Here is a 135321-nt window from a genome sequence, read left to right on the forward strand (position 1 = left end):
AAAAAACGGCTTAACAATATATATATAGTTGGAAAAACTTTGATTTCTTTTATCAAAATTTAACTTCGACTTTTACTTACCTAAAATTTCTTTTTCCCATAATACTTCTAAGAAATCTGACAGATAGGAAAACATTCAGTATTTTGAAAACCTTTGAATCATAAAAGAATTTTTTTTCTACCTTTTGTTATTTTTTAAACATTCTTGATAACGATTTTGCTAGATTTAATTTAATAGAATTAAAAATCTTCAACTTACTCTATTTTACTTATTTTTCTTTTTGGCTTAAAAAAAATTGCTAACTCGCGCATCGCGCGTTTATAAAACTAGTAGTATTATATGTGTTAATATTTGAGTTTTGGTTGATTTTTGGTAAATGCTCGAAATGTTTTTGGGAAAAATTATTTGCTAATCTATGCTTTACTGCTTCTCGAACCACGTGTTTCAACAACATCCAAAATTAATGTCACGTGTCGTTTTCACATTAATTTGCAGGAAAGATGTGAGAGACGAGTGTAATTAAGATATTTTGGTCCAAATCGTAGGGGATAGTTGGTAGGCTCTTTTCCTTTTACTTCTGGTTTCGTGTTTGACTCAGTGATCGAAGCAATCCGTCTAAATCGGTACCCAGTGAAGAAAAAAGACTCTCAACTCAACTTAACCCACTAATTTCCTTTCCCTTCTCTTTCACAAACCCAAAAAAATCCCAACATTTGAATCACAACTCGATTGCTCTCTCTGTTTCTCCGCAGGTGAAACGGTGTCCTCTATGGGTGTCTTTCGCTCTGCTTCTCTTTTACAGGTGACTTTTTTTTTTTTTTTTTTTTTTTTTTTTTTTTTTTTTCTAAATTTCGGTTCTCCATTAAAACGCTTGATTTGCTTCCGTTTCTGATGTTCAGAAAGAATTACTTTTGTGTAATCAAGACACTGTATTTACGATATGGCGATATAACGTACTAATTTTGTATCGTGGGTCGTCTTTTCATTTGTAATTATGATTTTTTTATTTATTTATTTTGGTCACCTGTATTATGATACGATTACGAAGTTGATAATAACTTTTTTATTCGTGTAGGTTATTCTCATCGCGTCTCTGTTGAGTACAGATAAAACATATTCAACGACTCTAAATTCTGATACCACTGATGGGTAAGGTCATTAGGCATTGAGAGTCTAAGTAACTATTTATTTATTTATTCAATGAAGACTAGTCTTTTAGTAGAATAACATCCGATCATGTCTAATATTCTCATGTGTACTCAATTAGCCTTTGTTATTTCTATGAGAAGTGTGAGAACTGAAGAATGCTGATTAATTTTTGCTTTTGTAATGGAATGCATTTATTATTTAATTTCTGATCTACTTTTCTCCGATTGTTGTCAGCAAAAGACATTCAAAAGAATACTGTGCAATGTACGATTTATGCGGAGAACGCAGCGATGGGAAAGTTCTTAACTGCCCTTATAGCACCCCTTCTGTTAAGGTGTATATATATACATATAATTTCATTGAAGGTCATCTTTTCAGTCTTCTAAGTTTTAATCCTTTGTGTGCATCTTCGATGTTGCTTGTTATGTTTTTGTAGCCTGATGAGCTATTTTCTGCTAAAATTCAAAGTCTGTGTCCATCGATAAGTGGAAATGTTTGTTGCACAGAGGTTCAGTTTGACACACTGCGAAGTCAGGTTCAGCAAGTAAGGCATTCTATCGGAGATTTTGAAATACTTGCATGTCTTTTGTCCTTTTAAATATTTTAGGTGAGAGCTTGATTCCCAAATGGTTTTCTTCGGTGTCTTTCGTATAATTTTATCAATGGAATTCGAAGGTTCCTAATAGAACTTCTTTTCAGGAAAATTCCTTTAGAATTATATAAAAGATCAGTTTAGTGTATTACCTTTGTTATATACATATATATTACAGTTTTTCACTATATTACTAATCTTAGTTTCTTTTACAATTTTCTAACTTATTGCAGGCAATTCCTTTTCTTGTTGGCTGTCCAGCGTGCTTGAGGAATTTCCTGAACTTGTTCTGTGAGCTTTCTTGCTCGCCAAGTCAAAGTCTATTTATAAATGTGACCTCTACTGCCGAGGTCAGCCTAGCTAATTTTACTCAAAATATTATTTATTATTTTATTGTTATGGATTCTCTGAGGTATTTCCATTTTTTATGGCATTTTCTACTTGTATTACGTTTAGTTATGTTGACACACTCCCTTTAGATCTTGAAGTTTAACAATTTCATTAAAAATTCACACCTATCTGTGTCCCTTTTATGATGCGTGCACAGAATAACCATCCCTAGAGCTTGAAATTAAGTGATACATGAAAATATATTAAAATTTCAGCATATTTACAGCAAAGAAAATACAGAGGAGCAAAGCTTGATGAACTTTTATTTACCAATGTGTGTTCAGGTCGATGGAAAGTCGACTGTGGATGGTATTGACTACTTTATAAGTGATAGTTACGGTGAAGGGCTTTTCGATTCCTGCAAGGAAGTAAAGTTTGGCACTATGAACACAAGGGCTATTCAATTCATTGGAGGAGGTGCTACTACTTTTAAAGGTAAATATACGAGTATTTACTATTATCAGCCCACAAGTTCTATATTTTGAAACTGAAAGTCGTCCTTGTATTAGCGCTGTTTCTAACGAAATGAAATCAAAATTCTTATATCTACCAAGTCCGCTTTACACAATTTATTTCTACTTGATGATTTGTTTTCTTTCTTTCTGAATTCTAATGTTTTCTGCGCCAATTGTGTTTTGACAGAATGGTTTGCATTTCTCGGTCAGAAAGCGCCTCCGGGTTTCCCGGGATCGCCTTATTCTATAAATTTCAGACCAAGTGCCAGTGATTCATCAGTAATGGAGCCAATGAATGTGTCTGTTTATTCATGTGCCGACACTTCACTGGGATGTTCTTGTGGCGATTGCCCTTCAGCTCCTGCATGTTCAAATTTTGAACCTCCTTCTCCACCGAAAGAAGAGGCCTGTACACTCAGAATTGGATCCCTCAAGGTTCAATTTAATACTGATAAAATAGATATCATTGGCTGTAAATCATTAATGTTTTTCTCTGAAATAGCTTTTTTTTTTATTATTTTTTTTCCTTGGCATTTGATGTGTAATTTTTAAATATTTATTACTATCAGGTGAGATGCATTGAACTTGCAGTGACTATCCTGTATATAATTTTCATATCTGTATTCCTTGGCTGGGGTTTGTTTCATCGAAGAAGAGGGACGAGAACATCTTCGTCTAGTACGGAACCATTATTGAATGTTCTTAACGATGAAGACAACTCTGCTAAGCCACAAAAGAATGGGGTATGATACCACTGCCATTTATTTACTGAGCTTCACGTCTCTAGCATGCATGAAGCTTACAATCGAATATTATTTCATAGCAAGCTGATTGTCATACATAGTTACAGATCTTTTTTTTATTTTTATTTTTATTTATATATATATATATATATATATATATATATATATATATATTGGAGAATCAGTAGTCAAACGTTTGTTATAATATTAAATTCACAAAACAAAATTGGCATACTGTTTTGCCTCTGAATCTATTCAGATATGATTGACCTCCCAAAGTTTAGTACTCATATATACACATATTCTGCCTCCTAGTGTGGATTTTAACAGTCTCTTAACCATCTAGTTTGGAGAAACTAACACATGATGAGTTTTGTTCTACACGTATAATATTGTGTATGACTTCGTGTGTTTGTTACTTTCTGTTTGTGTGAACCTGTTATCATTACTGGCAGGTGGGTCTTCCAATTGAAAACAGGATACATCAATCTGCTATTCAAAGACATATGTCTAACTTCTTTAGGTATGGAACGAAACCACAGTTATTAACACTTTTTGAATAGCCATCTAACTCTTTATATGTATCAGGGGCTATGGATTGTGGATTGCACGAAATCCCACTCTTGTCCTATGTTCGTCATTAGCAATTGTTCTTTTGCTTTGTCTTGGTCTAATACGTTTTCAAGTGGAGACAAGGCCGGAAAAGGTGCACATTTCTTCTTCATTTTTTTTATCTCCTAACATTTAATATGGAATTTGGCTCATGTTACATCAGAGTTATTTGTATGATTAATATTATGATATGTTATGTCAAAAGAAGCGGAAACATCTACTCTGAACATCACAGTAAAAGCTCATCTTCATTATGCCATGTAATGAACAAAATGAAACCAAGAGCACGTTTTTTTCTCTTCGTTATCTGATTTTTTTTTTTTTTTTTTTTTTTTTTTTTTTTTTTTTTTTTGTTGTTGTTGTTGTGAAATTCTACTTTTAATAAAGCTCTGACCGGAATTCTGGACCCATATTGACTACCGTGTTTGGTTTTTTCTTATCATGGAAAAACATTACTTTAGGTTGGTTATTTGTTTTTGTGATTCGTTGTTTTGTAAACAGTGGTTGAAATTGCCTTTTAACGTACTTTAATCTTTATTTTCCCAGTGTCCATGATAAATAATTTTCTGTTTTGGAGGGTTTAACATACAATTCATACACAGCTTTGGGTAGGTCCCGGAAGCAGGGCAGCTGAAGAAAAGCAATTTTTTGATAGCCATCTCGCCCCATTCTACAGAATTGAACAGGTGTCAATATTATATTTTAGTACATCCTCTATCTTTATTTTAATTTCTATGTGATGGAAGTTTCATTAATCAGAAATAAAAAATCAAGTGGAAAATTGCAATCATTTAGATATAGGCTAGAGTATAGGATCAAACGACCAGTCCCATATAATATCTGAAAAATGACACTTCATCTGTATGAACAGCTGCTTTTGGTATATTACATAGTTTCTTTAATATGCCAATGCTACAAGTTGAGCATGTATCGTAATAAATAATTCATGTATATACTTCTCTATACAGTGATTATTCTGTTTGTACTCATCATGCGCAACTAGTTAATGTCACGTGGTTTTAACTTTTGTTTCAGCTCATAATAGCTACCACTTACGACCCCCAAATTGGGAAGAAACCGAGTATTGTTACAGATGACAACATCGAGTTACTCTTTGAAATACAGAAAAAGGTATAGTATACGTTACCGGTGCTTCTTCTCAGCTAGTGTTGCATTTAGTTCACTTCATGTGTAGTATAATCTTATTTTGTGTACAATTTTATGAAGGTTGATGAGATCCGTGCAAATCAATCTGGCTCATTGGTTTCTCTAACAGACATTTGCTTGAAGCCTTTAGGCCAGGACTGTGCCACTCAAAGTATTCTACAGGTTCTTATGAACGTCTTTTTCCCCTTAATTTTGTGTTCATTTTGTGACGTTCCCTTTATCTTTTGAAGGCTTAGTTTGATGCCTCTATTATTTCTTGATTTTTTTTTTTTGTTATTTTTAGCTATATGCAAGTATTGACATACAGATTTTTTTTGTTTTGAGGTAGTATTACAAAATGGACACTGAGAACTATGACACGTATGGAGGAGTCCAACATGTGGAGTATTGTTTTCAGGTATGGCTTGTACCCACCTTGTTTATCGTCTATTTTAGCTGCTTTTGGTCTTTATTATTAATTTTTTTTGTTATAAGAAATCAGTGTCTTGTATTAATATATAAAAGAGGGGCTTAGTCCTTGATAATTATTATAATTAAATATAATAATAATAGCTTGTGATACGCTGATGTTATATTATTTAACATTTTCTCTGCTTATCGTGCATGTAGTAGGAGAAGCAACCTTCAATAATATATAAGCATTTGCTAGTTTATTCAAGAGTATGAAGCCAAGACTTAAGTTTACTTCTTTTATACCATTCTAAATTTGAGCCCTACCTCAGCATTCACCGCGCGGCTTTTTCATTAGGGTAGAGACACAGTGTTTGGCTTTCTTTTCAACAAACTTTGCAATTCTTTTTCTCTTGGCGTTCACTTTGCGCTCTTTCTTAAAATGGCATTGTTCAGCAGGAGATGTTTGATTGAAATTTCTGGTTTATACAAATGAGTTCTCATGTGACGTCGTGTACCTTTTTTTTTTCCATTATAAGCGTACTTGAATAGTTATATTTATGCTCCGAATCTTTCAACTTTAGCATTACAGCTCTTCCGATACATGTCTGAGTGCCTTCGAGGCCCCACTTGATCCAAGCACTGCGTTAGGAGGATTTCTTGGCAACAACTACACAGAAGTAAGATGTTCATCTATTCTTATTGTGGACTTGAAAGCTTTAATAAACATTATTTGTATCCGGTAATGAGCAGAACAGCCTATTTATAGTGAATAAATAGGCTACCTAGTATATAAAAAAAATAAGAGTTAGCTTTATTTTAAAGAAAAGAAAATTACTTCCAAAACTACGTGGTTTTTTGCTCACAATCATCGAGACTTTGAAAATCCCCCAATTTTTTTTTTCAGGCTTCTGCATTTGTTATCACGTACCCAGTCAATAATGCAGTTGGTAGTGGGAATGGAAGAGCACTGGCTTGGGAAGAAGCTTTTATAAAACTAGCAAAGGTTTAGGACTCTTACTAGATAAAGTCTTTACTTTGCTTGGTACCCTGTGTCATTTTAACGATGCTGACATTTTTTTATATTAAAACACTAGGAGGAGATATTGCCTATTGTTCAATCCCACAATTTAACTCTTTCGTTTTCATCGGAGAGTTCAATTGAGGAGGAGCTGAAAAGAGAAAGTACTGCAGATATTATTACAATATTGGTAAGTCATTTTCCTTGTTCTCACTTTAGGGTGGTTCTTTTTCTTTACTTTTTTTTCCCTCAGTGGAAAGTGTATTCTCTCATGGTCTATTTTTGCTCTGCTATTGCATGTTATGTAAATTATTCCGGCTTGGTAAATTGATCCTACTTTTTACACTGTAATCCATTTATGTGAATCTTCTGAGGTAAAAACAGATGAACCTTCTCTTACTTGTCATACATTTGTATCAGGTGAGCTATTTGGTTATGTTTGCCTACATATCAGTGACCTTGGGAGACGCACCTAGATTATCTTCTTTCTTCCTCACGTCCAAGGTACGATTTATAGCCTTTTGTATGAAGTTATTTATTATGCAATCTTCAGACATGTCATGCATGTCTATGTACTGATTATATATGTATTATATTACCATATGCGATTACTGTCATTCAAACATTAATGCCTAAATATCTCTCCTGAGATTATATAAATTGCTAGCCCCAGGGCATCAGGAACAAGCTTAAACTCCCATATTTCCATATTATCGTATAAGATTTTTTTTCCCCTTATAAGTGGAAAGCATGACCTTTATGATTTATGTTTGGTGGACCAACGAGCTTTGGATTTCATTATCTGAATATAGAAGCTCCCATTCTCGGCTCTTTTTGTGATTTGTTTTCCCATCTTTTTGCTCTTTTTGTTTTCAACCAGAGCACGAATAAACAGTTCAGCTCCCTCCTATTAAACTGTGGAATGTGCTATTGCCATGTAATATAGTAAACTTGATAATGACTATGTTTATGAATGTGCATTTGCAAAGGGTACATTAAAATATTTCCATAGACTCCATATTATATTGTTATGCATGGAACAGGCCCAGTATCAATATTGCAAATGAATTATTCTGTCTGATGTTGGCTAATGATTTTCAGGTGATGCTTGGTCTCTCAGGAGTCGTTCTAGTCATGCTTTCCGTTCTTGGTTCCGTGGGACTTTTTAGTGCTTTTGGAATCAAGTCCACTTTAATCATTATGGAAGTCATTCCATTCCTTGTTCTGGCTGTAAGTGAATAAAGTACACCATAATTGTATTCATTCCTTAAGAATTTCTGGTCAATGGCATTACGGACATCGAATATTTAAGAAACCGCAGATATAGCGTGAAAAAGAAGTGTAAAAATCCTAATAGTGCCCATTCTATGTTGCGAAATTCAGGTTGGTGTAGACAACATGTGTATATTGGTGCACGCTGTTAAACGACAATCAATGGAGTTATCTTTAGAACAAAGGATAAGTTATGCACTTGTTGAAGTTGGTCCATCCATAACACTTGCTAGTTTATCCGAGATTTTGGCATTCGCAGTTGGAAGCTTCATTTCTATGCCGGCTTGCCGAGTCTTCTCTATGTTTGCGGGTGGGCTTTCTTTTTAATTTGCTCAAGCAGAGTGTGATATTTTTTTTGGTCATATAAGTTTCAAGGTTAATTGCTGATTTTCTTTTGTCTTTCCTATTGTTAGCTTTGGCTGTTTTATTGGACTTCTTTTTGCAAGTCACTGCCTTTGTGGCGTTGATTGTTTTTGACTTCTCAAGAGCGGAGGATAACAGGGTTGATTGTTTTCCATGCATTAAACTTCCTTCTTCAAACAACGACCATGATGAAGGTAATCGTTCGAATCATCAGTTTTGTTTCCACTCGCACTTGCCATTTTTAGTATGAATAACTTTTCTCTTATCATTCTCTTTATGCCTCATACATTTTTGGTGGGTTTACGCAATTCATTTTCTTTCCTTTTCTTTAACCTGAAGAATTCCAACTGTTAATGTATGTGCTTGTTTCAGGGAGCAACCACAGAGGAGATGGTTTCTTAACCCGGTACATGAAGGTAATTGGTTGTGGCGGGACAGGAAAATCAATAAATGTGAATTTCATATATTATTTCGTTTCTCCAGATTAACCTTTTTTGTGTGTAGGAAGTTCACGCCCCCGTTCTTGGGATTTGGGCAGTCAAGATGGTAGTCATTGCAGTCTTTATAGCTTTTTCTTTGGCAAGCATTGTAAGTTTTTTTTAATACCTAGTTTGTTTCTGTAATTCTTATCCACTTGATTAGATACGTCTGCTAACTTGACATGTTCTTAAACCCTTCAGGCATTGTCAACTAGAATTCAACCTGGTTTAGAGCAGCAGATTGTTCTTCCAAGGGACTCGTACCTCCAGGTTTCCATGTTTTGTTTTAATGAAATTATTTTTTACTTAGTTTATTTGCTGGTTTATGACAAAAACTATCCATCTGGCAGGGGTATTTCAATGATATTGCCGAGTATCTCAGAATCGGACCACCATTATACTTTGTTGTTCAAAATTTCAATTACAGGTATTTTTTTTCCGAATCCTGAAGTATAATTATTAGGGCAGCTTCCATCTACTGGTACATGATTGTTAATTAGTGATTCATTACACTAATTTATTTGCTTGTCTCAGCTCACAATCAAGAGAAACTAACAAGTTATGCTCAATTAGTGGCTGCGATTCGAACTCCCTTTTAAATGAGGTAACAGTAAATTTTTTATACGTATCAGTGACCAGAGCTGAAATAATTTTCCGAGCCATTTACGTCTCTGATAGTCACTTTTCATCTCAAGTCTGGCACATCATTGTCCTGTTCTGTTTCTCTCGTGTTATCATTCAGACCCTAGGAATTCTGAACTGAAAATTGGGAGTACATTGAACTATCACAAGATTTGTGGGCTTATCCTAGAAAGCATTATATAACAAACATGTTATGCCTGATAACGCCCCAGTTTTCTTTCTGTTCATTTGCAGATATCTAGATCATCTTTAACCCCCGAGTCAAGCTATATTGCTAAGCCAGCTGCTTCTTGGCTTGATGACTTTCTCGTATGGATGTCACCAGAGGCTTTTGGTTGCTGTCGTAAATTTGTAAACGGTTCTTACTGTCCCCCAGATGATCAGGTTTCTCCTATGTTTATTCTGCAATTGATTCTTTGGCATCTTCAAGTACAAAAAAAGTATTCATGATATCATTCCCTAGTAAATGAGTCTTATCCATTTTCTATGCATAAACATTAGTAGATAACTTCTGTTTAGGTTACATCACTACCATTCTTGCTTATGTTTATGATTCTGAATATTACTGTGATTTTCTAATCAAAGATAACTAAAATTAATAGTTTACTCTTGCAGCCACCTTGCTGTATAGCTGATGAAGGTCCTTGTGGCTATGGGGGAGAATGCCAAGATTGTACAACAGTAAGGCTCTTCTCTGCAAAGCTAACATACATGTTTGACAAAAAAAAAATTTCTTCTACTTAATCTGAGCCCATTAGATTAGCCGAAGATACCCAGTGTTCTGTACTAATATTTAAAAATGTTCAACAGTGTTTTCTGCACTCAGATTTGGTCAATGACCGCCCATCTACACTCCAATTTATGGAGAAGCTTCCCTGGTTTCTAAATGCGCTGCCATCTGCTGACTGTGCAAAGGGTGGTCACGGCGCTTACACAAACAGTGTTGATCTCAGTGGTAGGATTATAAATATTCCCTTTCTCTTTTAAGTGATTAAGTACTCTCAAATTCTTATTTTGATTATTTTACAATTAATTGAGTAACTAAGCCACCAAAATTTGGAGATTTGCTAAATAGCCAACTTTTTCTAAATTTTAAGTAAATAGCCATTATGATGATGTGACATTGTTTGGACGTTTTTAGCGTTACATTTATGCCCCTTGGAGTCTGATGGTTATTTACAATTATTAACGAATATGTACAACTATCATGTCTTTTTGGTTTTGTTAATAAAATCTCGTGGCTATTTACTTAAAATTTACCAAAGGTTGGCTATATGGCAAAACTTGAGTTTTCGTATGGCTATATATCTAGAGAGCCACTTATTTTATGGCTAGAGGGTTAATGTAATTGCTCAATGACAATCTGTTTGCAGGTTATGAAACTGGTGTTATACAAGCTTCTGAGTTCCGTACTTATCACACACCACTTAATAAACAAGTACTGCATTTTATTAGTAGTTAACTTCTGGTATCTCAATGGTTTCTATCTTCGATGATTTTGTTCAGTGCCTAGATTGAATTTTTATTATTTACCAGGCTGATTATGTCAATTCACTGCGAGCGGCGAGGGAATTCAGTGCAAGATTATCTTCCTCTTTGAAGGTGACACCACTGCTTCAGGTTTAAGACCCATCAATGTATTGCACTTCTGATGGTTTTTTTTTTTTATGCAGATGCCCGTGTTTCCGTACTCTGTGTTCTATATTTTCTTTGAGCAATATCTGGACATATGGCGCGTAGCTTTGATGGACATTGCTCTTGCACTTGGTTAGTATTCCAACAAATGCGTTATATTTTGTAATACTTTTTCAGGATGAGATTTTCTGATGCATGTGTCTTTCTCATCTTCTCTAAACAAACTATATCCCATTTTGTTGTCTCTTCATGTATAATCCCTAAAATGACAAGTTCATAAAGGCGCATATCAGATTTTTTAGTAGTTACCAGGGTTCTCATATTTTTTTGCCTTCTATCCGTTTTTGAATTTTCTAAAGACAACTAATGGAACCAAGTAGATGTATAAAGTATATATTAGAAGAGGACTTCAGGTGGGAGATTAGTGCCTACAACAAAAATGACATAATCTTGTTTTCTCTGCTCAGAGATATTTGGATCCTCGAGGTTGCATAGCTTATTCAATGTGTCTCATCACTTGCCCTGCCTGTAGTCTAACTAGGTTCACAGGTTCCAAACCTAGTCTTGGAACACATGGGGCTCTATAAATAATGTCTCAATATATACAGACTAACTGATCATAGCTCGTCCTCTTCTTTTTTCGCTCTCTAGGGTCTTGGGTTCTTGTTACCACTCTTAACTTAGTGGTAATAGCTTTATTTTCCAATTCTTTTAAACAACTTTACCTCTATGAGAGTTAATCAACAATAATATTCTATGATGCGAAGGGTAATAAATTTAATTATTTTCCTATGTTTACTGCACCGCAATTGTAAAATTAATTAGTTAATGGTTCTTACTTTTTTTTTTTTTTTTTTTTTTTCTCTCTCTGTCCTCTCCTATTCTGCGTTTCAGTAATCAATGCACAGTATTGTAACTATAAAATTAACAATACTAATTTCTTTTTTCAAAAATACCTTCTATGACAGGTGCCATATTTGTTGTCTGCCTGCTCATAACCTCAAGGTGTGCATTTTTTTTTCCGACTTTAGCCGTTTATAATTTTCCACTATTTTATTTTCTTCTCTGGAATTGACTTGGTATCTCTTGCTGAGGCATTCTTTCTTCTGCTTTTATTTTCCTTATTTTTTTTTTCTTTTTGGCAGTTTATGGAGTTCAGCAATCATTATACTCATATTAGCGATGATTGTTGTGGATCTCATGGTATGATTTTTATAAACTATGTAGCTTCACTGCTTGAATGCAAATCAAGACACTGTTTTTCATATGTAATTATCTTTTAATCTTTCTATTTTTTATTTGATTATCTAATATCTGACTTGCCTCTGAAATCTTCAGGGTGTAATGGCAATTTTGGGCATCCAATTGAATGCCGTTTCCGTTGTGAATCTGATAATGTCACTGGGGATCGCTGTTGAGTTCTGCGTCCACATTACGCATGCCTATCTGGTCCGTAACATCAAGCATAATTATTTTTTTATTGAATCAACATTTTGACATCATTAAAAAGTTCACATCTCAGAAACAAAATTGTTCGATCACCCGATAACCTATGTTCTCTACTCTATGAGTATTTTTCTTTACTCACTGACTTCGCTGAGATTTTTCAGGGAAGCCGTGGAGACAGGAACAATCGCATGAAAGAAGCTTTGGGTACCATGGGAGCTTCTGTCTTCAGGTAACTCATTTCTCCTTTATATCGAGGCGCGTTGGTATTTGTGCCGCTTGGTTGTGTCCTCTGATTTACGCTAAAATTAAATAATCTCGGACCGAGTCCTTCCAGCATAAAAATGCATTTCCGATATATCCCATCTCCAATACCTTTATATCTAATTGTTAATCTAGTTTTGTTTTGCTTTTGAAGAGTTATAGTAGAAAGGAAATAAATAGAGTGACCATATGCATTCCATTTAATTTTTTTATCTTTTTTTTTTCTCGGTCATTGTTGCAGTGGAATTACTCTTACAAAGCTAGTTGGAGTTATTGTCCTCGGCTTTGCAAAATCAGAAATCTTTGTGGTATGGTTTCTTCTCTCTCATCTATTACTTCAAAAAAAAATTGAGGGTCAAATCAGAGATTAATTGTTCTGTGTTGTGCAGATCTACTATTTTCAGATGTACCTGGCTTTGGTGCTAATCGGGTTCTTACACGGCCTTGTATTTTTACCGGTATGTTCATTTCTTATTCGTTACATTAGTCTTTAGATATAGGGTTTTGGGTACTTGGTGTCTAGATTAGGGTTTTGCCCAGTATATTTCAACACAAGGTGAATTTTAAACTATAATCTTCATATGTCAAATTTTGAGAGAAGGGTCATTAATCAACTCTTTGGAAGATATATCAGAAATTTATTGCTCCTAAAGTTTGATCACTTATTTATTTATTGATTATTTTTGGTGTTCTGGTTTTTCTTCACAAATTGCAGGTTGTCCTGAGTTTGTTTGGCCCAACAGAAAGTAGAGAACTCATTGAGCGCCGAGAAGAAGAATCTGCATCATGATTTAGCTAATAGTTGGTAAAAGCATGATCATAATATTTTGGATGGTCGGTGCTTTTTATTTCTTATTTCAATCAGAAGGGTTGTTCAAAGTTTACCTCAGTAAAGTTGGGCAACATAATAGCAATACATATCAATATCTGACCATGAAGAAGAGACAAATTTTAGGTCCCCAAATACCAGTAATCACGTTGGTTTGAATGATAAATCAATGTGTTACCTTAAGAACATTTTAAACACAGAATTTACATTTGACAGAGTTGAATTCTATAGTTCACTAGATCAGTGATATTGATATTTGTGTTTTCTTTATTAGAAATTAGGATAAATGATGATTTTAACTAATTTTCATCAAGAATTTGAAATAATAATTTTGGTATAGTTCTACATGCTCTCTGTTTAAGCACTGTATAAATGACGTAATTATTTTATTATTGATTTATAACTTGATCCTATTATTTGCATCAAAACGTTTGTTTTTTTTTTCCTCCCTAAAAAAAACAAACGTTTTGATGCACCAAAGTGGTGATTCGGTTTGGTGTTTGGGGTGTCTAACTCAGGTGGAAGAGAGATTTGCACCAAAGTCACGTCTTATGAACAAAATTGCATCTATGACATCACCAAAAAATGTGTTGCAAGTAAGTCACTCTTATTTATTATTAGACCAAAATACCCTTAAAGTAGAACCAGAGTTAAATATTTACAAAACAAAAGTAGACTAGAAAAAGAAAGTAGAACCACAGTTAAATATTTACAAAACAAAAGTAGACTAGAAGAAGAAATCGATAATCTGAAGCGCCTCAACTTCGACGAGGGTTACGGCGGCGGTGGCCACGTCGGAGCGGTTATCGGCGCGGTAGTCGGAGCTTGAGCTAGAAAGATTAGGGTTTGAGAGGGAATTTGATGAGAGATTAGGGTTTAAGTGTAGATATGGATTCTTGTTGGATATAAAATAGAAGGGTAATTAAGACATTGTATAAGTGACAAATATGCAAAAAAAAAAAAGATACGAATGCAATTTAGACTCATTTGTGATACAAATGAAATAATGTGGTGTTGTTGTGACTTCTATCGTGTTTAATCGAAATACGAGATTTATCCCCTCTATTTCTAGAAATATCAGACATATCTCTTCAGTTTAATATAAATGATATATACATCCCTAGAAAATATTATTGTTTATACGTTATATGTTGGCTTTATTTTTTAGCGCAAGTTGGGTGGAAAGATGTCGGTCGTTATGCTTCTACTTCTAGTGCGACATCTTTCCTCCTGTGTGCAGACTTTATTTCAGGCAAGTTTCCAGTATTGACAGACTGCTTCGCTGGTGACTTGATTATGAGATATTGCCTCGCTGCTGACTTCATTATAAGATATTTACCCCGTTGCTGTCTTTATTGCAAGATATTTGTCTCGCTGGTGACTTGATTATGTGATATTCGTTTGAGGCTTGGTAATGAAACCCTAGATTTACTTCCAGGCTTGTGAAGTTGCTATAAAAGCCATGCGCTCCCCCTTAGCAGCCTTGACGCTTTTGATAAAACACTTAGAGCTCTTAGACGTGCAAGACCGGCGGACTGGGAGGCTTTGTGTTTTGTTGATCGCGGTGTATTCTCTCAAACACTATTCCACAAAGATTGAGTGTCTGTGAGAGTTGGGTTTTGCGTTCGCGTGATTGAAGATTCACGAACAGCTGAAGATTGAAAGTCATCCGAGCCAGGCGGTTGTTCGAAGGGTGGAATTGAGACGGAGCTCAAATTCAAGGGGAGTCCCTGACTAGGTGTTCACTGGTGGTAATAGTCTCTAGGTTTTATTGATTTGAAGATTGTAATCATATATAAACCTTGTGTGTACTATTGACTACAAGATAGTGAAATCATTTCCACTGGCAGAGTGCCCCCAGACGTAAGTGTGTTTCACCGAACTGGGTAACCATATCGTGTGTACTTTGTTTATTGCATTGTTCGTTGTTTATCCATAATCTGTGTTCAAGCAAGTTGTCGGACACATTGTCAACACATTGTGTGCGACATCTTGTCTTTGCGACTAATCCGAATTTCATTTGGTATCAGAGCAGGCACCTAGATCTTTTGGTGGTTTCCTGGATTTTTTTTTTTTTTTTTCTGATTACCAGATATGGATAGTTCCAGAGAGGGAGGTTCGGTCAATCGCCCTCTTGTACTCGATGGAGGTTCGGTCAATCGCCCTCTTATACTCGATGGAACCAACTATGGTTACTGGAAAGTCCGCATGAGCGCCTTCATGAAATCCCTTGACAGCAGAACTTGGAAGGCTGTGATACACGGGTGGCAAGCCCCAGTTACTGTTGATGACAAGGGAACCCCTACAGGTCCAAAACCCGAGAAGGACTGGACCCCTACTGAAGATGAGGCAGCTCTGGGTAACTCTCGTGCACTCTATGCCATTTTTAACGGGGTTGATAAAAATGTTTTCAAGCTTATAAATACATGCACAAGTGCCAAAGAAGCCTGGGAAATTCTTGCTGTTGCCTATGAGGGAACCACGAAAGTGCGTGAGCAGAAGCTGCAGTATCTCACAACAAACTGGGAAGCTCTCACTATGCACGAAGATGAATCAGTTGCTGAGTTCAATGTTCGCATCTGAGACCTTGCTAACGAATCCTATTCTCTCGGGAAACCCATGACCGATGAAGATCTTGTTCGGAAAACTCTGAGGGCTTTAAGTCCAAGATTCAAAATGAAGATCACGGCAATTGAAGAAGTCCATGACCTTAAAACTCTGAAGTTTGATGAACTCATGGGATCTCTTATGACATTTGAGCTTTCTCTGCCCAAGTTGGAGAAGAAACACAAATGGATGACCCTCAAAAGCTCTATTCTTGAACAAAAGGATCAGGTATACTCGGATTCTGACAATGACATTGACGATACTATAGCTATGCTTGCAAAAAAAATAATAGCAGGGTTATGAGGAGACTCAATCAGATGAATGGAAAGAATGTATCGCAAGATGTTAAGGACAATTTTCAACGAAGATTCCAGAAGAATGCTAACCCTCACAGGAACAGTAAAGGTGGTGAACGCTCCGGAAAGGGAAAAGGTATTCAATGTCATGAATGTGAAGGCTTCAGACATATCCAGAAGGAGTGTCCCAACTTCCTCAAGAAACAGAAAAAATGGTACAACGTCACTCTATCGGATGAAGAAGATGAAGATAGCGACACAGACCAGATAAGTAACTTTGTGGCTTTTACTGCTTCTATCCATACTCATGAATCTACTAATGAGATTGGTGAATGGTCTCAGAAATATGGTCTATATGAGGAACTATCTGACGATGCCATGAATGATGCATACAATACTTTGCACACCAAATGGATTGAGGAGTCCCAGATTCTTGACAAACAGAGTGCTCTTATTCTCACCATGACTGAAGATAATGCAAGGCTCCTAAAAACCATTGTGGATCTAAAAAGGGAAGTCAGTCGGCTAAATGGAGAGCTGGATCAAATGACTAAATCCGTCAGGATGCTGAACTCTGGCACCGACAGCGTTGACAAAATCCTTACCATTGGTAAACCTGCAAAGAACATGAAGGGGCTTGGATATACTCATGGTGCTTCATCATCCCACACTACTTTTGTTCCCCAAAAGCATGCTAGCCAGATGTCGCGGAACATGTCTCAACCATCTGGAAAAGACAAGTTTCAAGATTTTCACCAGCGAGATCCTGCTGGACCAACCAGTCTCTTGTCAACAGACCTCGTTGGGTCTGCCATTATTGTGGTAGGGGCCATATTCGACCTTTTTGCTATCGGTTATACGGGAGAAATGTCCATCAGCAAAAGGTCGTTCATATAAATACTCTTCCTTGCCAACAACCTTCTACTCGGTTGGAATGGAGAGTAAAAGACACATCCTATCATGCCAACATTCCATACACATCTCTAAGTGCGTCCACGGGTAGTGACTGGTACTTCGATATGGTTGCTCTCGGCACATGATGGGTGATCATACCTTCCTGAACAACGTGAAATCTTACTCTTACTGTCATGTTACCTTCGGAGATGGAGTGAAAGCCAAAATTGTGGGTAAAGGTCAACTAAACTATCCTGGTACATCTTGCTTAACTGAGACTTTGTTGGTAGAAGGTCTTACTGCTAATCTTATCAGTATTAGCCAACTTTGTGATCTAAATTTATGTGTCAATTTTACTCGTGATAAGTGTGTGGTGGTAAATGAGAAACAGGATGAACTTATGCGAGGAACCAGATCTCGTGACAACTGCTACATGTGGTCTCCCGTTCCAAATACTCAGTCCAACAACTGTCTCATGACCAAAGTTGACGAAACCAAGCTGTAGAATCAAAAGCTTGGTCACTTGAATCTCAGGAGCATGTAGAAAACTGTCTTTGAGAAAGCCATTATCGGTGTCCCCAATCTAAAGATTGTTGAAGGAAGAATCTGTGGTGAATGCCAGATAGGGAAACATGTCAAGAAGTCTCACAAGATAGTGCAACATCTTACCACATCTCGTGTTCTGGAACTTCTACACATGGATCTGATGGGACCGATGCAGGTCGAGAGTTTTGGAGGGAAGAGATACGTGTTTGTGTGTGTGGATGATTACTTCAGGTATACTTGGGTTGATTTTATTCGTGAGAAATCTGACACTTTTCCTGTTTTTGAAGCTTTATGCAAGAAAGGTTCAGAGAGAAAAATGAGAAAACATTGACAAAGTGATCAGAATACGGAGTGATCATGGGAGGGAATTTGAGAATATGAGCTTTGCTAAGTTTTGTACTGCAGAAGGAATAGCCCATGAATTCTCTGCTCCCGTCACATCACAACAAAATGGAATTGTTGAAAGAAAAAATCGAACCCTTCAACAAATGGCCAGAGTGATGATGTTGGCTAAAGACATTCCAGCACACTTTTGGGTTGAAGCTCTCAATACTGCTTGCCATATTCATAATAGAGTTACTATTCTCCCAGGTACTTCTATTACTCACTATGAAATATGGAGGGGGAGAAAGCCAAATGTGAAATACTTCCATGTCTTTGGTTCTGTTTGTTATATCCTTGCTGACAGGGATCCTCGACGTAAATTTGATCCTAAAAGTGATGAAGGTATATTTCTTGGATACTCTAGAAATAGCCGAGCCTATCGTGTCTTTAACAAACGCACTAAGGCTATGATGGAATCCATAAATGTGGTGGTAAACGATGATCATGATGTTACTAACAGTACTAATGATGAAGATGAAGTTTTTCCTAGTAACACAGATGTCAGGACAGATGCTGAGAACTCTTTGGACGACATCTCTTTTGGAAGCCCTAATGGCAGGACGGATGCTGATGACAAAGTGAGCGACATTGTTCCGGATGAAGGGTCTCCTCCTGTGACTGAACAAAGAATTCCTTCCAGAAGAATTCAGAAAAATCATCCTGCTATCATGAGGTGATTGGCGAAATTAATGAAGGAGTGAGGACTCGCCCAAAACCTCCTGTAAACTATCGGCAGATGATTGGTAATCTCTGCTTTGTCTCTAAGATTGAACCTAAGAATGTAAATGAGGCTATTGATGATGAATACTGGGTTAATGCTATGCAAGAAGAACTTGTTCAGTTTGAAAGAAATGAAGTCTGTGAGCTAGTTCTTAAACCTGACGATGTGAATGTCATTGGAACTAAGTGGATATTTAAAAATAAATCTGATGAGCATGGCAATATAACTCGAAACAAAGCTAGACTTGTGGCGCATGGTTATACACAGGTGGAAGGCGTAGACTTTGATGAAACCTTTGCCCCTGTTGCGAGACTTGAAGCCATCAGACTCTTGCTCGGCATCTATTTTCACCTACACTTCAAACTTTTCCAGATGGATGTTAAAAGTGCATTTCTCAATGGGTACTTGAATGAGGAAGTCTATGTGGCCCAACCTAAAGGCTTTGTAGATTCCAGCTCACCACAACATGTCTACAAACTCAGAAAAGCTCTCTACGGCCTTAAGCAGGCTGCTCGGGCATGGTATGAAAGACTAACTCAGTTCCTTGTGCAGAATGGTTATACCAGGGGTGGCATTGATAAAACCTTGTTCATAAAGAAGGAGGATGGCAACCTCATGATAGCTCAAATCTATGTTGATGATATAGTCTTTGGAGGAATGTCGAACAAGATAGTGATTTTTTTGTTCGACAAATGCAGTCTAAATTTGAAATGAGTATGGTTGGTGAGCTTAATTATTTTTTGGGCTTTCAGATCAGGCAATGAATGATGGTATTTTTATCTCCCAAAGTAAGTATGCTAAAAACTTAGTGAAGAAATTTGGCTTGGATAAATCCTCTCACAAGCGGACCCTCGCCGCCACTCATATTAAACTCACTAAGGATGAGCATGGAGAATCTGTTTATCAAAGCCTCTATAGGAGTATCATTGGTAGTCTCCTCTACCTCACTACCAGTCGACCAGACATAGTTTACTCTGTAGGTGTGTGTGCTCGATATCAAGCTAATCCCAAAGCTAGCCATCTGGCTCAAGCCAAGCGAATCATAAGGTACATCTCAGGAATTGCTGATTTTGGCCTTCTATATACTTATGATACCTCATCTACGCTTGGGATACTGTGATGCTGACTGGGCAGGTAGCACGGTCGATAGAAGAAGTACCTCTGGTGGATGTTTCTACCTTGGAAACAATCTCATCTCCTGGTTCAGCAAGAAGCAGAACTGCGTTTCCTTGTCCACAGCTGAGGCTGAATACATTGCTACTGGGAGTAGTTGCACTCAGCTCCTCTGGATGAAACAGATGCTTGCTGAATATGATGTTGGACAAGATGTCATGACATTATTCTGCGACAATATCACTGCCATGAACATCTCAAAGAATTCAGTTCAACACAGTAAGACCAAGCATATTGAGATCAGACATCATTTCGTTCGAGATCTTGTGGAAGATAAAAAGATCAAACTCGAATATATTCACATTGAAAACATCTTGCAGATATTTTCACTAAGGCTTTGGATGCTAACCGGTTTGAAAATCTCAGATCCTCTCTAGGATTGTGTGTGATTGAACAATAGCAATTACTGTTTTTCGGATGGAATTTTTGGTTTTACCCTCTATATTGTCAAAGCTGGTATCTCTCTGATCTTTGTTCGCATCTATTTCGTGAAAGTTTTCTCATGGGCCCATTTTTCTGGTTGGCCCATTCGACTATTTTTCCGGGCTAAAATGCCACTTGTTCCTTTCTTGTGCCCGAGACGGATCTTGGCCCATCCTGTGCTACGACATCGTTTTACTCCTTGCCATGCTCTCCTACATGCAGACGGTTACGTTTTCGAGAAAAACTGTTTTATTCAAATTCTTGACAAAATGGTTGGGACCAGAAGCGGGATCATCACCACCATTCCTCCCAAGAAAGAGAAATCCGCGATGAAGGCGAAAGATGTCAAAGGAAAGGGGCTCGGGCTGGAGAGTAAGAGACACGGGGTCCGGGTTCGAGGTTTGCGATCCAATAAACGCGCCGATGGTCAGGTCGGATGTGCGATTACTGGGTCAATTCCTCATGAGAATCCTTCTCTCTCAGCCGCACGAAATGCCATGTTCAAGAAAGCCGCTCTCTCGATCACAGACATTACCGGAGAAGTAAGCACCGGAAGTTCTTCTGAAGAAGGAAGAAAAGAAGACGCTACTCCTGAAGAAGAAACCCACACTGGTGGATCCCCCATTGAGAGCCCTCACAAGGTTGTGCAAGGTAACCCTGATACCTCTCTTCTCCCTAATGAAAATCCTAGGGACAGTGATATGTTGGACTCGCTCCTCGGTGAACAAGAGCCTTCTCCAGTTGATGTCATTGGCGGCATTCTGGGTTTAAGTGGAGATGTCGCGAAAGATGTTCCAACATCTTCTTCTCTGAGTCAAGAGGGGAAAAATGATCAAGTTCAGGATGGTGGGGAGGATATTCTTGCATCTCTGAAAGAGAAAGTCCAGAAAGATGACGACGTATGTATTGCCACTCTTATGTCGGAGAAGAGAAAGAAGAAGAGAAAGTTGTTGGAAGAAAGTGCTCAGGTTGCTCCCATCCCTGCAAAGAAGAAGAAGAAGAAGAAGAAGAAAATGTGGGCATGATAAAGAAGCGTGTAAAGAAGCCTGCTGAGACTCATATGTCTCATACTGACGAGGGCCATGAGTTTGAGGAAGAGGAACCTGTGATCTCTCTTGGGTTGGGAACCAAGAGATCGGTGGGAGGGCAAAAGCTCCCAAAGAATGTCCCTACTGCCCTTATGGACAATGTCTCATTCCACAAGGAAGATGGTGTCCTCAAATGGAGGTATATGTATCATCGAGCCATTTTTCCTGAAAAGGAATTGTCTGTTGAGGCTCTCAAGATAGATGCTGTTATTGAGATTTTGCACGACGCTGAGATGCTTAGGACTGTCTCAAGCATTGGAGTATACTATCCTGCTTTGGTAAAGGAATTCATCGTCAATGTCTCCTCGTCCTTCGATGCTCCTGATGATGCTGAATTCCGAAAGGTCTTCGTCAGAGGACATTGTTTTGAGATATCTCCTGATGTCATCAACGAGTACCTTGGTCGTGGGAAGATCATTACTGCCGATAGAGTTCCCTCTTTGGACATCATCGCTCAAGAAATCACGGGTGACGAAACCAAGGTCTGGCCTTCCAAGGGGACTTTGCCATCTGCTGATCTCTCTGCCAAATATTCCATCCTCTATCGCATCGGCATCGCCAATTGGGCTCCCTCCTCACATGGGTCGAGTATCAAGGCGGATCTGGCTCGCCTAATCTACCAGATAGGTACCTGTTCCTCCTTTGATTTTGGTGATTTTGTCTTTGATCACTTGGCAAAGCATGCCAAGTCGTTTGCAGTGAAGCTCCCCATAGGTTTCCCTTTCCTCATCACTGGTATCCTGCTCAAGCAAAACAAGAACATTCTGCGAAGCACGGATGTGGTGGGCAAAAGACCTGGTGTTCTCAACTTCAGTCACAAATTGTTTGAGGGGAAACATGCTCAAGATCTTGTCAGACCTTCTGTCAAGACATCTGACATCTCAGGGAGCAAACTTCGTTTGGGGACAATGACAGAAGAAGTTCAGAGGATTGTGTTGAAAGAACTTCTTGAGGAGATCGAGACTCTTAAAAGGATTATCGAGACTCTCTCCAACAGGAAGTCCAAGTGCGAAGCTCTTGTTCGCGATCTCACTGCTCCTTGTTCAGCTACCGCTTCTCAGCCTGGCCAAGCCACTGTGTCTGATGTTCCTGATGCTGCTGAAGACTCTGAGGATGCTGACAAGTCTGAAGACGATGAAGAAGGCATTGGCAGTGACCGGGTTGATGTTGGTAACGATGGTGAGTTTATTTAAATATCTCTCTCTCTCTCTTTGTTCAAGATCTGGTCTGTATTATACAACTTCTTTTCAGACTTCTTTATGTTTGGTTTGTGCTACAATTCATCATATGTTTCAGACTTTGATAAGTTGGTGTGTAAAACCTGAACATCTTTCTTTTGATGGTTTATATAATGCTGTTTGTTCAAGTTATCATCCTTTTCAGCCCGCTGTTTGTTCCTCCCTCTGTGTTGGTCGATCCTTGCCTTTGGTATTATTTGGAGGCAATCAGGGGGAGAGGCGTCATGAGGTCATTTATTTTGACCTCTTCTCTGGTCATGACGTATGAGAACTGTTCCTGGAAGTGCTTGCCTAAAATATAGCCAAATGGAGAGATTGTTGATACGTTATATGTTGGCTTTATTTTTTAGTGTAAGTTGTGTGGAAAGATGTCGGTCGTTATGCTTCTACTTCTGGTGTGACATCTTTCCTCCTGTGTGTAGACTTTATTTCAGGCAAGTTTCCAGTATTGATAGACTGCTTCGCTGGTGACTTGATTATGAGATATTGCCTCGCTGCTGACTTCATTATAAGATATTTACCTCGCTGTTGTCTTCATTGCAAGATATTTGCCTCGCTGGTGACTTGATTATGTGATATTCGTTTGAGGCTGGGTAAGGAAACCCTAGATTTACTTACAGGCTTGTGAAGCTGCTATAAAATCCATGCGCTCCCCCGTAGCAGCCTTGACGCTTTTGATAAAACACTTAGAGCTCTTAGACGTGCAAGACTGGCGGACTGGGAGGCTTTGTGTTTTGTTGATCGCGGTGTATTCTCTCAAACACTATTCCACAAAGATTGAGTGTCTGTGAGAGTTGGGTTTTGTGTTCGCGTGATTGAAGATTCACGAACAGCTGAAGACTGAAAGTCATCCGAGTCAGGCGGTTTCTCGAAGGGTGGAATTAAGACGGAGTTCAAATTTAGGGGGAGTCCCTGACTAGGTGTTCACTGGTGGTAATAATCTATAGGTTTTATTGTTTTGAAGATTGTAATCATATATAAACCTTGCACGAACGAACACGCCACCAGGTAGGTTATCTTTTTTATAATTTAAGAATAAGTATCAAGTTATTAATTACTCGGTATATGTCTTGTTTTCATTTGCAGTGGAACGTTTTGGGCATGAATGTCCCACATTGCGAAAGTTGGCAATGCACATCTTGTCCCAAACAGCATAATCGTCCGCATGCGAGAGGAATCAGAGTACGTTTGCATTGATCCACACCAAACAAAGGAACCGATTGGTTTACATACGCTTGGAGCAGCTAGTACTTTGTAGCAATAACCAAAAGCTGCAACTCATAGATATGAAAACTGCGAATGACGGCGTGGATCGGCAAGATCCATATGATATCCTCGAACGATCGATGACGACAAGTGGATAATGAAAACTTAGATGAGGAAATCCTTGATTGGATTCGATCAATCCATCTCGATGATGATATTGGTGACTCTAATCCTGAAGTAGCTACTGAAGCTCGAAGTTAAGGTGTTGACGTCAATCGAGTTATTCGGGGCGATGTTGACCACGATGGTGGTATTATTGGTGGTTGTAGTACTGTTGGTGGTAGTACTCACGAGGGTAGTACTTATGGTGGTAGTTCTCATGGCGGAGGTGTCAAATATACTAGTGGTGGATATGGATATGTTAGTGATTACGGGGGTGGATATGGTCGGAGTGGTGGTGACCCAATGGGCCAAGGAGATGGATATGAATTTGGTACTCCATTTAGCGGTTTTGGCCGAAGTGGTGGTGATACTGGTATAAATGACAGGTTAGATCAACTATCCACATTTGATTTTTTTTGCGCTCCATCGACTTATTCGGCTCCCATGTCTCGTACTTCGACTACTGATATTGATCAAATTTCTTCCAAATTTGATTCAATGTCTGTCTCGGGATTTGAGGCTAATATCTCAACGACCGACATTCAAACTAACTACGTACAGTTTCCTATCCTAAACTTATTCATCGGCCTGGATCAGTACAACTATGAAATGCACATCAAAACCTACATAGAATACTATTCGTCATACATGTTTTGGGCCGTATACTGTCAAGGCCAGCTGGTGCAACCCCATACGTTTCAACCTAATCGACACTCAACCTACAACTGATTCGGAGTTTCAAAGGTTGTAGTCTTCTTTAATTTGAAGCATTTGAGAATTATTTTATGTTACAACTTCTTAACTGCCGCAGTTTCTACTCCTGCTAATAGTTTAGCACATTCTTTGTTGTTACTATGGGGTCCTGAAGCCCAAGGTGATTTTACTCGTTGGTGTCAATTAGGTGTACTAGCAAGTGCATCAAAGATGCAGTCATTTTGTTTCTGTGGATCGAGGAGAAAAGGGGGTTCCGCGGGGAGAGGATTGTAACATGCGAGAAGCAAGGGGGTCGTTTGTACTGTCTACTTTTAGTTTATTTCTTGTCATGAATTTTGTAGTATTTGATTTTGTATTTTCATAATCTGTTTGTTATAGGATTTATGTCGATATATTCATCGGTAATCGATATATCATTGATATAATCTGTAGTTGGTATTAAAATTGTTATTGAATATTCATCGATATATCCGTAAAATTAGAACTTCGGTATATGTATCGGTTTCGATATTTGAAATCTTGATTTCACTAAAGTTTATACCGCCAAAGTTCAGAATGCCGTTAACCCATCGTTTCCTGTCATCCAAGCTTTGATGGTGAAATGAAAGACCAAACAACACAGTTGGTCAAAGCCCTCGTCAAAAACACCGACAATCCCAAGCTCGCATGGCTTCTCTTCAAGCGCGCTCTCTCCTCTCCCTCTCCCGCGCCGCCGGACCTCTGTCTCCGCTCCGTCCCCATCGTCGCTCGCCTCCTCGCCAAATCCAAAATGGTCCCGGAGCTCGACGATCTCCGGCGACTAATCTCCGCCGCCTCGGACACCCCCGAAACCGCCCATCAATCTCTACTCTCGCTGGTTCGAGCCTTGTCCGACTCCGGTCTCTCCGAAAAGGCGGTCTCTCACTTTAAGTCTGTCCGGTCTCAGTTCCCGGAGAGGGTTCACTCGGTCCGCCTCTACAATTCGCTCCTCGAATCGTCTCTTCGCCGGAGGGACTTCGATTCGTTGTCGTGGCTGTATGGGGACATGGTCGGCTCCGGGGTTGAGCCCGAGACTTACACGTGTAATCTCTTGATTGGTGCGCTGTGTGAGTCCGGGAATTTGGAAGATGCGCGCGAGGTGTTCGATAAAATGCCCCTGAAGGGATGTTCCCCGAACGAGTTCACCGTCGGGATTTTGGTTCGTGGGTATTGCAAATCTGGGCTTGTCAATCGTGCACTGGAGTTTCTGGACGAGAAGAGGACCGGGGTTTTACCGAACCGGGTCGTGTACAACACTCTGATCTCGTGTTTATGCAGAGAGGGAAAGACCGATGAGGCAGAGAAGCTGGTCGAGAAGATGAGCGAAGTCGATATTTTGCCCAACATTGTTACCTTCAATTCGAGGATCTCCGCTCTCTGTAAATCGGGGAAGATCCTTGAAGCTTCTAGGATTTTTAGAGACATGAACGCCGACAAAGAGCTTGGTCTCCCGAGACCGAACACCATAACATACAACACGATGCTAGACGGGTTTTGCAGGGAAGGGATGTTGGAAGAGGCGAGGATGCTGTTCGATTCGATGAAAACAAAAAACGGGTTGATAAAATTACAAACTTACAACATATATTTGATGGCTTTGTTCAGGAAAAGCAAGTTTTTGGAAGCCCAATCGCTCCTCAAAGACATGGTTGAGAATGGATTGAACCCCAGTACTTATACGTACAATATTATCATAGATGGTCTGTGCAAGAATGGATTGCTATCCGATGCGAAAATGGTGATGGGCTTGATGAAAAGCAGCGGCGTTTCGGCGGATACGATTACTTACACGAGTTTACTACACGGGTACTGCAACAAAGGCAGAGTCTTTGAAGCCAACAAGGTCCTTCAAGAGATGACGGCCAATAATTGTCGCCCAAACACTCTCACTTGCAACATTTTGCTGCGCAGTCTGTGGAAGAAGGGAAATATCTCAGAGGCCGAGGAGCTTCTGATAAAGATGAGCGAGCGAGGGTTTGGTATAGATACAGTAACCTGCAATATTGTGATCGATGCTCTTTGTGACAACGGGAAGTTGGACAAAGCAATCGAAATCGCGGACGAAATGTGGGATCGGGGAAATGAAGCTCTAGATCGCCTCGGGGGCGTTTTCGTCGGTCTTTTCGATGGCGGTAAAACCGGAAATAACTGCAGGCCTGATTTGATAACGTATTCAACCGTGATCGTCGCGTTATGCAAAACTGGGAAGATCAACGAGGCCAAAAAGAAGCTTGTTGAGATGATCGGGAAAAAATTGAGCCCCGATACTTTCATATACAATACTTTCATTCACAGTTACTGCAAAGAGGGGAAGATATCATTGGCGTTTCGGGTCTTGAAGGACATGGAAAAGAAAGGCTGCAACAAGAACCTCCAAACTTACAATTCGCTCATTCTTGGCTTGGGAATTAAGAACCAAATATTCGAAATCGAAGGGCTTGTAAATGAGATGAGAGAAAGTGGAATTTCTCCGGATGTTTTTACTTACAACAACATGATGAGATGTCTCTGCGAAGGAGATAGAATAAAGGACGCTCTGTCTCTTTTAGACGAAATGCTCGAAAAGGGTACACCCCCGAACGTCGCTTCCTTCAAAATATTGATCGCGGCTCTCTGTAAGGCACATGAATTCGGAGATTCAGAACAAGTTTTCCAGATAGGCTTGAGTGTGTGTGGGCATAGAGAACCCTTGTATAGCTTGATGTTCAACGAGTTGTTCTCCGGAGGTGAATTCGTGAAAGCCAAAATGCTTTTCAAAGAAGCGTTGGACAAAAATATTTATGTCGGGAATTTCCAGTACAAAGACCTCATCGAGAAACTGTGCGAAGTCGACGAGTTAGAGGAAGCGCATGGAATTATCAATCATATGGTAGAAAAGGGACACGGTTTCGATACATCCTCATTCTTTCCGGTCATTGATGGCTTGGGCAAGAAGGGAAACAAGCGCGAGGCTGATTTGTTGACCGACAAAATGATGGAAATGCAAAACAAAGCCCGTCCACACGAGGATGTTAGGACTCGTAGAAGTTCGGTCAAGACCGAAGAAAGTGATGATTGGAAGGCTATGATTGACAGGTACTGTATATACCCGAGTATTTTTTTTATTTGAGATTAGTCATTCCTACATCTAAAATATTCATTATTTGTTCTTGCGTTTTTATGTATTATAAATATAAGTTGAGTTTAGTAATTGATATTTACATATTCTCTGAATTCCCTATTTCAAACTCTTAACATGAAAAAACTTAATAAAAGCCGCACGATCTCATCGAGCTGTGGACAAATCTATCAGTTTTTTTATCCCACTGTATTTCATGACTTATTGTTTTCTCTTCTTTTCACATGTTTCAAATATAAAAAAGGGAATCAAAGATATATTTGTATATTAATTTTGATAAACTTATGGTTATATATAATCAAAAAATGATATTTTTGCTGGCATAACGTAGGAGATATATTTGTTATTTTCCATGGTTATGTATTTTTTAAATTCATTACTGAATTGGTCATCTCAATTTCATAGAACCGCTTCTTATGAGCAATGTCATGTAATACCATTGTTTGTCAGCGTGAAATAAAAACTGCCATACCCAAAGGGGAAAGAGTGGTTTATATCACAAAGTGTTGCTTTGTAGCTGAAGCTCAATGACGATTTTGTATAGGTGGCGTACTTACTTTTCATTCCATGATCATATATAACAGAAGCTCGTGTGTATCAGAAAACTCGCTTTCCTGTTTAAACACCGTTATAGCCTTTAACTGACCGGATTATACACATTGTTGTGATCTTCTTATTATTTTATTTCTTCGTCTTTTGGCAGAGATGACGGTAGTGGAACTGCATTGAAGACTCTAAGAAAGGTTACAGAGAAAGGCTGGGGTCGTCAAAGCATATCCGATTTGCTGCCACAGAATGATGATTACCATGATCACTAGGAACTCTCTACTCCTCAGTATAAGCTTGCAGGTAAAAGCAAAATGATCAATGTCAAACCCACGAACGAACAAGGAAGCCTCTTTCTAGTAAAATTGAAAAGGTTGTTTTGAGTTACTGTGAAAGAAAAAGGAAGATGAAATGGTTTTTCTTGGTCTTGTGAGTAGCTGTCCTAAGTGAATGACTTCATTGTGCTGTAAATTGTAATGACCTATAAGAAGGAATAAGTATTATTGAAATTTTTGAAAAAAATAAGAAGAAAAAAACTAAAGTTTATTGGCTTTCTAAAAAGAAGCTATGTATTACCATTGAGAAATAGAATGAGTGATTTATCTAGCTTGCTATATATTTTTTTTTTTAATAGAAACGGTAAATTTTACTTATAACTGGAAAAACTCCAAATCGAGGGAGAGCAGTACAGAGAAGAGCAAAGCTCAGACAGGCCTAAAACAACAGCCACAAAAACTACCGAGCAAAAAAAGAAAAACATCAAATCAAAGTGGAAACTCAATCCCTCGACAAAATAGAGAAAGGAAAATCATTAAAATCTTTACAGTTAACATGTAACCAAAGAGCAATACATCGATTAATGCTTTCCATCACCGTCCCGAAGTTCCAATCCTCGTCCTAAAAAATGATCTTGTTTCGTTTGCCCCAAATACACCAAACAACGGCCAATCTAGCTATCTTGAAAGCAACCATGCATTTAGAATTCATGTTGTACGTAACTAGCGACGAAAATAACTCGGGCACAGAAGAAGGCCGATGGTTGTCGAGCGAGAAATTCTTAAAGATCCAGTCCCAGACGAGGGACGAACAGGGACACTCCAAGAAAAGATGCTGGATATCTTCCGCTGCGCTTCTACAAAAGGGACAACAGCTAGGGAGGAGGGTCCACTGGGGATTACTCCTTTGGACGAGATCTGACGTGTTTACTTTGAGAAGAACCAATCTCCACCCAAAGAATTGAACCTTTTTAGGAACTTTCGCCTTCCAAATTTCATCGACCATGGCCACTGCTGGAGAGGGAGAGAAGGAAGCCAAATCTGAATACATAGACTTTGAAGAGAAGGAGCCAGAATCATCGAGCCATTTTCTTCGGTCTTCGAAGCCAGTCCATAAGGAGATCGGATCCAAAAGATGACTTAACTCCGCATATTCAATCGCTTCCCTATCCGAAAGATTCCGAGGAAATTTTAAATCCCAATCAACTTTTCCAGAGAACTCATCGGAAAAAATGGCAAACCGATTCACTTTAGCCAATTTGAGCGGGCAAAGACGGGCAAGCCCAAGAAACCTATCTAAGAAGGTACCGCCTTCCACCCATTCGTCTTCCCAGAATCTAACCACTGAACCATCTTGCACTTTCCAGCCACATCTCGAGAAGAACTTTTCTTGGACCGAACAGACCGACCGCCAAGGACATTTGAAAGTCCTGCAACTAGCGTCCCCCGCGTCCCACCCGTTCGTGTGAACCCTGTAAACGGCTTTGATAACTTTGTGCCAAAGCGCCTCTTTCTCCAACGGGAAACGCCAAAGCCATTTGGCCAAAAGAGAGGTGTTTTTGTCCACCACTCTTCCAATTCCGAGCCCACCTTTGTCCTTGGATCTGCAGCAAGCGTCCCAAGCCACTCCCACTCGATTCTTAGACCCATAAAAATTTTCCCATAAAAACAGTCTCATTTTCTTCTCTATATCATTCGCCACGCCGATGGGCATTTTGAATATGGACATGTAGTAAGTAGGGAGAGCCGATAACACTGCTTGAATAAGAGTTAATTTACCGCCTTTCGAGAGATAGGCTTTCTTCCACCCGTCAAGTCTCTTCGAGATTTTATCTAACACTGGGTCCCAAAACGCCTTCCTTCTTGGATTGTCCCCAAGTGGCATGCCCAAATAAGTAAATAGACCAATTTCCTTCGGGACACCCCAAAGAAGTAGCAATGGCCGCTGAAACCGCGGGAGCAAGATTGATACCCAGGAAGTTACTCTTATTCTTGTTGATCTTAAGGAGGCGGCACAGAAGCTATTAACCACTTCCATAAGATTCTGCCAACTTTGCCTCGACGCGTCACCGAAGATAAAGGTATCGTTAGCGAACTGAAGATGAGAGACTTTAAGCTCGGTAGCCCTTACAACCATAAGGTTGAATCTATCTCGATTGATAGTGCGCTGAATACGACGAGAGAGGGCATCGGCTACCAACACAAATAAAAAAGGAGACAGCGGATCTCCTTGTCTAATACCTCTCGTATTGATGAATCTCTCACAAGGACGCCCGTTGATGAGAATCGAAAACGAAACTGAAGAGAGACGGCCACGAATCCATTTCCTCCACCTAGCGTCAAACCCTTTTTTTTTCCAAGACAAAATCTAGAAAGTTCCATTCGATACGATCGTATGCCTTCTCGAAGTCGAGTTTGAGAAGAGCTCCTGTTTTTCCAGAACGACTATAGTCTTCTACCACCTCATTAGCAATCAGAATTAGATTCGTGATTTGACGGTCTTGCACGAACGCACCTTGAGCTTGGGAGATGGTCTCTTCCATGACGGATTTCAAACGTTCCGTGAGAACTTTGGCAATAATCTTGTACAAACTAGAGACCAAACTGATAGGTCTAAAATCTGAAACCTTTGTGGAGTTGACTTTTTTGGGGATGAGACATGTAGATCTCGTTAGAAATATTGTTAATAATCTCATTATTCCAAAAATCCCGAAAAATCAGCATCAAATCTTCTCTAATCATCTCCCAAAAATCCTGGAAGAAGCCCATGGAAAATCCGTCCGGTCCCGGAGACTTGTCACGCTCACAAGAAAAAATCGCTGTTTTGATTTCTAGTTCTTCAAACTCTTTGGAAAACCCTGCAGCACTTTCTAAAGAAATAGGATCCCATCCAATATCCTCCCAGCTGGTTTCCTCAAGAGGCGTGGACGAATACAAATTCTTGAAAAAGCCATTGATCTCACTCACAATCTCGTTTTCTCTAACGGTCACCGAACCATCGTCCCTTTTGATTTTCCAAATGCCATTTTTAGCTTTACGTGCCGACATAAGGGAGTGAAAGAGCTTGGAATTACCATCACCATCCTCTGCCCAACTCATCTTGGACTTGAGCCTAGTCGAACGCTCGCCCTCTTCAAGATTCATGTTTAAACGACTCTTAAGAGTAGTCCTCTGCATACGAGCCTCATCGTTCCAATTCAAACTCCCTTCCATCCTATCGAGCCTGCCAATTTCGAGGAAAATACGGCTTTTTTCCCCTTCTCTTTTTTCTTTTTCCTCCAAAGCCCACTCTCGAATTTTTTCCTTGATCAAATTGAGTTTATGCATAAACAAATAACCCTCTTTGCCTTGAACAAAAGTCTCTGCCCGAATCTTTTTCACAAAAAGCTTGAACTCTGAGTTGGCCAGCCAAGCATTGTTGAAACGGAACGGACCCAGGCCCCATTTGACCTGCGGTACGAGGCACCAATCGATCATCTTGAATGACGCATCGAGCTCGTAGAGGAAGTGAGATAATGACGTATCTGAAAGAGTGAAATGAAGGGAATAGTATGAACCATACATAGTTCGATCATAACAAAGAAACGGTCTATTAAAAGGAAAACAAACTCTCCACCCTTCTTTGAACATGAAACAGTCTAACCGAGCACACACCTGAGAGTTCGACCAATTGTAAATACCGTTCATAAGGGGTGGATTGAAAAGTTCAAGCTCTGCGATCAACTCGTTGAAAAGACGCGTGCTTTTTCTAGCTCTCGTCACGGGATTTCTCTCCAACTGAGACCTAGCAACGTTAAAGTCTCCCCCGATACACCAATTCTTGCCACAAAGAACGCCTAGCCCTGCAAGCTCATCCCAGAAGTCATGTCTACCTTCAACTCGGCAAGGCCCGTACACACCTGAGAACCACCAAGCTGAGGAATTATCCTGAACAATCTCAATCGAGACTGAAAAATCTCCCACAACGTTGTCCACCACCTTGAAACGTCTCGTATCCCAAACCACCAAAATACCTCCTCCAGTCCCCAGAGAAGGAAGGAGGATCCATTCTTTGAACCTCGAACTCCAAACACTACCAATAAAGCTTCTATGAACAGTTCTCCTACGAACCTCTTGAAAAACCACTAAGTCGGGATTCTCTTTACAGATGAGGAATCTCATGCCCCTTCTTTTAGTCTGAGATCCCAATCCGCGAATGTTCCACGAGATAATCTTCATTTATAACCGGAATTACCCCCTACTTCCTTGGCTCTGAAGCTCACCTGGAAATCCAGATAATGTAACTCGCATTATTGACCTTTTATTCTGGAGGTACGTTTTTTCTTTCTGCTAGTTTGAGATTGCCATCCCTCGATAGCAAAGTGGTCTTGATCGGCTGACAAAGGAACTTGGTCGACGGAGTCAGAGGTCTCCGGGTACACCATCACTAGAGGTAAGTCTTGTTCTTGCACGGAGAGAGCCGGACCTGTAGAATCCTCGGGGCAGACTTGTTCAGCGAGCAAAACAGCCAAACCATGTAGAATGTTTTCGGATTTTGAGGCATCGTCTTCCTCAGACGATTGAAAACTTTCCTCCGAAGAGCCATCTTCCACCGAGACTTCTCCATCACTTTGAATGAGAAAATTCTCTGGGAAGTGTTCAGCATCTTCATCAACCATGAGAGAGGGATTTCGTCGGGAGTCCACTTCCTGATCCCGGTTTCTATTCCTGATGTAAGTCTTCTTCCAAAAACGGGAAAAAGGCCGACCAACTCGGGTTCACTCTCGTAGTCCAGGATGTTTTTCCTAATAGGCGGGATAAATTTTAACCTCTTGGAAAAGTCCGACCATTTAGAGATCAGAGCTTTTTAAAAAAAAAACCTTTGTTTTTGGTTTCCATCGTTTCTCAAAACAAGACCGGCGTAAAGGCTCTAAAGCTTCTTCAAAAATGATAAGGTCTGATGGATCGTTGAGTACTGGGCCCAAATCAGAGCAAACTGCGACCTGGGGAGGAACCACTGAGATGTTGTTTTGGGCTTTTAAAAGAATGAGCTTCCCACCTTTTTTGTTTGAAGAAGAAGCGGGCTCTAAATTCTCATTAAAGGGAAGTACACGTGGTGTGGGGACCACACCCAATAACTTCGGAGCACACTTTTCTTGACAATCCGAGATTATTCCTTTACCCTTCGACTTAAAATCCATGTTACGGGGAACTGGCAAAATTCCTTTTGTCGACGTGCCTTCTCCCGAGGGCAATAATTGCCTTCTCTCTGGCGCTTTTTCCAAAACACCACCTTCAGAATTCGCCAAACCGCCCATGGAAGCTTCTTTGGATTCTCTGAGGTTTCTGGAGAATTTCCGGCCGTGAGGTCCATCGGAGATAAGGAAGCACGAAAACTCGAACCTTCCTGATTCGAATTCTAAGACTTGAGATTGAGTCAAAAAGCCTTTGACAGAGCCTAAACGTGGCTTACCGGTAGCGGGACGGGACGGAATCCCCGCTACCGGTAATGAAGGTAACGGGACGGGAGGTCCCGTTAAGCCTAACGGACGGGAGTCCCGTCCCGTTACTGTAGCTAACGGGATCCGCGGATCCCGTTAGCGACCGTTGCTTTTTTTTTTTTTTTTTAATCTCGGCCGTTGGATCAAAGATCCAACGGCCGAAAAAAAAGAGCCGTTTGAATATGAACGTTGGATTTTAGCCGTTGGAGCCGAAAATGAGGTTTTTTTATTTATTTTTTTTTTCCCACTTATTTCTAAAATCTATAAATACCCCCCCCCCCATTTCATTCATTTTCTTCACACCTTTCACTCAAACTCTCTCAAACTCTCTCAAATTCTCTCAATCTCTCTCTCTAATTCTCTCAAACTCTCTCAATTTTACTCTCTAAAGCTTTCATTTTCTCATGGCATCATCATCCCACAACCGAGGAGGTCGAAGGGGAAGAGCTTCCCGAGGTGAACGAATGCACCGTTTTGAAGAAAATTGGTTGCATTTGTCTCAAAACGCCCCCGACCCAAACACCCAATACTCTTTCGATCCAAATTATGTTGCTCCTACTTTCCACAATACGGAATTCACCGAAATTCCAAACACACAAATGCCATATTATCCTCAAATGGATCCCGAGCAAGCATATCAAGCAAACATACCGCCATCCAGGTCTGTCAGAGCCTTTGACCTTTATCTTAGCAAACTTCAGAAAAGATAGATCTTTTGTGCATTTAGCAATCTATAGCAAACCTCCGTACAACTCTCATACTTTCAAGAATAAATCCTCCGACCAGAGATTAGGAGGAAAGCCCGCAATCCCAACCCAGCAGTCTTTGACAAGCGGCTCTGAGACCTGGATATGATCTTCTGGTTTCCAGGAAGATAGAACCGCCACTTTCTCGCTTCTATCGAAAAAATGTCTTAGACTTAGAGCTTTTTCTTTTTCCTCAAGACTATAGTACCAAAGCAACGCTTTGTCACTCCCAAAGGGAATGTAAGGACAGTTCCGAGAAAGAGAAAAACTTAAATCATCGAAAATAATTTTCCAAAAGATTGAAGACGAGAGTCTATGGACTGTGACTGTGAGGTTCCAATCCTTCTGAAAATTGCGCGAAGAAGATGAAGAGGGAGAGGTACCTTTCACAGGCGCCTTTTCGACTGCTTTCGGGCAGAGGGGTCTAGCCAACGTGCAGGAAAGGGGATGAGAAGTTGCAACACTCGAAAACACAACTGCTGCATAAGACCTCGGGGGAGAGACCTCTCGGAACGGTTGAGAAGGCCTAGAGCTTTCCCTCCAACCATTCAAAAGACCGCTGAAGGAACCGAACATACTTTTCCATCCTTTTCTTTTGAAACCTTCAGGGACGAAAATGGCACGACTATTCCCACCTGAAACTTTAAGGATCCGAAAGCAACGTCATCTTCTGTTGACAAAAACATCTGCGATAATCACATATCCATTGCCACTGAACTTCCTTCAGAAGGATTATGGTTTATGACTAGCCAGCAGAGAGGGAAGTATGTCACAAATCCAAAAGAGGGCATTCCTATGAAGAAGGATACTATAATATCTAGTTCCCATCCTCTCAACCATTCTGACGATATTTCCATCATTACCTATTGCTAAAGAGAAACTTCTAGCATCGGATTGGAAGTTCGTACAGAACTGGTTGTTCCGAACAGTTGCCATAGAAGAAGACAAGAGTTTAGAACGGGAAAGAGATGAGAGAGGCGAGAGAAGAGAGAGAGGAGAGAGAAGAGAACATTTTTCTATCTCAAAATTTTACTATCTAGCTTGCTATATCTTATTGAACATTGCTATATCTTATTGAACATTCAATAAGATTAATGGGTTTCTATCTTATTGAAGAGTAGAGTTGATCACCGGGCCATTCAATATTTAGATGTGATTCTCTATCAATGGATAGAGATATCTCCCGAAACTCACAGAGAGTGAATTTTGAGGTTTTATGTTCATAACCATCAACATTATATTTCTAGGGGATACAAACATATATACATATGGCTCAAAATAGAAAGTAAAAAATGAAAAATAAAAAGCACAATCATTGGGTTTCTGCAGAGAGAGATTGTTGAAGGCATATTCTCATTGTGTGGTTATGAGATTGCCTGTGCAAATCGAAACTCTCCTGTAGATCGGCATCACATGTCAAGAGAACCCACTCTCCATCGTCGTCCAAATACTTGACGCTGATTGCGCCGAGATCGTCCAGACCAAACCGCCGCGCGATCTCCGCCCGAAAATCGAGGAACGAGCACTCGGAAGCCACTCTGAACCGTACTTTCTTGTCCCCGAAGTTTGCTTTGATTCTCAAGGCAAACCCCTCTATCCGGCCATTCTGACAGCTCGATGACGAGGACTGGGATTTCACGGGCGACCCGTTCTCGATAAAGCCGATTTGCGGGAGAGAGAGTGACTGGTTAGGGACAATGATCGGTGGCGATGAGTAGTTTTGAGGAAATGCCAAGTGGTGGGGTCGGATCTGAACAGCGCAGCTCTGGACTGAGTCGATCACGGCTTGAAGTTTGATGAGAGAGTGTCCGACTTTCTTGATCTTCCGCGATGGCCATCTCTGGATTCCGTGTTGCCTGCATATTCTTTTCAGGGTTGTGGGACAAACTGCACTTCAACAACAAAAACTAATCGTTACACAGAAACTGAAATATAGTTTTGACAAAAATATCCTCCAACTGTCTCCTTTAATAACAGTTCTGACCCCTACTCATACCTCTTTGTAAGACTTTAAAATGGAATCTAAAAGCGGAACATAATTCAAACCTTAAGATGAAACTAGGAGGTAATCTAATCTGAAGAACACTAGATAAAAGTTAAAGACACAGTAAGTTTTACTATTATTAGATTATTATTTATGAATAAGTCTTAAGTTTAGCATCAGAAATCAATAGTTAAAGGGTATTTTTTTGCTATTAAATTATTTAAAAAGACAGTTGAAACTCGGATAATGGTTAATTAGTAATTGTTTTTCTTCTTCCGAAATCAAACACAAAAAAAAAAAAGAAGGAAAGATGTTTCTAATGTTGTGTATTACCTCCTATGCTCTTAGCAGCATCCTTTAGGCTCCCGGCAAAGTGCTGCTGAAGAACGGCCAAGGTGACGGTCTTCTCGCTCTTCTTCTTTCTCTTCTCTCCTCCGCCCAAATCCCGGCGCTGAGCTGTCACTCCGATCTCTTCTTGTTTACGCAAAGGCAGAGCAAGCAGAGACTTGCAGCCCCGTTGCACCGAGGCACAGACAGAGCTCAGAACCTCAACGGAACGGCAATCTCTCGGGAGAAAGAGCTCCAGCACGAAATCAGGCGGGCCCGCCGTGGACCCGCCGGAGAAGAGCGGCACGGCCACGGACGACACGTCAGCGGAAAAGTAGCAGGGCTGCTTCTTGTCGTTCGCGAAGGCCTCCCCGACGATGCCTTGGCCGGGAAGCAACAAGTGGCGCTCCGAGACGACGAGGGCTCGGGGGTCGTCCGGTGCCAGCTGGCGGCAGGCGGGGTCCACCGCGGAAACGCAGTCCTCGCTGGATCTCCGGCCACACTGGCGGGCTTTGCCTTGCTGGCGACACGGCGCCCAAGTCAGAGCCAAAGCCAATCCGTGAGCCTTGTTCACTGTGTCAAGAATCTCCGTTATCTCACTCAAACTAGCTTTGTATAGCTCATCATCATCACAAGCCTGAAAAAAAAAAACAATATATATAGCAAATCAACTTTAGCAATAAAATAAATAAATAAAATATGTATATGTTCTTATTATACCTTCTTGCTTTTAGGGCTGTTGTAGCTCTGAGAGCTCAAAAGATCAGCCGAATGTACTTCTGTTGGCATGATTAGGTAATAACCCCAGAGAAGAGAACCACCACATATATTATATTATATGTAAATGTGTTATAGACATGCTCTTTATGTCTCGTGTATGGGATAATGGGAATCAATTAGGTGCTTTTCCATTTAAACACACCAAAAATAGATGGTTGATCAGCGAGTACTGTGTATTGATAAAGGACATGATCAGATACTCCAATAATATTAAAGCTAGCTGACCGAATATTTTCATTTAAAAATAAAGACAATTAAATCTAATAACTCATCATTTTTTATAAATAATTAAAATTTTATTTTATTAAAAAAAATAGCTCCACCTAAATAAATTGAATTAACTTTTTTAGCTAAATCAATTTACTTTAACCAGACTGAAATAAATTAAATTAATTATTTTAGTTTATTTAACTTATCTAATATAGATTATTTTCTTAATAAAATGAATATTTTTTGGGAAAATATCAATAGTATCCCTCGTGTTTAATCGAAATGCGAGATTTATCCCCTCTATTTCTAGAAATATCAGACATATCCCTTCAGTTTAATATAAATGACATATACATCCTCTAAAAAAATGTTATATTACAAATACCACCCTTTTTCGTTTATTTTTTACAAAAAAACAATTTGAACTCCCCAAAATACCCTTAATGAAATAATTTTTTATTTTCTATTCTATATACAAAAAGTTTAAATTAAAAAATTTCTTTATAAAAAGTTAAGGATTTTTTATATAAAGAGAGATTTTGATTTTTTTAATAAAACAGTAAATAAATATTTATTCTATTAAGGGTATTTTGGGGAATTCAAATTATTTTTTTGTAAAAAATAAACGAAAAGGGTGATATTTGTAATATAACATTTTTTTAGGGGAGGTATGTGTCATTTATATTAAACTAAAGGGATATGTCTGATATTTCTAGAAATTGAGGGGATAAATCTCGCATTTCGATTAAACACGAGGGATAGTATTGATATTTTCCCATATTTTTTTTTTGCTAGAATTTAAAAAAAAAGTTAGAATTGACTAGTTGTAGTCTTGTAGATCCGACGTCAGCATTAAAGTAATTATTTTATGTAGAGTCATGAAGGAGTACACGTTTTACATTTAACGGTAATTATATTATACGACGAAACCTTTGGACTATGCTAAGGGACACTTATAAATCCCCGCGCCACGTACATTAATTTAGATCCCTATGACTCTATATGTGTTTTGAACTATATTTTTATGAATATATGGAATATTGGAACTATATTTTTCCAATTTTATCATAATAAAGAATAAGAAAATAATGCGTGGTCGGAAAGTTGATATTGTAGACAATAAACGAATAGTTCAATAGCCATGTAAACTTGACACGACGTGGTAGTTGAAAAATGAATTTAACTTTACAGTTGAAGAAAAGACATAAGGACCATAATATTGAATGTATACGAAGATCATTGTCTATAAATATCGTTGATACTTGAATTACATGTCATTAATGCCTTTTGAGTACAAGATGAAGAAACATTAACTGCTTATTTGTTTCTAATTATTTGCAATGCTATGACTAAACAAAATATTGGGGGAGGGTTTATTTTTATCTTAATAAAATATAATATCATAGATTAGATAATTATATAAAAAAAAGTCTATAAATGTAAAAAAAATTATTTTCTTAGATTAGCTCTCAGACATAGAAAAGACTCATTAAAAGAATCGGAAGGAATCCAAAACACAAACGTTGGGGAACAACGCAGTGCTAAAGACTCTCTTCGAGTATGGCTTACCGATGGACGATACGACATAATCTACCATTGTGCTTCCGGTCATTGGAGGGATCCAAAATTTTGAGATCAAGACGGGAGTGATCCACATTGTTCAACAAGACCATCTTGCCAACTTCGTCAAAATCAAGGTTTTAAATGCCGGCGAAAATCGGCGACTTTCACTGGCGAAGTCGTTGCCGGAGCACTAACGGACAACAAAGACGTCTTTTTTTTCGTTTTTCATAGAAAATCGTTCGAAAATCGACGAAACGACAAGTTGTTTTGCCGAACGACATTCGCCAAAGATTGTTCACTCCGTGCATTAAAAACTGTCTAAAATCGCATCACTTTCGGGAAAGTCGAGGAAAGGGGAAACCCTTGTACCGAAAATCAGAGAGGGAAGCGTATGCAAGACTTGAAATATCGCGATTTTGTGTCAAATTGACGTCATGGCGATTTTGCGTCGAAATGTCGTGATTTTTTACATAGTTTCATGCTTCATTTTTGTAGCTCTGATGAGGAAAAAAACGCATGAAGGATTTGATTGGAAAATAAAAATTAAAAATTAAAAAAGTGCGTCAATTTTTTTGTCCTTTAAAAATAATTTTTTTTTAATTGAATATTAATATTTAATGACCATTATATTAATTACAGTAATGATATCACCTAAAAAAGTGAGTATAAGAATGTAGGTTTGTTCAACTTCCGATAGTACTGATTTTTATTTATTTATAAATAATAATTAAATATATTTATCTTTTTAAATGATAAGAGCAATTTCATAAAGTGGACCTAATTGTGTACAAAATATCATTATTAGACCACGTTTTTTAAAAATATCTAAAATTAAACCTTTGGTCCCAAAATGGACAAAAATACCCTTAAAACAATAAAAACACAAAAATCGGAAAAAAAAAAAACAAAAAACAAAAAACAAAAACAAAAACAAAAACAAAAACAAAAACAAAAACAAAAACAAAAACAAAAACAAAAACAAAAAACCAAAAAAACCAAAAAAAAAAAACCAAAAAAAAAACCAAAAAAAAAAACAAAACAAAAGACAAAACAAAAAAATTAAAAACAGTTGCTCACTCCTCACATTCTCTCCCTCTCTCAAACCCGATATTCCCTCCTCCACTATTCCGACCGATTGCGACGCCGTACGACCGGTTGCGACCAAGTACGATGTATTGCGACCTCTTGCGATGGAAACCGATGGACAATGCTTGAACTCCGGCGGTGGTGGTGGTCTAAGAGCTCGAGGGTCTCAATCCAAGAAAAAGGTAAGTTTTTTCTTCGATTCTCTTGTTAAATCTAGAATTTAATAGTTAGAAATGTGTTTAGGATAGATATATTAAAGATTTAGGGCCATTTGGATAGATTTGGATCGATTTTGAAAAGTTAGGGTTTTAAAATTTTCCCGGAATTTGCGATGAACTTCAAGCAATTGCGACCGGTTGCGACCAATTGCGACCGGTTGCGATGAAATGCATACCAAATTACGACCGGTTGCGATGAAATGCATACCAAATTGCGTCCGGTTGCGACCAATTGCCACTGGCTGCGATATTTTTTAATTTTTTTTTTAAAAAAAAATTATATTTTGCGACCAATTGCGACGATTTGCGACCAACTGCGACAGTTTGCGACCAAATGCGATGCGTTGCGACCATTTGCGACAGAAAATTTCGTCCGCAAAAGAGATAGTGTTCGTGACCAACTTCAAAAACATCCATTGGATCACATTCCTCATCAACTTAGACGACTGGCATATCACCGTATTCGACTGCCAGAGAGAACTGGTCAGGGATCCAGAACGCGCGCCAGTATTCCAAGAGCTGATGGAGCTGCGTATGAATATAACTTATGTTTTGTTTCATTTAATATAGTAGTTTCATTTCTTAATATTAATACTTTTGCAGAATTGGTGTCGACCTATACCTCGGGTGATGGTCTTGAGTGGAGCATATGCTAGACATGAGAAGGTGTATGCTAATTTAGAGACTGGGGAGCTAACTTTGCCTCCATTGGAGTGGCGCATTGACAAAGAAGCCCCGCAGTGTACCTACATGTACTTTTCTTATATTTTTATGGTAAGTTTAATAAACATGTCACAAATTTTTGATAAGTTTTTTTAATTATGTTTAAATTGTTATGTTTTTTAGCGGTGATTGCGGGATGTTCGCAATCAAATACGTGGAGCATATACTACTCGACATAGATTTTAGTGAGATCACGTCAGCGAACATGAAGACTTTTAGGAACAAATGGTGTGGTGACCTATTCTATGGTCATCTTGTTCCGTGATTATTTATCTTCGTTGTTGTACTTTATATGTAGTTCGAATGGTACTTTATATGTAGACTTTTTTTGTTATCTATCATTAAGTAGTTTTACATTAAACTTCAATTAACAAAAAGACAACATTAAACTAAAATTTAAATGATAGTTCGCATACAAATCATCATTCTGTTATAAGAATTACAAAAAGACAACATGTGAATTTAAAAAAAAACATCAAATAACGATGCAATCACTCATCCCTCCATTTGCATGTCTTTCTGTTATGTCTCGTACCACCACATTTGCTACATTTATGAGGGATAGTAATTTTTTCACCTTGTGATGGAAATTGTTCGATTCTTTGTCTTCCTTGTTTATTACTTTGCTTCTTCGGTCATCCGGCTTGTTTCTTTTCAACTGGTTCTTTAACTTCCATTGTGGTAATATCATGTGGAACGTCCCACGTTTCTTCATCTCCAACTGGATATATTGGTTCCTTGTACATTTCAATCCAAGTCTCCTTCAAATAGAAGTCCTTGACTAACGACATCACGTCGACACCTCTTCTCTGCGCAGAGGCGATGACATGCTGGCACGGGATGCCTAATTGTTGAAGAAGTCCACAAGTGCATGTCTCCGCCAGCAAGTCAACGTTATATTCACCTGTTAGGTGACATGACACTCATGTAGACCAAGTGGATACACGTCGACGAATTTTGACTTATCGCTGAGATTAGTGAAATCTTCTTGCCACGTTGGTGTCAATTTTGTTGTCAAGTTGCTAGCCTCTTCTACTCGATCGAAAAACCAATTCTGGAGTGTGAATCGAATGAACTCAAGCAGTGTCGTAATCAGAAACGTTTTAGCATTCCTCGTTTTACTGTTGAAGCTTTCAGCGTAGGTGCTAGTCATGACTTCGTACCTAAAAACAACAAAAACTACTTTAATAACACGAAAAATTGTAGATTTATAAACGACCGAAGGTGCATAGTCTTACCGTTTTCCTGGAAAGAACGCTCTAGCCCATCGATTGATACCAACTTCTTCAAGATACTTCTGGAAAGAACGCTCTAGCCCATCGACCGTTTTCCTGAATAAATTAAATTATAAAAAACTATATGTAGATAATTTCTTTAATCCACCAGAAATAATGTTAATTATTATAATCAATATATATAAATATAAATTGATATTTTTATTTTAGTACATATTTAACATAGAATTTGAATGAAAGAAAGATATGTATAGACAATAATGTATATATATATACACACGTGTATATTCATGCATGTTTATATAAATATGTGTATTGGGTAGAAATATTTTGAGATATATAATATAAGTTTACAAACTGTAAAATATATTTATGTATATATATTTAATATGTTTCCGTTCGATTTTCTATCGGCATGATGTTTTTCCATGGAAAACGGCATTTGAAAACGGCATATCAATTGCATTTTCCACATTTTTTCCGTTTGATTTTCCATCGGCGTGTCGGTTTTTCAAAAATCAGGAGGCTCGAAACGGCGTCGAAAATGACATTTTGAACATTGGTCTAAATAAGCAACATGTTCAAACTTCACAACGTCACCGACGAAACAATCCGCCTCCGTCTCTTCCCGTCTTCTATACGGGATCGCGCCGAAGCTTGGCTCCACTTGCTCCCGTCAAGCTCCATCACCTCTTGTGCAGACTGGCGCACAAAATTCATCTTCAGGTTCTTCCCGTTCGAGAAGATGCACCGAAACGCAACGAGATCTACTTCCCGCGCGAACATATATACTTTTAGTGTGGCGCACGGACCACCAAATCTTCATTCCAATGCTTCTGAGACTCTATTTTAACTTGTTTTGATGTCGTAACATCATGTCATGTTCCAAAATCATCTTTAAACCCAAATCTCTCTCTAAATCATGCAAGTCACTCAAAAATAAACTAAAATCAATCAAAAGCACTTAAGAGCTTGTGAAATGCAAACCCGAGACTAGGTGTTTAACACGTATAAAACGCGCTTATCAAAATTTATGAAGTCGCTCAAAAGAGAATTCAAGATGATTCTTGTCTATAAGTCACTTTCAATCCAAGCCGTGTGCAATTCAACTTCTGTAAAGTAGTTCGCTATTTTCATGACTTGATCTCTTACATGAGTTTTTACAACCACTTTGGTGCTAGTGCACTTTTAAGTGAGCTCGATTCGGGCTCGCTTTCTTTGCATCCCAAATAATTTTTGCAACGCGTCAATGATTTTCAAGGTTGTTTATTTTCCTCTATCTTCAATCGTAACGTATCATAAACTGGCCATAACCCATTGTTTATAATACTCTTTTAAATTCTATGGGAAGAGTACGTAGTATTAGGAATTTTTTAAGACAAAGCAAATGCTCTCTCTCTCTCTCTCTCTCTCTCTCTCTCTCTCTCTCTCTCTCTCTCTCTCTCTCTCTCTCTCTCTCTCTCTCTCTCTCTCTCTCTCTCTCTCTCCATTTGACAAAGATTTTGCATGTCAAACACCCTTTGATTATAGAGTTATTATAAGATTTGACATCATTGGGGAATTTAAAAAAATAAAATAAATATTATCATTTGAAAATAAAACATTCATTCATAAGAATAGTCTAATAGCTAACAAGCATATATATATATATATATATATATATATATATATATATATATATATATTTCAATATTTTCACTATGTATACATGAAGTTGCTCATAGAACAATCATTTGTTCACTTAATTTAAAAGTTGAAACTATTATAGATAAACAACCAATTATTGTACATAATCATTTATTGGTATGATTGCTAGCTACCAAAGCTTTTGGCCAATGAATAAATTTTATTTTTTTTGTGAGTTAACCCAATATTTTGAAATACGAAAGTCGGGACGTAATATATTTCTTACCCTATCATTAAAGTTAGGAGGAAAAATTTGGGAATTAGAGCATGCCTTTCGAAGATGTTCATGAATAGTTATCGAAGCTTAGTTTCTATTACTCCTGAAATTTGCACAGGTACCTAGTTATGCCCAAGGTACATAGTTATGTTTGGGTATCGAGCTACTGAGGTACCGAGCTATTGAAGTACCGAGAACAACATGAATACAGTACGGGGCCGGAGTAAAATAGACTCTATGGAGGTTGAAACAAGGAACCACTCGTTCATAAGACGAAGAAACTATACCAAGCTTAACTTGTTGGTACCAGACTTCATCACTAATGTAAGCCCGAGAGTTTAAGGCCCAATCGAGTTATTGGTTGTGTATGTGAATAGACATGTGTTTATATATCAGTTAGATCTCTCCACCTGACATAAAATGGTTTTGAGTTGGAATTTAACATGGTATAAGAGCCTTGTCTATTCACACAATTTGAATTTGGCTCGGTCCACGCGTAGCGTGAGGAAGATTGTTACTCGACCTTGTCACGCTATGCGTGATGAAGTGTTGAAGTGGGATAATCTCACATTGCTCGTGTATGTGAATATACATGTATTTATATATCAGTTGGACCTCTCCACTCTAATCCAATTGGTTTTAAGATGGAATTTAACAAACAATGCGTCCAAGAGCTTCAGAGGATCCTTGAATCATGTAGTGGGTTCCTTGCTCGACTTCACGCCGGAAGTGAGTTCATCACCGTGATTTCCTGAGAAAAGAGAAAACGTGAAGTATGCGGTAGGATATTCCTCTTATTAAGTGAATAACATAAGATTTTCAAGCTCTTGGACACTTTTGGAGAGGGTATATAATTTGGTTTGGTTAGCCTTTATTTTTTAGAGAAATTGTTTTTGAGAAATATTTCTTCTTCCGTTCTAGAGAGAATGGAAGTAGACTATTTCTCTTTTTTTTTGTGAGAGAGATGAGATGAGATGAGAGAAAATTATTTTTCTTTTCTTGTGGCGTTATTATCCCTTTGTTTTTTGGTCTCAAGTGTTCTTGTGGGAGAAGAATCAAGAGAGAGAAGTGAACGAGAAATTTGGCATGAGTTTACCTAGAATTTTTATTTTCTTGAGAGAAAATAGTGGAGTGAAATGGATATTTATAGTGTTTTGAGATTGTGTTGAGAGTTTTTGAGGTGTTTTGTGAGACTCAACCAAGATGGTTTAAAAAATGGTGACGAAATTTTGGGCGGATTGTTTTTGTCTTAGGCGAGCAAAAATACTTCCGAGTAGGGAAGGAAATCAATTTTGGCCGAGAGAGTGAGATACGCATGCGCGGGAAGGGTGTTACAGTTGTGGGAAGGTTGGAGGGCTGGCTGAAGGCTGGCATATATTTTTTGAGCCAGGTTTTTTTGTTGGCCTTTGTTTTTTGGGGCTTCCGAAAATGTGAGCCAACATTAGGCATAATCCAATTGACATGAAATTAATAACCCATCTAATGACTTAATTTTATCAAGGACAAGCAATTAATTACTTTATTAAGATAACCTCAATTTAATTGTCCGGAATATGAATATTTAAACAATCCACAAGTGTTTATTTTGATTTTGACCTATATATCCTTAGGGTTTGCATGGTCGAGCTATTGGAATCGACAACTAAGTTTAGATTTTAAGGTTAGAGACTTTCATTATTTAATGGGAATGGGATATTTCGGGAACAATGATATGTTATGGTCGGCTAATTTTAAAATAAAATGATTGTTGGAGTAAAACATTAAAAGAGATTGGCTAAATAGGTTATATGTTTAGCTCGCCTTTTTACTAAGCTATTTTTTTCTTTAGTTCACACAGTTTCATTTATAACAATGGAAATCGTCTAGAAATTGAAGTATTTATTAAAGGTATATGAGATATTCTTGGAATTGTCGTATTTTTAACGTCGTATTTGTATTCTATTTCTTTTAAGGTATTGTTGATCTGGGATAGAATAGATTTAAAGTGGATATTATAACACAAGGAGGATGTAATTAAGATATGAGTAAGCCATGAATCAAACAAGTAATCGTTTGGTATTGTTGTGACAAATAGAATGTGAATTCTACGCGGTCATAAATCATTCATGGTAATATCATCTTAATTGGTAACCATGTATTCATGGATCCTAGAACCTATATTTATATACGAGCTTAATGAAGCAGTTAAATGTTTACACGATCAATAATCACACACGAGTGAACAAGCTAAGAGTATTGGGATTGAGTTTCTTTTTTGTGAAAGAAGAGGACTTGGAGTTCGATTAATTAAATAAACAGAAGAAAGAATACACTCAGACCAATAAATAATGGGAACCTGAGATTGGAAGTAGAGTGATCTAGCCACATTCAAAAGATGTTGATGTTTGTGTTCAACCACTGAATTTTGCTGTGGAGTCTCTACACAGGAAAATTGATGAACAACACCTGTCTTAGAAAAAAAACCAGAAAATATTAACTCTTTGGCATTGTCGGATCTAAAATGTTTAATAGTAGTGGAAAATTGATTAGAAATCATGACACAAAAGCGAGGTATAATGTCATGAACATCTGATTTATTTCTCATTAGATAAACCCAAGTAAACCGGCTACAATCATCCACTAAGGTCAAGAAAAACTTGAAACCTGCATGAGAAGAAACAGAGTATGGACCCCATATATCGCAGTGTATGAGATCAAACGTTTTACTTGCTAAATGGTTATGAGAAATAAAGGGAAGACGTCTCTGCTTAGCTAAAGGACAAATGTAACATGGTACATTTTTATTTGCTGAAGTAAAATGTAACTTGTCTCTTAGGATGTCGAGTCTTTTGAAGGAGAGATGTCCCAATCTGTTATGCCAGGTGTGAGCAGTGACATGGTTGATGAAGTTTTGTTTCTCACTTTCCAGCACATATATATCATCAACAATCTCACCCTTGCCAATCATCTTCATCAACTTGATATCCTGAATGATGAAATCACAATCAGAAAAAGTTATGGTGACTAAGGAGTCTCGTGTCAAAGCACTAGATTCCTAATAGACACATCACCATAGCTATGTACAGGAATCACAGTGTGGTTAGGAAGAGTCACCGTGGAATTATACAGAGGTTTAAGGTTATGAAAGAAAGATTTATACGCACAAATATGTCTAAAGGCTCCTGAATCTAAAATCCATGATTTATAAGAGTGCTTAGAATAACTTGTACTGTTGGTATAACAGTATGAACCTGTGGACATAGTTGTCATGTTGATGTTGTTAGAACACTCTGGTGCACTCGGAGAGGTGAGCTGGCTGGAGAGAGCGCTGATCAACTGGTGGATTTGGTCAGTCGTGAGATTTGCCATAGCATTAGGTGTGGTTCCTGGATTGACTTCAGTGATGCTTCTTGGTCCTTCTGCTATCTTGGCTTTGAATCTCGGCTTGTAACCTGGTGGAAACCCATGTAGTTTGTAGCATTTGTCCACTGTGTGACCAACAAGCCTGCAGTGAGTGCATATAGGGCGTTCTTTCTTGTTGTTGAAGCGTTTCTGATCATCTTTAATTGCCATTGTTGTCGAGTTTGACAGATCTTGGCTTCCAAGAACATCATTGCCGAGAGATCTTTGCTTCTCTTGTTGTGTGGCCATGGCAAAGACCTTGTTGATTGAAGGCGATCCATCAGAAGTACCTGACCACGAACATTACTGAAAGACTCGTTCAGCCCCATTAAGAACTTCATTACATACTCATCTTGCACGAAATTGGCCAAATCCTTTGCTCCTCCACAAGAACAAGGACAATCAGGTCTGAAATCGGCAAGTTCTTCCCACAGGCTTTTCAATTTGGTGAAATACATGCCAACGGTCATCTGATCTTGTGTGAGATTCATGATCGCTCTCCTTAGCTCGAAGATTCTTGGTGCGTTACTCTGTTGGAATCGCTCCTCAAGATCTTTCCAAATAGCCGCGGCTGAGTCATTGTAGATCACGCTAGAAGAGATCTCCTTGGACACGGAATTAAGCATCCACGCAATGATTATATCATTGTTTCTCTTCCAAGAACTGAGGCGATTTGGCTCGGAGCTGCTTGGCTTGGTGATAGATCCATCGACGAATCCGAATTTGTTCTTCACAGACAGCGCGATCTTCATTGATCTCTTCCAAGTCGGATAGTTGTCTCCTGTGAGAGCAGTAGTGACAAGAATTTGACCTGTGGTATAAGTGTGATGCAAGAAGAAAGGATCTAGGTATTCTTCGTTGATCGATCGCCGCGATGTGATTCCCGTCGCCGGAGATTCCATTTCAGAATCTTGAGTCGCCATTGATCATGCGAAGATGATGATGAGAAAAAAGAGGAAAAGAGACCGAAAAACTGCTTTCAGACGAAGATGGAGATGAGCGAAGCAAATTGCTCTGATACCATTTCACGATTGAGCTTCGACAAGGATTTGCAGAGAGAAATCGGGAAGAAGAAGTTTGAAAAAGGAATTTTCTCATTAATTAAAAAAGGAATGTTTTCAAACTATATATAGTCATCGAACTAATAAAACGACAATAACAAAACGACCACAAACTAACAAAACGACCTAAACAAAACTCAATCCCAATAAAGAGCTAACAAGAAACAATTATGCATGTGTTAACCTTCAACCAAGACTACATAATCTATAGGAATACATGTATGTACACACACATGAAAACGAACAAATATTACAAAATAGGAAAGAAGAAGAAAAAATTCAAGAGCTTCACGTACAAACCGCCCGTTATCAGTCAAATTGCGAAACAAACAACTATTATACAACATATGTATACATAACTAGTCAACCATATAGCCCTAGGACGAAGATAACCTATTATAGTGTCTAAAGAGCCAACCTGAGATCCAAGAAATCAGAAGAAGACGAGAGAGAGGAATGACAACAGTCGTCGGGTTCAATCGCCGGAGGCAGGTTGAGGTCGAGGCGGAGGGCGGAGGAAGAGGCGATGGCGAAGCAGCCCTTGACGTTCTTGTGGCTGGCGCGGTGGCCGCCGAGAGCCTGGTGGGACCGGAACACCTTCTTGCAACTCGAGCACCGGAAAACCTCCCGACCGCCCGCCGCCAGCAGAAGGAGACACGCGGCGATCTCGTACTCCTCGGAGTCTCCGGCGGAAGGGATCGCCGGAGACACGCGGCGTCGCGGGGGGTTGATGCCGCGCCAGTCGCGCTCCGGGTGGCACCGCATGTGCCCGAACAGCGCCTTCCGAGAGAAGAACTCTTTTCCACACTCCGTGCACGCCGACGACGTCGTTTCGGGGTCTTTCGGGACGGAGATCGTGCGTCGTCTCTTCCTCGGCTTTGGCTCCACGGCACTCCGGTGAAGCACCATCGCCATGGGTCCGAACCGATCCGCGTCCTCGTCGTTGTTCTCGTTACCCGTGTTCATTCTTTTCTTTACACACACACACAGAGATTGGTCAGTGTGAGTTAGTACGTGGGATGAGACTGGAAAGAAAGAAAGAAAAAAAAAAGTCTGAAATCAGTATCGACGGTTATTTTGAATGCAAGAGGAGGTGAAACAGGCGGTTTTTTTTTTTTTTTTTTTTTTTAAGTTCAGTTGGATTAGTGCTATTATGGGTCGTTACGTGCTGTTTATTAAATTACTGTTGTGTCCTTTAGGAGTTACGAGTGTCTTGAGGGTAGAATTGTAAAGTGTTGGCAGTAGAAAATACGTGGTTTCGGGCCGAGCTTGTAGCTGATTGGGTTTATTTGTGACTTGTAAGTTGTGAATTGTTAACTGATAATATTGTCTAATAACTAATTCGCTTGGTAATAAACTGATACTTTGTCTTATAAAATATTGGGTAAATATAGAAGTGCCTGTTTTGTTTGCCTGAACCAAACTTAATTATAATTATGAATAGAAGATCCGATTTGAAAATTATAAAACGGCATTTCAACTCTTTTAGTGTCATATTCTTAAAATTAAATTGCAATTTATTTTTTTAATGATATAAACTAAATGTGTTATTGACAAAAAAAAAATGTGAAAATAATTATCTCCTGTGCATATAGACTAGAATGAATCGAATACAACAAAGATTTAGGTCATATTGTTCTTATAACAGACGAATCTAATTACGATAATAATAAAGTACAATGGTAATGAGGACGCTAATGACACGTGATACTGATGGTCCGATTTGAAGATGAGAGTTTTCTTGTGAAATGCAAGAACTTGAGACTTTTTTGTTGTTTCATCTTGCTTTTTTACATTATTGGATTTGGTCATGGGTTGATCACACCGACGTTTGACATTTATTGGCGTGATAATGATTGCCCGCACTTATGTGTGTGAGTTATTTAAGTACTTAGCAGTTATCCAGGGTTTATTTAAATGTTCAATTGACTAGCCTTTAATTTAACTTCTAGCTTCTCCGAAATTTTTGGTTATGCTAAGCGACTTACCTTATGGGTCAAGGTGTTTCTCAAATCTTTTAACCAAGATGTACTTATGATCAATCAGGCAAGAGAATAACAAGTCCTTGAGATAGTATCTCACCCGATTCACCGCAGAATCGAACAAGATCGACCGCTTTGACGACAGTGACACAATTACAGCCATCATTGAGGGGTTGCGCACTGGGGATTTCCTAAAGTCCGTTGTTGGCAGAGTCTCTTCCACGATGGCCGAGTTAATGAACCGAGCCAAAACCTTCATGGGGGTAGAAGATTACCTCGACGGCCGCAGGAGCAACAACCAAAGCTCCCACCGTCGGGATGAGTCCGGCAACGAGCCAGGCAACCCCCGCAAAAGAGTGAATAAGGGAGGTCAAGCTTCCGAAAGCCGACCCCTACGTCTCAAAAGCCGCGTCTTGCGAGCAACTTCAGAGACTACTCACATTACACACCTTTGAACGCCCCAGTAGAACAAATCTACGATGTGGCGCGTGACAAGTTCACCGCTCCAACTCCAATGAAAGGCGACCCCGCATCTCGCGACTGGTCCCGTTATGGCGAGTTCTACCGGGATTACGGTCACATGCTCGAGTCTTCTACTCGAACTTGTCTTGTGGTAGTTTAGTACCTGATATATTATGTTCGACCTTATTCGAATTTTTTACTTGCCAATATAACATTTTTGAATTTCTTGATGTTTCGTTAAAAAAATAATGAAAAAACTTATTTTATTTGCTTGCTTAGTTCTCCTTGAATTGGCTAGCGATAATTTAAGTTTTAGGACATTTTGTGGTAGTTTATTAAGAAAGTTATAAGATCAAACTCGAGAAGAAGATTTGAGAGAAAGAGGTATTTCAGAGAAGAAGAACTTGGTTTCTTATTGATTCAAAATCCACCTATGAATACAGGTTAAATCATATTAATACAAGTGTTGATACTAAAGCCACATCACCACCACACTAACGGTGTGTACAGTCTGTAGAAAAACGATCCCTAAAACCAAACCAGAACAACGATTTGAACACACGAGATACCTTAAGATGCAAGCAATCACGAAAACAGACAAATAAACGAGAACGAACACAACCAGATTTTATCCTGGTTCAGATCCAATTCGGATCCTAATCCAATCAGGGATGAGATTTCCCTATTTGCTTCCAATATATTCAATCGGAGTTTACAAGAAGATCACTCGATCACCGTCGATACAAACACTCTAGATCGTCAAACCCTTGTTTGCGATTCTCTGTTTTTTTCTCTCTCTCTTCTCTCAGAAACTCATGAATACAATACAGAATGAATGACTTGACTAACGCAAGCGATTACAGAAGATTATATAGAACGATCCAGTGCTGACGTGTAGCCTAAGCTGCCTCAGGTTAGTTATAACCGTTTCTCGCAGCTTGCTATCAGCTCGCCTAACTCGCAGCTCGCCCAGCTCCTTAGCTCAGCTCGCCTAACTCGCAGCTCGTCCAGCTCGCTCAACACAGCTCAGCTCGCAGCGCGCAAGGTAACTCTACTGATGTGGCATTGCACTTATCTTCACAAATCTCCACCTTGCGATGCACATCTTCAACTCCTTGGAAGCAAACAAAGTCCTCTCATCCCCATTTTCCCCGGCTACTTAACCTTTCCTAAGCTTGAGCAAGTCCAGGGCATTTCTGAACTTGTCAATAGGAACCACTTTTGTCAAGATGTCAGCCGGGTTAACATCTGTACAAATCTTCTTCACTTTGATCACACCCTCTGCTATAATATCTCTGATGAAGTGCAGCCTCACGTCAATGTGCTTAGTTCGCTCGTGATACATAGTGTTCTTCGATAAGTGAATTGCACTATGTGAGTCACAGTAGATCTCAGCACAGTCTTGATCATATCCAAGCTCAGACATGAAACCTTTTAACCAGAGACCTTCTTTTACAGCTTCAGTTAAAGAGATATACTCTGCTTCAGTGGTGGACAAGGCAACCACATGTTGAAGACTTGCTTTCCAGCTCACAGTATTTTCTCCAACTGTAAACACATAGCCAGATAGGGACCTTCTCTTGTCCAAATCTCCAGCATAATCAGAGTCACAATAACCTTGAACCTTGCAGTGACTTGATTGGTTTGAGGTGTATACCAGGCTCAGATCTGACGCTCCTTTGATGTATCTGACCAGCCATTTAGCAGCTTCCCAATGAGTTTTACCAGGTTTACTCATGAACCTGCTTACTAGGCTGACTCCATAAGCGATGTCAGGTCTGGTGCTGATCATCCCATACATCAGACTACCAACACAGTTTGAGTATGGGATCTTCTCCATGTACTTTGCCTGATTGTCGAGCTCTTGTTCTGTGAGAGACATGAGTTTGAACTGAGCTCCAATGGGTGTAGAGACAGCTTTTGCCTTGTCTAGACCAAAAGATCTTGCAACCTTCTCCAGGTAAGACTTTTGATATAGTATGAGAATGCCCTTGTCTCTATCTCTTTCTATATTCATTCTCAAAATCTTGCTGGCAGGTCCAAGGTCCTTTATGTCAAATTTGAGCTCAGTTGATCCTTCAACTTTTGAATCTGAAACTTATCTTTGCAAGCAATTAGCATGTCATCCACATAAATCAGCAAGTACATATAATTACCATTTTTTAATTTTTTGATATAGACACAGCTGTCAAATTTGCTTCTTTTGAAGCCTTGGTTAAACATGAAAAGATCAAACCTGAGATACCATTGCCTTGGGGATTGATTGAGTCCATACAAGGACTTCTTCAATAAGTAAACCTTCTCTTCATCTCCCGGGGCTATGAACTCTTCAGGTTGTTGCATATAAATCTGTTCATCAAGCTTTCCATGCAGAAAAGCTGTTTTGACATCAAGCTGTTCTAATTCAAGATCAAACATAGCTGTTAAAGATAAAAGAATCCTTATTGAGGTATGTTTGACAACAGGGGAAAAAACTTCATGGTAATCAACCCCTTCAACTTGGGAAAAACCCTTGGCTACAAGCCTGGCCTTGAATCTGGCACTCTCCACTCCTGGAATGCCAGGCTTGAGTTTGAAGATCCATTTGGATCCAACTATTCTCTTCTTTTCAGGTCTTTTGACAATGTCCCAAGTTTGGTTCTTGTGTAGGGAGTCCATCTCCTCCTGCATTGTTTTCTTCCACAGAGGCCATTCCTTGCAACTCTTGGCCTCATTGAGATTGCTTGGTTCTTCTCCTGAAATGAGACTAGCTGACACAAGTGCAAAAGCAATGAGGTCAGCTTGAGCATACCTCGCATTTGGTTTGCTGACCCTTCTTTCTCTATCTCTTGCAAGGACATAGTCTCTGAGTTGTTCTGCATGAGGATCAATGCCATCTGAGAAAGTGTCAAAGGCTTGGTCTTCTTCTTCATTTCCTGGAACAGCTCCAAGATCTTCTTCAGCAGCTCCACCTTGATCAGTGTTTGGAGTTTCTGAACTGACTTGATCTTCAGTGTTGGCTTCATTATCAACACCTGTGGTTGTTGCTGTGTCTGTGTTAGGTTGATCTTGGTTTTGTGCCTCGTAGAAGACTCCTTCATTGAACCTCACGTCTCTTGAGGTGACACATTTCTTCTCCTCTAGCAGCCACACTTTGTAGCCTTTGACTCCTTCAGGGTAGCCTAAGAACACTCATTTTCTTGCTCTGGGATTGAGCTTTCCTTGACTGGTGTGAACATATGCAACACAGCCAAAAGGCCTCAAGTGTTCATATGTTGTGTTGTGCCCAGACCATTTCTTCTCAGGTACCTCAAAATCCAGGGCAGCAGATGGTGACCTGTTGATCAAGTAACAAGCAGTAAAAGCTACCTCGGCCCAGAAGGATTTAGGTAAACCAGAATCAGAAAGCATACATCTCACCTTGTTCATTATGGTTCTGTTCATCCTCTCAGCTAGGCCATTCTGCTGAGGGGTCCCTGAACAGGTGTGCTTTCTTGCAATTCCTTGCTGTGTGCAATAAGAATCAAATTCTTCATTGCAGAACTCTAGGCCATTGTCAGTTCTTAGCCTCTTTATCTTTCTCTCAGTCTGTGTCTCTACTAGTGCCTTCCACTCCAAGAATTTGTTGAATGCCTGATCTTTGGTCTTCAGAAAGTAGATCCATACTTTTCTTGAGAAATCATCAATAAAGGTGATGAAATACTGGCATTTTGAGAGAGAGAGTGTGGAACATTTGGTGAGCCCCACAGGTCTGAATAAATGTAGTCTAGGGTGCCTTTTGTATGTGAATTGCCTTTGGGAACTTCAACCTGTGAGACTTGCCAAGAACACAGTTTTCACACAGTTGAAAATCAGACAAACCAGTTACCTTTAGCACTCCCTGCTTATTGAGTTCGGTCATTCCTTAGACACTCATATGTCCAAGTCTCATGTGCCACACCTCAGCTCGCTCTGGCTTCATGTTGATGGTGCTAGCTTCTCCAGTGAAGGTTTCACCCTCTAGCACATAGAGCCCATGTTCCAGTTTTCCCTTCATCACTTGGAGCACATCTTTGTAGATTCTCCACCTTGGCTCTTGAAGTTGTAACCCAGAGCATCAAGAGTTCCTAAAGAGATTAGGTTTCTCTTGAGGTCTGGTATGTGTCTCACATCAGTTAGAGTATGTTGGGTTCCATCAGACATCTTGAGAATAATAGATCCAAGGCCAATGACATCACAGCTGTCATTGTTTCCCATAAGAACTTTTCCACCTGTGTAATCCTGATAATCACAAAAGAAATCTTTTCTTGGGGTCATGTGATAAGTACATCTTGTATCAAGAATCCATTGTTCCTGTGGGTCAGTGTTAGAAACTGAGAGGACATCACATGTATCAAGACCATCAAGGATATTTGCAACATCTCCATTCTTGGAGTTGTTGTTATTCTTCTTTGTCTTCCCATCCCATTTTTCCTGTTTCTTCTCTGGGCAATTTCTCCTGTAATGGCCTTCCTTGTTGCAGTTCCAGCAAGTAACTGTTGTTGATGAAGAGTCTTTGGACTTTGACCTTCCCTTGTTCTTGCCACTTGATTTCTTTTCTGGTCGTCCTCTTACATTAAGGCCTTCTGATGTAGCCTTGGCTATCTTGCCATTTGACTTTAAATCAAGTTCTTTTGAATAGGCTGCACTGATCACCTCATCAAGAGACAGGGTCTCCTTCCCATACTTGAGAGTGTCTTGCAGTTGCTCATAGGGCTTAGGCAGCGAGTTCATGAGGAAGATGGCCTGGTCTTCTTCATCTATCTCTACCTCTAGGCTCTCCAGATCTAAAATCAATTTGGTGAAATCATTGATGTTATCATCAACAGTTTTACCTTCGTCCATCTTGAAGTTGTAGAACTTTTGCTTCAGATAGATTCTTGAGGGAAGAGTCTTTGTCATGTAGAGCTGCTCGAGTTTCAACCACATTGCAGCGGCTGATTTCTCCTTAATCACCTTCCTCAAGACCTGATCGCCAAGACTCAAGATGATGGTGTTTCTTGCCCTCTTCATGACTTCCTCTTTCTTTTCGTCTGACATTGTCTGTGGCATTTTGGCGAGTCCTTTGAGCGCGTCATCGAGCCCTAGGATTCCCAAATGTGCTGTCATCTTTTCCTTCCATAGCAAGAAATCGTTCTTGCCATCAAATTTCTCGATGTCTGACTTGAATGTAGACATTGTTCGCCGATCTTGAGATTTCCGATGTTAGGTCTGCGAAAGATTTGATCGCGTCTCGTGATCGATGACGATTGTGCTTGATTTGATTTCGATCGTCTACGTCTTCCTCAGCGTGGCTTCGCGGTGAGGCTCTGATACCAATTTGTTGAAAAACGATCCCTAAAACCAAACCAGAACAATGATTTGAACACACGAGATACCTTAAGATGCAAGCAATCACGAAAACAGACAAATAAACGAGAACGAACACAACCAGATTTTATCCTGGTTCAGATCCAATTCGGATCCTAATCCAATCAGGGATGAGATTTCCCTATTTGCTTCCACTATATTCAATCGGAGTTTACAAGAAGATCACTCGATCACCGTCGAGACAAACACTCTAGATCGTCAAACCCTTGTTTGCGATTCTCTGTTTTTTTCTCTCTCTCTTCTCTCAGAAACTCATGAATACAATACAGAATGAATGACTTGACTAACGCAAGCGATTACAGAAGATTATATAGAACGATTTAGTGCTGACGTGTAGCCCAAGCTGCCTCAGGTTAGTTTTAACCGTTTCCCGCAGTTCGCTATCAGCTCGCCTAACTCGCAGCTCGCCCAGCTCCTTAGCTCAGCTCGCCTAACTCGTAGCTCGCCCAGCTCGCTCAACACAGCTCAGCTCGCAGCGCGCAAGGTAACTCTGTTGATGTGGCATTGCACTTATCTTCACACAGTCAACTTAGGCAACGTAGAATAGTAAAAGATGAAAAACAACTAACTTATTCAAACTAAAGCTAATGGTTTAACAAATAACCAAAAATTTAGCAACCAAAGCTAGTGAGATAAAACTTTCTCAACTTCATTTCCAATAGAAAGTTTTGTTTTTCCCTAAAAAAATAGAAAGTTTTGTTTGTTTTAAACAAAGCTATTTGGTTCGATACTTTTTTCACCACTTGTATATCACGTGGGCAATTCCAAACTGCTAAGTTATCTTGATTCTGACAATTTCGTAATCATGTCTCATATTTAATCCGTCAAATTGATTTGATGTGATTTGCATCCAAGCAAGGATTAAACTTCAATGTTAGACCAAGGATCGAAATACCGTTACCGTTACCGTTCCGAGCTTTCGAATTTACTGGTAACCCCATGTACCGTAAAGGAATACCGGGGGAAGCAGAAAAAAAAAGGAAACCGGTACCGTTGCACTTACCGTTACCGTAGAGGAATACCGTCAAATACCGTATTTACCGAGGGGAATTCAGAAAAGAAATATACAAAAAAAACATACAAGAAATATATTTAAATTAATCAAGAATGAAAGAGAAAAATTGTCGGACTTAATTATATAATTATGTGAAAAAAGACTTATATATAAACAATTTCTTGTTTATTTATTATTTACGTTAACTTTATGATATGTATTTATTATTGACGTTAGTATATTACCCCAACAAGAAAGATAATACATACTAACTAGTCAGATCCTAGTCTCAGGCTTGATCGAAGCCCATTTGTGCATTTTAAACTCAACATTTTCTCTTTTCTATTAAGCCCAAGCCCATTAGGGCATTCTAAATCCAACATTTTCTCTTGTGCGTTTCCTTCTTCTTGGGCGGCCATGGCTGTGTTTCTCTTCTGGCCGACACAGTTTCTTCTCTCTCGCCGATCCCTCTCTTCTCCTCTCATGTGCGAGCGCCGAGAGCCAACCGCGCGGACACCGAGAGCCCAGCCGCGTGAGCAACGAGAGCCGACCGCGTGAGCGCCACGAGCGGGACTGAGTGAGCGCCGAGAGCCCCGACCGCGCGAGTGTCGAGCACCGACCGCGCGCGCGCCTCCGCTGGTTCGCGCGACCAGCCACCGCTCCCTCTCTCCCTCTCACCTGGTTTCTCTGAGCCGCGCTGACCCGGACCGGGAAGTGGGAACCGGGTTCCTACCCGGATCCCGGTCCGGTTCCCCCGGAACCAACGGAAACTTCCGGTTTTGGTGGTTCCGGTGCCGAGTAGCTCCAAAAAGGGGGAACCGGACCGGTTGATGTCCGGTTCCCCCCGGGATTTAAATCCTTGTGTTAGACCTACGTGACTTCTCTTGGAAGCTCCATCACGATCGTTTGATTTTTTTTTTTTTTTTTGGTACTAGTCTTGATGGGAAATAAATTCACATGGTATAAATATATCGAAAAAAGAGTACAAAATGTACACATTATTTGTTTGTCAATTTGAAATTTTTATTTTAAAGTAGAATATGATAATAGCTAAGTTTATCATACGTGATAGAAGGATAAAGACGTAATTGTAAAACTAACTGTTGTAATGCTTTTTGCAGTTATTAAACATAATTTATTCAATTAATTAAATAGCGGTTTTTTTTTAGGGCATTGTAGCGAAATAGTCAAAATGAAACTATGAAATTTGTTTTTAGCCTATGTTTCACAACTTTTAGGGAAATAGCCAACATGATTATGTGACAATAATTAAGGCCTTATTTACCCTTATTTATTAATCAATTCATCATTTTCTCTCTCTTATTTTTTTCCTACACTTTTTTTACATAAAAATTTCAAAAAAACCATATCTATCTCATATGAACTCGAAATTGAGTGATTCCAAATCCTACGGATTCGTGACGCCGAGATCTTCAAAAATAGATCTATTGTGTTTGATGAAAAATAATGTTTAATACCATAGATGTAGAAAAATCTACCTTAAATATGGAAATAACGAAATTTTTTTGAAATTATAAAAAATAAAGGAAATATAAATATGATGCATTAAACATAATTTTTCATCAAACGTATTGGGTCTATTTTTGAAGATCTCGACGCCACGAATTTGTAGGATTTGAAATCACTTAATTTCGAGTTCGTATGAAAAAAATACGAATTTTTGAAGTTTTGATGCAAAAAAAATTATTTGAAAAAAATAGGAGAAAAAAAGTGACGAATTTATTAGTAAATAAGGGCAAATCAGACATTAATTATTGCCACATAAACCATTTGGCTATATCACTAAAAATTATCAAACATATGCTAGATCCAAAAATCACATGTTTAAAGTGGCCTAGTTAGTTACAAATCTCTTTTTTTTAATCTAAATGAGCTAATCTACTATATAGTACTTTTTTTGGAAAGGGGGGTGGGTTTAATCATGTGTTGCCTCTACTTTGGTCTACATATTATCATATGGGCATATTCGTCATGGTTTATATTTTGTGCATTGTACATATGAAATTCATTACTCAACCACATAATCCTAAGAGAATGATATCCATATGTTAAATACAATATATTTCTAAGGTGTACATATATCAGTTAATAAAAAAAAATTTATATAACCGTGCTGTCCGCAGTGGCGGACCCACGTTGAAGGCCCAAGAGGCCTGCCCCCCCTCCCCCACCCCCGGCTAATTTTTTTTTTTTCCGGCCAAAATTCAGTTTTGGCCCCTCCGCCCCTCCCCCCCCCCCCCCCCCCCCCCCCCCCCCGGCTAATTTTTTTTTTTTCCGGCCAAAATTCAGTTTTGGCCCCTCCGCCCCCCCCGCCCCCCCCCCCCCCCCCCCCCCCCCCGCCTTCCGAGTCTGGATCCGCCACTGGCTGTCCGGGTGTGACCCGACTAATATCCACAAAGACTGACATTATCGACCGGGAGACTACCCCAATGACCTCAATTATTCGGCCCAAGGGGAAGGAGAAATCGAACCGGGGATGTGCAAGATCCCAAAAAATCACCATTACCACTAGACCAACCCCTTGGGATTTATATTAGTTAATAATAAAGTACCATAAAACTAGCTTTTGCTTAATGTCGAAAAAATAGGTGGAGATTTTAATTTTGAGCCTAGGAGGTTAATGTTAATTTAAGGTAATCCAGCCATAAAACTAGCTTTTGCTTAATGTCGAAAAATGTATATTTGACATCGAAACATACAGGTGTCCCCAGTGGGTCGGCTTACAACTTTGGGTCCATTTTTAGGATTCCATTTATGTTTTTATTCATAAAACCATACTTAGATATATATTGAAAATACGATTCGGCAAATAATCATTTAACACGTTCTCGTTTGAATTAAAGAAACAATATCTACCTCAATTCGAATCTAGTTGAGCTCTAAGAATCAGGCAAATGAAACAAGAGCTAGTAACCTACTGGTGTTTAACAGGTAAACAAATCATTTGAATCAATTTATTTTTCTCTGCCCCTGAAATAAAACGATTCTCTAAATATATCACGTTGGAAATGAAAAAATAAAAATCATGGTAATATACAATCATAAGTTAGTTAATCACACTCCGTTATAAGAACACATTGGTTCATAGTGTTTTAAAAGCCGGCGAAAATCGCTGGAAATCGGCGGCGCCGCCGCTGCAGGACCAAAAACGGCCGGCGAGACTATAAATGTTGTTTTTCCACGAAATGTCGTTCGAAATTCTCCGAAACGACACGTCGTTAGTAAAAAAAACTATCGACAATTTTCGTTAAAATTAATGAACAAAACTTGCTGAATGTCGTGGAGATTCGGCGAAAGTCGAGAGAAAAGAAAATTATTTGGGGATTTTCAGAGCTCGAAGTCCAGCGACGGAGACGACTCTAACGTCGGCGACAATCGCTCGGCATCCCTTTCGTTTCGACACGGCGGAGAACAAAATCAACACAATTTCGTCGAGAATCGGCAAACTCCCACACGAAATCGTGTTTCGTTTTGAAACCTTCAACCCAGAATTTTTTTTAAAGCTTTGCACTTTTTTCTGTAGAAAAATGGTGGAGAATGAGTGTTTTAGGGGAGAGAGACGATGAGATGAAGAGAATAAGATATATTTTTTACCCTATATTTTATCATAAAGAGAATCAGAGATTGATAACAACACGTAATAACGAGTGCTTTTTTTTTTTATAGCAGTATAGCATTTATTATACTGAAACCTGAGTTACTAACATGACTATGATAAGTCATATACTCATGTACGTAATATAATAATATAATATACACAATTTAATATACTCATAGTTATATTATATAATAATATAATATACATTAATAGTTTAATTTAATATTATACACAATTTACTATATAAAAAAAAGTTACACACACAATGTTATTTTTCTTTATGTATGTTTAAAAATCGATGATGGATGTATTATATATATAATACACCCTTCAATATCTATTTCATTGTCTATATTAAACATGTATGATTTGAAAGTGTTTCAAATTTGGACTATATTTACAAATATATATGTATTCGTTTGTTTCGCCACATTGTTTTCGTTCGGTTTTCCGTTGGCACATCGATTTTCCATCGAAAACGGCATTTAAAAATAGCATTTCATTTACCCTTTTTCCACATTTTTTCCGTTCAGTCTTCCGTCGGCATGAGGATTTTCCGTAAATCAGGAAACCCGAAACGGCAACAAAAACGACATTTAAACCTTTTGTTCTTACGAGTCTCCTTCGAAAGGGTCAAAATCTGAGCACTAGATATACAAGCCTTTTTTTTTTTTTTTACTTTGCTACATACAATGGAAATATTGCCCAAATTATATCACCGCCGTGAGACAGACTGGCTATTCATTTCATGTATCTAGGGACGAACCACAAGGGCACGAAAAGGCTCAGTGACGCTGCTAAATGATTTTTTTTTTTTTATAATGGTAAAAAAAATTCAGCAAAAAAAAAAAACATGAACACAAGACGGGAATAAAGAGAAACGTCACACTACCCACACAGATCACTACAGTTCCATTTTAACATCAGGGACTCAAAACCTGTCACATCATGGCTTTCCCTGCCGGCCCGGACGAGCTAAGGCCTGCGAAGCAGCACTTTTTGATGGTTTTGAAAGCATGTTCAGAGCCTCGACTCGCTGCAGCTCTTTCGCTGCAAACAGAACAGGTTTAAAAAAATCAAACATTTTGGCAGGAGAAAATGTGATACAAAAAAGGAGTATTATCAATGACTGATCATAGAAATACTACTGTACATTCAGATGAACAGAATAAAATTGATTGCCGGTTTTGAAACAACACGATGTTATTATTTAGGAATTTCTTATATAACAGGACGATAAATAATGGACTCCAAAGGTAAAAATATCGGTGCAACATTGTTATAATCTCAGATATTTCATCTCTCTCTCTCTCTAGTTTCTGAGCTTGAATTCTATTAAACACCAGAAGAACCCAGTTTGATAAGTTTGAAATAGTGCAGTACGCTCATACAAATAGAAACCATATGGAAACTTTGAGAACATGGCTCATAAAGAGTATTAGAGCACAGTCTGATGTATCTGCACAGTAAGGATTTCCCATCAACCTGTAATAGAAATCTCTCTTTTGTAGCATCAGACCCGAATCTAAATCCCCATTGGCCTAGATGTGAAAAATGCACTAATTGGGTAGACAAAAACAAGTATATACATTTCAAAAATACTGTACAAGAGGAGAACAGGGAAAAGCTGCTTGAGATTATGATAGTGAGCTACGGATTCATGTCTGTCCACTTAAATTTCAAACAAATCACTCCCCGTCGTCAAGTAAATTTTGTGCATTTTCTAGAAAACAAGATAGAAGTATATATAAATTAATGCATATAGCAGGTAGTTAAGAAATTTGTTTTTATTTTAAAGTATCTCCGAGCTCGGTAAGTTACATTACCTTCCTCTATAGAAAGCTGCATTGATCTCTTTTCCAACTCCACTGCATGTCCACTCAATTCACGAGCTGTGAGTTGCCGAAGCACTACATGAAAGACATAAACAGTCTACGCTATAAAAAAAAAAAAAAGAAGCATAGATAATAATAACAAAAACAAACTTATTTTTGGGATATCGAAAGCTTACGGCTAACATAGCCCTCTTGCTGTCGTTGGTCCAGTTTCTTCAACAGTGTCTGCAACCGATTATACCGCGCTTCCCAGTGCAGATTTCTCAGCACTTCTAAATTACGGGCCGCCGATGTAGAAGAAGCAGCAACAGAACGGCTCTCGGGTTCCGCCGAAGCTGACCTCGTAGCGGAAACTCCTACGGGCAGAGGAACCGACGGTTTTACGGGCGGAATAACCGAAGATGTCATCGGAAAAGGTGCGAACGCAGGAAAGCACGAGGCTTTCGGTTCCGCTATCTGGGAAACTGAGTGTTTGGGCTGCAATTAAAGGTGTGCATCGGTTAATATTAACTGGTCGGTTAATTTACATTTTATCCGGTTAAAATTAACCAAACAGATCATTTTAACCTTTTTTTTGTTAAAATTAATCAAGCGGTTAACCAAAACAAACAATTATTTAAAAAGAAAACCACGGTTAAACAGTTAAACCTTTGACCGTTTTGAATGGTTAACTGTTAACCATCTAAAATGGTTAAAGGTTTAACAGGTTAACTGTATTGCTCACCTTTAGCTGCGATGGCTGACTGATCTGCTCGCTGCTATTGTCCGAAGCGCTGCTTTTGCTGGAATCCGCCTCCGATTTTCTTCGAACGTAAACGAGTTGCCCGTTTGTGTTGCTGCTGGGAGAGCGGTGCTGAGAAAGGCTCTCTTGGCTGTCCGGGGCAGCTCTCTTGGTGCCGGAAAGTTCGGTGACAGGCCTTATATCCTTCGCAGGAGATTTCTGAACAGAGTCGTGCTCAGTTACGGCGTTGCTGGTTTGTGAAGAATCTCTCAAAGCCGTCTGTTTGGTAGCAACTGCTGTCGATTCCTCATCCCTAGAAGGCACGCCTGTTTCAGAGTTGCCTCCACCAAGCTCGCTGATCTTAGAATCTGAGTCTTGTAGAACCATTTGAAGTAATTTACTCTCTGATCCTAAAAGAAATTATTATTATTATTATTATTATATTTATATAAAGAGGAAATATTTACTATTCACGCAGACTCATATTTACTCTTCAGTCTCAAATCAATGTACAATTTTATCCTTCGAAATACATAATATATACGAGCTTGCCACTCGGGTAAAAAAAAATTCCGAAGAAAAAATACAAATTTGGTATTTTCGGAGTTTCCAAAGAACTCTAGAAATCTGCCTCCTCTATTAAAAAAGACCCTAACAATCAAAAAACGTACAACTTCGCCATTACTAGACATTTCCATAAATCTCCGAAATACTCCTCACAGAAACAAGTACAGTTTTACAAACCCATATATATAACATACTCTGTTTTCCAACCGGACCCAACGCTTGCCCTCGACTCTTTCGTCAAATATTTCATGTTCTGCAAAATTTCAATCAAACCCAGATATAAATATTATTATATAACCCAGATATTTCCTCATCAATGATACCACCATATCCACACACAAGGAAAAAGAAATACACGGTCTCTCACTGTTACTCTTGATCTTCTATCGTCATCCTACTACCATGTTTCTCATTTATAAGAAAAGTCCTCGAGACAGGCTTATTTCCTTCTTAAATTATACAAAAACGTAATATAATTTTTTCATATCCCCGGATCCCACTATAGTTACTATGGCTATTTAGTCTAAAAACAATTTCATTTATTTATGTTGTTCATCAATTGCCCGACTTTTTTTCCCCTCCATTTTCAGTTCTGTTCTTCCAACCTTCAAACAAATTGATTATCACCACCATCAAGTAATAGCCGGACCCCACCATAGTTACCTTTTTTCCTGGCTTTTTAGTCTAAATCAGTTACAATTTTAAAATACAAAGAACCATGAGTAACAGTTTTCATGTATTTATACTCTTCATCCATTGCCTGACTTTTTAACCCCCTCCATTTTCAATTTGCATTATGTGACGATTCAGGCATAGAATTGGCATAGAACTGAACGCTTATTCCCATTCATTGCTGCCCCAAACATTTTAAAGCTATTTCCGTTAGATGTCTTGGATGGATGACACAAGGTGGGTATAAAATCTATGCCAAATCTGAAATAAACTGGGACTCATAACAAAATATTATAGTGCTTACTGTGAACTAAACAAGTAGTGAAAATCAGGGTTTAGTAAGTACATTTCAAATTCATTCCGATTCAGATTCAACTTGAGAGAATAGTCTTAAAGAGAAAAGGTAAAACAATGGAAGAGAAGTATATGGGGACAAGACTTTCTGTTTCTTTTAATACGGGCTATTAAAATGTATGAAGCTACTAAAAAAGATAAATAAAAAAAATGAGTTCCCTTCCACGAACATTTAAAGGAAAATATTGTTTTAACAAAAACCAACAACAAAGAATCAGGAAAATAAGGCAAGCATCCAAGAATCGAACGCTCGGAATATAAGAGCCCCAATTTAAATCCTAAATCGGACCAAAATTACCTTGATACGAAAATGAGCAACCACGATCTTAAAATCATTCCTTCAGCTTGAATCACGTCGAAACCTTCAGAGAACAAAAAACTCCCCAATCTCTTTAAACCCTACGAGAAGAATTTCAAAAAAAACCGGAAAGAAGAACAAAGAGTCAGAATACGAGATGAAAATACCTACCATGCAAGCGAGCAACAACCTTATTTTCCTTCTCCGGCTCTCTCTCTCCAAAATCGCCTCTGTGCGATTCTTTCTCTTTTTTTTTCCTTTAGCTGCGCATGAATGAACCAAAGAAAGCAAAGACCGTGTGGTCTTAAAATAATTTCTTTCAAAATTACTTCTAAACCCTTCCTTTACAATTAACCACCCTCGGTATATGTTAATTATAATGAATATTGCACTTTTTCCGTAATTAAAAACGTTTTTTTTAAGCCTATTAAACACAAATGATATATATATATATATATATATATATATATATATATATATATAATATTATATATTTATATCTTATTCAATACAATTATTGTATCATAGATGGGAAGATTACATGTACCAGAGAATACAATAGAGACATATAATATTTTTTGTTTTAGTGATTAGAAATAAAAAAAAATTAAGAATATTTGTATTATTGATTGTAAATATTTTCAAGCTAACTAACAAAATAAAATTTACGTATGTATAAAATAATTATTATTTTAAAACAATTCAATGCTTTAGTTAATTCAGTTGATGATAAAAGAAAAATGACTATTTTGTTTCTTTTTTCTGTAAATCCTTCGTGTGTGCCTGGGCCACAAACTAATGAAACGATAAAGGGCGAGATTGAAAGATGTGGAGAACATTTTAACTATGTATTATTTTAACTATGTAATTTATTTTAATTTTTGGAATTGACAAATAAGAATAAAAAAAATCGGTTTGTATAAAAATAATATCAGGAGTAATTTTTGGACACTTTACAAAAATCTATAAAATAAAAAATTTTCCAAATTATGACTATAGTTACACGTTTGTCACTAAATAGTAGTGATTTAGTGACACACGTGTAACTAAAGAGTCGTGGTATGGTAATTTTTTATTTTTATAAATTTTTGTAAAGTGTCCAAAAATTATTCATAGTTTTGGCAATTTCCCTTATAATTTTATGGGTCCTTTTATATTTCCACTTCTTATTTTCTCTTCGGTCCCTCTTTTTTCTCAATCTACCATTGTGCTTCCCACACTAACTATTTTCAGCAAACGATATATGTATAAATTTGGGTTAAAATAATATTCTTGCTATAATTTAGGAGCAAATATGCTTGATTGATTCTATAGCTTCGCATCATACTTGTATCGTGTTCTTTTTCTTTTACTCTTACAGCTTTTATCTTTTATTGAGTGAAACAAGCCCCTCAAATTCGGAAACTAAAAACATTTATAATCGGTTTAGTTCTTTCAAATTGAACCTAACAAAGTCGGCTGGCTTCATTTCTTACTGTGTTAGAGTTACATTCAAGCGAGGCTGAAATGGCTATGTTTATACCAACACACCTTAAAAAAATATATATATTTAAAATAAAAAAAATAAAAAAATAAAAAACATGTTTCCATACATGATTGGATAAAAATTTAGAAAGCCTAAAACTAATACATGCGTGTGTATGTGGTGTGTGTATATATATATCATAGTTTTCACTATATTAATCGTGGATCTTATTCAATTATCGTCGAAATAGTAGTATGTGATAGCACACGCACTCCATATGTTTTTTAAATGAAACTTTTGTACATTTAATTGCAACAAATTTCCATTGAACTTTAAATTTGCACTTGAAATGAAATTTGAGAGGGAATTGTGAAAGCTCGTGTCTCATCATGAATCCACTATTTGTTAATCTTAATCATGTTAGAGTTGATTAGGAGAGTAAGTTAAAACGTATAACCGAGTAAGTGTATCTATGTAAACACACCTCAGATTTGTTTTGTTTCTCATTCCATTACTTGTACTTTGAAAGTAAGGAGTTAGAGATCAAGAGTGATATGCACAGGGGCGGAGCCTTTGGAGATTAGCGGGTGCACGGGTCCCAACTTACTCGGGACAAAAAAAAATTAGTAGGCTTAATTATAATTATTACCAAGTCAAAAAAAAATTATAATTATTAAAAAAATTATATAATGCATATTAATAAATATAACAGGTACACTAATAATGTCACAAAGCTTTAGCAGTTCAAATGGTCAACCACTTAAGGCAAACGTGGGTTTAGAGTTATAGCTAAGGAGTTTAACACCTGCTAAGCGTAAATTTGCATTTTTTTTTAAATAAAACCAGCTGAGCGTTTTTAAAAGAAAAGTCCAAAAAAAATATTCATTCTTTATATCCATCATCTTCTATGTTTTAAAAAAAAAACTTCAAATAGCAATCATACTATTTTTCTTCTAGTTTCTCATTTCAAGTCCTCTCATTTCTTTTTTATCATTAACAAGGTAAGTGTTTAATATATGAACATATATGCATTGCTCATTATGTATTTTTGTTGTTGGAGTTCTCTAATATTTTAATGCATACTATATGTTTGATAAAAGTCCAATGAATTTTTTTATTCTCTCTAATCATTCGGTGTTGATTTTTTTTATGAGTATAGATATGGAGAGATATTCCAAAAGAAAAGTAGACTCAACAACAACATTAATAGAAGAACACGTTGAAAGTGAAAAGAAGAGATGAAGATTTGGAGGTCAATATAGAAGAGCTCCCTACGGATCCGGGGTTGAGGATTCCAATTTTGAATTATCATCCTAATGTCCAAGATGACGTGCATAGAAGGTATATGCTAAAAGGTCTTTGCCAACCACACAATCATGATTTTCCAAAAACTCTTTTTGGAACGAAGCCTAGAAAATTCAACCCATCAAGATTTCAAGACTATCCTACTTGGTTGAAGTATACCATAGCAAAAGATACACTCTTTTGTTTATGTTGTTATCTTTACAAAGAAAATAATGTAGATCAAGGAGGTGGTGTTCTTTTGTTGGAAAATGATATTCAAATTGGCAAAAGAATAAAGAGAGGTTGAAAGTTCATATCGGGGGTCCGATAGTGCTCACAACTATGCTTGGAATAAGTGTATGGCTTTAATGAACACGAAGCAACATATTGAGACACTTTTCAACAAACAATCCAATAAAGACAAAGCCGACTATCATGCTCGCTTAGGGGCGTCTATCGATTCCACTCGATTTCTTTTGCGACAAGGACTTCCTTTCGTAGTCATGATGAATCTACTAGTTCAAGTAACCAAGGTAACTTCTTAGAACTCTTGAAATTTATGGGCAACTTGAAGAAAGAAGTCAAAGATGTGACACTAGAAAATTCTCCGAAGAACGCTAAATACACATCACCTGATACTCAAAAAGATCTTGTTTATCTTGCCGCAAATGAAGTTGTCAATGTGATTGTCAAGGATATTGGAGATGCTTTGTTTTCTATTCTAGTTGACAAGTCTCGTGACATTTCAATGAAAGAACAAATTGCTATTGTGTTGCGTTATGCGGATAAAAAAAGGGTATGTAATTGAAAGATTTGTGGGTCTTGAACACGTCTCAAGCACCGCGGCTACATCACTTAAGGCGGCAATTGATAAATTGGTCTCCAGATATGGTTTGAGCATAACTAGTCTACGGGGACAAGGTTATGATGGAGCTAGTAATATGCAAGGAGAGTTCAACGGTTTAAAAGCACTTATTTTGAAGGAGAATCCAAATTTTTTACTGTATTGATAATGAAATCATTATAGACCGTTTTGATAAATTTAGAACCCGTCATGGAAATATGTAATATTTTATTGAGTTGGATATTTTTATTATATAATTTGTATCTTTAATTTTGTTTAACTTTTTTTTGGGTCCCCCTGAATTAAATTCCTGGCTCAGCCGGATGTGCGCATTGTTAGTGAAGAAAGCTTTGATCCAATGGAAACACCGAGATAACCAGGTTGGAATTTGAAATCGGGAATCTGGTTCAAGATTAGTTAGATAGATAGAGAATTGCTATTTAGCCCGAATAGTTTAGTAAGCCAATTCTCACGATCCATTCATATAGCTACATGTGTTAACTTTCAAAAATGCTAACTATCCAGACTTTGTACTCGGGCTATTTTTACGACTTATCAATTTTTGCTGACATGGAAATATTTAATATATAACATTTGGATTTATTAAAGAGAACAGAATACCAAAAGTCTTGGAGGCTTACTTTAACTGTAGTTTCTCTTCCGTGTCTCTATTTGTTCTTCTTGTTTGTCCATCTTCTGAATGTACGTACTCTCTGCTCTCTTTTTTTTTTTTCCTCTTTTTCCTCTTGCTTTGGGTATTTGTTCTGGTTATGTATGAAAATAATTATTATTCATCTTTGTACTCTGCTGCTGTTTTTTTTAATCTTCTTGTTCTTCCTCTTGTGTGGCTCATTCATTAAATCTTATATTGTTAATATTTTTTAAAATCGTTTTTTATCAGGAGTTTATGATAAAATTGATTTAACATCACTTTGAACTCTAAAAATGTATTATTTTTTATCAGGAGTCTAGGATATGGCTGGAAGAGAAAATGAAGAACATAATACGTGTGGGGAAGGAAAAAAAATAGTAGCGATTACTGTGAAGTTTTAAATGCCCCTGAGTCTGGAATGAAGTTTGATGCTTTCAATGATTTGTTCGAGTACTACAGACAATATGGAAAGCAAGAGGGTTTTGGAATCAAAAGAAAAACATCACGAAACTCGTCAGATAATCGATTGAAGTTTTTTTCCTTGTCATGCTCTCGAGCAGGGAAGTCTCAAGCTTGCAAGCAAAATTATTTAGTTCCTAATCCTCTAACGAGATTGGATTGCAAAGCTAGAGTCAACGGAACCATATTTGAGGATGGAAAATGCAAAATAAATTCTGTCATTCTAGAACACAATCATGGATTGAGTCCTCGGAAGTCGCGGTTTTTCTACTGCAATAAGGAGATAAGCACCACTGTTCAAAGAAAACTCGAACTCAACGACCGGGTGGGAATCAATGTAGCAAAAAACTTCCAGTCGTTTGTAGTCGAAGCGGGAGGTCACGACATGATACACTTTAATCACGAGTATTCAAAATTCCATCACTTGCAGCAGTTCAACCAATAAACTTGGATGGTCGGTGCATTTTTTTTTTACATGGGATTGTTGTTGGTATTTTTTGGATTTTACATGGAGCCATTGATGGTGTTTTGGTGTTTGTTGTTGCTTTTTTTTTTTTACAAGAAACTCGCTGGTTGTTTTTTTTGTTTGCAGAGAACTGTTGGTTTTTTTTTTGTGTTTTTGGTGGTGGTGTTGTTTTTTTTTTTTTTTTAAACAAAGAACTCTTGCTGGTATTTTTGTATCGAGAGAGAAAGATTGGTATTTTGGTGTATATCATGTTCAATTCTAATCATTACATGATCTGTGTGTATTGGGTATCGACTAAAAAAAAGAATATTAAATGAAGTGAGAGAACTTTGTTTTTTTGGAAAATAAAAGATAAATTAATCTTGCTGACATGTAAAGTTAACACATGTAGCTATATGAATGGATCGTGAGAATTGGCTTACTAAACTATTCTTGCTGGTATTTTTGTATCGAGAGAGAAAGATTGGTATTTTGGTGTATATCATGTTCAATTCTAATCATTACATGATCTGTGTGTATTGGGTATCGACTAAAAAAAGAATATTAAATGAAGTGAGAGAACTTTGTTTTTTTTGAAAATAAAAGATAAATTAATCTTGCTGACATGTAAAGTTAACACATGTAGCTATATGAATGGATCGTGAGAATTGGCTTACTAAACTATTCGGGCTAAATAGCAATTCTCGTTAACTTTACATGTCAGCAAGATTAATTTATCTTTTATTTTCCAAAAAAACAAAGTTCTCTCACTTCATTTAATATTCTTTTTTTTAGTCGATACCCAATACACACAGATCATGTAATGATTAGAATTGAACATGATATACACCAAAATACCAATCTTTCTCTCTCGATACAAAAATACCAGCAAGAGTTCTTTGTTTAAAAAAAAAAAAAAAAAACAACACCACCACCAAAAACACAAAAAAAAAAAACCAACAGTTCTCTGCAAACAAAAAAAACAACCAGCGAGTTTCTTGTAAAAAAAAAAAAGCAACAACAAACACCAAAACACCATCAATGGCTCCATGTAAAATCCAAAAAATACCAACAACAATACCATGTAAAAAAAAATGCACCGACCATCCAAGTTTATTGGTTGAACTGCTGCAAGTGATGGAATTTTGAATACTCGTGATTAAAGTGTATCATGTCGTGACCTCCCGCTTCGACTACAAACGACTGGAAGTTTTTTGCTACATTGATTCCCACCCGGTCGTTGAGTTCGAGTTTTCTTTGAACAGTGGTGCTTATCTCCTTATTGCAGTAGAAAAACCGCGACTTCCGAGGACTCAATCCATGATTGTGTTCTAGAATGACAGAATTTATTTTGCATTTTCCATCCTCAAATATGGTTCCGTTGACTCTAGCTTTGCAATCCAATCTCGTTAGAGGATTAGGAACTAAATAATTTTGCTTGCAAGCTTGAGACTTCCCTGCTCGAGAGCATGACAAGGAAAAAAACTTCAATCGATTATCTGACGAGTTTCGTGATGTTTTTCTTTTGATTCCAAAACCCTCTTGCTTTCCATATTGTCTGTAGTACTCGAACAAATCATTGAAAGCATCAAACTTCATTCCAGACTCAGGGGCATTTAAAACTTCACAGTAATCGCTACTATTTTTTTTCCTTCCCCACACGTATTATGTTCTTCATTTTCTCTTCCAGCCATATCCTAGACTCCTGATAAAAAATAATACATTTTTAGAGTTCAAAGTGATGTTAAATCAATTTTATCATAAACTCCTGATAAAAAACGATTTTAAAAAATATTAACAATATAAGATTTAATGAATGAGCCACACAAGAGGAAGAACAAGAAGATTAAAAAAAACAGCAGCAGAGTACAAAGATGAATAATAATTATTTTCATACATAACCAGAACAAATACCCAAAGCAAGAGGAAAAAGAGGAAAAAAAAAAAAGAGAGCAGAGAGTACGTACATTCAGAAGATGGACAAACAAGAAGAACAAATAGAGACACGGAAGAGAAACTACAGTTAAAGTAAGCCTCCAAGACTTTTGGTATTCTGTTCTCTTTAATAAATCCAAATGTTATATATTAAATATTTCCATGTCAGCAAAAATTGATAAGTCGTAAAAATAGCCCGAGTACAAAGTCTGGATAGTTAGCATTTTTGTAGATAGATATGATCTTCTTGTAATTTGTACTTTCATTGTAGTTGGTGGATAAAAAGAAATAGAACTCTCTCGAGCCCTGACTTGGGTTAGGGTCAATGATGGCCTCAACCAAGGATAAAAAACGATTATGTGTTCTTTACACCTAAAAGAGCGAGATAACTTCTTGCACAAGTTATCTTCTAAATTTATGTTTATTTTTTTTTTCTTTTTCCATTTTCGTGTATTTCTATATTGATACCTTAACTGGAATAAATCACTATTATATATTATTTATCTATTTATTATTGCGATTTGATGTAATATATTTTTTATTTATATATTATTGCTATGAGATTGTAATGTTGAATTATACAATCGCTAAATACACGAATCAGCACCACACCAAACCACGAATCAGGAACAGTATGTTCATATACTTTTCTCTCAAAATAATAAGCCGAGAATTTAAGGAAAACAATACTTAAAAAAAAGACGTAGAAATGTACATGATAAGGTTTATGACAAAAGATGAAGGAGAGGGACAGCTATCAAAGAGTCCTGCAATGCATACATATTTGTGTGTGTATATATATGCTCGTATATCCCCAAACTCGTTGCTCGATCACATCTGTGTTTGTGTTTCCTTTGTGTTTCGTTTATTTTCACACGCCACCAAAAACGCAAAACCTACAAGCTGCCCCGACTCTCTCTGTCACCGTCACAAGACCCTAGTTCCAAACTGTCTGATTTTACACGTCCACAGATAAATCTTTCAATTAAAGAGAAAAGACATGATGATATATAACTGAATTGGAATTTCTTTTTTCATCTCTTTTTGAAAATAAGCTCATTGCCCGGGATTTCCCAGAAGCCGGTCAACGGCAGCATGGACATTTCCCGACGTGGCACGCAACGCCCTGATGTTCTCTTGCGTGTCGAAGAAACCCATTTCCTGAAGCTGTGTCAGTTGAGTTGCGTAAAGCTCTTCCGGCGGAACTACAAGAACCATATGGGGTAAATATCACATTTTCGAGAAGAAAGAAAAACTGATGAAGGTTGGGTTAAGTTTAATGCGGAGATTATTCTAACCATTTGGGTTGTTTGGTACTGCAAAGCCGCCTCCTCCGAGACCACCCGCTCCGAGACCGCTAAACATGTTCATCAGTAAATCCAGCCCATTGTTATTAGGTGTACCTGTATTTCAGTTTCCAAAAACAAAAACAAAGTTGCAAGTGAGAAGGTACACTTGATTGGCGTCAAGAGTAATAGTATCTTCTTTCATTACCTGCAGTCGCGCCAGTCTGAGCAGAATCCCTGCAAATATGGAAACCAATGATTATATGAGACGAGATCTCCTGATTTAAGGGTGTCATTATAGAGGAAGAAGACACCGACAATGAGCTGGTGAAGAAGTAAGACTTAACGAATTCTTATTAGGAAGTGTAACACAGCAGGTCAATTTTAGTAATAACATCAAAGACAATGAAAAAAATATGATAAGCCAAATGCAATCCAGTCCAGAGGAGCCAGAAGTAAAAGAATTAAAGGCCAATATGCTTCCCAATCCAAAGGATAGGAGCCAAAGCGGACATTTGAGAGTAGGTCTAAAGAATTTTTAGGGGTTGGGTTATACCTCCATCAGTCTATGTTTCTTCTAATCTAAAGCTATTTACAAGAAACCATCATACACCACGGGTTACAAGGTAAAGTAACAAAAACAAGCATTCCAAAAACCAACCATCAAGAAAACTCAGAGTAATCTTCTAAACTTACGTGGTTGTCGGCTGTCGATTCATCTGAGAAAAAAGAGATTGCTGTAGACCAAGGATTTGCTGCAAAGAGTAAAGCAGAGATGTCAAAAATTAGAAGCAAAGTTGAAGCCTCTCAGCTTTATCAGCGGCCAAGTCTCCACAACTATATTGAAAGAACTGGAAATATGCCTAATATTTTGCATGTGACTGTGAGATCACATCTGGAAAAGGTGCAAAACATGTGAACGTGTTAACATGAAACAAAGTGTAAACAGACGGGCAAGCACAAATGATTCTCCGAAGCAACTCACCTGCATTGTCTCAGGGTTCATCATCTGTCGCATGAGTTCTGGATTTTGCATCATTTCTCTAAGCTGAGGATTCATATCAGCCATGCCACGCAGCTGTGGGTTGGTGTTTAAAATCTACAGTTTAGATAACAACGGGTGATCAAAATCATGATCACAACACCGATCAGCTCATAACTCAAAGTGTTACCAATAAAATTATATATTTTGCTGATAAACCACTCTCTACCCACACCAAAAAGGTATCGCCAGATAGAATCATGATAAAACACCTCAAAAATATCAAACTGTATCCCCTCTACAGACTGGTAAAGAAGACAATAGCGGAAAGCAAAACGAAACAAATCAAAAGAAAACCTGATTAACATATTGAGGATCTGAGAGCAAGCTCTGCATCATCTGTGATACAGCTGGATTTTGCAACATCTGGTTCATCTGAGAAGCATCTGGCATATTCGGGAGACCAAGTCCTCCAAGACCAGGAATACCTGGTGCTCTAGTCTCCCCTGCAAGATTTGGTCTCGCCGTGTTTGCCTGGGTCCCACCTGTTTCACGAAAGATTTATATACATAATCAACAGAAATCATTCATTCAAAAGTAACATAAATTAAGGAGCATCAAACGCTGTAAAAAAAACGATTTGATTAACGAGAGACTAACTAAAAAAAAAAAAAAAAGGAAGCTTACCACCAGTAGCGTTGCTCCAAGGGTTAGGGAGTGGGTTAGTATTCGGAGCAGCTACGCCGGTGGCTGACTCAGCTCCAGCGGCCGAAGGGTTAGTCGACCCATCTCTGGCTTGAGTCCCGCCTTGGTTCCCCAACAGGGCAGCAAATGGGTTCGAGGCCGCATCGTTCCCGCCATTTCCGCTCATAGTCGTGGCGTTGAGAAACGGCTCCTGAACATTCTCATACATACGCCTCAGCATGTTAAACCCCTCGGGAGAGGATTCAATGTTGCTCATAGCCCTGTCGGTGTTTCTCATCATCTCTCGCATGAGCTCGGGGTTCCTCGCGGCCTCCAGAGTCTGGCGGAGGATGCCCGGGTCGTTGAGGATGTGCGCTAGCTCGGGATTCCGGTCGATGATATCGCGCATCTGAGGGTTGCTCATGATAAGGTTCCGCATCAAGTCGGGGTTGTTCATTAGGCTCTGGATAGCCGGCATGTTCATAATCTCCCTCATCATGTTCGGATTCTGAGTCAGCTGTTGCTGAACCTGCTCGAATTCGGGAAGCCCCGCACCGCCGCCGAGCGGGTTTAAGCCCAGTCCGGGGAATAGAGGCGACCCGATTCCCGTGCCTTCAGTGGACCCCACGCCACGTGTCACTCCTGGCGTAGGTGTCGCCGTGGCAGTGGCAGTGGCAGTGGCCGGGCCTCCGGAAGCAGGTGCGGTGGAAGCCGGGGAAAAACCTCTGACCATGTGAATTGTATGATCTGGTGCCAGGCCTTGAACAAGAGAAAGACGAAGACTCATTCGTTATAGATCATAAAGCAAAAAAAAAAAAAAAAAAAAAATCAACAACAAGGAGAGAAACACGGCCAACAAAGAAGGAAAAGCATAGGGTGTGCCGTGGTCAATGAACAAATCAACCATAATCGTCATGAATTCATGATGTTCTAGTTACTAATCACTCGCCATCAATTAAAAAACGCATCACGAAATCAAAAAATTACCCAAATAAAGCCAATACCAAAGCTATTATTGACCACGAAACCAAATCAGGAAAGAAAAGAAAAAAAACCTCACCGTAGCTTTGAAGGGTTTGATCGTCCTTCAAGATTCGACCTTTGTAGATCAGCCTCTGCTGATCAGGTGGGACATCGGAATTCTGAGCCAGCAATGCCTTGAAAGCCTCGACTGTCGCTTCGAGGCTGGTTCGAACCGTAAATTTTGAGCCGTTCGAGCACCGGACATTGACCACCGCCAAAACTCCCTCGTCGCCTTCACCGCCGACCTTGGCCTCACTCGAATCGCCGCCCTCCGCTCCCATAGCTTCAACAGATCGATTGAATTCAACGAAACCCTAACCCTAATTCCCCCAATATCAGAGACGATTTCTTTCCCTTTTCGCGGATCAATAATCAATTAATGAATAAGATAAACCACTCGAGAGACTCACGATAGGTATATGTGTACAAGAAGCAAGAGAGATTTATAGCTATTTTGCGATACAAATCTTTTCCGATCTGTATATATAGTTGAACATGAATGAATTTTAAGTGGAAAATTAAAATCTGACAGAGACTCGTGAAAAGGCGAAAGGAAGATTTTGGAATAGAAAATTATGTTTTACACCGATGCCTGAAAAAAGAAAAAAAATAAGTAAATTAAAATTAACGGGTGTGGTTCTCTGTAGTTAAATTCGAATATTCCGTGCTACGATTCGTACTCTAACCAATCATGCAAGAACACGAGTAAGCTGTTTCATTACGGAAGGACATGATTGGTCAGACGGGGATGGACTATCAATCGGCGTTCAACCCATAAAGGCCCTCTTGGTGTATGGGCCAAGTAATCTTTTTTCTAGCCCATTTTAGTTTCAGCTTTTTATATTGAGAAATTATACTTATCATTTGAATCATTTTCCATTTTCCACCAAAATTATAATTTGGACAATTTTACTAATAAGTCAATTTTACGGTGGCAACGAATTGCATCGATTAAGAGTCTACGACGGCAATGGAGCTTCCGATGCCAAATGCGAAGAGGCCGGAGGAGTTGAGATCAAAGTCTCCGATTGGGAGACTACGATGGCGATAAAGCTTACGACGCTAAATGCAAGCTTTCATGCTTTCATTGCCGGCATAGACGTAGAGATATAGCGGAGAAGAAGAACACAATGGAGAAGAGTATAGTATCAGAGACTCTGGAAATATAAATGTCAATCCGCAATTAAAAGCCATTGTTCTTTATATGTTATATTTATTATTTTCATTCGTTGTTTTTGCACCCAAAAAAAAAAAAAAAAACCTACCTACTAGAAGAAATCTGCTTAGATTAGGTAACAAATAAATTATAAACCCATACCCCTTTGTTTTACATATACATTTTATATTATACTCTATATTCACTAATGCATTCATTAACTCTTCCTCGGAAGAAGAAAAAAAAAACCCATTTATTAACTAGCTTTTGTGACTTTTATGTCTTATAAAACTTTAAAATACCCTTATATATTTCATTTCCAATATTATTGAAAATAAATTAAAAATAATATTTTACTATGCTTAGGTATTTTAAGGAGAATAAGTGGAGCCAAAAATGGTGACTTGTAATTGATATTTAAATACTAAAATCTACTGATATTAAATATATTCATAAATAATTAATCATTTAAATGTAGTATATAAAGGTATTGAAATCAAAAGTCAACAAAATTAGGTATTAAGCAAGTTGTGAATATCTGTTAATTAAATAACTAACTATAAATAGATTAGATGACTCTAATAGAGCATAAAACATATGGTTTATATAGGTCATCTCATAAATAAATAAAGAGATACATTTGATTTTTTTTTTCTTTCAAAATTATAAGAATAATTCATAAGTTTAAGTTCTTTATATTTGTTGGCCATAAGTTATTAATTTTATCATTATACCCTTGTGACGTGATAGTTAAATGGTAAACATTACACAAAAATTTGAATGGTGCGTTGCGTGTGTGTCTCCGAGGTCGTACCACAAGTACAAGGAGGCAACGAAGATGGTTCCGGCGACTCGCGGACGAGCAACGAGGCATTGCTCGGGTTCAGTGACGAGGCGGAGAGGAGCTGCCCGATTTTTGGTGGCGATTACGACAATGCGTCAAGGCACTTTGAAGTTGTGAGCGCGCGCAGCGACGGTGAGGACACGAGTTGCGAAGCCTCGGCATTTCGAGGCGGAGTTACGCAGCGGCGTCGACTCGGCGCGACGAGTCGGTGTCTCATCGATGACGCGACGGCAGAGAGGCGACTCGAGAAGCGACCGGAGTCCTCTAAGCTTCAGTTTCATTCCCGTCGAGTCGGAGACGCTCCGATTTTCGACGTTAACCTTTTAATCGATTCGTTTAGTTTGAATCTGAAGCGCTAAGAGTTTCAAAATATTTTTTATAGTTATAAAGCTTATGGTAAAGTTTAAGTTATTATAATTATAATTTATAGTTAGTCTAATCCATATCTTATAGAGAAATTGCCTCAACTACCACCATTTAATAAGTTTTTTCCAATTTCCACGAAAAGTTCAATTTGGCCAAAAATACTAGTAAACCACTTGTGCAAATACAAATACAAGTGATTTAGTAGTATTTTTGGCCAAATTAAGCTTTTAGCGGGAAATTGAAAAGAACTTATTAAATGGTGGTAGTTGAGGCAATTTCTCTATCTTATATATCTTATATAGTTATATTATAAGTAATAAGTTTTGGAAAAATGATTAAGGAAGTGAATTTAAAAGAAAAAGAAGGTTTATTATAATTTTATTATCTATTATCTTCTATATTACTAAGTATTATATTTATCTTTAAATAATTATTTTCGTTATAGTTTACTTCTTTAATAAGGTTAGTATTATTTTCAAAATTTACATATATAGTTTTGAACAGGTTATTTTACTAACTACGCTTATAATCTAACTAGCGAGTTATTTTTTTTTACGGGTTTAGAAGAAAGACTTTCTTTATATGACTTTAGGATTAGTGATCTTAGTTTCTTATGGATCTAGGTGGAAAGAAAACGAGTGTCTGTTTTCTCTTAATTTTTAAACGTCGAGCTTCTGTTCTAAATATTGGGCTCGGTCCAAAGAGGTTTTGGTAGTTAGTGCTTTCTTTACGTAGCTAATCTCGTGTCTCGGGATTCACATTTAGTCTTTACCTTTAGGATTCATTTTCTCTTCTCTCGAGCATTGTTTCGTTTGAAGTTGGTGTCTCTGTTTTCTCTGGTAATCTTAATTGAGAACGAGGGATATGATTCTGTGGTGCCTAGTTTTTGTTTCTCTGTGATGAGATTCTGTGGGTTAGTATATTAGTGAGTGTAGAGCTAACGGTGTTCAGATCCCTTTTATTCCTCGGATATTTTCAGGTATCGTCGCAAAGAGTAGGCGTTAAAGAGGAAAAGACGTAGTGAATCAGGAGTCCAAGTAAGTGTGAATTAAGTCAACTACTTACCAAGATAATCACATGCTTGCGTGCATTTTACTGAATTAGTAATTAAGAGTAAGTAAAAGCCCATAAATTTGATAAACTAATCAAGATCGAGGATTCGACCACTTTCTTTGAAAATGTACGTTCGGATTTTATCCAAGAAGTTCAAACGTAACTCCTAACAACCCAAATATTTACTTATGTGAGTAGTTAATTTTTTCTTAACTCACTAATTTTAGATTCACCCAATAGACGGGTTTACGTGAAAAACAAGAATAGGTGTTCCTCAGATTCCAGCCGAGTTATGTGTTCTAGGGGTTGCAAGAGTTGCACCTTGAATCCTCTTTTAAAATACCTTGATGAGCATATGCAATTATATTAACTCGAGTTTCTACTCGAGACGATGCTCTTCCCTTTGTGATGAACTCATATTGGCATATTTAAAAAGAAGTCGAGCTGTCACTTGACAATAATGCCGATCCTTAATTTACATCCACGTGCAAAAACTTTACCCACCATTCACTTTCATTTATTTTTCTTTAGATTGCTCTGCCTTCTGAACCAAACTACCACAAATCTTTATTTTAAAATATTCAACGTATCCGCTCTAAAAATTTAGCGGATAAAACATGTTCTTACATACATGACAATGTTGACATCAGGATACATTGACATGCACTTTTTACTTGCAAGTCAAAAAAAAAAAAAAAACCCTCATAAAATCGACAAATACACTAAACCAACTCTTACTAGGAGCCACAGATATGTACGGAGACAAAACCCTATATCACTATCATTGCTTAATTCTATATATATATGTTCCATACACAAACTTAGGGGAAAAGAAAAGAAAAGAAAAAAAAAACTATGTATTGTTTCCCAATAGAGTCTCCAAGTCCAATAAATAAGAAATAAAGAAAGAATAGTGAAAAATCAGGGAATGTGCTCACACTTGGTCATGTGTTGCAAAAGCGAATTGGCCTTCCTTTGGGCTCTGTTGGTCCCATTCTTTGAGAGGTCAACCAAATGGTCGTAGACTCCGAACTGGAGGGCGGCCAAGATGAACGAGGAGTTGTGGAGGCCGAGCTCGAGGAGCACCGCAGCCGCGCACTCCTTGTTCTTGGGCGTCCCGCAGCGGATTATTCCCACGAGGGTCCCGGCGAAGGAGAGCCCTCCGATCTCCCCGCGGCCCTCGGGGTGGGAGGCGAGGAGGCGGAGGATCGAGAGGGCCTCGTCGACCATCCCCGTGTCCCTGTCCTCCTCGAGGAGGCGGAGGAGCGGGCGCACGATCCCGGCCCTCAGGGCCCGCGCCTTGTTGGCGTTGTTGAGGCAGAGGTTGAAGAGCGCGGTAGCGGCGTCTTTCTTGCCGCGCACCGCCCCGCCCCTCAGGAGCTCCACCAATGGCGGGATCCCGTCGTGGGCCCCCACGAGGAGCTTGTTCTCGTCCAGCATCGACAGGCTGAACAGCGCCGCGGCCGAGTTCTCCCTCGCTTCCCCCGTCCCGCTACGCAGCACCGAGATTATGGCCGGGATCGCGCCTTCCCGGGCGATCAGCCTCTTGTTCGCCTCGTCGATCGACAAGTTTAAAAGCGCCGTCACCGAGTGTTCCTGCGTTAACAACAACGTTTTAATAAACAAATGATGATCGGGTATTATTTTGGGAGTTATTTCTCTTACATTTGTTTAACACGCTAGCCATTTGAGCTTGGTGATTCCATATTAAAGTTTCCATATCGTTAGGGTTGTCCAACAAATGTGGAACTTGACTAGTTTGGATAACATAGAGTTTTTTTACCTTAATACCCGGGTTAGACTCGACTAAAATCGTCGAGGCACTGACAGTGAGACTACTTCATTAATTATCTTGAGAATCTGACCGGAGACTGACAAGGTCTCAAGAATCATCCTTATCACTGGATCAGCCTCTTGCCTCTTTGAGTTAATTTCAAAGGGTTAAAATTAACAAAAAAAATTAGGAAACTAGCTGACTTAAGACTTTTATAATTGCTGTTTAGCCAACCTTCAATAAATATTAGGTAAGTAGCTGCAGACTTGACATATCTACACGTATATACACATTATTATTTTCTTTTCGGTTGTTGCAGTTAAGCTTTTTAAACGTGTAAATAATGACTTATGACTATTTATCAAAAACTTCCTAAAGATTGAATAAATAGCAAACCAGATATGCAAATAAGGCTATATACATTACAAAGAGTTCCAAGAATCACTATTTTTTATTTTTTTAAATTGTAGTGTGACTTAGATACGAGTGGCCGACCGTGACGGTGACCCTGATTGTTGCGTCTAGAAAGAATCGAATCAGGGATTGACAAAGCCTCAAGAATCGACCTTACTACTAGACCAACCCTTGGGGCTTATGGCTAAATTGAGTAAATGGTACCTGAATGGTGGTATCCGGGTAGGATAGAAGGCGGATGAGAGGAGGCACTCCACCGACGTGGGCGATCAGGATCCGGTGCTCGGGATCCTCTTTGGAGAGCATGCGGATCTTGACGACGGCCTCTTTTCTGTCGCTGGATTGGAGATCGCGCACGAGCGAGGTGACCTCCTCTATCGTCTCCGCCGAGCACCCCAGAAACGCCGCCTCCTGCTCCTTCTTCGCAATCTCAAACTTGTTGTCCTCGCACCACTGCCGGATCAAGTTCTTCAGCGCAAAATTCGGAGCCATCGACACATTCTCCAGCGTCTGCCCCGTCTTCGGGCACGACCGCCGGTTCGAATACAGCCACTTCTCTATGCTTGATCTTTCATAAGTCTTCGCATCACAAAGGTTAAAGGAAGAAGAAGAAGAAGAAAGAAAAAACACAAGTTATCCTCTTTATCTCTGCTCTTAACTCAGCAAGGAGTATCAGAATAGCTCATTATTTTCAAAAGATTAAAACTACACACGCACAGGCGCGCTTGAGACCTCAGATATTAGAGAACTTCTCTAATCTAAAACATTTCATAAACCGGAAACAAACAAAAAGACCAAGATAAAATGTTCTGAAAAAAGGTTTGTATTTTGTACAAATATCAATGAGAAAAACTAACGATTACCTATATATTTCGAAAATCAACTGGCACTCTTAACATATTAGTCATTTATTTCGCATTCACGAAATTAACTAACTGAGTTGACCAATTCACTGTAGAATGCGCAAACGATTATTTTGCGAAAAAGAATATAAAAATAGTCATGTGACAAATCCAAATTTATTTTCTTTTCATTGTCAATAATTTATACAAGTAGTTTATGACTGTCAAAAAATTTATTAGTAGTGGCACATTTGGATAAACTAGTTTTTTTTACAAATACATTATCCATTAGTTTCAACGAGCTATTTTGCAAAAATTCCCACCATTACCGACCAGGAATAACATGTAAAAATCTAAAGAACGTAAATAATGTATAGCATATTGTAACGACGATCTTTGTTACCTGGCCACTGGCGACAATAACGGGATCCGTCATGATCTCGAGAGTGATGGGGCAGAGGAATTCATGAGGTATCAGCGACGAGTGACAGCGCTGGAGAGTCTTGACGGATGCCTCGTCGTCGTCTGCCCGGAGCCTTCCCAGGAGCTCTTTGATCTGGTGGAGGCTCTCGGAGCTCGGAGGCCTCCTCCTGGCCGCCAGCCTTTTCACGGCCTCGGCCTCCGCGCTGAGGTCTGCCGCCGTCTGGAGCTCCAGCTTGCTCGCCAGCCTCTCCAAGATGGCTCGGTCAGCGCTCCGACCCTCGCTCTTCCTCGAGAACACCACCATTAGGTCCATCGCAAGCTCCATGTCCTGCGTGTCCGATCTCCGACGTGCCCGCATCAATTGCATGTGCATTAACTCAACCTTCCTCGCACAAAAAAAAAAAAAAAAAAAAAAAAAAAAATCAGACTCGGGCACGTGAAACTCGTCAATTGTATTTTATCCGACGTTTGGTTGGTTAATAAGTTTAAAATTAGCTACTATGCAATTTCAACGTTTTTTTTTTTTTTTTTAAATTATATAATTATATTATCAAAAAATTAGTCAAATAAGTCACCGAAAATCTAAGAATTGCTAAATAGCCAATCTTTTGTAAATTTTTTGTAAATAGTCATCTCAACTTATTTACGGTGCTCAAAAAGATAAAAATATTCAAAAACATTCTCACCTATTTTGGGTTTTAATTTTGTCTTTTTGAGTACCGTAAATAAGTTGAGGTGGCTAAAAACTTAAGTATTATACAAAACGATATAAGTCAAATGACTATATAATTAAAAGACCCTTATAATAATCAAATTAAGACGAGAGAGTTGGGCTATATCTTTAGTGTTATATTTCAAACAGTGTCTTAAAAGAATATACATGTTATAATATGAATAGGTTTATGACTTTAAATACATGTTTTTCTGATATTTGACATGATTATTTATTTAATTTTTTTGTGTCAATATACTATGAACTATTATGCAAGTGGAGTTTCAATTGCCTATGCCTCAAAAAAATAATAGAATGATATTGGGTTGTTTGGATGATGTGTGCATTCAACAATTTCACGAATAGGCTTACAGTACTCAAAATAGTAAGAAGACTTGGTAATTACCAATTACATCTTTCTAATGTTTGACATGTGTGTCTTTGTAACACAAGTAAAAAAAAATATTAATTTGTTGAACGAATTGATCATCAAACTATAATATTTTTTATTATATAAAAAAATGACCAAAATGCTAGTTAATTAATAGTTAAAAGATCATTCTGTTGATACATAATAGAATAGTTTAAGAGCGAAAATATAACTCGTACGGTGAACTGGGGATTAATATCTGCGTTCAAATATTAAACTGGCATTGTAATATTTGCGTTAAATTTGTCAAAGTTGGGATGACTTTTTTCGACAGATTTTTATACTCACCCGGTGGGGAGGGCGGGCACAACGAAGAGGTGCTTTGCCTCATAAGTCATAATAATTATTAAAAAAAACAATAAATAAAAAAATTGGGCCCCACCACTAGCGAGCTAACCAATCAACTGATTAGACAATAGTCATTGATATTTTTATTTATCATTTCTCTTATCTTTCTTCTACACTACTTCGTTCTACTATTACACAAACTGCTGCAAAAGACAGATCTGTTTTCTGACATGAAACTCAATTTTCAATCAATTGAAAAAAAATTAATTAATTAATTTACCTGCTCTTTGACTTCAACTGAGATTCCAAGCTCTTCGTACGGCATTTCATCAAGAACCTGGTTTAGCTTATCATACACAGTATAGAACCTCCCCATCACAGCCTCACTCTCGAGCACCTATGAGATCATCAACAACAATATTAATAATTGATTACACATATATTATTTTTTTTCCCTAATTTAAAAAGAAAAACATCGACGAACCAAATAAATCTTGCTTCCGGTGCTGCAATCCTTCAGGAGCTTTTTGGCCGGGAAAAGAGCGGTTCTCAGACAGACCAAGCTGTTCAAAGCAGAGGCTGAGTTCATAACGGTGTCGTTTTCCCTGATCTCTTCCAAAAGCGGGACTAAGAGCTGTAATCTTCGGACCAGGTTGAGGCATTCCTTTCGGAGAGTTCTCCGGTAGTTGGAGTAAGATCCGACGGACTCGATCAGACGGAGGAGCTCCGAAACGACGTCGCTCTCATCGTCGCCGGTTGCGGTAATTTTCGCCGCTTTCTCTCCCGACTCCATAGGTGGAAATGCGATCTCTCCGTGGCTGTTTGTTTTCTCGGGACGGTTTTTTTGGGTTTGTTTGCCGAGTAAGTGTTTTATTTTATTTATTTATTCTTTCTTGGGAGTAAAAATAAGTAGAAGACAGAAGTAGAAATCATAAGTAGTGGAAGTCTTATGTATGAGAGAGAGAGAGAGAGAGAGAGAGAGAGAGAGAGAGAGTTGTAATTATTAGCAAAAGGAAAATGGAAAGAGAAATCATGTTACTCTCTTTCGTTTGGTCTATTGAGAATATTGGTGGAACAATTTTTTTTTTTAATAATAATAAATGATAAAAATAAGGGGATTTTACGGTATTTAGCAAGAAAAAAACTAACTCGCTAGTCAAACAATCAATGTTCACATTTTGCAAAGTAAAATACTTGTTTAATCATTTAACTTATTAGCTAAACAACAATGGCAATAATAATAAACATTTGAGAAATATATTTGGTTTTGCCGAGGAAAACGCGATAAATATGGATATGGGGAAGTTTGCTAGTGATCTGAGCTCAAAAGTTTTTTTTGGTAATCATGTGTTGTGTAAGCTCAAGACCCAATAGAAGGTATTTCACTCAAGAGCATTTGGTTTGATTAAGCTAAGAAAAGATATTACATTTGGGGGTGATGGCTTGCCGAGCTCCTCTAATAAGGCTTAAATGACTTGAAGTTGAAAAATTAATTACAAACTCTTTTATTAGCTGGGTCAAGTGTGAAACTTATTTTGTTGTAAAAATGATATTAATTGCCTTTATTTTTGAAATTTATAGGCTTACATGTCTATTTCATCTTTTTCTTACTATAAATACTCCACATTTAACACACGAAAACAAGCATAATTAAGATAAAAGCGTGGAATAAGGTATAGATCTCTACCGTTAAAAAAAAATAAAAAAAATAGATGTGTCCATTTCTCTTATTAATTTACACGTGAACTTGAAGATCCCATTCTCTGGCTTGACCTCTAGGGAGGTCAAATTGTTTTAAGCCCCAGTAAAAGAAGGTCTAAATCATGTAAAAAAATTCCGAATATATTAAGTAGTCTAAGTAAAAGTTAAAAGGCTTATAAAATAAATTTGTTTTTGGGTCTAAATTTTTTTCAGAGCCAAGTCTAATCATTTTTAATGAGAAGTCTAACATGGGCGAGGTCTTACATTAGTCCATTATTGTTTAGAGAGAGGTTGACCACCAAAGACCGAGCGCTTACACAGTTATCCAAGATAAAAAGGGTCTCGACACCTTAGAGGTCATGAGTCTTCTTTTGTTTCACATGCCGGACTCGAACTTTACCTTAACCCTAAGTGTGTCTAAGGCTTCTCCTTCTGAATATCGCGAATTATGGGGCAATAATTTAACTAATGCAAATATATATATATATATATATATATATATTACTATTATTCATAAATTCAGTGTTTTTAAGGTATTCACATAATATTTTATATTTGAAAAAAATGTCAATAACGTACCTTCAATAATTTTTCCATCGCCAAATTTGGTATCATATCACAAAGTTTTTACTGCTTAAGCGTTTATCATTTCAAAATCCCTTATGTTTACAAGTTCTTACAATAACACCAACCGGTCAATAATCTTTTGACTTCTTTGTTTAAATAATTATTAAATAATAAAGTTCCTTACTAACAATTTAAATAAAGTTCTATTAATATTTGAAGAATTTTCTAATTCGTAAAACTATAGAATTAAATAAAGTATATAAAGTTAACTTATAAATATATTTTGATATTTTTATTATCTTTTAACAATTACCAAAGTTGTTATGATTTTTAAAAAATAATCAGATAAAAAATAACAATATTGAATGTTGTTGTAAGAATGTGTTTATAAAATATATTTGTATTTGATAGACGGCTAATTGAAGGAGATATGTGCGTATGATGTTAAATTGAAGAGGTGATTATGACATGACCTCCAACTTAAATATATTGAATGGATATTCTTTTTTGGCTTGAGATTTGAATAAATTAAAATCTTATATTATTTTTGTTTGATTGTTAGAAGGGCTAAAATTATAAAATAATTTGTATAGCAATACAAGCTAAAGTAAACTAAAATAACAATATAAATAGAAGGAAATTCTAAATCCATTCGCAAGAGAGATGAAAAATGGATCAGCATTAAAATAATAACAAAAATCATGAGTAGTATACTCAAATAACAAGTATCACTAGAAACTCGATATGCTTTCACATATTCTATATTGCATTTCACGTAAAATTTAATGCATGTCAATAACTTCACGGAAAAATATTTTTCATTGATATTCGTAAAACAAAATGGCGATAAAATGAAGGAAAAAAAATACATGGGTAGTATACTCAAATAACGAAATTTTATAACAATCTAATTCAAACTTCACTCGCAAGAGAGATGAAAAATGGATCAGAAATAAATTAATAACATAAATCATGGGTAGTATACTCAAATAACAAGTATCACTAGAAACTCGATGTGCTTTCACATAGTCTATACTGCATTTCACGTAAACTTTAATGCATGTCAATAACTTCACGGAAAAATATTTTTCATTGAAATTCCATTGATATTCGTAAAACAAAATGTGGCAATAAAATGAAGGAAAAAAAATACATGTCTTTCAAAGGTCAATAGTGCTCATAAATAATTTTTTCATTAAAATTCGACAAAACTCGGGAAAATATATAGAATATTATGCAAAATCTTATAACCCTTTAAACTAAATTTCTCTCGCAGGTACTTCGCTTCCACTCTCTATCATTTTATTTATATACAAAAATTTAAGTGTTTTTAAAATGTAAATTTAGTCAAAGACGTACAATTAAAAAACCTACTCAGTATGTTAAATATTTTTTTCTTTTTGTAACTTCTCAACACAATAAAGTGTGTATATATATATATATATATATATATATATATATATATATATGTATATACACACATATAAATGTTTCAAGTTCTTAACAATATAATGAATCACGTTTTCAAAACATTTTTTACCTTGTAAGAGAAAATTTTGACACTCCATATAAGTAATTTACCACTTTAAAAAAATTAAAGACAGTCTAATAAATTATTGAAACTTGAATTTGCTCATTCATCTAATATTCGACTGTTTCACTAACTTTTCACAAATGTTAACTATTTTACAAATTTATTAACAACAATTGAATATCTAACAATAAAAACTCAAAAAATGACTTATTCTTTAAAAAAAATATACATTTCTTCTTAAAATTCAAGTTTAAACACGTGATAATTTTTTAATTTTTTAGAAATTAAAATAATATATATTACTTAATGGTCGGTCTATAAAAAAAAAAAAAACTTACATGGCAGATTGGCACTTAATGAGTTGTCCATAACAGCATAATATTATATACAGGGAATGCTCAGGAAATGAGTTGTCCGTGATGGTATTGTATGATAGTATTATCAATTTGATAGTATTATATTGCATTTCGTAGTTTTGAAAAGTTAAGAAATGTAATCGAGTACAAGTAAATTAGTAAACACGTTTAGTTCTCTCACGTTTCGCTGGTGTATAGAGTAAAGTACAAGAATACGTAATTTACGTATAGTTTTGCTCGAGTTTTTATTGGAATAGTATTGAGAAAGGAAAATATCAACAATATATTACTGTAAAAAATTTAAATTATTTTACTGTAAAAAATAAACGAAAAATGTGATAACTGCAATATAACATATTTTTAGGGGAGATATATGTCATTTATGTTAAATATAATGAATATGTCTGATATTTAAAAAATAAAAATCGCACATTTTGATTAAACTGAGACGTTATTGTTGATATTTTTCTTGCAGAGAAAAAGTCAATAATATTTTAGATTGATGAAAATGACTATGATGTGATTTTTGTATTCCATGTTTTTCTAGCATAGGCTTGAAGTATTGTTGATAAATATATATTTTTTAATAATTTTGTGGGGGATATTTATTTGAGTAAGATATATATAAGTATTGTTGATAAATATATATATATATATATATATATATATATATATATAGAGAGAGAGAGAGAGAGATAAATTTTTGTAGACCTAATATAATTTGAAAAAGGTCAATAATATACCTATTTCTTGCAAAATATTTAAAAGTGAACTTTTGACACAAAAATAAAATACCCTTTCAAGACATTTAGACTTAATTAAAAAAAAATTTAAATTCTATTATTGAAAAAATGTTAAGTTTCATCGTAATATATCATATTTTATCATAATTTATTGAATTGAATCAAAGTTAAGGTAAATAGAGCAAACAAAGACTATTTTTAGCAACAACGACTACAAAAAGAGTCGTTGTTGCCTTTTATTCAAATAAATTTAAAAAATTATGATATAATATGATAAAATACGATGAATTATGATGATATTTAAAGGTCATCGTAATGCATTGTATTTTATTTGTTACGACGAATTACGATAAAATACGATATAGAGTTTAAAATAATTTTTTTTTTCAAATTAAATTTAAATGGCTTGAAAATATATTTTTGCTTATTTTTTAGTCAAAAGTATATTTTTAAATATTTTACAAGTAAGAGGTACATTATTAAATTATTAGGTCTATAACATAATATGAAATTTCTCTCTCCCTATATATATTTATATGTATATATATATATATATATATATATATATATATATATATATATATATATATATTTTGGCGGGTTATAAGGATGGATGGTTGCTAAAAAAGAGAAAAGTAATTGAAAAACAGTTGAAGATGTTGGGGTGTGACAAAGCAGGACAATTTCACGCGTTTTATTGACAATCGGACGCGTCTTCACGTGTGTCATTTTTTTTTGCTGCAATGTGTTGCTCTCGTGGCCACTGGGTCCCACTATTGGCTGTAGCCGGCTCTGATTCTGTGGCAATCTATTGGGTCCCACATATACTCAAGTCTATTGGCTGCATATCTTGAAGATAGTAATTCGTTGAATGCCTCGAATTTTATACAATTTCATAAATACCTCATTTATTTTTATTTTCAAATAATTTTATAAATATGTTTAATAAAACTGTAACCTATTGATAAAAATTTAAATTAACTGTGGTAAAAAAAAAATTAAGTCTAATAAAATTGTAAACATGAAGATAAAACCATAAAAATGAACTATTTTCATAATAAAATAAGGCGTACTTAAAATAAAAATAAAAATATAAAGTATTCTCGATTTTTTCTAAATGAGCTGACTCGAGTAATGTAAAATCCACTTTTTATTTTATTAATTTATTGATTATTTTGGTCGTAGTTGGTCATATAACTTGATGATATTCATTCTTTTTCTTTCATTTTTCACTCTCTTTTGGTACACTCCTTTAGTCTCTCGCCAAACATTTTCTCTCACTCTTCATTCTCTCTTTCCTCCACATCCAACACTTTTTTAACCAAACTGGCGGGAGGTGAAGTACATATCTACCACCAAAGGATAATAATCATGACAATGAGCATTTTGATCTCACTCTTGGTCTAGGAAGTTGTCGTTGTTTGCTTGAAGCCGTGGTTGAGGTCGGATTAGATGTAAGTTGTGAAACTTAATCAAGGATAATAATCGCGACAATGAGCATTTTGATCTCACTCTTGGTCTAGGGAGTTGTCGTTGTTTGCTTGACGCCGTGGCCGAGGTCGAATTAGATGTGAGTTGTGAAACTTAATTGGCTAATATATCCGCCATCCGATTATTTTGCATTGAGTATATTTTGAAAAGATCTACTTTATTTTGGTGCTATACTAAATTGTGCTATTGTTCTCCATTTGTCTTTATATTGGTTATGAAAGCCATGACGTGTTGTTGTTGTATTTTGATATGTGCTTAAATCTCATGGGTGAAACTTTTATTTTATGTCTGACGTGTTCAATATATTTTGTCGTTTTGTTGTGGATTTATCAATCGAGTCTTTCTTATTTTACTTTCCTACTAGACCCCATTATAGGGTGTTACACGTAATTTCTACAAAATTATATGTTGAGTTAGTCCATGTTTTAAAGGAAACAACTCCCTAAGATTGTGCCATTAAAAAAAATCGAAATTTTATAGGGCCTAGTCCTCGAGCATATTCCTATTCACACAAAAAATGTCGCTTAAATGCAAAGCGCCAGCACAAATCAGGCCAGCTATATGAGGATTGGCCACATGGGTTACCACCATTCACAATGTCAAGCTTGTCTAATATATATATGACCAAACTCTAGTGATGTGTCATTGGAAAAGGTCTAGTAGAAGGAATGATCACAAAAATTAGGAACAAGAGTTAATAAGTGACAAGTTTTGTGAACTTAGACCTCGACCACATAAGTATAATACATTATCCATAAACAACATAAAATCATATTTCTCAAAGTTGAGATTTTTCTCACTCCATAATGGGTCCCCAAAGAAAATTTATGATCTCAATAAGGGAGTTCATTCTTATTTAATTCTACTTAATTCAAACTCAAAACATCTATTCTAGATCTACCATGAAACGATAGCTAGAATAAAAAAGATGAACATGAGAAAAATGAATGTTGGTATAGGATTTTGTCCTCATTATGCAAATAAGGAGTTAGGCTTGAAACACTAAAAGATAATCCCCAAAATCAATAAGAAGACATTGACCATCGAAAGAAGTCAACTGGGCCAGACCCATTTCAAATCAAATATAAGGCGAATGAATTCACTTTGAATTGCGAACTCAAAGTAACAGCGACAATTAATGAAGATGTCACGAGATCAAGTCATCTATGCGAGATAGGCCGTTAGCCTTCTTATCCACGATTAGATTATTGAATGTGGTAATGTACATACGGGTATGTAACGCTTAAAAAGGCATAACTTTTTTTTTTGCAATCTAGCTTGATCGATGAAATTACTAAAATTGTTCTTCTGTTTAATTTCACTAGATTCCTAATTCATTTCTTGCCAATTTTTATATTCTTATTTCATCATCCTATATTATCCTCAATATACATTTATTAGTTAAATTCAAATTTTTATAAAATAATTTGGATCCCGAATTGTTAAATTCAAATAGAAGTTCATTGAGATTTGTGACTATTTGACGAGAGAAATCTCACATCTACATTAAACATATAAATAAATATTTATACATAAACAAACACTGGAAAATTGTCTTCTTCTATATCGAATCTCATTTCTTCTCGCAATGCGGCAGAGAGAAATAAGACTTCAAGAACGTTAACGGTGACAAAAAGTATATACATGGTCTGGAAATACGTTTTTAAGATGTGTCGCCACTACTACAAATACTGTTTTCCGGTGCGGAAGACATTCGGGTGCGACTTTTCACACCCAAAATTCGCACCAAATAAGACTTTCAGGTGCGACTTTTCGCACCCAAAACTCTAACAAGCATTTGAAAATTTTCGCTGATTTTTTTAACTTTGGGTGCAACTTTTCGCACCCAAAAGTCTATCAAAACTATTAGGTGCGACATAGTCGCACCCATAGGCTGAAAACATTTTAGCGGCCAACTTTCCCCCGCTTTTTGGTAAAAATATCATTGGGTGCGAAAATTCGCACCCAAAAGTACTGACACGGGTTATTGGGTGCGACTTTGTCGCACCCAAAAGTGTCATTGACAAAGTCGCACCCAAATGTCCTAAATTTTTCCGCGGTCAAATTTTTCCCCTCTTTTTACAAAAATCAAATTTATGCTCGGTTTTCATTCTATCCGAGCCAAAACATTTCATTTCGCCTCTCTCTCTCTCTCCGATTTCTCTCCTACAAATTCTCCGACCACCACCACACTTCGAGCTCCGTCGCCGCCACCACTCCGAGCTCCGTCGTCGTGATCTCTCTCCGGCTAGGTAATCCTCCCCTCTCACTCTTAGATTCTCATCCTCACTTTGTCTCTCCCCCTTCTCTCTAACACACACTCTCTCTCTCTCTCTCAGCCTCCGACCAGCCCCTCCGACCAACCCTTCCGCTGCAGCCCCTCCAACCAGCCCATCCGCTACACCCCCTCCGACCAGTCCCTCCGACCAGCCCCTCCACGATCGTGTGTGTGGGGTGAGTGTTTGTGTATATGTGTTTTTTTGTGTGTGGGTGTGTATGTGTGTGTGTATGATAATTGAATGTGTGTGTGTGTGTGTGTGTGTGTGTGTGTGTGTGTGTGTGTGTGTGTGTGTGTGTGTGTGTGTGTGTGTATCCCTGGTTCGGAAGCTGTGGAGCTGGTCGCAAGAGGAGCGGCGACGGAGATCCGGTCCCTCTCGAAGAGAAGCACCGACAACCGGATCCTGATCGCAGAGGTCGGAGCCATCCCGGTCCTGGACGGGTCTGCCTCGGAACAAGGAAAACGCCACGGCAATCTTGCTGGCTCTGTGCAAGAGGGACGGGGATAACCAGGCCTGTATAAGCCATCGCCATTTTATTTTTATTTTTGGTGACTTTTTAGGTGCGACTTTAGGTGCGGAAAGTCGCACCTAAATGTCGCACCCAAGACTTTTAGGTGCGGACTTTCGGGTGCGGAAAAGTCGCACTCAAAGATATCTTTGGGGTGCGAAAATTGACTTTTGAGTGCGAAAAAAGTCGCATCCAAAGATCTTTTTTGTACTAATGCGCTAAATAACTGATACGACACAATATATTGAAGTCTTGCCGATGGTAATGTAAGGATTGATCTTAATATAGAGGTGGTATTAGACTTATATGTCATATTGTTGGATTGTCTGATTCATTCGTCAATAGCCAATTGAGGCTTATTATTTATGTTTTTGAAATTCAAAATATGATCATTGCGCAATGAGATTTACATAAATGGAATCTAGCTCTCCAAAAGAAAGACTTATGTTCACTCACCTAAGATTTGATTTTATAATCTATTGATTTTTTGCACTTTTGTAATAAGATTAACAAAAAGAATCTTTCACTAGGGAATCATTGTTACTTAAGGCTCACGTGTGACTTACAGAACCCTAGAATTCTATGTCATATTCTTGGAATATTTGATTTATTTGTCAACATCCAATCGAGGCTTATTACTTATATTTTGGGAATTCATAATATGATCAATACATAATGGATTCACATATATGATATCTAGCCATCCAATAAGATTTGATTCCATAATATTGATTTATTGTGCACATTTTAATTTGGTAATAAACATAATTAAAATAATTTTTCTCCAAGGAATCAGCATTACTTAGGGCTCACAAGTGACTTACAGTTACAGAGTATAATGTTAATGTACACCCTTTTTCATCACGATAGGATTGTGGAATTGATTTTCACTCATGTATATCAAGCACATATAGTTTTAATAAAATAACAGATCCCATTAATTTTGTGGAGCAACACCAAAAATGATTAATCATTGAAATGTGAAAGATAATTTTTTTTTTTTTTTTCTGTTGATTCAAATTTATTTGAGACGTCTTTATTAAGTTCATAGTCCCTTAGTCAAATCTCGTAAGATCTGTGATAATATTTTATTAGTTATAATTTCATATTCGCAGTTTAAGTGTAGTACGTTACGGTTTTGTAAAAGGAGTGACTCAAAATCATAAAATTAAAAGTGGCTTGCATTGAATGTGGCTCAAAACCCTATAAGCCCTCAAAATGGCATGCAAAAATTGGGGAGTCACACATATATCCATTATTTGTTTTTAATGTGTTTGAGAGACAATGATAAGTGTTGAAGTTTAGAGAGAGAAGATAAAGAAAGAGAGAATCGGAGAAGAGAGAGAGTGTTCCGAGACTTTGAATATTTCTTATATTTAATATTAATTTGTATCACCTATTTATACATCAGGTGGGTACAAGAGAGAGTGTAATAAATACATGTGTAAAAACTACTTCTAGGAAAAAGAGAATAATAAATATACACAAAGAGCAAGACATCGGAAATAACATGAGAAATAAATGCGACGATTTCCCATGAGGAATGAGTTCCAAGGAGAGGACTTTCGAGGCAAGCTCGACACGGAAGGGCGAGCTGACGAGCTCGACGCGGAAGGGCGAGCTGATGAGTTCGACGCGGAAGGGCGAGCTGACGAGCTCGATTTCAACACTCCCCCTCAAGCTTGACTGTATATGTTGAGGAGGTCAAGCTTGCTACATAGCTCGGAAAATGTTGCTCGCGGAAGGGCTTTGGTGAGAATGTCGGCGAGCTGATGACCTGACGGAATGTATTCCATATCGATTATTTTTTCTTCAATCTTTTCACTGATAAAGTATCGGTCGATCTCGATATGTTTTGTTCTGTCATGATGGACTGGATTTTTGGCTATGCTGAGAGCAGCTTGATTATCGCAAAAGAGCTTGATTGGACCTTCGGTGATGATCTTGAGGTCGTCGAGAACTCTCTTCAGCCAGATGCCTTCACATACTCCACTTGCTAAGGACCTGAGCTCGGTTTCAGCACTACTTCTTGAGACAACAGACTGCTTCTTGCTTCTCCAGGTAACAAGATTTCCCCAAACGTATGTGCACATGCCTGATGTTGATCGTCTGTCTGGAACATATCCGGCCCAGTCTGCATCTGTGAATACTTCGACACCTCGACTTCGTCTTTTCTTGAAGGAGAGACCAGTACCTGGGGCAGATTTGAGGTATTGGAGAATCCTCATGACTGCGTTCATGTAAGTTTCTGAGGGATTACTCATGAATCGACTTACCATACTCACTGCGAATCCAAACCTTCATTTTTTTTTAAATGTAAAAAGGTAACGAGTGACATAAGCTCATAATGTGCCACACTTACATAAAAGACAATTTACTTTCACTTACGTATACATAATTAAAGGAAAAGCTCGGGCAGTTCATGATTTACCATGAATTCTGAAGAAAAATAAGTATATATAATAGAAGAAAAAAAAATGTTTACAGGGTACATCAGCCCTTCATAAAAAACAAAAATAAAAACTGATGATTTTTTTTACTTTGAGTATGGAAATTTTTTGTTAATGATTTATATTATTATTTGATACTATATCAATTATGAAATTTAAATTGTGTGTTCTTCAATTACTTTTATGTAACAAATACTTTTTTTTATATTTTTTTTTATAAAAAATTCTCTTTAGGTCTCCGTACACGTGAAGCCGGCCCCGACTATACCAAGTAAAACAACCATTAGTTCGTCAATCATTTCCTAATTAGTGATAACTTCGTCGTATTTTCAAAAGAGAGCTTGGCCTTGAATTCTCGAATTCTTGGGCCAAACATTTGGAACTCGACACCACAACCTGACTCGAGAAGATTGAGTTAAATGTTATGTGTCTTTTGAAATACATGAGAGGTTAGAGGGTTGTTAGATGCTGTAACAAAGAGGTTATATATACCTTCAAAAAGACGCTTTCAATCTTTCTATATTTGAGTTTTCTATTAGTATTATGTGTATACAAGTTCTCAAGCTCACCCATTGTACTGTTCAAGTGATTATGTTTCTTCTCTATACTTATAAATATATTATCATCAATGATGTTATAATCATTTCATTATCAGTATTATATTTTTGAGTGATTAATCAATTAAAAGACGTGAATTTGAAGCCCATTAAAACAACATAAACCGACCATTGAATCATAAAACTCGAGACAGTTTGAGGTGAATTATAACATCCACAAAAACGTCAACGACATTTTTTGTCTAATTATTTTTTAAATTTAATGTAAACTGCATGAATAAATTATTTGAGCATGGAAATGTTATTTTATATGAGTATTAAAGTCAATTCTGTTAATATGTATAAAGCTGCTGAAAGTAAAAAACCAAACACATTTTACTAATTTACCTTTAATATTAATAATAACTTCCTTTTGCACTTCAGACTTCAGAGAGTACTCTTTGATAATTTATTTATTTATTTCTTTTTTTGGGAGTAAAAAAGAGAATTGAATGAGATGTCGTACGGTGTCCTCAAAATTTTCTTCTAAAATTATATTTTTAAGGATATTTTGATAAAAAGTGCTCATAATTTTAAGATGTGTCGCCACTACTACAATGATAAGTGTTGAAGTTTAGAGAGAGAAGATAAAGAAAGAGAGAATCGGAGAAGAGAGAGAGTGTTCCGAGACTTTGAATATTTCTTATATTTAATATTAATTTGTATCACCTATTTATACATCAGGTGGGTACAAGAGAGAGTGTAATAAATACATGTGTAAAAACTACTTCTAGGAAAAAGAGAATAATAAATATACACAAAGAGCAAGACATCGGAAATAACATGAGAAATAAATGCGACGATTTCCCATGAGGAATGAGTTCCAAGGAGAGGACTTTCGAGGCAAGCTCGACACGGAAGGGCGAGCTGACGAGCTCGACGCGGAAGGGCGAGCTGATGAGTTCGACGCGGAAGGGCGAGCTGACGAGCTCGATTTCAACACTCCCCCTCAAGCTTGACTGTATATGTTGAGGAGGTCAAGCTTGCTACATAGCTCGGAAAATGTTGCTCGCGGAAGGGCTTTGGTGAGAATGTCGGCGAGCTGATGACCTGACGGAATGTATTCCATATCGATTATTTTTTCTTCAATCTTTTCACTGATAAAGTATCGGTCGATCTCGATATGTTTTGTTCTGTCATGATGGACTGGATTTTTGGCTATGCTGAGAGCAGCTTGATTATCGCAAAAGAGCTTGATTGGACCTTCGGTGATGATCTTGAGGTCGTCGAGAACTCTCTTCAGCCAGATGCCTTCACATACTCCACTTGCTAAGGACCTGAGCTCGGTTTCAGCACTACTTCTTGAGACAACAGACTGCTTCTTGCTTCTCCAGGTAACAAGATTTCCCCAAACGTATGTGCACATGCCTGATGTTGATCGTCTGTCTGGAACATATCCGGCCCAGTCTGCATCTGTGAATACTTCGACACCTCGACTTCATCTTTTCTTGAAGGAGAGACCAGTACCTGGGGCAGATTTGAGGTATTGGAGAATCCTCATGACTGTGTTCATGTAAGTTTCTGAGGGATTACTCATGAATCGACTTACCATACTCACTGCGAATCCAATATCTGGTCTCGTGTGAGTTAGGTAGATGAGTTTTCCTACGAGCTGCTGAAATCTTTCTTTGTCGGTGGCGGCCTCGTTGGTGCGAGCTAGAAGTTTCACATTGGCATCCATCGGAGTGTCAACTGGTTTGCAGCCAAGCATGCCAGTTTCTTTGAGGAGATCCAACGTGTACTTGCGCTGGGAAACATAGATGCCCTTTTCTGATCGAGCTACCTCCATGCCGAGGAAGTATCGTAGGCTGCCGAGGTCCTTGACTTCGAACTCAGATGACAAAGTTTGCTTCAGCCTCCTGATCTCTTCCAGGTCGTCTCCGGTGATGACTATATCGTCCACATACACACTAAGAATGGTGTGCTTACCTTGTGTGGAGATTTTTGAGAAGAGTGTTGGATCAGCTTGACTCTGCTCGTAGTCACAACGTTTGAGCACGTTGGTGAATTTTCCGAACCATGCTCGAGGGGACTGTTTTAGTCCATATAGTGACTTCTTGAGTTTGCAAACTTTATTGGCTATTTGATCTTTGTCAAATCCTGGTGGGAGTTGCATGTAGACTTCCTCTTCCAGTTCGCCGTTTAGAAAAGCATTTTTTACATCGAGCTGGATGAGAGGCCAATCTAAGTTGGCTGCTAGTGAAAGGAGGATTCTGATGGTATTGAACTTTGCAACTGGAGCGAATGTTTCTTGATAGTCAATGCCATACGCCTGCGTGTACCCTTTTGCGACAAGCCGGGCTTTGTATCTCTCCACTGTCCCATCTGGATTGTGTTTGATGGTGAAGAGCCATCTACATCCAACAGTTCGCTTGCCTGGTGGTAGCTCGACGATATCCCACGTATCATTCTTTTCGAGGGCTTGGATCTCAGCATGACTTGCGTCTCGCCACTCGGAACTTTGAAGGGCTTCCTCGATGGAGTTCGGCACTTTTCCTTCATCTAACTTCGCCACATAGGCTTGGTAGCTCGTAGATAAATTCCCATAGTACACGTAATCTGCCATCCTGTATTGAGCACACGACCGATGAGGTTTTCTCAATGCAATGGGTAAGTCTGGAGATTCGATGTTACCTTGTTCAATAGTGTCGTGGTTCAGGTTCGGAGAGACATCTTGGTCGCGAGCTTGTACCGGACTCTGGGTGATATTCAGTTCGCATGGAGAGGGTTCAGAGGCTTGCGAGCTGGGAATTTCTTGAACAAGTGAGCTAGGAATTTCTGGAATATGTGAGGTCGAATTTTGAGGCGAGCTGGGCGAGCTGGGAATTTCTGAGACAGGTGAGGTCGGATTTTGAGGCGAGCTGAATTCTGGGTTTATGATGAGCCAATTTGGGAAGTCATTTTCGCCATTCTCCCCCCGACGAGCTGAATTGGCGAAGTAAGGACTGAACTCATGAAAAGATACATCCATTAAGACTATGAATTTTTGTGATCGGGGTTCATAGCATTTGTAGCCTTTCTGGGTTGCTGAATAGCCAAGGAAGATGCATTTGAACGATTTTGGTTCAAGTTTACCTTGGCCATAAGAATGGGTGAAGACTGAACAGCCGAACACTTTCGCAGGTAGGGTTGAGATGAGTCGACAGTGAGGGTATGTCTCTAGAAGGACTTGAGATGGGATTTTATAGCCAAGGACACGAGATGGCATTCTGTTTATGAGGTAGGTGGCTGTGAGGACAGCTTCTCCCCAAAAATGAGATGGGACGTTTGAGGAGAACATGATGGCTCGGGCGACCTCGAGAATGTGTCGATTTTTCCGCTCGGCTACCCCATTTTGTTGCGGGGTATGAACGCACGAGCTGGAGTGAATTATGCCATGTGTTTTGAAGAAATTGCCGAGCTCAGAATTAAAGTAATCTCGAGCGTTGTCAGTGTGGATAATTTGAATGGATGTGTCAAACTGTGTTTGGATCATTTTGTGAAAGGTTTTGAATAGATTGGATGTTTCAGATTTTTGTTTCATCATGTATATCCAACTGAGTCTAGTGTGGTCGTCAACAAAGAGAAGGAACCATCGAACTCCAGTGATATTGGGAGCTTTTAAGGGCCCCCATATATCACTGTGAATTGTGGCAAAAGGGCGAGATGGTTTGTACGAGGTGGGGTGATACGAGCTTCGAGAATGTTTGGCGAACTTACACATGTCACACTGAATGGAATTGATATTTTTATTGATAAACAAAGAAGGAAACATTCGTTTGAGATACATGAAATTTGGATGCCCTAGTCTAAGGTGATTGAGCATGATCTCTTTGTACTGGGGTGAATGTTGGGCGAGCTGACACATGGCGGGCTGATCTGGCTTGATGACATAGAGTCCGGTGCTTAGCTCGGCATTACCAATCTGTCTCCCCGTGACCTGTTCCTGAAACACACATGAACTTTCATAAAAAATAGTTCGGCACTTAGAGTCTTGGTTGATCTTATGCACATATAAGAGATTGCATTGTAGTTGAGGCACAAAGAACACCGAGTTTAGCCTCATGGACTTCGTCAAGACAACGGTGCCAATACCAGTGACTTGAGTTTTGGCTCCGTTGGCGATGGTGACTGATATGCTTTTATTGCAAGCGGAGTAAGTTGTGAATAGATTTCTATTACCAGTCATGTGATCAGTGGCACCGGAGTCGACAATCCATGCTGTGGGATTCTCTGAGCTTACATTGAGGGCTCTAGGAGAGTTACCTAGAGGGCCAATGCCCGAGTGTTCTCCACTGAGTTGGACTTGTTGAAGAAGCTTCTGGAGAATAGCGAGCTGGTCGTTGCTGAAGGGAGATGAGTCTGAGGTCGAGGTCGAGGCAGCGGACGAGGTGGATACTAAGTTTCCGACTGAGTTAGGATCCTTAGTATCTTGGGTAGACTTCGAGCTCGGTGGTTTCCCATGCAGTTTCCAGCAGGTTTCTCGGAGGTGTCCAGGTCGTCTGCAATGATCGCAGTAGGGGCGAGGTTTCTCTGTTGAGACGCGGGCTGCAAGAACTTCGTCTCCATGTGTGGTGAGGGTGGACGAGTCTGAGGATGAGCCCGGAAGTGAGCTCGATTTGATAACTCCCAGCATGAGTTTCCTCTTGCTTTCCTCGTGTCTGACCGCGGAGAAGGCTTCACGGAGAGATGGGTGGTTTTGTACTAAGTATCCGACCTCTGACCTCATCAAGGTCTTGGTTGAGGCCGGATAGTAGTTTAAACTCATGTTTGGTCTCCACTATCCTGCGGTAAATTTTTGAGTCTTCGGAGCTGGTCCACTGGTGCTGTTCGTAGAGGTCGATCTTCTGCCACAGATGTGTGAGCGAGCTGAAGAACTGAGTAACAAACATCTCTCCTTGACGTAGGTCGTGGAGAGTGTTCTCAGTTTCAAACAGCTCAGACATATCTTTTGAGTTGGAGAAGATTTCTCTAGCTGCTTGCCAGATTTCTGCTGCCGTTCGGTAAAGGAGGAAGGTTTCTCCGATTTCGGGGAGCATAGAGTTTATGAGCCAGGACATCACCATGCTGTTTTCGGCCTTCCAACTCTTGAACGTCGGATCTTCGATCACAGGAGATGTGGCCACGCCTGTGAGGTAGTCATCTTTACCTCGTCCCGATATGAACATGAGCACAGATTGAGACCACTGTAGGAAGTTGTGGCCATTGAGTTTGTGGCTCGTGATATGTTGGGAGAAGGATTCAGATTGCGACTGAGTGGGCGTGGTCTGAGTGGTGTTCATGATGGTTGATTTTCCCTGCTTTGATACCATGTTGAAGTTTAGAGAGAGAAGATAAAGAAAGAGAGAATCGGAGAAGAGAGAGAGTGTTCCGAGACTTTGAATATTTCTTATATTTAATATTAATTTGTATCACCTATTTATACATCAGGTGAGTACAAGAGAGAGTGTAATAAATACATGTGTAAAAACTACTTCTAGGAAAAAGAGAATAATAAATATACACAGAGAGCAAGACATCGGAAATAACATGAGAAATAAATGCGACGATTTCCCATGAGGAATGAGTTCCAAGGAGAGGACTTCCGAGGCAAGCTCGACGCGGAAGGGCGAGCTGACGAGCTCGACGCGGAAGGGCGAGCTGACGAGCTCGATTTCAACACTCCCCCTCAAGCTTGACTGTATATGTTGAGGAGGTCAAGCTTGCTACATAGCTCGGAAAAGGTTGCTCGCGGAAGGGCTTTGGTGAGAATGTCGGCGAGCTGATGACCTGACGGAATGTATTCCATATCGATTATTTTTTCTTCAATCTTTTCACTGATGAAGTATCGGTCGATCTCGATATGTTTTGTTCTGTCATGATGGACTGGATTTTTGGCTATGCTGAGAGCAGCTTGATTATCGCAAAAGAGCTTGATTGGACCTTCGGTGATGATCTTGAGGTCGTCGAGAACTCTCTTCAGCCAGATGCCTTCACATACTCCACTTGCTAAGGACCTGAGCTCGGTTTCAGCACTACTTCTTGAGACAACAGACTGCTTCTTGCTTCTCCAGGTAACAAGATTTCCCCAAACGTATGTGCACATGCCTGATGTTGATCGTCTGTCTGGAACATATCCGGCCCAGTCTGCATCTGTGAATACTTCGACACCTCGACTTCGTCTTTTCTTGAAGGAGAGACCAGTACCTGGGGCAGATTTGAGGTATTGGAGAATCCTCATGACTGCGTTCATGTAAGTTTCTGAGGGATTACTCATGAATCGACTTACCATACTCACTGCGAATCCAAACCTTCATTTTTTTTTAAATGTAAAAAGGTAACGAGTGACATAAGCTCATAATGTGCCACACTTACATAAAAGACAATTTACTTTCACTTACGTATACATAATTAAAGGAAAAGCTCGGGCAGTTCATGATTTACCATGAATTCTGAAGAAAAATAAGTATATATAATAGAAGAAAAAAAGATGTTTACAGGGTACATCAGCCCTTCATAAAAAACAAAAATAAAAACTGATGATTTTTTTTACTTTGAGTATGGAAATTTTTTGTTAATGATTTATATTATTATTTGATACTATATCAATTATGAAATTTAAATTGTGTGTTCTTCAATTACTTTTATGTAACAAATACTTTTTTTTATATTTTTTTTTATAAAAAATTCTCTTTAGGTCTCCGTACACGTGAAGCCGGCCCCGACTATACCAAGTAAAACAACCATTAGTTCGTCAATCATTTCCTAATTAGTGATAACTTCGTCGTATTTTCAAAAGAGAGCTTGGCCTTGAATTCTCGAATTCTTGGGCCAAACATTTGGAACTCGACACCACAACCTGACTCGAGAAGATTGAGTTAAATGTTATGTGTCTTTTGAAATACATGAGAGGTTAGAGGGTTGTTAGATGCTGTAACAAAGAGGTTATATATACCTTCAAAAAGACGCTTTCAATCTTTCTATATTTGAGTTTTCTATTAGTATTATGTGTATACAAGTTCTCAAGCTCACCCATTGTACTGTTCAAGTGATTATGTTTCTTCTCTATACTTATAAATATATTATCATCAATGATGTTATAATCATTTCATTATCAGTATTATATTTTTGAGTGATTAATCAATTAAAAGACGTGAATTTGAAGCCCATTAAAACAACATAAACCGACCATTGAATCATAAAACTCGAGACAGTTTGAGGTGAATTATAACATCCACAAAAACGTCAACGACATTTTTTGTCTAATTATTTTTTAAATTTAATGTAAACTGCATGAATAAATTATTTGAGCATGGAAATGTTATTTTATATGAGTATTAAAGTCAATTCTGTTAATATGTATAAAGCTGCTGAAAGTAAAAAACCAAACACATTTTACTAATTTACCTTTAATATTAATAATAACTTCCTTTTGCACTTCAGACTTCAGAGAGTACTCTTTGATAATTTATTTATTTATTTCTTTTTTTGGGAGTAAAAAAGAGAATTGAATGAGATGTCGTACGGTGTCCTCAAAATTTTCTTCTAAAATTATATTTTTAAGGATATTTTGATAAAAAGTGCTCATAATTTTAAAACTAATATAATTTTAGGCATAAATATTAAGGGCAATTAAACCAATAATCCAGTAGTCCATCATATTTTTTAAAAATAATTAAATTTTATTTTATTAAGATAATAGTCCACCAGGTCGAAGATAATTAAATTAACGAAACAATTAATTTAATTAATTAAATAGTTAATTTAATCAACTTCGGCTTAGTGTGCTATTTTCTTAATAAAATAAATTTATCTAAAATCTTAAAAAATTAAGAAATTGACTAATTGCAACAAAATATTCTAAAAATTATTGATTTTTTTACCTATTAATACATATATAGAATGAAATTGATCTGAATCTGAATTTGTTCCCTTAATAAATAGGCCCCTCTCGTTTCCTACTCGATACTCTCTTCATTTGCTTTCCTAACTTTGTCTCTTCTATCAGCCACTTGTATAGTATCTGGACAATAAATTAAGCGTATTTAAAATGTAGATCACTGATCAAATTAATCTACAAATCATTACGAGATAAAACTTGCCAAAAAAATCCTACCATGTATATTGTTTAGACTTGAGTACTTGAGTTGACGAATCTATATTGTTATTACTAAAAATAAGTGTTAACTTATTTGGACCTAAAAAAAAAAAAAAAAAAACCATGACCTAATTGACTTATATGCAAAAGCATTTGAGGACCCTTCAAGAATCTTTATTTTTCTTCCTTAGTGGCGAAGAGCGTATTTATTAGGTTCAAAAATACATGGTAGGGTTATTTTTTTTTTTCATTCATATAATTATGCGTGTCTAAATTATTATAAAACTTCCCCTCTATTAATTCCAAAATAATCCTAATAAAAGCCATTTGTCCTTTTTTTTTTCTTTTTCTCTCTCTCTCTCTCTCTCTCTCTCATTTGGATATAGATAGAAGACTCAATTAATTTGTCTAATTAACTATTTAATATATGGAAAAACATAAATTAAAATTCGTCTAATGCACTCAAAAGACCTTATTTGAGTGATACTACATCATTTATGTGAGGGATCCACACACGTTGATTTAATCTTACGATATACAGAAAATGTTTTTATTATTATACTTAAAAAAAAACTTTTTGTAATATATAAAAAAATGTTCAACCTTAATTAGGTTTACACTATGTATTCTATATATTGTAAAAATAAAATAGCCACTATGAAAAAATAAATTATTAGGACGCTACCAAAAAAAAAAAAAAAAACAAACGAGTACTCCACTTGTTTTTTTCCGAAAGAAATTTTTCCCATCAACAAAACAGAACAAACTCGCGTCATACAAAGATCCCGGATAAAAACTAGTGCCTCATTCAAACAATTAAAGTGTCGTGAATTGAAAATGAGAGGCTGAAGACAAGCAGCTAAGCACAAAGAAGACAATGATCTATTCGGCCGAGTAGTCAACCTATCAAGAACTCTTTTGAGCCTCTTCAATATAGATATTCTGTAATTTTTAAATGCGAGCAACATGGACGAGCTTGGATTCTAAGCCACTTTTGAAAACACAAGTGACTCCAAACCTAGAACAATACATCCGAGCAAAATTAATCCCTTCCAATTTTCCACATTTTATTTGCTATCGACTGGAACTGCATTTTTTTTATGTAAATAAAGTATCTTTGGTATATTGTTTTCTCTCTAGTGTCGCTCTCTTAATTAAAAAAAAATCACTTTTTCATGTCCCCACATTATTAATGCAAGTTTATCCGACATAAATCAATTTATTTTTATATGTATCATAATTTTATTCCTAAAGGCTAAGAAGAGTATTGTTTAAAAAAAAAAAAAAAACAACAAAAAACAAAGAAGATTGAGGTTTCTGTTATTTGAACCACCATGAAGTTCATGAACACGTCAACATGCGCGAGGGGTAAAACTAGCCGTTAAGACGAACCATCGCTACCTTTTTTTTCTTCTTTAGTAGCCGTTACTTTCAAAACAAAAAAAAAAGAACCCAACAACAAGAAAGGTATGTCCGATCATTGAGAGAGAGAGAGAGAGAGCGCAAACACTAAAGGTGGGTTTAAGCTTTTATTAAGTCCTGAAGCTGAGTCTTCACAAATCGTCTTTTTTCAATCGCTAATGATCTTTCTTCTTCTTCTTCTTCTTTAATGGGCGTTTGGTCTTCTTTTTCATTTTCTTAGCATATTAATCATCTGGTTTCTTTTAAGGTGACTGACGAAGAAAAAAACTATCACGATGAACCCATTGACGGATATCTGTACGGACACCGTAATTACAAACCCTTTGAATCTCCAAGGTTTGCATTAAATTTGTCTTCTTCTTCTTCTTTTTGGGTATAAATAGAATATATCGATCTTTATTTGGGGATTTTTGTTTTTAAAGAAGGCCCAGGATTTAAGTTTGGCAAGGACGATAATAATAATCTCCGGAGAGCGCTGAGCAAAATCGATCCCAACGTCATCGAAGTTGCTCTCAGACCTTGTGTTGTCAACAAAAGACAACTTTTGGAGTATGTCTGGAATTTTTTGTTCGTTTTAAAATTGTGTGTGCGTGCGTGTTTTTTCTGGGTAAATCATGAGTGAATTATATGTTGACGATACTCAGGAAAGATACGATCTTGGGCGCTAAGAAGAATTCGTCATCAACCTTGACACATAGACCAGTCACAAGGTCTGAGAATTGAAAATTCTTACCCTGGAAAAAATTGTCATATCTTTTCTTACTTTCTAATTACAATTTCCAGCTTTGAAAGTCATATCGTTGGTGTTAATCTGTATAGGAATTTTGCTGCTCAGCAAACCCTTCAGAACACTTCTGATCATGTAAAATTTCCAATCTTTTTTATTATAATTATTTAAATTTTCCTTCATTATTTTAGCAATTGGAATCTAATTATCTGTGATTATTTTATTTTGCTGCAAAAAAAGGCTTTGATCAGTGCAAAGCGTAGCGGAATCGAGAACTATGAGACCGTTGAAATGGAAGATTTAGAGGATTGTACAAGAGATGTCTCGGTACCTATGTTTGTCAAGTACACCGAAGCGATTCTTGACGATTTCGATCAAGTGGTACGATATACATGCCTTAAAGGGCTCTATCCAAAAATTGCAATATGTTCCAGATTTTGTTATTGCGGTTTTAATTTCTCTAGTGACATTTGGGCTGGAAAATTCTGTAGGAAGAGATTGAAATGGAAGACGTTGAAGAAGAAGAGCCGGTTTTTGACATCGATAACGACAGCCTTAAAGACCCACTTTCCGTGGTTGATTATGTCGCCGACATTTATGATCATTACAAGAAAACCGAGGCAAGCCATCCATATTGAAAAGAAGAAAAAATAGGCATTCTTCTTTTTCTTTGTCCTATCATTGATAATGAGCTCGTAATTTTTTGTTTAATTCCCAGGGGCTTAGTTGTGTATCACCAAACTACATGGCTCATCAGCCGGAAATCAACGAGAAAATGCGAGCAATCCTGATCGACTGGCTTATCGAGGCAAGAGACATTTTTGCCCTCTTTAAATTACGTTTTACAAATCACGGTTTCTTTCACCGCAAATTTATAATCCTTCGTTTTGTTTGAATATGATTTTCATTTCGTAGGTTCACCACAAGTTTGAGCTAATGGAAGAGACCTTATTCCTGACGGTCAACCTCATTGACCGGTTCTTAGAGCGCCAAGTGGTGGTCCGAAAGAAGCTCCAATTGGTCGGAGTCACGGCGATGCTATTGGCCTGCAAGTACGAGGAAGTCTCCGTCCCTGTTGTCGAGGACTTTGTCGTCATTACCGACAAGGCATACACGAGACAAGACGTTCTAGACATGGTAACATTCATACTAAATAAATAAAAATTTATCTTCGATAACTATTCTCTAAAGATTAGTTTTTTTTTATTTTATATTTTTTTATGGTACAGGAAAAATTAATGGTCAACACATTGCAATTCAACTTGTCTCTGCCTACTCAGTTTGTGTTCATGAAGAGGTTTCTCAAGGCAGCTCAATCAAACAAAAATGTATTCAATAAAATTATTTATGTAGATTAGTTTCTCAAATTTTTTTTTTTTTTTTTTTTGAAACCCAATCTTGATTAATTTTGAATTAAAATTTTTCAGATTGAAGTGTTGTCGCACTTCATAATCGAGCTGTGCTTGGTGGAGAGCGAAATGCTCAAATATTCTCCGTCTCTTCTCGCTGCCGCGGCGATCTACACAGCTCAGTGTAGTCTCTCAAGGTCTAGCCATTGGAGCAAGACCACACAGTGGTACACCAATTATTCAGAACACCAACTCTTGTGAGTGTCTCCTTTTTATTTCTTGTTTTGGGATTTGACAAAGAACATGTAATAGTTTAGCTAGTTCTAAATATATATATATAAATTATTTTTCATCTTGTTGTGTTGTTGCAGAGAGTGCTCAAGGATGATGGTTTCTTATCACCACAGTGCTGGGAAGAACAAGCTGAGTGGAGTGTACAGAAAGTACAACACTCGAAAATTCGGCTTCGCTGCAAAATCTGAGCCCGCCCATTTTATTCTCCTATGACCTCGAGTTGTATGAGGGAACAGCAAAGAATTCTGTGAGATCTTGAGTTTGGTTATCTCTTCTATGACCTCTCTCTTTTCTCCTTTGTCTCCTGTCAATAGTGCAACTTAAGTTGCATAGCTTTGGTGAGATATGTTAATTTTCAGTGGTGTCTTTATGTAAGAATTATTGGTCTATGTTATATACAAAACCGACTTTTAATGTATACGTTTTGTATGTTTATTATTGTTTGTTTAATAATGCTGTGTAGATGTTAGCGCTGCGTTTGTTTGCATACATATCTCATCGAACTATATTTGTAACAAAAATGATCGAATATGACATTTTTTATTTTTTTTTCATAACTCAAATGTGAAATATGACATTATATATAATATATAGCCTCCGTGGTTTTAAATATAGGATAAATTATTTACGATAATTTTTTTTCTTTCTAAAATATGAACTAAAACAATATCATACGTATTATTTAAAGAGTGATTTTACTAATAATATATCATAGCGATTACAAGTTTATAAAATTCTTCTTTTCTCTTTATAATGATGGCTATTTATTTAAAATTTGCGTATGTAAATACATGAAAATGACTATTTATTTAATATTTATCAAACATTGACTATTTAGCAATGTCAAATGTTTAAATTGGCTATTTTCCTAATCCTAAATTAAAACGGTAAGTTTTCCTAAATTTGAACTGAAATAATATCATACGCCCTATTTAGAGAGTTATATCACTAATGAAATATTGAGAGGGTATACTAATATAATATATAGCCTCCATGATTTTAAATTTAGTATAAATTATTGACGATAATTTTTTTCAAAAATTTGAACAAAAATAATATCATACGTCTTATTTTTATTTTTTTTATTTTTATTTTTTTTGAATAATATCATACGTCTTATTTAAAGAGTGATTTTACTAATAAAATATTATAGCGATTACAAGCTCACATAGCGATAATTCTCTATATAATTTTCTTTCAAGGTTACAACTTTTTCCCATCTTTTGTTCTCATATAGTTGCAATGGTTTTAAACTCTGGATAAATTAAAACGGTAAGTTTTTCCTAAATTTGAACCAAAATAATATCATACGCCCTATTTAGAGAGTTATTTCACTAATGAAATATTACAATGAATAAAAGTCCTTCAAATTTCCTCTTTTCTTTCTATAATTTTCTCAAGGTTAAAGTTCTTTTTCTTATCTATCTTTTGCTCTCGTATAGCCTCTGTGGTTCTAAAACTGGATAAATATTGGCGATATAATATCATACGTCCTGTTATCCAAATCCGGATTTCGGTTATATGATATGGCACTGATTTTTTTTTTTGGATCGGTTCGATTATCGGTTTTATTTGATTTTCGGTTCATTTTTGTATAGTCTTAAATGGAAGGGGACCCGCCGAAGGATTAAACCGATTTCTGTTAGACCAATTTTCATCCCCACATTTAATCTTGTTTACTTCTAAAAAATGTGAAATCCATGTTTACTTCTCAATGCTTATTTTAAAGAAAAATTAGTCGATCTAAGCCACATCAAACGTTGCAATTGTAATCTAGCCAACGTTTCGTTTAATTTACGAATCTAGCCAAATTTGATGACATGTCATATTTATGTAAGATGGTATTTGTTATATTAGCCTTGGTTTGGTTTCAAAAATACTAGCCCACGTTTTGAAACTTGGGTTTGTAGCCGAATTTGTTATATTCAGTTTATATTTCGAATTTTAAATTTTTTTTATATTTGGCAAAGTTGGTTATTGAGCGTTTATTTCTTTAATGAACATTATAGCCGTGTAAGCAAATACAGTGTAAATGTTTGTAAATTTTTGTTAATCTCCGCTGATTTGTTAATTTCTGTTAATTATGGTAAATATTTTGTGCATTTATTGCATTACCGGATTCACACACATAATATCAAATAAACAAATTTCTTTTTTCTTTTCCAAATTTATTTTCAAATTTTGAACGGTTCATGACTAATCCCGTGTATTCATTGACGTGTTTGACTTTGACTTATTCAATAAATAAATATTAGCTTTATTTTTTAATTACATCACCGAATCTCCTATTAAATTAGCTAAATATCCAATTAAATTGCGAAAAAAATCTGAAATTAATTAGATGTATACAATTCAAACCGGTCAAACGTGGGCTAGTGCTTTGATCAAATAAGTATAAGAAAATGGTAAATTAGGTATTTTTTATCCGTAAATTTCAGTAAATGACTAGATTGCAAAATTTACCAAACGTTGGCTAGATTCCAGAAACCATGTTTCAAAATGGCTACGTTGCTAGTTTACCCTATTTTAAAAGTACCCATTTTTATAAAAAATGATTTTTTGAATTCGAATTCGAATTGTAAATGATCATTAATCTAAGTGAAATTGTAACAATATTTTTTAAACAAAAATCGTTAACATTAAGAAAAAATATTTTTTTACGGTTTGAATACAGATATTTAAGAGATTAAAATAATTTTTTTTATATTTTTGGAATACGTTTGAAAAGTCTGTGATTTTCACGGGCAATTTTAAGCATTAGCGTTTTGGCGGTAATAGGCTTACAAGGTTTAGCTAATATTGAAAGCCCAACTTTAAAATGAGCCCAATGCTCAAAGAGCCCGTGTTTCTTCGGGTATAACCGATTCTCTGTTCGACAAACTAAGACACGGTCGACAACAAATCAACCTCGCTCGCCGGCGCCGATCAAACCGTGAGTTTTTTTTTTTTCTTCCAGAATATACTTTCACTGATTTCAGTCGATTTATGTTCCTCTCGTAGAGTTAGAGACTCAAATTCACCGTTTTTCTGCGCAATATTTAAAAAAAAAAATCATGCTTTTGAGTTAAGTTAGGATTTTGTAAATGTAAGATTTGTTGGGTTAGTTTATAGACCGTGAATATTGTGATTTAATTTCACACTCGAGCGATCAAACTTAGGAAAGACATAATTTGCTTTAAGAATTTAGAATTATGAGCTTCCTGGGATTTTATCTATTAATTTTCTCTGATTCTTTTCCCTTTTTATAAATTTCTTTTGGTTTCGCCATAATGGAATTTTATCAATTAATTTTCTCTGATTCTTTTCCCTTTTTCTAAATTTCTTTTGGTTTCACCATATATGGCAGCCATTTTTTTAGTACTAAATTTTCGATATTGCTCTTCAAGTTCGGGCCACCAAGTGTTTGATAATATGCTGACGAGGAAACGAAATTATACAACAAAGTGATTCAAATCAGTTGCCATCAGTTGTTGGTATCTTTCTGATTATAGAATTTTGAGTTGTTAGTGCCAGATTTTGACTGATCGTTATGCTTATGATTCGAAACTCTCGCCTTTTTAAGTTCAATTCAGTTTTCCACCAATGTCTTCTTCTGTTGGTTTGCCTTTGAAGTCTTTGCTTGTGGGTGTTTTGTTGTTCGGTGAAGCTTGAAATTCAATTTTTCAGAACTGAACAACGTGAAATGCTAAAATTAAGTATTGTTTTTTGTTATCTTAAACGTTGGTGAGCTCTGAGTAATTTTATTTTGGGGCCTTGGAGATATAAGATAGCTAAATTTAGATATTAAGATTGATTAACTTAAAAAGACACAATGGAATGTAGTGTACGCTTGACATGGAATGTTTCGAAGAATTTAAATAAGTTATGTTAAGGATAGAACAACACAGTAATCTGATGTTCTTTGGAGTGGCAGTCGAACACTGTAATCTAAGTTTCCCAGGCATGGATAGTTCTCAAGAATTTACTGCTTCTGATTACTTAAGTTATCAATTTTATTCTATTTGAATAATAATTATTTTATTATTAAGCGACTATATTTTCTTTGTTTAGCTCTACGATTTATTTTTGTTTTGGGATTCCACACCGGCTCTCTTGGCATTTATTGTTCATCCTGATTAAAACACTTTGATACAGATTATATACTTCGCGTCTTTTTTTGCTCTGGTTGTTCAGTGTTTTTGGGTCTAGAAAGAGAGAGAGAGAGAGAGATCATGAGCAAGTATGGTTTGAATCTCCGACCACAGCAAAAGAAACAGCCTGCAAAGCCTCCGCTTCCCAAGATTTTGGGGTTCGGAAATGACGACGACGACGACAACATTGAGAAAGAAATTTCTCGGCACGCTGTGAAAAACAAGTCTCTCAGGGATGTAAGTATATTACTTTCTCCTCTTCTTATCTTTGCGAAACGGTGTTTCTTTGGTCGTAGTCCATTACTTTGTTGATGTTTATTTCTCCTTTCTGTCATTGATTTTCGAAGATCGAGGAGCAACAGAGAAAGGCCCTGGAAGAAGACCCATCGGTGTTCGATTATGATGGCGTTTATGACGAAATGAAGTCGAAAACTGTTAAACCAAAAGCAATAGATCGTGAAGAAAGGAAGGTACTCTTGAGACATGATGTTCTAGTGTTTATAGTTGGTTTCGTTGTTGTTAATGGTCTCGACGGTTTCAAATTTGATATTTATCTGAGCTCCATTATTTTTTTTGTATAGCCGAAATATATTCAGAACCTTCTTAACAAGGCAGAGAAACGGCAGAAAGAGCAAGAGATAGTGTATGAAAGGAAATTGGCTAAAGAGAGAAGCCAAGAGGATCACCTGTACTCGGGTAAGGACAAATTTGTCACCGGCGCTTACAAAAGGAAACTTGCTGAGCAAGCCAAATGGATAGAGGAAGAACGTCTGCGACAACTTCGGGAAGAAAAAGACGATGTATGTATATCGCCTTTTTTATTTTTATTTTTATCATAGATTAACCATAAAGGATTATTCGTAGTATAAGACGTTTTGGAGGAATACGAAAACAGAAATTACATCGTAAAGGGCATAAGGATTACGAAAACTGAAATTACATCCTAAATAATAAAAACACTAAATTTGTTACGTGACAAAAAAGCCAAAGGCGGGACAAGGGAGAAATGAAAACAAAGTCTAGTTTGTCGGGGGAACCACGCTGTTTGGTCATTGGTAGGCCTTTGGTGTTGATTTCATTTTTTTTTCCTTCTGTTCAACCGATTTATTTAGCTAAGCCCACGACACTTTACAAAGGATTTCGATAGATTTTTGAGTGAATCCGTAGACTCAAGTATGGTTTTTTTTTAAAAAATTTATTTTTATTTTTATAATTATCATTATTGGTTATAGTGATGAACATGCTCATAATGTTTTTTTTTCTTTTGCTTTTATGTTCTGGGTGTGTCGTTAAGGTTACGAAGAAGACTGATCTGAGCGATTTCTACTTCAACCTCGGAAAAAATGTTGCTTTCGGAGCCAAAGACGTTGAACCAAAGAAACCGGTGGAGCCAGAGACGACCCCGGGCTTAGTCAGAGAAGAATCTGCAGAGACATCGGATAAGAAGCGACCCCAAAAGGACTTGGATTCCGACTCGAACCCGCCTAGAGATTCCGAGCCATTACCCTCGAGAGAGGAGCTCCGAAACGAAACCTCCCCTAGAAAGATAATCTCCGCCGAGCCAAGTCCGACAGTGCCGGAGAATCTTCCGGCGGAGCAACCAAAGCCTCCAATCAACCACCATAAGAGAAGCGAAGACGCTGTGGCTGCGGCAAAGGAAAGGTTCTTGGCTAGGAAAAGAGCAAAGGAATAGTAAAAAAAGAAATGAAGAGATACGAGCATGTTGGTTTATTTCTTATATGATATGGAAAAGAGTCCCTTGTTGTTCATTTGATTCCAAGTCTAACTCTTTTAATTTTTTTTCCTTTCTTGTATGTCTTTTTTAGATGTATGATATGTGATTATTATGACGGAATAAAAATATGGTAGTTAATAACTTTTCATTTGTGAATTAGACCCAAAAAAAAAAAAGAGAAGGTAAAAAGAGATTAGAGAAAGCTTATCAATTTTGTAGACTAACCAAATAGAACAAGTAAGTTTATTCCCTTGTTTACTCAAAGATTTTTCCTTTAATCAGGATAAATAGTCATGAACTTCATTCATTTCATAGAGAGAGATCAAATTGGTTGCTTCAAAATGCATAAACGACGTGGCTTCGTGGACACGGAAAGAGGTCAACGACGAAACGACAGCGTTTATGTAGTCTTAAATCAATTTACTGTTAGCAAGCGAAAATTGAGAATTCTGACCAGAGAGAGAGAGAGAAGAGAGAGAGAGAGTCAGAGGACCTTTGAGTGTTGGAAATGGCGAATCCGAACACGGAAATTCTAAGAGACTGGTTCGACCGAGTTGACTCAGACAAAACCGGAAACATTACTACTTCGCAGCTCAAGGTTTGTCCCGTCTCTCCTTGTGCAGATATGTGTATACGTATATACATATGCCCGTAACCTATGCTTTCTCATGTGCAGAAAGCTCTTGCTGTTGGGAACCTAGAATTTCCCATCTCTGTGGTTCAGCAAATGATCAGGTTTGTTCGAATTGTATCTTCTCTTTCATATCTGTGTCACTGTTTTTTGAATTAGATAAATTACGATCCTGACAATTTCATTTTTTATTCTTCTCTAGAATGTATGATTTTGACAGAAACGGAACAATGAGCTTTGAAGGTATAGCTGTTTATTATTCATGATTTATTCAAAGTTCGTAATTGTGTTTGATTTCAATTTAGTTTTTTGTTTTTTTAGCAAAATTTTGAATATAGTATTGTGTATAACAATTGTGTTCTTTGCAGAGTTCGCTGCTCTTAACAAGTTCCTTCTCAAGGTTACGATCTCTTCAATTTTCTTAATTCAGTTGTTTTTTTAATACTAATGATGTCGGTACTGAAAATTGTTTCTCTTACAGGTTCAACAAGCATTTTCGGACCGTGAAAGGTTAATATTCTCTAGTTTTTCAGAGCTCCATGAATTCGTTTATGCTAGAAATTAATTTTTCATAGTGTGACTTCAATTTACAAACAGTTGAAATTTTGACTTTGTAAAAAGATTTCCCTAATCCCTACTTAACATGGGAAACAAAAAACTGATTAGCAGTCATTTTTACTCTCAGTTTTTTTGCATAACAATGTTTTGCTCATACATTTGGAAAACACATTTTCATTTTTGTTAATAGGGGTCGTGGTTATCTCGTTACCGATGATGTGTATGAGGTAAATCAACTGTTTGGGTTTCTGATTTTCTCTGCTTTCAACGACAGTGAAGTCTGTTCATTATACAATAACTTCAATTTGATCAATTTTGGCTACAGTCATTGAACAAAATTGGCTTCTCATTGGATTCCCCTGCTTTTTACACCGTGTGTGAGGTATATATATCGTATCTATGCTAAGTTATGGTTTACTTTCATAGTTTCATTCTTAGGGAATATAAAGCCTGCTTTTCCTTCTTTCCTTGTATCAGTATTTTAGCAAGAATTGGGTATAATTTCTTTGGTGTAAACTCGCGCTTAGATTGGATCGTCAGGTTTTTCATTTTGTGTACTTTAACTATTAGCTTAAGACTTTGTTATAATATTAGTAATATGCTAGTTACATATAGATAGGATTAATGTGAACGAAAATAGTGTGAGAGTGAGTGAAAGGATGTGATTCCTTGGGAGAGAGCGAAGTTTGCGATAGTCCTTTAAATTCTAATTTGTATCACATTGTATTGTATTTTCCATTAATACTAGTAAGTTTCATATCATAGACTTTCAGGTGGTGAGATGTGTTTTTTCGTTTAGTATTCAGTTTGTGGCTAGTAATTTTCTCGTGTTATGCAGAGTTTTGACCAAAAGAAGAATGGAAGGTTCCGATTAGATGACTTCATCTCTCTCTGTATATTTTTACAGTCGGCTCGGTAAGTTTCCTTTGGACTCGATTGGAAAATACTTATCTTGGAAATTTGAATCACAGTCGATTTTTCTTAGCATTAGTACTGGTACTAGTTATAGTAAAATCTTGAATTTCATTCTCTTTCGTGTGGTGAGAAACTTTTACTATGTTTGACAATTTTGTTTGTTGCAGAAATATGTTCGAATCATTCGATACGGCTAAACAGGGTCGAGTGACTCTTGATCTCAATCAATTTGTGTTTTGCAGTGAGTTTTTCTCCTTTTTAATCTCCTCTGCTTCGTTTATGCATTTATTTTATTGCTTCTAAACAAAACTATGCACAAACACTTGTCTTGATTGACATTCTTTTACGAAATCTAAGTCATGACCTATTTTATTGGGCATTGATGTCGTTCCCTTTTCTTCTGCAGCTGCTAACTGTAGAATATGAAACTGTGGTTGCATTGCATCAAGGCGTTGGTGATATTTATTTGTTTGTTTTAGATGTATTAAATTAATTCTCATTGTATTTGTAAATTGTACTTGCTAAAGATTATTTTTGTGTATCTTTGTGAAGTATTTTGGTGATATAGGTCATGGAGTGTTTTTATGGAGCGGAGTCTTTTTTATTGTCGTTGAATTAGGAAAATGACACATATATACTTGTTTTAACTTTTGGTTTTAAAAAATGTCGAGTTCATATCCTCTGTTTAACTAAAATAACGAAATTATATCTTGAAATAGACTACAGTGCTATAAATATTTTTTTATTGAATTTTTATTGACTTTTAATTGACATTGACTATAATATTTATATGTAAACACCAATTATCTTTATTCATTCGCGTAATATATATAATTTATTTAAAAACTAAAAGATAAACAACAGTCTCTTAATCGTGAAGAACACAGAAAGAGGCAAATAAGTAAAAATTGACAGTTGATAGTCATCAAAATCACAAATTCTAACAGAGAATCCAGGATATCGAGTTGCAATTTGAACACGGAATGAATCTCTTGGGATGTATGAATTTTATTATTTAATTTCAATTTAAGGCTATTTTTATTTCAAAATTGAGAATTTAGAAGTTAGGGTACTGGTTTGAATTTGATTTGTTTTTCTTATATAAGAGTTAATACCAATGAAAGAGAGATTTGTGACACTGTATCTATTTCAGAGTATAATTTCGTCATTTTAGTCAAACAGATGGTATGAATTATTCTTTTCAAGACACAAGTGCATGTCAAACGTTCCACACTAACTAGGAAATATAACAGATATATTGACATATACTGTGAGTTTAAGTAAAATGCTAAGTTTGTACCTTTGGTTTTCATAAATGTCAAATTTATACCCTTGGTTAACAAATGAGACAGGAGAGGTATACCTTAAATTTATGTATGTGATGATAATGATTCGGGAAAGGGGCACTAATAATGGTCATTGTAATGTTTTTTTAGAGGAAATGACGGCAAAAAGACCCAATGTTTTCGGGTTATTACACTTATGTACCCAACGTTTAAAATTGGTGGGTAAAGTACCCAAACCCAAGAAGTTACTACTCCGTTGGTACCTTGGACGTTAAAAATGAACGGAAGGCGACGTGGCTGCATCTTAGAATACTTGTGAGAATTTTTGGTATATTAATTACCTAAAAAATCAAATAAAACATTGCAAAATACCTTGTAAAAAAGAAAAGAAATGGGATTCTTCACTCTCGCCGCCGGTATCGAACCCTAACCGATCTCCACATTCCTCTTCTTCTTCTCTGACTCCGTCGCTCATATTGGCGTCCCCGCTCTCATCGCTCGCCGTCCTCGACTCGCTCGTCTCCTTCTTCGACGCCGTCAACTCCGGCGACCGAATCGGCTCGGCTCTCCAGCTCCAAACCCTAGCCGTGGCGTCTCTGTTCCTCCTCCACAGCGTCGCCGGAATCCTCTCCAAATCGTCGGAGTCGATTCCCCTCCCGTCGCTTCTAATCGACTCGATCGCGCTCTTCGCGTTCGCGGAGGAATTTCTTCTCTTCTACCTCCAGAGGAAGGACACGTCGGGGATCGAGAATCGGTACTACGATCTCATCCTCGTCCCAATCGCCGTGTGCGTCGTCTCCGCCGCGCTCGGGCTGAGGTCGCCGGACTCCGGCGTCCCGAGGCTCGGCCGCGCGGCGAGGTTGGTCCTCCAGGGGACGTGGCTGGCTCAAATGGCGGTCTCGATCCACACGGGAATGGTCGCCCATGGATGTTTCGTACACTCCAAGAGCCGAGGGAACTTCACCGTCAAGTGCAGAGGCCACGGCGACTACCACCGCGCCAGGGCGATCGCGACTACCACCGCGCCAGGGCGATCGTGACTCTACACTCCACTCATCGTCGCCGTCGCTTCGGTGGCGAACTCGGTGTATGCCAGGAAGTTCGCCGGAGATTTCTCCGCAGCTTACAGACCGATCGCCGGAGAAGATTGCTTTGAATGATCATCGTGTTTCTCATCTGTAACGACACTCTGTTCTTTCGAGTTGAGATTATTAATTCATTTCTTTTCTTTTTTACAATGTATTTTGCAATGTTTTATTTGATTTTTTAGGTAATTAATATACAAAAAATTCTCACAAGTATTCTAAGATGCAGCCATGTCGCCTTCCGTTCATTTTTAACGTCCAAGGTACCAACGGAGTAGTAACTTCTTGGGTTTGGGTACTTTACCCACCAATTTTAAACGTTGGGTATATAAGTGTAATAACCCGAAAACATTGGGTCTTTTTGCCGCAATTTCCTCTTTTTTTTAACCAAAATGTGAAAGTTAATGTTGTTTATATATATATATATATATATATATATATTCAATTCTAGTAATTTGGTTGAGAGAGAGAGAGAGAGAGCTTGACGACGCCTGCCTTCTTGTCTTTCTTCTTCTTTCTCATTGTCTTCATATTTTTTCTTTCGTTATTTATATTTTCGTGATATTGGTATGATTTCCCTGGCTTCTTCCTTATTCTTCTTTTCATTGGCTAGCAAACTTCTTCCTTCAGAGGCTTGCGAGCTTCTTCTCTAAACAACTCTCTCTCGAACAGTTAATGAGTCCACACTTTTTTCCCTGTGGTTTTGAACTAATGAAAAATTTATGAAAGTGGATTTTGGCGTATGTATATGTTATGTTCTAGGCTTACGCCTTAATATGCCTCGAGGCTTACACCTCGCGTCAATTAGGGAAATCAACTCTGATTCCTGTTTACGCCTTTTTAAACATCGAAGCACAAATGAAACATCTTTTAGATGAAATTTCTAGCAAACTTGTTTCTATTCAGCTTAACTAATCAAATTTGTAGCAAGAGCAGAACCACTCTCCAGTAGTTCACCCATGGCAGCAGTTGACTTTTCAACGTTCGGCCCACCACAAACCGGGTCTAAACTTCCACCGTTGCTCTGATCGCCGACGTGGCAACCAGGGAATCTCTCAGTCGAGACCTACACGCCGACCCAACTTCTTGACCCGTCCAGAGGTTTCCTCTTCGCTTTCGCTCTCTTCGCCTTCCGTGGTGGGGTTTGCTCTGATTTTGCAGCGATCGGCCGTTTCTTGCAGGGAATCACAGTGAGGTGAGTGGTCTCGATAGGTTTATCCCGAGACTCGGCTTCGAAGGACTGGATGGCGAGAAGCGCAGTTCTGGCGGCTTGGATCTCGGCCTCTTTCTTGGTCTCTGCCGAGGAGCCGATGTAGCGGATTCCGCCGATCTCGACAGTGCACTGAAAGGCGGTAGTGCGGCCCGGCGCCTCGTCCATTTGGCATTCGTACGACGGGATCGCGTACTTCATCTTCTGAGCATACTCTTGAACAATGTTTTTGCACAATCCAGTTTCGTGCTGAGGGAAGAAAAACAACAAGCACCACAAATAGTCAATTGCGTAAATCACACAAAAGAATGAAAAAGAACCAACGCAAATCAGTAACCAAAGCCGCCGTATTGAAGCGTACTAATAACAACCAAAGCCGATGCCTATTTTGAATGCAATGGGAAAGAATGAAACCAAATAAACGAATGAGAGAAAAATCTAGTACAGCCAAAAAAGAAAGAAAGAAAGAAAGAGAGAGTAAATTCTAGGTTTATGGAAAAGTACAGCTGAAGGCAATGCTGCAACTAACATTGAAGGAGAAGAGCCATAAAGATCATTCTTTAGGCTTTTTTGAAAGGTTACAACATCAACAAAAGAACCGTGTTCCAGGACATAAGTAATCATTAAGATTCAATCATCAAAACCATACCGTTGGAAAAAACTTCTTAAAGTAAACAAATATATCCGTTCGTTTGAATAAATTTAGTAAATGTCATTGGAAAATAAAATTTAGTTGGTGGAAATGGAATAGGGGTTTTCATTCACTAGGACATATCAGAAAAGTGATATGCTACGTATACGGGTCACCTGTAAGAAGGTTCCAGAGGAATCTCAAGTAAACCCCAAACAAAGTAGGCAAAAGCAATTGAGTTGATGATAGAGAAACTTACGAGCGGCAGAGAGATGGTTTGGTCAAGGTGACCGGACTTGGCCAAGCCGAAGAGAGCGACTTCGGCGGCGGACTGTTCGGCGGCCCTGCGGTTGTAAAATCCGGCGAGGGAGTTGTATGCGACACCGTTCACGGCCACGGAAGAACGAAAGTAAGGCTCGCAGGACGGTCCTTCTTTTACGGTTTCGTAAACGGGGCTTCGCAATCCCACCTTCTGAGCGTACTCTAGTAAACGGCTCTTGAACACGTAGCAATTCCAAACACCTGATTCCCCCAACACCCATCAAGCCACATTTTGTATTTTCTTTTTTTCTCTAGTGTTATTTAATCACCGAAAGTCGCGAGCTTTGCTGTACCTCTTCTTCATAGATGACAGCTATAATAAATGTAAATGTGAGAAAAGAGAGAACCTTGGAAAGAGTCGTTGGTGGGCATAGCTACAGAGGGTAAAGAAACGATGGTGGTCGTTGAAGATAAACAACAAGAAGATTCGAGAGACCCGAGCTTTGGCTATTTCAGCTTTGCTTTTGCTTGCCTTCTTCCGCCTCAGCTTTGCTTTTTTTAAACCATCATCTCTCATTCGTCGGGCTATGTGCTTTATTTGCGTTGTAACAAAAATAAATATACGAGTAAAGCCAGTATTTTTATTTGAAATTTTGAATTAATAATATTTTTGACAAACCCCGACAAAAATTGCTGTTTTGTTATTTTTTTTATTCCAATTTTCACTTGCAATCTTTCTGTTACAAATGGTGTTAAATTTGGTGAAAAATACCCACGTAGACATCACGTATTGGTCAACAGAAGGAAAATTCATGTTTTGCCCCACTCGTGGCCATTGGTGTCGTGGGTATGTTATATTGTTTTCCTTATATTTATTTGAAACAAATAATTGTATGAAAAAAAAAGTATTTAAAGTGAATAAAAGAAAACAAAAACGAATTCTTTTTATTCCTGTTGTTCGTGGTTTTAGAAAATCCCCAAATTGAAACTAGATTGAAGAATCAATCTTGCGTTCAGAGCATATAAGATCGATTAAATGGAGTTAGGATTCATCGTCGCGCTGAAAATCGCGCACACAATGGAACAACAGCGGCGATGCGACAAGTGAGCCTCGGTGAGGTCCTTCGTGTTTTTGCGGCCATATCGGAGTCGAACATACATAATCCTGTGCGAAGATTTTATAGATGTACAGAGTATAAGGGTTGTCTTTAGTTTTGGGTTTGAGTTTTTCAATGAGAAAATGGTGGCAATAATACCAAATGTTTAATCAAACCATGACTTATATACTCAATCTTTTTATTATTTGGCAAAAATACCTAACGTTACTATTTTTCCATCCGTTATTACTAAGTCTTTTAGTATATAAACGGAGATACACGTGTCATTATCTTATATACTAAGTCTATTAATAAGTAAATAAATTACTTTGTTTCAATTAAATGTGATAAAATAATTTTAAAACCCTAAATATAATAGAGAAGGGTTTGTCATTCGAAATTCCCAAAATCAAAACATGAACCCTAAACACCGATACTACTAAAACTCGAATCCTAAACCTCCAAAAAATTCCAAAATCGCGTGACCTTCTTGTGTATTCTTCTTCTTCTTCTTCTTCTTCTTCTTCTTCTTCTTCTTCTTCTTCTTCTTCTTCTTCTTCTTCTTCTTCTTCTTCTTCTTCTTCTAATTTCTGAGATAGAAACTTTCAACAATGGAAGACGAGTCGTCGAGTTCGACACGGCGGAGTGGTCGGAGTTATCGCGAAGGCTCGGTGCAGACGAACTCAGCTTCGGTTGGGATTTCTGAATGAAATTGCCACTGTGACATTCTGTGGGTACAAAGGACAGCGTGGACGGAGTTAAACCCAGGGAGGAGGTTTCGAAATTGCTACAAGGTAAGGTGTTCGAAATTGCCCTGAAATAGAGCTTGTTTTTTTTTTTTTGTTAAACCAAGCGTGGACGGAGTTCAAAGGAAGAATCAGTTGATTTATTTTGTTAAACCAGGCGTGGACGAAATTGCACTGAAATTGCCCTGAAATTGCTCCCGGTTTTCTGTTGACAGTTGATTTAATTTTGCGTTGCAGTTTTTTTGTGTGGATTGACCCTGAAATGTGCAGGAGATCAAAGGAAGTGATCCCAGGACTCATCAGAAGAATCAGTGAAAAAAAAATGAGAACGAGAGATTACGAAATGAGAACGAGAGTTTACGAATTGAGAATGCGAGAATCAGAGGAATTAACCAAGAAGTGAATGAACTCGGAGACCTTAACAAGGATACTCGGAACTCAGAGAATCAGAGGAATTTCGGATTTTTCAGAGTGTTTTGGGTTATGGTTGTGGTCTGTATTTTGATGTACTGGTACTAGGTTATGGGCTATGGTTATGGTTTGTATTTCAGAGTGTTTTGGTGTAACGGTTGTATTAGCTTGTAATTTTTGTAATGGTTAAAATTAGAAGGCAATGCAAGTCTGTGTGGTTATGTACATTTTCATACCTGTAATGGTTTAAATCAGACCTGTAAACAGTTTACATTTTCATGCAACGACAAATTTGTGTGGTTATGTACATTTTCAGGCAATGCCCTATCTGTGTGGTTACATTTTCAACCCCCTAATTGCTATTGGTTATGTACAGGTCTGTTTACAAATCTGTGTGGCAAAGGCAATAAATCAGACCTGTAAATCAGTAAACATAGACCTGTAAATCAGTAAATCAGACTGTATAAATCAGTGAGGAAAACAGCTTCATTTTCAAATCAGTAAATCAGACTTTACATAATACCAAAAGGAACATGTTTTAACCCAAAAAAAGACCTGTAAACATACCAGACATGTTCTAATTACATCATTTTCAGATCCTAAATACATCACTTTTAACCAAAAAAAAAGACATGTACACATACCAATCAGGTTTTAATCCCAAAAAAAGACCTGTTAACATACCAAAAGACATGTAAACATACCAAATGACCTGTAAACATACCAAACAGGTTCTAAACCCAAAAAAGACCTGTAAAGTACATTTTCCTTCTAATTACAAGATTGAGAGGGTTGGGACTTGGCTTGTTCGGCTTGTTGCTGCCTTTTCCTTCTCTCGGCTCGCTTAATAGTCGCCGGGCTTGGATTGACCTTGACAGGTCGACCCATTTTTCTTAACTTATTGAGTCTGCAAATAAAAAAAATACATTGAATCAGATTTTGCAGCATATAAAATATAGACTAAATGAGTTTAGCAATGAATTTAACCTGTTCTACAGTTGTGTTACGACACGTGACCCTTGAATGGCCTTGTTGCTTACAGTTACTGCATCGATTTACTTGCCCTTTTCTCGATATTTTATTTATATGCTCAGGGAATAGACCAAAACCGGGTGGTACTTCATCATTTGATTTGTTTCCTTTTTTTTTTTTGTCTTCAAGGCATTGGCTGGTCAAAGGGTGGAAGTATGGGGTTTAGGCCAACTTCTGGCCACTTGTCCGGACTGGTCATCGGCTCGATAATTCCCGAGTACGCAGCTGTGAACGCTTCCTTCTTGTACCAGTCGTCAATAAACTCCATGTGCTTAAGACCCGATGACCATATACAAGCCAAGGCATGCCCACATGGTATCCCGGTTAATTGCTTGGCTCGCAAGTCAACCATAAATTGTTCGGACCCTAGGAAAGTGACTTGAAACTTCCCATTACTGGCAAAGGTTGCCTGACAATATTTGAGAATAAATACAAGTTAAATTCAAATACACACAAGCACACACGGCCACACAAACAAACACACATAAACACACAAACACACAAATACACACAACCACACACGACCACACACACAAACACGGCCACTCACACAACCACACACGGCCACAAACACAAATACACACGGCCTCAGATTATTCAGAATGAACACTTTCTTCAAAACATGCCTCTGATGAACCATAGAAGGAAATTTCATACCTAATTTGAACTGAAAATTGTCAAGACTTAATCGAGGGTTGAACTCTCTCCTACTCTTCTTCGACACCTGCTCACCATCCTCGTCATCGCTGCAGAGACTATCGAGACAACTCTCTGATCCCACGCCATCAGATTCTTCATCGTCAGCCGCTTCGACGTTGCAGATTTCATTCAACACCTCACGCCATTCTCTGCCTTTTGGGTTATGACCCTCCTCCGCGTCTGAATGATTAAACTCATTTTCCAAAAGCCGAAATCTGTCTTCCTCGCCATCACCCTGATCTGACATCGTCGATAGAGGCTGGTTTGTCGAAATCTGTCGTCGATTAGGGTTTTAGTTCGTCGATTTGGGGTTTTAGGCCTCCGTTGTTTTTTGTTTTTTTTTTTCGTTTCTTAGTGTATTCATTTTCATCTTTTACTTAATTAAAAAAATAATAATAATAGTTATTAATTGTTCAATCTTGACCGTTCAAATAACATGTAACAGACTTAGTAGTAACGGATGGCAAAATAGTAACGTTAGGTATTTTTGCCAAAGAATAAAAAGATCGAGTATATAAGTCATGGTTTGATTAAACATTGGGTATTATTGCCACCATTTTCTCTTTTTCAATTTGTGAAGCGTTGATAACAATTCAACGTCATACCAGGATAGGAATATAAAAGGATGTGGTTTCTTTGAGTGGCTAGACCCACCTATGTGTTCAAGATCGATGACGATAATTTCCGGACTGTTTAAGAAGAGAAATTCATTTGAAAGGACGATGCCAGAGTCGGACACATAAGTATTGCATGAGCAACAAGTACAGCCATTCCATGAAAATAATGAGCTAAAATAAATTACGCTAATGATTATGTTGGTTTTATTGATTATTTGTGTCTTGTTGTTCGAGTGAATTTTGTTCAAGTAATGTACTCGGTTTGGCTTTGTAACTTTTGGTTATAGTACTTGCTCTATAATGTTTGGAATGTGGTTGTGTAACTTTTGCACACTTGAACTGATATGAACATTTTAGCACATTTGCACATTCAGTTGAGTATATTTGCATATTCACATTCAGTTGAACACAATTATACAATTACACATTCAATTGAACACATTTGCACATTCACTTTAACACATTTTCACATTCAATTGAACACATTTGCAGATTCATTTGAACACAATTGCACATTCAAACTAAAATCAGGCTACATAAAAGCAGCATACGACGACAGTATATTAGCAGTCATAGAGACACGTAATAAGTTCCAAAATATCATAAACGAGTAGCATGTACTTCTACTCCACAGTTTTAGTCATCGTGCTACACTAGTAGTTTTCATATACCAGTACATATCATGTACTTCTACATCAAGTTTTTAGCCTTTTTTTAAAAAATATACAAGCTTGTATATAATCAAAGTCATAACCCAAAAAAAGTAGTCAAAATGAGGACTTCAGCATGCTTAGTCTCAGTCCTATAAACATAAACTAAGTGTCTCTGAATAAACTCCGCAGTTGCATCAGCTCATTCCTTGTGTTTTTTGTCTTGAACTTCGGGCTTCTCTAGCATTATAAGAATGATCATAATTAGCTATGTCGTTATCAAAATTAGCTATATACCATCAATGGCTGCAGTGGTTAGCTGGCTATGTGGATTGAGCTGACTGTTTTGATGGCTGTGTGGATTGAGCTTATTGTTTTGATGGCTGCAGTGTTTTTGAATAACTTAATGTTACTTTACTATAGTAGGAGTGAAGTCCGCTTCTTCCAAGTTTGATTGTGACGGTGGGGATGAGCGAGTTGAGAGAAGTAGAAGAAAGAGAGTGAAATGAAAAAGTAAAAAAAAAAAAGAGTGAGAGTAAAATAGTAAAACAAAATTTATGTATCTTAAATTTACTAATAAATTTGTCCAAATTATAATTTTAGTTGATTTCGAAAAAAAAATCTTAAAATACTAATATTCTCGTATAATATCCAACTAGAACTTTAACGCATATGTATGAGCTATATGTTCAACGCACATGTTTATGAGCAATATGTTTTGGTGTAAAAAAGATTTAGACCATTAACTTTCGGTATTTTGTTAAAATTTAAAATTCAAGCTATCTTACTAATTTTTTTTTTAATAAACGTGGGCGGTACCACGGAGAATTTCAAGCTATCTTATTCAAGGATTAACTTTTCGGGGAAACCGACCGAAAACCGATCGGAAACCGCCTTACCGGAGAGTACCGGTACCGGTTCGACATTTACCATTTTTGTTCCAATATACCGGTGGTTTCCGGCGGTTTACGATGCTTTCCGGTGGTTTCCGATACTTTTTCGGTGCTTTCCGGGGGGTTTTCGTTCGTCGCAAGCTTTTTTTTGTTAACTTTCCTTAGTTTTCGGTAGGTAAATTTCGAGGGTTTCTCAAATTTTGGGATTTTTCATTTTTTAATCATTTTTTTACTTTAATCCATGATTTCAAGGGTTTGAGCAATAAATATGAGTTATTGGTTGTTTTGTATGGTTTTCTTTGTATTTTTAGGTTTAATCTGAATTAAAATGTTGATTTTTAAACCGAATCTGAGTTTTTTGATGTTGTAGATGATGGTTTGATGATGAATATGATGATTATGATGTTGTTGAGAGGTGGTACTTGAGATGAATATGATGCTTATGATGTTCTTGAGTTTAATATGATGATTTATGATGAATATGATGATTTGTAATGATAAATAGATATCATGTATTCGTTGTATGAACTATGAAGTTTGAACTATGAAAAGTATGTTTATTTTTGCAAAATATTTGTATGAATATCCTTCGGTTTCTTACATTTTTTGTCGGTTTCCTGCCGGTACCGATTTTTTTTTTGTCTGAATATCCCTCGGTTTCTCACCCGGTAAGAGATTTACACCCAAAATTGAAGTCCCGGTACGGTAACGGTAGCGTGAACCTTGATCTTACTAATTAGCTATGTAGATATTTTTTTTTAAAGGTAATAAGACCAACTTAAAAATATAATAATTGCACGTGTTTGAAATTGTGTCTATTATCATTTTGAGCTTAATTCTGATTCCACATAAATTTATGGTTTCTTTCATTCTATGGTTTATTTAATTTGGGAACCAACTCCCCCCCCCCCCCCCCCCCCCCCCCCCCCCCCCTCTCTCTCTCTCTCTCTCTCTCTCTCTCTCATTGCTACGATCAGATAATACTATTCCTTTTCATTTCTCTTTGATTGATCATAAGCTATCGAAAAACTGTTGGCTATTTTCAATTGTAATTTCGTTGACCTAAAACATGCTGTGGAACTGGTGTCTTCTTATGAATTACGTGTATGGTCCAAATTCTGTCGGTTTTGATACTGAAATATTTAAAGCAGTCAAATTTGAATTTATATGCTCGCAAATTCTTATGGATTTGATTATGTTGCGATCGTTGTAAAAACTTCCCTGTTTTTAGGAATGTCATGTTGCTGTGTAGTCTTTGTTTCTTTTGCAGAGATGTATAATTTCAAATTTTTGGGATGAAAGGAGTTTTTCAATTGGAAATTACGATAGGGCGAACCTTGATCTTACTAATTAGCTATGTAGATATTTTTTTTTCAAAAGGTAATAAGACCAACTTAAAAATATAATAATCGCACGTGTTTGAAATTGCGTCTCATTATCATTCTGAGTTTGGTTCTGATTCCACATAAATTTATGGTTTCTTTCATTCTAGGGTTTATTTAATTTGGGAACCAACTCTCTCTCTCTCTCATTGCTAATATCAGGTAATACTATTATTTTTCATTTCTCTTTGATTGATCATAAGCTATCGAAAAACTGTTGGCTATTTTCAATTGTAATTTCGTTGACCTAAAATATGATTGGAGCTGGTGTTTTCTTTTGAATTACGTGTATGGTCCAAATTCTATCGGTTTTGATACTGAAATCATTTAAAGCAGTCAAATTTGAATTTATATGATCGTAAATTATGATGGATTTCATTATGTTGCGGTCGTTGTAAAAACTTCCCTATTTTTAGGAATGTCATGTTGTTGTGTAGTCTTTATTTTTTGTTTTTTCTTTTCGCAGAGATATATAACTTCAAATTTTTGGGATGAAAGGAGTTTTCCAATTGGAAATTACGGTAGGGCGAACTTTGATTTACAAATTAGTTATGTATATATTTTTTTTTCAAAAGGTAATAAGACCAACTTAAAAAGATAATAATTACACGTGTTTGAAATTGTCTCGTTATCATTCTGAGCTCGATTCTGATTCCATCGTGGTTTCTTCATTATAGGATTTATTTAATTTGGGAACCAACTCTCTCTCTCTCTCTCTCTCTCTCTCTGGGATTGCTTTTCAAATTTATGGGATTGCTTTTCTTTTTTACTGATGGATATTCATCATCTTCATGGTAATAACAGGATGATATGTCATTGGCTTTTTATTCGCGACCAGAAGCTTTTGTTTCGAAACTGTTGACCCCATTATGCTGGCATATTTGGTGAAGAAAATTGTGTGGTTTGAAGTCAATTTAGCTGATGATGATAGAGAATTACATCAATTTCTTGTTGGTCGAGTTAAATTTCTCGCCTCCGACATGGGCACTTTTAGCAGCCGGTGTCTTTTTACTTGTCACTCTTTCCTTTTCGATTTACCTTCTGTTCGAGCATCTTTCTTCGTACAAGAATCCCGAGGTAGATATTCGCGTTGCTCTGAATTCGGTAACCGTTTGTCTTTTGTTCTTCTAGGTTTTAATTCCCTCTTGTTTTTTACTTTGACACTCAGGAACAAAAGTTTTTGGTCGGAGTTATCCTCATGGTTCCTTGCTACGCAGTTGAATCTGTAAGTTCTTTATTTAATGTCTCTCACCTTGTCCCTTTCGTTCATTCATGAACCTGTCTCTGGATTCTCGATGTCGATCTTATGTGAATGTGTGTAGAGCTGTGTTTTTCGATATCTTATTGTCCTTGGTTGTTTATTTTGCTATTTTTTTTTAATTGAATTTTCGTTTACAGTTTGTGTCATTGGTGAACGCATCAGCTAGTGTTTACTGTGGAATACTTCGAGATGCTTACGAGTCGTTTGCCATGTATTGCTTTGGAAGATACCTCGTTGCCTGTCTGGGTACGTTTTTTACAATATCTTTTATGAATTTTGAAATTCATATTTGATATACAATTTCTTGCACTGTAGGATTTAAAGTGCTTTTAGTTCTACATGTTCTTATAGGCTTCTGGTACTGATTTTGAGCTCTCGGGTGGCACTGTACATCACTTTTTTTTCGTTATTCAGGCAAATACTTTTGAATCACTCTTAACAGGTTTAACATGTTAGAATGCTGTTAGAAAACACACGGAAGTAAATTTCTACTTTAAGGACAAGTCTTTTCTCTCTACTGCCTTTGAACACAAACACAAACTTCCTAGTAATTATTTCTTATATATCCTTAATTAAAAAAAAAGCGAATAATGTTTCTGGAGACAGTGTTCATTTATTTTTTTGCTATTTTTTCCTGATTTCTAGGTGGGGAGGAGAGGACTATTGAATTCATGGAAAGACAGGGGCGTGCAAGTTCTAAGACTCCTTTGTTAGAAAACAGTTCACATAAAGGAACTGTGAAGCATCCTTTTCCTATGAATTGGTTCCTTAAACCTTGGAAACTTGGTCAAGGATTTTACCAGATTATCAAGTTTGGAATTGTTCAGTATGTATGTTTGCTTTCACTATCATAACTTATTCTGTCCGCTCGTTAGCCATCTCCAACTGTTTTCTACGCTCTTATGAGAGAGTTTTAATTATAGATATTCTTTCATCTCGCAGATGATAATAAAGACGCTAACTGCTATTTTGGCGGTGATTCTCGAAGCCTTTGGTGTATATTGTGAAGGAGAATTTAAGTTGGGATGTGGGTAAGAATAAGATATCTCCTGCCTGAGAATTGAAGTAACGTGCTTTTGTGTTGTTTGAAGTTTCACCTTGACCGCAGCTAAAGAAAACAGTTGAAATGCAACTTGTGCTAACCATAATCTAGCTAGCATTTAATCCAGTTGGCTTCTATTCTGTTTATTTTAATTTCGAAAAGTGATTGAGATCTCGTTACACGTTCAAATTAGTTACAAAAAAAGAGTCATGAATTCCAACTTGGAAGGTGAATGTAATGGTTACGAATCCATTTTCATTTGCAGGTATCCTTATATTGCTGTTGTTCTGAATTTTAGTCAGTCATGGGCATTGTACTGCCTCGTTCAGTTCTATACAGTTACAGACGATGAGTTGGCTCGTATAAAACCGTTGTACAAGTTTCTGACTTTCAAGTCAATTGTATTTTTAACATGGTGGCAAGGTGTTGCAATTGCAGCTCTCTATGCCCTTGGTCTGTTCAAAAGTCCAATTGCTCAAGGCTTGCAGTTAAAAACAAGTGTCCAAGATTTCATCATTTGTATAGAGGTAATCCTGCTTTAGAACTCACTGTATTAATCATATTACACACACATATGTATCACCAAGAAAGAATCAAGTATCTTTAAGGTTTCGGGAAAATTAAAAAGCCCTCTGTTTTGAACGCAATGACGCAATCTTCCATGTGTAAACTCTATCATAAAAACCCCTCAATTTTTTGTATTTGTTATTTAAAAATCCTTATGTTATTAGTTTTCTCAAACAACCTTAAACCCCCAAAGTTTGTGTATTTTTTAAATGGCCAAAACAATATATAAAGGTCTGTCTGAACAATTATTCATAAAGACGAATTTAATGATAGTATTAGTCGCATATAATTTTTTTTTTGATAAATATGTATGTTTGTCCACCACAGATGTGTATTGCTTCTATCGTTCACCTGTTTGTTTTTCCGGCAAAACCGTATGAGCTGTTGGGTGATCGGTTCCCGGGAAATGTCGCGGTTCTCGGAGACTATGCCTCCGTTGACTGCCCTTTAGACCCCGACGAGGTCAGGGATCTAGAGCGTCCGACAAAGCTTCGACTTCCAAATCCAGACGTTGAAGCAAAGAGTGGTGGAATGTCGGTCAAAGAAAGTTTCCGAGATGTCTTCATTGGCGGCGGAGGATTTGTAAGTCTTCTCTATGACATTATTTTCTGTTTTTAATTTTTTTTTTTTAAAAACGTTTCCAAAATGACCATAGAGATCCCGAAATTGAAATAATCCTGTCTTTCCTCGCGCGTTGCAGATCGTGAACGATTTGAAGTTCACGGTAAACCAGGCAAGGACACCCGTGGAGAAGGGGATCACAAAGTTGAACGAGAAGATGCACAAGATTTCCCAAAACATAAAGAAGCACGACAAGGACAAGAGGAGAACGAAGGACGACAGCTTTGTGGGGTTGCCGAGGGTGATCCGTGGGATCGACGACCCTCTCTTGAACGGCGCCGTCAGCGACAGTGCTTTCTCGCGGGGAAAGAAGCACCGCCGCAAAGCCGGTTACGGCAGCGCCGAGAGTGGCGGCGAGAGCAGCAGCGACCACAGCTACGGCGGCTTCCACATCAGCGGCCGCAGATGGGTCACCAAAGACTAGTACTTTCTCGTTATCGGAGCCGATGATGCTCATTTTTTACGCCAAGCCCACACAGAGCCTGAATTTTCTCGGGGATTCTTAAGCTTTTTTAGGACTGCTATTATGATGTGATTATTGATTCGGAATCGTTTTTCTGTACAGAAGAAGAGCTTACTGTGGGTAAGGGTATTGTTTATAGAGGGAGAAAAATAAATACATTGTCCCCTTCAAAAGACTTCAAAACTGAGATATGTGAAGTAACTGAATTATCTTTTGAAAATTCAAACGTTAGAGTTTCTTTTCACCCTTTCTTTGTTTCTTAGAAGCTGATAATGGAAGTCAACAGTTTTTTATTGCATCTTTAACGTCAATTATTGATACATCTTCAAGGGTCATTGCATTCCACCGTTTTTTTTTTGTTTTTTGTTTTTTTTTTTTGTATTAAATATATAATCCGGAGTTTGCGAGTTTATTGGATTGATTCAAATATACATTTTTGCTACATTTTTTTTAATATGATTTTAACGTGCCAAATGTATAAAAACTAGTTACCAAATCAAGAACTTCTGTAAATGCATAATTTAATGATTTGTGGTTGGATGAGAATCGAACACTGGTGATTTGGTTTTTAGTTATTTAAACCGGGACGAAAATAAAATCACGAGTTATATTCACATATCAAATTGGTAAACTCATTAAAAAAAAAGTGACTATCAACCAAAACTCTAGGAATATATTATTGTTTATTCAAAATTTAATTGAGACAACAAAAGCATAGTTCCATGAAAAGCTAGTAACAATGTTAGAAAGAATCACTCCAGAGCTCAATTTTTATCAAATAACTGCTCGGAGTTCTCCGGTGAGCAGCGCAAATTTCCGGTGCTGCGACAACACGGGACCGACTCTAACCGCTTTAATTCTTGTTTCAAAGTCTTCGGCTTCTTTCGTTTCCTTTGCTGCATTGAGTATCGTCTGAAGGATTTGAAGCGGATCGCCATGGCTAACGATCAATATTGTTAGCCTGCAAAAAATCAAAGTACACAACAACCGACCACTCTGATGAAGATCAAATCCAAAGATTTCTTTGCTCCACAATAAAGCGGTGCCAAACTCTGAGAAATGAAGTCGCTTATATAGGCGAGGAATTGGAATCAAATAATTGAAGGGTCAAGTGTCCCTTTGAAAAAGTAAAAGCCAAACCTAAACAAGTGGCCAACAAAAATAAATGGGCGTGGGCCCTTACAATAATTCATATGTAGTTTTACATCTTACGCGGATGCTTTTTATCGTGGTGTGGTCCACACTGGGGATAAGATTTCACATCTTATCTTTTCTTTTGTCGCCTTCCTTCTTGTCGACTGGTGAGGTCAGGGATGGCGTTCCTTCTTCGTCGTTTGCTGACGTTGTTGATGTTGATTCGTATACCTTGATGCAGTAGAGGCACCAGTGTTCCATCGGGGGATTGCTCATGCCGTCCATGTCGTTTAGTTTTGTGCATAGGAGTGCACGAGTAAAGGTTCCTCCCATCTTTTGGCTGTTGCTTAGGATGAGGTCTTGAAAATCGGAAACGTGTCCGATGGATGATTCCTCAATCTTCT

The 135321-nt window shown here is 37.5% G+C and overlaps 13 protein-coding genes across 20 annotated transcripts; 8 read left to right on the forward strand and 5 right to left on the reverse strand.

The window, feature by feature from the left end:
* Positions 1-563: 563 nt before the first annotated feature.
* On the forward strand, positions 564-13796 carry LOC149389425 (uncharacterized). 2 transcript variants are annotated; one of them, XM_089621991.1, is made up of 40 exons: positions 564-623; positions 753-802; positions 1076-1149; positions 1384-1483; positions 1586-1693; positions 1975-2091; positions 2416-2566; positions 2774-3021; positions 3156-3329; positions 3785-3852; positions 3918-4035; positions 4544-4627; positions 4977-5072; positions 5169-5270; positions 5437-5505; positions 6083-6178; positions 6406-6504; positions 6596-6709; positions 6940-7023; positions 7621-7749; positions 7903-8101; positions 8205-8348; positions 8527-8570; positions 8659-8742; positions 8835-8903; positions 8984-9060; positions 9168-9237; positions 9510-9659; positions 9891-9956; positions 10086-10230; positions 10649-10713; positions 10812-10877; positions 10949-11042; positions 11879-11915; positions 12056-12113; positions 12249-12359; positions 12521-12588; positions 12862-12928; positions 13010-13078; positions 13336-13796. In XM_089621991.1, the coding sequence occupies exons 2-40, from the start codon at positions 770-772 to the stop codon at positions 13408-13410; spliced, it is 3822 nt and encodes a 1273-aa protein (XP_089478117.1). In that variant the 5' UTR covers positions 564-623; positions 753-769; the 3' UTR covers positions 13411-13796. The 2 variants fall into 2 exon arrangements, with proteins under 2 accessions (XP_089478117.1, XP_089478116.1); XM_089621990.1 differs by having other exon boundaries at positions 564-802.
* A 7718-nt stretch (positions 13797-21514) lies between these two features.
* On the forward strand, positions 21515-22906 carry LOC149389426 (uncharacterized). Its single transcript, XM_089622622.1, has 2 exons — positions 21515-22760; positions 22878-22906. Exons 1-2 carry the CDS (start codon positions 21515-21517, stop codon positions 22904-22906), a joined length of 1275 nt encoding a protein of 424 aa, XP_089478748.1.
* A 2593-nt stretch (positions 22907-25499) lies between these two features.
* Positions 25500-29134, forward strand: LOC149389427 (Pentatricopeptide repeat (PPR) superfamily protein). Its single transcript, XM_089621724.1, has 2 exons — positions 25500-27994; positions 28741-29134. Exons 1-2 carry the CDS (start codon positions 25503-25505, stop codon positions 28853-28855), a joined length of 2607 nt encoding a protein of 868 aa, XP_089477850.1. The 5' UTR covers positions 25500-25502; the 3' UTR covers positions 28856-29134.
* Positions 29135-36296: 7162 nt separating this feature from the next.
* On the reverse strand, positions 36297-38273 carry LOC149389428 (protein NLP5-like). The gene is made up of 3 exons (XM_089624713.1): positions 38116-38273; positions 37402-38032; positions 36297-36971 (listed from the first exon to the last, which is right to left on the reverse strand). The coding sequence occupies exons 1-3, from the start codon at positions 38182-38184 to the stop codon at positions 36397-36399; spliced, it is 1275 nt and encodes a 424-aa protein (XP_089480839.1). The 5' UTR covers positions 38185-38273; the 3' UTR covers positions 36297-36396.
* A 24326-nt stretch (positions 38274-62599) lies between these two features.
* On the reverse strand, positions 62600-66757 carry LOC149389429 (integral membrane hemolysin-III-like protein). Of its 6 annotated transcripts, none has more exons than XM_089624418.1 (7): positions 66598-66757; positions 66427-66490; positions 65297-65355; positions 64539-64939; positions 63991-64291; positions 63806-63889; positions 62600-63029 (listed from the first exon to the last, which is right to left on the reverse strand). In XM_089624418.1, exons 4-7 carry the CDS (start codon positions 64920-64922, stop codon positions 62926-62928), a joined length of 873 nt encoding a protein of 290 aa, XP_089480544.1. In that variant the 5' UTR covers positions 64923-64939; positions 65297-65355; positions 66427-66490; positions 66598-66757; the 3' UTR covers positions 62600-62925. The 6 variants fall into 6 exon arrangements, with proteins under 6 accessions (XP_089480544.1, XP_089480540.1, XP_089480543.1 ...); XM_089624414.1 differs by having other exon boundaries at positions 64539-64945; positions 66598-66755; XM_089624417.1 differs by having other exon boundaries at positions 64539-64945; positions 66427-66527; positions 66598-66755.
* A 7374-nt stretch (positions 66758-74131) lies between these two features.
* Positions 74132-78079, reverse strand: LOC149389430 (ubiquitin domain-containing protein DSK2a-like). Its single transcript, XM_089623003.1, has 8 exons — positions 77523-78079; positions 76466-77221; positions 76136-76323; positions 75782-75895; positions 75493-75551; positions 75005-75033; positions 74809-74913; positions 74132-74715 (listed from the first exon to the last, which is right to left on the reverse strand). Exons 1-8 carry the CDS (start codon positions 77764-77766, stop codon positions 74567-74569), a joined length of 1644 nt encoding a protein of 547 aa, XP_089479129.1. The 5' UTR covers positions 77767-78079; the 3' UTR covers positions 74132-74566.
* Positions 78080-81657: 3578 nt separating this feature from the next.
* Positions 81658-86785, reverse strand: LOC149389431 (U-box domain-containing protein 15-like). Its single transcript, XM_089623565.1, has 5 exons — positions 86272-86785; positions 86068-86184; positions 84338-84739; positions 83297-83671; positions 81658-82500 (listed from the first exon to the last, which is right to left on the reverse strand). The coding sequence occupies exons 1-5, from the start codon at positions 86578-86580 to the stop codon at positions 81826-81828; spliced, it is 1878 nt and encodes a 625-aa protein (XP_089479691.1). The 5' UTR covers positions 86581-86785; the 3' UTR covers positions 81658-81825.
* A 20560-nt stretch (positions 86786-107345) lies between these two features.
* On the forward strand, positions 107346-110389 carry LOC149389432 (G2/mitotic-specific cyclin-2-like). Its single transcript, XM_089624232.1, has 12 exons — positions 107346-107583; positions 107738-107826; positions 107913-108039; positions 108135-108200; positions 108310-108352; positions 108458-108598; positions 108709-108837; positions 108936-109025; positions 109133-109354; positions 109447-109545; positions 109645-109823; positions 109938-110389. Exons 2-12 carry the CDS (start codon positions 107766-107768, stop codon positions 110071-110073), a joined length of 1293 nt encoding a protein of 430 aa, XP_089480358.1. The 5' UTR covers positions 107346-107583; positions 107738-107765; the 3' UTR covers positions 110074-110389.
* A 2303-nt stretch (positions 110390-112692) lies between these two features.
* Positions 112693-115918, forward strand: LOC149389433 (uncharacterized). Of its 2 annotated transcripts, none has more exons than XM_089624649.1 (5): positions 112693-112792; positions 114034-114227; positions 114338-114460; positions 114572-114790; positions 115285-115918. In XM_089624649.1, the coding sequence occupies exons 2-5, from the start codon at positions 114072-114074 to the stop codon at positions 115681-115683; spliced, it is 897 nt and encodes a 298-aa protein (XP_089480775.1). In that variant the 5' UTR covers positions 112693-112792; positions 114034-114071; the 3' UTR covers positions 115684-115918. The 2 variants fall into 2 exon arrangements, with proteins under 2 accessions (XP_089480775.1, XP_089480776.1); XM_089624650.1 differs by lacking the exon at positions 112693-112792 and adding an exon at positions 113229-113333.
* Positions 115919-116129: 211 nt separating this feature from the next.
* LOC149389434 (uncharacterized) lies at positions 116130-118438 on the forward strand. Its single transcript, XM_089623676.1, has 10 exons — positions 116130-116323; positions 116402-116460; positions 116559-116599; positions 116725-116756; positions 116838-116866; positions 117105-117141; positions 117240-117296; positions 117753-117829; positions 117997-118070; positions 118236-118438. The coding sequence occupies exons 1-10, from the start codon at positions 116234-116236 to the stop codon at positions 118253-118255; spliced, it is 516 nt and encodes a 171-aa protein (XP_089479802.1). The 5' UTR covers positions 116130-116233; the 3' UTR covers positions 118256-118438.
* Positions 118439-119172: 734 nt separating this feature from the next.
* On the forward strand, positions 119173-120155 carry LOC149389435 (uncharacterized). The gene is made up of 3 exons (XM_089622624.1): positions 119173-119186; positions 119266-119333; positions 119500-120155. The coding sequence occupies exons 1-3, from the start codon at positions 119173-119175 to the stop codon at positions 120153-120155; spliced, it is 738 nt and encodes a 245-aa protein (XP_089478750.1).
* A 518-nt stretch (positions 120156-120673) lies between these two features.
* LOC149389436 (double-stranded RNA-binding protein 1-like) lies at positions 120674-122910 on the reverse strand. Its single transcript, XM_089623878.1, has 3 exons — positions 122710-122910; positions 122301-122563; positions 120674-121659 (listed from the first exon to the last, which is right to left on the reverse strand). The coding sequence occupies exons 1-3, from the start codon at positions 122732-122734 to the stop codon at positions 121267-121269; spliced, it is 681 nt and encodes a 226-aa protein (XP_089480004.1). The 5' UTR covers positions 122735-122910; the 3' UTR covers positions 120674-121266.
* A 7564-nt stretch (positions 122911-130474) lies between these two features.
* LAZ1 (organic solute transporter ostalpha protein (DUF300)) lies at positions 130475-134081 on the forward strand. Its single transcript, XM_089624292.1, has 8 exons — positions 130475-130906; positions 130998-131054; positions 131228-131336; positions 131736-131920; positions 132033-132121; positions 132398-132659; positions 133027-133281; positions 133400-134081. Exons 1-8 carry the CDS (start codon positions 130751-130753, stop codon positions 133742-133744), a joined length of 1458 nt encoding a protein of 485 aa, XP_089480418.1. The 5' UTR covers positions 130475-130750; the 3' UTR covers positions 133745-134081.
* The last annotated feature ends 1240 nt before the right edge of the window (positions 134082-135321 follow it).

This window comes from Urtica dioica, chromosome 8 (assembly GCF_054948205.1).
Source record: "Urtica dioica subsp. dioica isolate 48M chromosome 8, U.dioica_male_clone48M_v1_H2, whole genome shotgun sequence".
NCBI lineage: Eukaryota > Viridiplantae > Streptophyta > Magnoliopsida > Rosales > Urticaceae > Urtica > Urtica dioica.

Coding starts and splice junctions, on each gene's coding strand:
- LOC149389425 (XM_089621990.1), top strand. CDS start 770: ATGGGTGTCTTTCGCTCTGCTTCTCTTTTACAG. Junction 9,660..9,890: donor ACTGTCCCCCAGATGATCAG/GTTTCTCCTATG, acceptor TTACTCTTGCAG/CCACCTTGCTGTATAGCTGA. Junction 11,043..11,878: donor GGACATTGCTCTTGCACTTG/GTTAGTATTCCA, acceptor CTTCTATGACAG/GTGCCATATTTGTTGTCTGC.
- LOC149389426 (XM_089622622.1), top strand. CDS start 21,515: ATGATAAAGAAGCGTGTAAAGAAGCCTGCTGAGACTCATATGTCTCAT. Junction 22,761..22,877: donor GGTTGATGTTGGTAACGATG/GTGAGTTTATTT, acceptor CATATGTTTCAG/ACTTTGATAAGTTGGTGTGT.
- LOC149389427 (XM_089621724.1), top strand. CDS start 25,503: ATGAAAGACCAAACAACACAGTTGGTCAAAGCCCTCGTCAAAAACACC. Junction 27,995..28,740: donor TGGAAGGCTATGATTGACAG/GTACTGTATATA, acceptor GTCTTTTGGCAG/AGATGACGGTAGTGGAACTG.
- LOC149389428 (XM_089624713.1), bottom strand. CDS start 38,184: ATGCCAACAGAAGTACATTCGGCTGATCTTTTGAGCTCTCAGAGCTAC. Junction 38,033..38,115: donor ACAGCCCTAAAAGCAAGAAG/GTATAATAAGAA, acceptor TTTTTTTTTCAG/GCTTGTGATGATGATGAGCT. Junction 36,972..37,401: donor TGCTGCTAAGAGCATAGGAG/GTAATACACAAC, acceptor GTTGAAGTGCAG/TTTGTCCCACAACCCTGAAA.
- LOC149389429 (XM_089624419.1), bottom strand. CDS start 64,922: ATGGTTCTACAAGACTCAGATTCTAAGATCAGCGAGCTTGGTGGAGGC. Junction 64,292..64,538: donor GTCAGCCATCGCAGCTAAAG/GTGAGCAATACA, acceptor CTTTAATTGCAG/CCCAAACACTCAGTTTCCCA. Junction 63,030..63,805: donor GCAGCTTTCTATAGAGGAAG/GTAATGTAACTT, acceptor TTCTGTTTGCAG/CGAAAGAGCTGCAGCGAGTC.
- LOC149389430 (XM_089623003.1), bottom strand. CDS start 77,766: ATGGGAGCGGAGGGCGGCGATTCGAGTGAGGCCAAGGTCGGCGGTGAA. Junction 75,034..75,492: donor AATCGACAGCCGACAACCAC/GTAAGTTTAGAA, acceptor CCATATTTGCAG/GGATTCTGCTCAGACTGGCG. Junction 74,914..75,004: donor TCAGACTGGCGCGACTGCAG/GTAATGAAAGAA, acceptor ACTGAAATACAG/GTACACCTAATAACAATGGG.
- LOC149389431 (XM_089623565.1), bottom strand. CDS start 86,580: ATGGAGTCGGGAGAGAAAGCGGCGAAAATTACCGCAACCGGCGACGAT. Junction 86,185..86,271: donor CCGGAAGCAAGATTTATTTG/GTTCGTCGATGT, acceptor ATGATCTCATAG/GTGCTCGAGAGTGAGGCTGT. Junction 83,672..84,337: donor TTATTGTCGCCAGTGGCCAG/GTAACAAAGATC, acceptor TGTGATGCGAAG/ACTTATGAAAGATCAAGCAT.
- LOC149389432 (XM_089624232.1), top strand. CDS start 107,766: ATGAACCCATTGACGGATATCTGTACGGACACCGTAATTACAAACCCT. Junction 108,353..108,457: donor TTCAGAACACTTCTGATCAT/GTAAAATTTCCA, acceptor CTGCAAAAAAAG/GCTTTGATCAGTGCAAAGCG. Junction 109,546..109,644: donor CAGCTCAATCAAACAAAAAT/GTATTCAATAAA, acceptor AAAATTTTTCAG/ATTGAAGTGTTGTCGCACTT.
- LOC149389433 (XM_089624649.1), top strand. CDS start 114,072: ATGAGCAAGTATGGTTTGAATCTCCGACCACAGCAAAAGAAACAGCCT. Junction 114,228..114,337: donor AAAACAAGTCTCTCAGGGAT/GTAAGTATATTA, acceptor TGATTTTCGAAG/ATCGAGGAGCAACAGAGAAA. Junction 114,461..114,571: donor TAGATCGTGAAGAAAGGAAG/GTACTCTTGAGA, acceptor TTTTTTGTATAG/CCGAAATATATTCAGAACCT.
- LOC149389434 (XM_089623676.1), top strand. CDS start 116,234: ATGGCGAATCCGAACACGGAAATTCTAAGAGACTGGTTCGACCGAGTT. Junction 116,324..116,401: donor TTACTACTTCGCAGCTCAAG/GTTTGTCCCGTC, acceptor TCTCATGTGCAG/AAAGCTCTTGCTGTTGGGAA. Junction 117,142..117,239: donor TTACCGATGATGTGTATGAG/GTAAATCAACTG, acceptor TTTTGGCTACAG/TCATTGAACAAAATTGGCTT.
- LOC149389435 (XM_089622624.1), top strand. Junction 119,334..119,499: donor GTACCCAACGTTTAAAATTG/GTGGGTAAAGTA, acceptor CTTGTAAAAAAG/AAAAGAAATGGGATTCTTCA.
- LOC149389436 (XM_089623878.1), bottom strand. CDS start 122,734: ATGCCCACCAACGACTCTTTCCAAG. Junction 122,564..122,709: donor CACCAACGACTCTTTCCAAG/GTTCTCTCTTTT, acceptor TGGGGGAATCAG/GTGTTTGGAATTGCTACGTG. Junction 121,660..122,300: donor AAACCATCTCTCTGCCGCTC/GTAAGTTTCTCT, acceptor TTCTTCCCTCAG/CACGAAACTGGATTGTGCAA.
- LAZ1 (XM_089624292.1), top strand. CDS start 130,751: ATGATGATAGAGAATTACATCAATTTCTTGTTGGTCGAGTTAAATTTC. Junction 131,055..131,227: donor CTTGCTACGCAGTTGAATCT/GTAAGTTCTTTA, acceptor TTTCGTTTACAG/TTTGTGTCATTGGTGAACGC. Junction 132,122..132,397: donor GAATTTAAGTTGGGATGTGG/GTAAGAATAAGA, acceptor TTTCATTTGCAG/GTATCCTTATATTGCTGTTG.